General features: G+C 40.9%; 3 protein-coding genes and 1 long non-coding RNA gene across 8 annotated transcripts; 1 reads left to right on the top strand and 3 right to left on the bottom strand.

Annotated features, from left to right (window-relative positions):
* Positions 1-7,771: 7,771 nt before the first annotated feature.
* On the bottom strand, positions 7,772-93,281 carry sufu (suppressor of fused homolog (Drosophila)). 2 transcript variants are annotated; one of them, XM_010865999.5, is made up of 12 exons: positions 92,891-93,281; positions 71,903-72,037; positions 71,308-71,444; positions 67,252-67,394; positions 67,034-67,119; positions 66,836-66,908; positions 66,358-66,511; positions 37,586-37,688; positions 36,361-36,495; positions 11,568-11,706; positions 10,921-10,989; positions 7,772-9,682 (listed from the first exon to the last, which is right to left on the bottom strand). In XM_010865999.5, the coding sequence occupies exons 1-12, from the start codon at positions 93,037-93,039 to the stop codon at positions 9,593-9,595; spliced, it is 1,413 nt and encodes a 470-aa protein (XP_010864301.1). In that variant the 5' UTR covers positions 93,040-93,281; the 3' UTR covers positions 7,772-9,592. The 2 variants fall into 2 exon arrangements, with proteins under 2 accessions (XP_010864301.1, XP_010864300.1); XM_010865998.4 differs by having other exon boundaries at positions 66,358-66,514.
* Positions 93,282-119,082: 25,801 nt separating this feature from the next.
* mettl18 (methyltransferase like 18) lies at positions 119,083-131,262 on the bottom strand. Its single transcript, XM_010868832.4, has 2 exons — positions 131,061-131,262; positions 119,083-121,320 (listed from the first exon to the last, which is right to left on the bottom strand). Exons 1-2 carry the CDS (start codon positions 131,160-131,162, stop codon positions 120,286-120,288), a joined length of 1,137 nt encoding a protein of 378 aa, XP_010867134.2. The 5' UTR covers positions 131,163-131,262; the 3' UTR covers positions 119,083-120,285.
* On the bottom strand, positions 127,058-130,708 carry LOC109615874. Its single transcript, XR_002196879.3, has 3 exons — positions 130,205-130,708; positions 128,244-128,388; positions 127,058-127,851 (listed from the first exon to the last, which is right to left on the bottom strand). It is a non-coding gene; the product is annotated as an uncharacterized LOC109615874 (long non-coding RNA).
* Positions 131,263-131,315: 53 nt separating the features above from the next.
* zdhhc16a (zinc finger DHHC-type palmitoyltransferase 16a) lies at positions 131,316-139,076 on the top strand. 4 transcript variants are annotated; one of them, XR_002196877.2, is made up of 12 exons: positions 131,317-131,451; positions 133,716-133,974; positions 135,246-135,440; positions 135,522-135,610; positions 135,820-135,848; positions 136,028-136,161; positions 136,382-136,465; positions 136,578-136,663; positions 137,014-137,137; positions 137,214-137,284; positions 137,438-138,083; positions 138,246-139,076. XR_002196877.2 is itself a non-coding variant. In XM_010868834.4 (11 exons), the coding sequence occupies exons 2-11, from the start codon at positions 133,723-133,725 to the stop codon at positions 137,538-137,540; spliced, it is 1,167 nt and encodes a 388-aa protein (XP_010867136.1). In that variant the 5' UTR covers positions 131,316-131,470; positions 133,716-133,722; the 3' UTR covers positions 137,541-139,076. The 4 variants fall into 4 exon arrangements, 2 of the variants coding, with proteins under 2 accessions (XP_010867136.1, XP_010867135.1); XR_002196878.2 differs by having other exon boundaries at positions 137,438-137,854; positions 138,002-139,076; XM_010868834.4 differs by having other exon boundaries at positions 131,316-131,470; positions 137,438-139,076.
* The last annotated feature ends 5,103 nt before the right edge of the window (positions 139,077-144,179 follow it).

Consider the following 144,179-nt stretch of genomic DNA (forward strand, 5'->3'; position numbering starts at 1 on the left):
TGTGGTACTTGCTTATTATATTTGATTTACCCATGCATTGATTACCTTATATTGATACATTAATGAATCATAATCCGGCGATGATTATAATGATACATATACATTCATAAAGTGTGAGTTCAGAGTTCAGAAACATCCTATGACAAACCTCATGTTTTATATTCTATATAACAATTTTGTGTTAAAGATCACATGTTGCTTCATTTTTTTATTATTGGTGTGAAATAACACAAAACACTACTTTGTTTCTGTTCTGCCATTAACGCACTGGTAAACTCGTCAACTCCTAGTTCTTTAACTGTGACTAAGTATGTTTTAAAGCGTGCCTGAAGGAGACATCAGAAGTTGTTCCTAAAAACATTTTCAGGCTTCTGAAACACATTGTGTTGATAAGAATAATAATAACTGATTAAAGAAAACATTTGGTATCGATATTTTTATGTGATTCGGAAATATTGATATATTTTGGTATCAATCCACCCATCCCTTAGCAGAACTAGGAAATCAGTATATGGTGTTACAAAATTGATACTGCCCATAAAGCAATGACCTCAATATGGTCCAAAAGCATAATAAATTCAGAATTGTTACTTCTGCCAAGCCACAAATCTGGGTCCTACCATAATATAAATGAATTGCTCGGATGGGTCTCTTCATGGTGACCAAAAGATACCTAAGTGAAAGGCACACCTCCACTAAACCGTTCCCCCAATCAATTTTACCAGTGTGCTTTGCCTTATCCATCCAATAGAGACCTTCAATACTAACACATTTCTTGTGCCAAGAAAACATCCCCCACACCATTACACCACCACCACCAGCCTGCACAGTGGTAACAAGGCATGATGGATCCATGTTCTCATTCTGTTTATGCCAAATTCTGACTCTACCATCTGAATGTCTCAACAGAAATCGAGACTCATCAGACCAGGCAACATTCTTCCATTCTTCAACTGTCCAATTTTGGTGAGCTCGTGCAAATTGTAGCCTCTTTTTCCTATTTGTAGTGGAGATGAGTGGTACCCAGTGGGTCTTCTGCTGTTGTAGCCCATCCGCCTCAAGGTTGCGCGTGTTGAGGCTTCACAAATGCTTTGCTGCATACCTCGGTTGTAACGAGTGGTTATTTCAGTCAAAGTTGCTCTTCTATCAGCTTGAATCAGTCGGCCCATTCTCCTCTGACCTCTAGCATCAACAAGGCATTTTTGCCCACTGGATGTTTTTCCCCTTTCACACCATTCTTTGTAAACCCTAGAAATGGTTGTGTGTGAAAATCCCAGTAACTGAGCAGATTGTGAAATACTCAGACCGGCCCGCCTGGCACCAACAACCATGCCACGCTCAAAATTGCTTAAATCACCTTTCTTTCCCATTCTGACATTCAGTTCGGAGTTCAGGAAATTGTCTTGACCAGGACCACACCCCTAAATGCATTGAAGCAACTGCCATGTGAAATTGTGAAATTGAACAGGTGTTCCTAATAATCCTCTAGGTGAGTGTATATTACCCATTCTCCAAGGGTATGCAAACTTTTGAGCACAACTGTATAATACAATACTGTTTGTTAAAGTTTGAAGAGATTGTCTTGACCAGGACCACACCCCTAAATGCATTGAAGCAACTGCCATGTGATTGGTTGATTAACAATGTTAACAGTTCTTTCTGATAAAAGGGTTGCTTTTAATTGTCTAGCTTGCATGATCCTTGAGATAACACCCATGTGTCATAGGAAGAGCCCCAGGGATTGACAAGGGGTCTATTCTACAGGACTGGTTTTATTTTCCTTAGGTCAGTTAACCATCCCCCACTACTTGAGTTTTAGGATATAACCAGAGCGAGGGTTTGAGAAAGCTCTTTTGCATTTACCTTTCCTGCTGCCTGCATCTTTGCTCTTGCAAACATCTTCAATCTCCAGAGAAATGTTATCATGGATACCTGTAATGTAGTTGTAATACTCTTTATATATTAAATTCATTTGTTACATTTATTCATTGACTAATTGGAATTAATCCAAAATGGGTCAAAATCCAGTTCCACCACTGCAAACTGGCAGAGGGCAAAAGCGACTGTCCACTGACCGAGTTGACCATTAACTCATTCGAATGTCACTCAACAACCATAGACGACATCAAGTGACCTATAAAAAGAATGGAAAACAGAAGCTGAGATAAAGAGCACGGTGAAGATGGTTCGAAACAGGCTCCTAGGAGCAGGGCTGAAGTCGTGCAAATAAAAAAAAAAGCCCTTCATCAATGAGAAGCAAAGAGCCAGTCTGAAGTTTGCAAAAGACCATAAGGATTGGACCGTAGAGGAATGGAGTAAGGTCGTAATCTCTGACGAGTCAAATTTTCAGCTTTACCCCACACCTGGTCGTGTAATGGAGACCTGGAGAGGCCTACAAGCCATAGTGTCTTGCACCCAATGTGAAATATGGTAGAGGATTGGTGATGATCTGGGGATGCTATAGCAAGGCTGTAATCGAGCAGATTTGTCTTTGTGAAGGACACATAAATCAAGTACAAGGATATTCTGCTTCCTTCTGCTCTGACAATGTTCCCCAACTCTGAGAATAGTTTTTTTGTGCCAGGAGTGGCATTAAGTTACCCAACAGCAAGGCGAGAGACCGGTGGAGAGCATGCCAAGACGCATGAAAGCTGTGATAAAAGAAATCATGGTTATACCATCAAATATTGATTTCTGAACTCTTCCTTAGTTAAAACATTAGTACAAACCCGATTCCAAAAAAGTTGGGACACTGTACAAATTGTGAGTAAAAAAGGAATGGAATAATTTACAAATCTCAAACTTATATTTAATTCACAATAGAATATAGATAACATATCGAATGTTGAAAGTGAGACATTTTGTAATGTCATGCCAAATATTGGCTCATTTTGGATGTCATGAGAGCTACACATTCCAAAAAAGTTGGGACAGGTAGCAATAAGAGGCTGGAAAAGTTAAATGTACAGATAAAGAACAGCTAGAGAACAAATGTGCAACTTATTATGTCAATCGGCAACATGATTGGGTATAAAAAGAGCCTCTCAGAGTGGCAGTGTCTCTCAAAAGTCAAGATGGGTAGAGGATCACCAATTCCCCCAATGCTGCGGCGAAAAATAGTGGAGCAATATCAGAAAGGAGTTTCTCAGAGAAAAATTGCAAAGAGTTTGAAGTTATCATCATCTACAGTGCATAATATCATCCAATGATTCAGAGAATCTGGAACAATCTCTGTGCGTAAGGATCAAGGCCGGAAAACCATACTGGATGCCTGTGATCTTCGGGCCCTCAGATGGCACTGCATCACATACAGGAATGATACTGTAATGGAAATCACAACATGGGCTCAGGAATACTTCCAGAAAACATTGTCGGTGAACACAATCCATCGTGCCATTCGCTGTTGCCGGCTAAAACTCTATAGGTCAAAAAATAAGTTGTATCTAAACAGGATCCAGAAGCGCAGGCATTTTCTCTGGGCCAAGGATCATTTAAAATGGACTGTAGCAAAGTGGAAAAGTGTTCTGTAGTCAGACAAATCAAAATTTGAAGTTCATTTTGGAAAACTGGGACGCCATGTCATCCAGACTAAAGAGGACAAGGACAACCCAAGCTGTTATCAGCGCTCAGTTCAGAAGCCTGCATCTCTGATGGTAGGGGGTTGCATGTGTGCGTGTGGCATGGGCAGCTTACACATCTGGAAAGGCACCATCAATCCTGACAGTTATATCCAAGTTCTAGAACAACATATGCTCCCATCCAGACGTCATCCCTTTCAGGGAAGACCTTGCATTTTCCAACATGACAATGCCAGACCACATACTGCATCAATTACAATGTCATGGCTGCATAGAAGAAGGATCCGGGTACTGAAATGGCCAGCCTGCAGTCCAGATCTTTCACCCATAGAAAACATTTGGCGCATCATAAAGAGGAAGGTGCGACAAAGAAGACCTAAGACAGTTGAGCAACTAGAAGCTTGTATTAGACAAGAATGGGACAACATTCCTATTCATAAACTTGAACAACTTGTCTCCTCAGACCCCAGACGTTTGCAGTCTGTTATAAAAAGAAGAGGGGATGCCACACAGTGGTAAACATGGCGTTGTCCCAACTTTTTTGAGATGTGTTGATGCCATGAAATTTAAAATCAACTTATTTTTCCCTTAAAGTGATACATTTTCTCAGTTTAAACATTTGATATGTCATCTATGTTGCATTCTGAATAAAATATTGAAATTCGTAATTTCCACATCATTGCATTCTGTTTTTATTCACAAATGTACAGGGTCCCAACTTTTTTGGAATCAGGTTTGTATTTTGTTGCTGAAAAAAAGACTATGAATTTGTTTTCTTTGCATTATTTGAGGTCTGTATACTTAATTTGGAGAGTCAATGAATAAATTGTGCTTATGGATCTCTCAGCTAAAAAGTAGTGCAATACAGCCAATAGTGCCAATGCTCAATGCTGCTTGCAGCTTTAATTATTATTAGTGTTTCAGCAGTTCATTGGTGAAACCCTATTGTTTTTGTTACCTTTGCTGATTGTTAGTATTATTATTATTCCTGTGTTTTTCTGTCCTTTTTGCAAATTCCTGAGAGATGACCCTAAATGGGGTAAAACCAGAGAAACTGATAATTCTGCAATGGTCACAATTTTTTCCAGAGCTTTATTTAGTCATTGATGATTTCTTAAAAACAGTGTAAAAATATTATCTTGTTTTTGTGAACCCAATATTGTGTATCATCTTACCTCTAGGTAAGTGTACCATCACACCACTAATGAATATGTCCATGGTTAGAAGATAAAGTAAAAAAAACAGACTGTTTTCTTAAACAGCATACCTGCCTCCAACACCACAGATCCAGGATTCAGTTATACCCTTAATTGTTAGTGTGTTATGGAAATTCTTGAACTAATATACATTTGAGAAATGTCTGCTTTTCTATTACCTGGGGGGACAGGTGGGGGGGACAGGTAGGGACGGGGACGGGACAGCCCGCCCTTTGGGGTAAAACCTATGTGACATAATACAGCTGGGAAGTATCTTACCACCACCCCTTTTAACTGTAATAAATACTGACTGTTCATGTATTTTCCTCAGAAATTCCTCAGAGGTTTACTCTGTAAGCTTTTGATGCGTCTCTATTAGCAAATAAACTGCTGATTATGCCAAGAAAACTGTCTCTGTTCTTATTCCTTTAAGTGTTCCTATCAATGTAATTACCATCACACGTGAAGATGTGCTGAGTCTGGAATGACCAGTGGTTAGGTTAACTTCTACAGGCCTACTCCCGCTTCTTTGTGGATTACCACAACCTTGCCGGAGGTCGTTGCGTTTGACTTCCACATCACAGACAGCATGTCCATGGGTGGAGACGCAGTGGGAGAAGCAAAAGTACTGACAGACAGTCACCTGCTCCCCCTCGCAGTGATAGAGCCGGTACCTATTGTGCTGCGGGCAGATCCAGGCCTGCACCTCCTGGATGTCCACCATCAACGAGTTGAACTTCTCCACAATTTTGGTGAGCTTGAAGTTTTTCTCCAGGGCGGATTTCTGGATGTAGTTGTTGTTGCACTTCTAAACAATTCTCCCAGCTCTCAGCTGCCATGGAGACACTTGAAATCCTCCAAAATTAACTGACTGATACAGAAATGTATTCAGGAAAGATTTGTTTTTGGGTCCGAAGTGTATCCTAACTCATTAAGGCCTCATGAAGTATCGTTGGTCTTGAAGTCTTTGGATCTGAATACAAGATTACTCATCACACAAGCATGCTTCATCAAACTAGTAAAAAGGAGCATGAGAAAAACAGTTGTTAAACTTCCATAGACAAACTGATTAATCTCCTCAAAGTTACTTGGACCATCATGAGAGCATCATACCTTTCAGTTGGCCAACATATATAAAAATATTTTTTTTGTATTGTTCTTAAGTAATATTCTAATTTTCAGAGATACTGAATTAGGGATTTTCATTAGTTGTCAGTTATAATCATCACAATTAAATGAAATAAACATTTGAAATATATCAGTCTGTGTGTAATGAATGAACATAATATAAAAGTTTCACTTTTTGAATGGAATTACTGAAATTAATCAACTTTTTGATGATATTCTAATTGTATGACCAGCACCTGTAATCCACAGCAGAAAGCAAAATCATATTTTGGGAGCTGTCATCCATCCAATGTCAAAAAATTATCCTAAGCAGTTTCCTGAGAACTACTTGTTTTGCTCTATTTACCTTGACAAAGCACTGCTGAATAAACTACAGTAAATAATTAAATCTACAGTAGACCAAAAAAATACAAATATTTTAACAAATCAGTAAGTGGCCATCATTCTCATTTTGGCATATAATTAATGATTCAAATTAAAAGCGTCTTCAGAAGGAATCAAAATGGAATAGGACTCCAGATGCTTCCAGAATAAATTATGTCAATTTGCTATCATCTCGATACAATTGGCAATGGCACTGAAGGACATAAACCTATACTTGACACGGCATGGGAATGAAAGTGCTGCAAGTAAATTTTTCATGCCAGATACACAGAATTTAAATTGTTGTTTACATCTGTAGCCTAAAAAAGAGGCGACAAGTTGCAGATGTCGACAAAGTGTCCTCAAAACAACATGTCTCTACATATAGAAAAGGCGAAAGGTTCTCTCTCTATCACTTTTCCGGGCTATGGAAAGGTTTCAGGTTTTATTCTTGCAGTAAACGCTTTTTTAAACTTAAAATACAAAAACCAATGTGGTAGCCTACTTTCATACACAACTGACATTTAACAAGTATAGGGTACAATTACAAAATCTTTTTTTAGGCAAAGAGGGAAAAGTGAAGAAACAAATCGCAAATATATTCATGAATTCCCTGGCAAGAAAATAAAATCAAGTCAGTGAAGCAAACGAACAACAAACCGTCAATGAGAAAGTGAGTTGCAATAAGTACATACACTGCGTTGCTTTGCTTAATGCCGCTTAAAAAATGTCAAGGATTGTATTTGTTTTTACCTAATTCAATTAGGTCTTAAAGGCAACTCCAGTTTGTCCTTGTTATCGATTTCTTTTATCGGCCACATTGCTTGCGTCCTTAAATGAAAACAAAACAACGGTACTATTTGCCATGTATGTTTTCATGCATTCAAAGCATAGTCCAGGAAGCAACGGGGGAAAAAACTTCAAATGATTTACCGCAGAGAAAACATGACAGTTCATGTCCTTTCACTATTCGATTGCTCTGCGCTTCATTAGTCCCTATCACTGCTATTATGTGTTTTTCTTTCTATCGATCTATCCTGATGAGACAGGACATACCCAGGATGCAAATCAAGCATCCCCCAGTCCGATCACCACGTGACCTGTTACTGAGTTGACACACAAACGGGGAGGAGTCGAAAGAGAAAGGGCAATGACAAGATCTCCATTCTCCACGTTTTTGCACGTGCCACGTGCGTGTGGAGTTTTAAATATTGGAATGGTGTAAATATAATGCACAAACTCCGCCCAGCAGGAGAACTGAGCCATGCAAAACAACCTAGCTTAATACGTGATTTCTACCTTCAGGGAATTGTAAGTCATCTTTCAATTCCTCTTTGTTCCTAGGTACAACGCCACTGTTGAGATACTGACACTACAGGGCTATGCAATACCAACACACTATGTAATACTCCCAATCAATATACCTAAATGCATTCAATACATGTAAACACTGATTGTACTTACTCTTGAGAATAGTAATAGATCATGAGGCCAAAAAACACTGACTGAATGTAGAGATTCCTGTTTAATGCACTTCTGATTACATAGTTTAGTGATTCATTTGTCTTCATCAAATAAAAAGAAACAGTATTAGAAAAAAAAAAAAACACCTTTCAAAATGTCATGATAAAGACTATTTCTGCATGAAAGACAGATTGTGAACAGAAAGAGGCGATTAAAGAAAGATTCGCTTAACTCCTGTTTATGACTAATTCCCAATGGAATGCAGTCATGGCATTAAGAGATATCTGGGAGGCTATATGTGACAAGAGACAGACTGAAACTGATGTACATCAGGAGTGGTAGGCAGTGGATAACATCAATACAAGACAGAGCCCAATACACTTCATGGCTTTGATAGACTAGTGTTTCCTATGGGACTCATGATCTACAAGAAACATGAATACATTGTACAAGAAACACACTGTGACAGTAACAAATAACAAGTAGGCTTTGGTATCAAAACTAAAGATATAGGTTTCTGTGAAAAAAGTAGTGTTCAGTAATATGGAGTAGACTCAGGCTTTGAAAAGTTCTATGAGCCTCCTCTAGCTAGAAGCAGCACTGGCATGAGGGAGGTATATCATCAACAAATCATAGTAAGGATGACAAAAGCAATACAGTAGCTAACTGTTTATCAGCTAAAATCTTTAAGCAACTGCATTTGTGGACACATGGAAAGGACCTTGAAATGCTGTTCCACTTTTCACAATTGTCCCCAGCGCTTGTAAACCTATACAAACACAATCTTTCCTCAGATAATATTTAACGGGCACTGTGTATAGCTTTAGACATTGATTTCATGATTACGTTTGAAAGTAAGGTTAACATGATCCAAAAGTAACAGGTAAAACAATACAAATGTACAAAAATATTACTCTTTAAAATTTCAAGAATTGGGCTGCCTTGGCACAGAGGAATCAAATAATTGACGTCAAAGATTCAATGGCGCATCCAAAAGACTTAGAGGATCATGTGGTTTGATTGATTTTCACAGAGGCTGTCTCCTATACCCATATATTCCTCTCATACAGCACTTTATAGCATTGTGGAGGCCATTTTAGATTTTAGCAAAGAGAAGCTGGCACTGAATAATGTTTCAGTTAGAAAAAATTATATTTCAGTCAGTGGTCGGATACAAATGGCATTGGGCATACACTTAAATGTTAACAAAGAAAATGTCCAGCACTTAAAAAACAAAGAAAACACTGTAAATGGGTCTACTTTTAAGAAAACACTTCAAATAGAATGTGACCCTAGAAAGCCAAATAAGACCCTTGAACTACTGACCCTGTATATTTGCCGGTACTACCAACTTGTTGAATCTTGAGACGTCTCACCCAAACCAGACGTTGAAACCCTTTTCAAAGCATAGCAACCATGTCTCATCTAGCAAGGCAGCTACCTGGAGGAACAGGTTTCTGGGAACATTTAGACACATTTCAGGAGGTTTGTAAAACAAATCCAGTAGAAAGCCAGGTAGGTAGGCAGTCAGTCTACACTCAAAGGCAGACGATAGACAGATCCTGCAGGTAAGGTTGTCTCTCCCTCGGGATAAAAGGCAGGCTATAGCTCATGGGAAAAAGCTGAGTTGTGTTCAGTAGGCACAAAATGGAAAGAAACTTCACAAAATGTGTAGGTGTAACAGAAGGTACTCTCTGAACGTGTCCAATACAAAAAACATGATTTTGTATTGCAAAATGCTTTGCTAGGAAGTGGCCTACTGAACATGACCCAATTAAAAGGCTTAGTGAACTGGTCCATCCACGGAAACTGACTGGATAGAGGAGGTGTAGAGTATTCTGAAGACAGTAGTAGATCCCATTTTCATTGCAGTGGGCTGTCAAACACAGAGTCAGGCAGGACCGATATCTTCAGTTTTTTCTCCGGCCAGCTGTACTCCTTTGGTAACTTTGTCTGGAAGACAGTGTAAAACAGAAAAACATTTAATAAGGAAAGGATTTTAAAATTCCAAAAGTCTTGCAGAAGTTTTCCTGTCCTGCTGCTTATGGGAATCATCTCAATAACATAGGGACTTTTAGGGAATATTGCAACCTTAATAGCAATTGCAATTATTGTCATTCTTCTTCTACAGCTCTATAGTCTAAATGTTTGAAGTTGACATCAAGCAATTAGTATGACATTCAAGTACATGTTTAAGTGTATTTGTGTACATATTGGTAAGAAAGTATCAGTTGACATCAGGGCTGTACTGCAGCGATCTTCAATTGTTTGTTTTAAAATACTTTGCTTTACTCCACAATTTCAGCAAATTAAAGGTATTTTCAATTGGATTTAAATCTGGAGATTGACAAAGCTTGTTAAAAACCTTCCACTGTTTGGCCCTGAAAAACTTACTGGCTGTAGCAGAATGTATGTGGTCAATGTGTGGCTTACTGATGATGTGCTGTCTAATGATTTTGTAGGGATTTGCATGTACTTCAAGATGTTTCAAGACAAGATGTTTCTGTACACTTCAGAATTCATCCTGCAGCCATCACCATTATTTTAGACAAGTGAAATAGTTCCAATAGCCGCCATACATACCAAACCATAACACCGCCTTCACTATATTCCTGTGGATATTGGGCAGTTCCTTTTTTCTCTATGCTTTTCTCTTGCCATCAATCATAATCCTGATCACCATGATGTACATTTTAACAACTATAACCTGGCAATCTAGTTTTTGACGCTAACTAGAAAGTTTGCACCTTGCAGTATAGCCTGCAGAGTAAGTCTGCAGGAAGGTTCTCTTTGCTATTTGATTGTTTTCCTTTATGTTCCAAACTGTTATGTGTAAGGTTTTAGATTTTGTTTCTGATTTGTTCATGACTCCTCAGCCTCATAACTGGCTTAATTTGCCTCCTTTCACATGTATTTGATGCTCATATTGACAGACACCAAGAGCAGACTTCAAAGGCAAACACAGCCTTGAATCAAGGATTGACATTGACACTGCTCTTATGCTTGCACAAATTAAGATAGAACATGCCTGACCAACCAAAATAACAACTGTCAAGCCGACAGACCCAAAAATGTGGCGCCCTGAAATAGACTAAACATATTTTGCCATTTTAAATGTTGAAACCTATTACCTAAAAATGTTTATGGTAGATAGAATGGTATGGTAGAATGGTAAACAGTTTTCCCCTCACCTCTTCTCGGGTATTGAGCTCTGACAGATCTTCAAGCATCTGTTCAACAAACTCCCCAGTCAGCAATATCTGGGGAGGTAACATAAGTTGTAGTAAGTATTCATTGATTGCACCTCCTACTCTCGGTCACATTGTTGCCATGACCACTAACATTCTATAGACCCACAGCCATATTAATGACCAGATGAACTTGGGCAAGTGACTTGGGGGCTAATTACAGTTACCCTATAGGGGTTTGGAAATACAACATTGCTAAAGTAGGCTATGAAAATAACATTGCCAAATCATGACATTATGAAATATACTTTGGCAGGTGGCAATTTTGTCATTAGCTAGCAAATTCCGTCAAGAATAGATAACAATGCTAATGTTAGCTAGCTACAATTTGGTGGACTCCTCAATATTAACAAGCTGGTTAATACTAAATTGCATCTAAAATATTTTTTATTCTTTAGAGACTGTATTGTGTTTTCAAGCCTTAGCAATGCACTTTAGACCAAATCCTCTTCAACTCCCATTGAAAAGGCATTGGGTACAATTCTCAGTTGGTTCATAAGCCCCAAAATGAACAGTCAAAACGGTTTTGAGTGGTCACTTGCAATCTATGAATACAGTAAAAACGCTTAATGTGTGCACCATGAGCATACCTGTAGCCAGGGTCCATGTGCAGCGTATGGGTGTTCCTCAGTTGCAAAGGCCCCTTCTACTCCGGTGGATACAAAGGTGATAGCGGTGTCACCATTTATACTCTTATAAGTGAAGTGTCGGCCATGAAGCAAACGACCCCTGAAAACAGAAGATGACCAGCACAAAAAACATTAAATATCCCTGAATATCCGGAGTGTAAATGATACACTCCTTTCTATGTTTCTCTCTCAGGGCGGAAGATGAAATCAATCAATCGTATGTTATAAAGCCCTTTTTAGATTAACAGATGTCACAAAGTGCTTTTCCAAACACCCAGCCTAGAGGTTAAAGCATCTGACATTGCACTATGTCCTGTCCAGAGGCATGACACTGCCCTCATGCCCTGACACAGAGTGCACCAGGATGTGTTCATCAGTCAATACATAGAAAAGTTTCCTTTACCAGGTATGGAATGTAAAGGCAAGACGGAGACTATCAGACTAGGATCACTTATATAGATTTCTATTCACATACATCTGATTTGAACTCTAAATTAAATGTTAAGGCATTACTTAATTCAGAGGAATTAAGAGATGTAGTCTGATTTTATCGACCAATCAAAGTAATAGTTAGTCATTACAGGTAAAAAAAAAACGCAAATAAAATGTATATTTTTCCACATTGTAGATCACAATCCTATAATTACTTATCAATTGAAGGAATAAAGTAATTGCCCGTCTGCAATCCCAGAGCGAGGAACACATTTGTAGACTATTCAAATAGTCTGGTAAATAAGGGCAAGTGAAATACATGTACATTCTTCCTCCGTCCAAGATCACAATCATGTTAATGAAATTATTTTTTCCAAAAACATTACAAAGAGGAAGATTCAAAAAGTAATTGTATATATCATTCCATGCAACACAAAGCAAAAGAAGGACATATTGGTATTAATTAAACAATATTTATTAAACAAGAACTAAATATGTACTTATAAATGTATTACATCTGTGTCTGTGTCTCTCTCGCTCTCTCTCTGTGTGTGTGTGTGTCTCGCTCTCTCTCTCTCTGTGTGTGTGTGTGTATCTCGCTCTCTCTCTCTCTGTGTGTGTGTGATTCTTGCTCTGTCTGTGTGTGTGTGTGTGTGTGTGAGTCTCGCTCTGTGTGTGTGTGTGAGTCTCGCTCTGTCTGTGTGTGTGTGTGTGTGTGTGAGAGAGTCTCACTCTCTGTGTGTTTGTGTGTCTCGCTCTCTCCGTTTGAGTGTTTGTGTGTCTCGCTCTCTGTGTGTGTGTGTGTCTCGCTCTCTCTTTGTGTGTGGGTGTGTGTGTTTGTCTCGCTCTCTGTGTGTGGGTGTGTGTCTCGCTCTCTGTGTGTGTGTGTGTGTGTGTGTCTCGCTCTGTGTGTGTGTGTGTGTGTCTCGCTCTCTCTGTGTGTGTGTGTGTCTCGCTCTCTCTCTCTCTCTTTGTGTGTGTCTCGCTCTCTCTCTGTGTGTGTCTCGCTCTCTCTCTGTGTGTGTCTCGCTCTCTCTCTGTGTGTGTCTCGCTCTCTCTCTGTGTGTGTCTCGCTCTCTCTCTGTGTGCGTGTGTGTCTCGCTGTCTCTGTGTGTGTCTCGTTCTCTCTCTGTGTGTCTTGATGTGTGTGTGTCTTGCTCTCTCTGTGTGTCTTGATGTGTGTGTGTCTCGCTCTCTGTCTGTGTGTGTGTGTGTCTCGCTCTCTGTCTGTGTGTGTGTGTCTCGCTCTCTGTCTGTGTGTGTGTGTCTCGCTCTCTGTCTGTGTGTGTGTGTGTATGTCTCGCTCTGTGTGTGTAGGGGTTGGCCTCCGACAGGGCAGGCTATTGTCATTCGACGTAACCATCCCATATTCACAGTGACAGTGGAATAAAGCAATTTAACAAGTGGCTTACAACACTAGTAATTACAGAAACATGAATCCATGGCACCAATCCTGTTTGTAACTTTTATGGACAGGATATCGAGGCGTAGTCGGGGTGGGGAGGGGTTGCAGTTCGGTGGGCTGGGGATCTCATCGCTGCTTTTTGCGGATGATGTGGTCCTGATGGCATCATCGGTCTGTGACCTTCAGCACTCACTTGGTTCGCAGCAGAGTGCGAAGCGGTTGGGATGAGGATTAGCACCTCTAAATCTAAGGCCATGGTTTTCAGCAAGAAACCGATGGAGTGCCTCCTCCGGGTAGGGAATGAGGCGTTACCCCAAGTAAAGGAGTTCAAGCATCTCGGGGTCTTGTTCGCGAGTGAGGGGACAATGGAGCGGGAGATTGGCCGGAGAATCGGAGCATGGTCATGACCGAAAGAACAAGATCGCGAGTACAAGCGGCTGAAATGGGTTCTCTCAGAAGGGTGGCTGGCTTCTCCCTTAGGGATAGGGTGAAAAGCTCAGCCATCCGTGAGGAACTCGGAGTAGAGCCGCTGCACCTTTGCATTGAAAGGAGCCAGTTGAGGTGGTTCGGGCATCCGTTACGGATGCCCCCAGGACATCTCCCTAGGGAGGTGTTCCAGGCACGTCCAGCTGGGAGGAGACCTCGGGGTAGGCCCAGGACTAGGTGGAGTGATTATATTTCGACACTGGCCTGGGAACGCCTTGGGATCCCCCAGTCAGAGCTGGCAAATGTGGCTTGGGAAAGGGAAGTTTGGGGTCCCCTGCTGGAGCTGCTGCCCCCGCGACCCGATACTGCATTAGCAGATGAAGATTAGATGAACAAATAACAATAAAAAAACATTTACATTATGGGTGCTATTGTTTCTCTTTTGTAATAACAGGCCAGGATATATTCAGCTGCCAGGTCTATTGTTTCTATATTTTCACCCAATAGAATGCACATTTTCTCCTCAGCAGATTGTTCCATAAAACTAGCAATAAAACTACTTTACATTTCAAGAAATACATATATTTAACTGCCTTAGAGCGGTGGAGTAGGACATGTTGTTCATTTTCAACTTCTCTTGAATCACAGCGTTTACAAAATGTCTCTTCTGAGTTTTTTTTACGCCATCCTGTCTCTATAGCCAGGCTATGGTCACTGAATCTGCAGTGTTATTGGCTTTCTTTTTATATTCTTTGGTGTATACAAGGAGCTGTGCTAACTTGATATCTCTATTTAGAACACTGAAGTTTGATTTCATTTGGCGTAAGCATTAGTTGGTGTAAGCATTTTGATAGATATTTTAATTTGTTTGAGTTTTTTTTTACTGAAGGCTTAATGCTTGGATTTAGCTGATGCTTCTAGGACAACTGGTTTTAAAGGGTCACTCTCAGGGTTGTGTTTTTACATAAATGCCTTTTGATGATGAGTCCAAAATGTTGTGGCTCTTACAAAATTCCAGGCGTAAAATGTCAGTCAGGGTTTTCTCCCAAGATGGACCATTGAAATTGTTAAGGGGCCCCTGATTTCCCTGCCATACAAAAGGATTGGAGATATAACAGTCAAATAATTTAAAACAAATTCTTATTTGGGGGTTAAGTCTATGCATTGTCTTTCTAATTGCAAAATATCCTCAGAGTGCTCTCTCTTTTAGAGAATTTATGGCCATGTCAAAATGCCCAGATGAACTTATAGGCAGACCTAGGTAAGTATAACTGATGGAGTTTTTCAGGGTCGTTTCTCCCAGGGTGAAATGGTATCTACTCTCCTGAGACCTGGACTTTTCATGAAAGATCATTACTTAGTTTTTTTTTGCAATCTTTACAGTACTGTTCTAGTAAGGACAGACTCTTGTTGTAGACCCTGTTCTGTCAGTGACAATGTAATTAAGTCATCAGCATATAAAATAAGCTTTATTTCATTGTCTTCAAGTGAGTGTCCCAGAGGTGAAGATTGTACAGCAGCCCTTAGTATAGGGCTGTGTAGCACCTAATAAACAAATGAGTGTTCTTAGAAATAATCGTTCTTTGTATTATTTTCTTAATTTTTTTCATACAAGACCTTCAATACAAACACATTGTTGTATTCTTCAAATTCATTAACCATTTTAAAAGTTCTGTAATTCATTATGTTTTAGACTATTCTAAATAGTTTGCTAACGACCTAGTAGATGAACTGATGCTCTGGCTGGATGATGATGCTGTGGAGGAGAATGTGAATGTGCTAACAGGGGCGATTCGTATCCTATAGACAACAAATGGCGTTCGGCTCTGGCAGAAACTGGGGGTCTGAAAGACCTGGCAGTTGTAGTGTTTCCAAGTGTTACCATTGTTTAGGCCTTGTGTATTTCCACAATTATTTTGATTGATTGACTCCTATTTTGTTAAGCTGATTTGTCATGTAAAGTGATTTTTATCCTTCATGATTTTCCTGGTTTACAGGATCTCTGTGTTTTTGTTTTGATAAAAGTCTTAACCGTTTTATAGCATTTCAACTTTCAAATATCAAAGCCTGTTTGTGACAGAATTTGTGAATGGGGGCGTATGTCACATGTACTTTTTTTTCACACTACTTTTCAGGGGAGCCATTTTTATTTTTTGCAGAAATGCCTTCATGTGACTTAAACTAGTATGCGAAGTGTAAATACGAATACCATTTCAAATGCAAAAAACGTGTTTAACCAGTGGAAAATACAGGGCTTTTCTTGCTAGACATAATTGGCTGAGATAATGAAGGGGTTGGACATGCTGACATAATGAGTTCTGATTGGTCTGCCAAATCCCCAGCTTTTGTCATAATACAATTACTTCAGGATTTTCAAACACGGATGACTGCAAACACATTGCTAGAGCTGTCAATCACATTACTGGCCTGGATTTAGCTGGTCATGGCATGTCTGAGTGGGATCAAGTTGTTAGAGAATACCTTCTGGAGGGCAATGATGCAATGGCAATCTCTGACTAGGAAGATAAATCAGACAATGATGAGGATGGTTTGATATAGTATGTGTTTATTAGAGACCAACCAGACCAGTTTAGAGTGTCCCCATTTTAATTCTTAAATAGCAGGTTGGGGTTAAGGCCGAAGTGGGTGTGAACAATGCTGAATGGGCGTAAACAAAGACCAACTCTCTGGCAAGTGTGAAAATATTTCAAAGCCTTTTTCTCAGAACTAGATCAACTTTTAAGGCAGCATATCTTTCAAACTTTAACAAACAGTATTGTATTATACAGTTGTGCTCAAAAGTTTGCATACCCTTGGAGAATGGGTAATATACACTCACCTAAAGGATTATTAGGAACACCTGTTCAATTTCTCATTAATGCAATTATCTAATCAACCAATCACATGGCAGTTGCTTCAATGCATTTAGGGGTGTGGTCCTGGTCAAGACAATTTCCTGAACTCCGAACTGAATGTCAGAATGGGAAAGAAAGGTGATTTAAGCAATTTTGAGCGTGGCACGGTTGTTGGTGCCAGACGGGCCGGTCTGAGTATTTCACAATCTGCTCAGTTACTGGGATTTTCACGCACAACCATATCTAGAGTTTACAAAGAATGGTGTGAAAAGGGAAAAACATCCAGTATGCGGCAGTCCTGTGGGTGAAAATGCCTTGTTGATGCTAGAGGTCAGAGGAGAATGGGCCGACTGATTCAAACTGATAGAAGAGCAACTTTGATTGAAATAACCACTCGTTCCAACCGAGATATGCAGCAAAGAATTTGTGAAGCCACAACACGCACAACCTTGAGGCAGATGGGTTACAACAGCAGAAGACCCCACCGTGTACCACTCATCTTCACTACAAATAGGAAAAAGAGGCTATAATTTGCACGAGCTCACCAAAATTGGACAGTTGAAGACTGGAAGAATGTTGCCTGGTCTGATGAGTCTCGATTTCTGTTGAGACATTCAGATGGTAGAGTCAGAATTTGGCGTAAACAGAATGAGAACATGGATCCATCATGCCTTGTTACCACTGTGCAGGCTGGTGGTGGTGGTGTAATGGTGTTGGGAATGTTTTCTTGGCACACTTCAGGCCCCTTAGTGCCAATTGGGCATCGTTTAAATGCCACAGCCTACCTGAGCATTGTTTCTGACCATGTCCATCCCTTTATGACCACCATGTACCCATCCTCTGATGGCTACTTCCAGCAGGATAATGTCACAAAGCTCGAATCATTTCAAATTGGTTTCTTAAACATGACAATGAGTTCACTGTACTGAAATGGCCCCCACAGTCACCAGATCTCAACCCAATAGAGCATCTTTGGGATGTGGTGGAACGGGAGCTTCGTGCCCTGAATGTGCATCCCACAAGTCTCCATCAACTGCAAGATGCTATCCTATCAATATGGGCCAATATTTCTAAAGAATGCTTTCAGCACCTTGTTGAATCAATGCCACGTAGAATTAAGGCAGTTCTGAAGGCGAAAGTGGGTCAAACACAGTATTAGTATGGTGTTCCTAATAATCCTTTAGGTGACAATGGTATAGATACGGGTTCGTGTTAGCAAAATGCCTCCAGGTCATGCAAAGTCTTTGGTCGTCTTGCATGAACCGCACGTTTGAGATCTCCCCAGAGTGGCTCGATGATATTAATGTCAGGAGACTGTAATGGCCACTCCAGAACCTTCACCTTTTTCTGCTGTAACCACTGGAGGATCAACTTGGCCTTGTGCTTAGGGTCATTGTCATGCTGGAAAGTCCAAGATTGTCCCATGCACATCTTTTGTGCAGAAGAATGCAAATTGTCTGCCAGTATTTTCTGATAATATGCTGCATTCAGCTTGTCATCAACTTTCACAAGATTAACTATACCTTTGAAGCTCAAACCCCCCAAAACATCAGTGAGCCACCACCATGGTTCACAGTGGGAATGGTATTCTGTTCACTATAGGCCTTGTTGACCCCTCTACAAACATAGCGATTATGGTTGTTACCATAAAGCTCTATTTTGGTCTATTCATTCCAAATTAGTGTGCCAGAAGCTGTGAGGCGTGTCAAGGGCATATTGTAACTGGGCTTTTTTCTGGCATTGGCATAGTAAAGGCTTCTTTCTGGCAACTCGGTCATGCAGCTCATTAATTTCAAGAATTGTTGTATTGTGTTCCATGAAACAACCATACTGTCTTTTTCCAGAGCAGCCTGTGTTTCTTCTGAGGTTACCAGTGGGTTTTTCTTTGTATCCTTTGTAATAAGTGATTGAACAGTACTAACTGGCATTTGCAAATCTTTGGATGTATTTTTATATCCTTTTCCATCTTTATAAAGTTCCATTATAATGTTAATCAGGTCTTTTGACCGTTCTTTTCTGCGCCCCATGGCTCAGTATCTAGCCTGATCAGTGCATACACGCGAGAGCTAAAAAACTCATTGACTATTTATACACAGACACTAATTGCAATTTAAAAAGCTACTGGTGTGGGTAATTAACCTTTAATTGCCATTTTCACCTGTGTGTGTCACCTTAAAATGTAAATATAAAAAGCCAAACTCAAATTTGCAATAGGACACCGCTCTTGAATTCTTTCACATTTCTCCTTTAGTTATTCTTTCACATTTCTCCTTTTCATAATTTTTAGATTGGATTTTCTAGCCAGTTAAATTAATGTCACTCACTGCATTAATGGCTAGATTAACACCATCGCTATCTTCTTTAAATTTAGTAAAAAGTAAACTGTAAAGCATGTTTTCAATATCAATGCTATCTAATGCTGTTAGATAATCTACAAGGCTTGTTCTTGTCCACTTGTAGGAGGGTGGTAGGGGGTAGAGTTTAGGCTCTAGTTTTACATACAGTCTTGGGTTATCAGAATTTTTTTGAAACATTTTAATTTAATACTTCAAGGTGGCGCCGCAGTTGTCCGCCTCAGTTAGCTGGTGTGCAATTTATGTTCTTATTTTGTGTGTTAAATCTGTGTTCTGCAACATTTCTCAGATTGCTTTCTCAGGAACATCAGGAAAACAACTCCAGTGGATTTATTCAGATATTTTCTCACAACATCTGTTCAATTACAGGACATTCTGGTCACAGATACATCTACAATGAGAGACTGACGGCGAGGTAAACAGGCTGGGGAATTTATTCACTCTAGGTGCCGGGGGCTACGGACTCTGCTACCAGGAATATTCCTCGCCAATGTGCGATTACGTGCAATAAACTTGACAAACTTCACTTGCTGTTGGGGAAAAACAGATCTCTCCTTAACTTCCACCTTATGTTTCACAGATCGTCGCTGTGTGGATATATACCGGACTCAGTGCTGCAATTGTCTGGTTTCTAAAACATGGGCGGATCATGACACAGAATGCTCAGGCAAGACGAAGGGAGGAGGAATTTGTATCTACATTAAAAACAGCTGTGGCAATGATATGACAGTCATACTACAATACTGTGCTTTGTCAATGGCAAACCTTTCTAAAGCCCAAGGGAAATCTGAATTTATCCTGGTCGGTGTTGACATTCCACTGTCAGCCAACGTGCACAACACACAACAGCAGAAGGCCAAACAAACTCTTCAGGTAGAGCAGTCATACCCAGACTCCTTAGTAACTGTTCTTGGCGACTTCAACAAAGGTAACCTAAGCCATGAACTCCTGAAATATAAACAGTTTATTTTAATCCCGACCAGAGAGGCAAACACTTTGGATCACCGCTACACTACAATCAACAATGCCGATCATGCTGTGCCCTGTGCTGATCAAGGCTGCGTACCAACACAGAAAATGGCGAGTTACAACAATGACAAACCCTGGTTCAGAGCCAAACCCAGATGACTGCATTTGGAAAAGGAGGTGTTCAGGACCGGTGACCGATTCAGAATTACCCGTCCCAATAATCCCAACCTCTGCCACTACAATGGAACTTTCAATCCTGGAGGGGGCAGTTGACAGACTAATCCACCCTAAGGCACAGTGCAGATCAGCTTTCTGCTGTGTTTACTGACATCTTCAGCACCTCACTGGAGACACGCTGCATCCCGGCTTGTTTCAAGTCCTCCATCATCATCCCAGTCCCCAAGAAGTCAAGGATCACAGGACTTAACGACTACAGAACCTTTGCACTGACCTCTGTGGTTAGGAAGACATTTGAGTGCCTTTTGCTGTCCCACCTCAAGACCATCACTGACCCTCTGCTAGACACACTGCAGTTTGCCTACAGAGCCAACAGGACTACGGACGACACTGTCAACATGGCTCTTCACTTCATCCTCCAGCATCTGGACTCCTCTGGAACCTACACCAGAATCCTGTTTGTGGACTTCAGTTACGCATTCAACACCATAATTCCTGCTTTGCTCCAAGGCAAGCTATCCCAACTAGGAGTGCCCGAGTCCACATGCATGTGGATCACAGCCTTCCAGTCCAAAAGGAGGCAGGATGCGAGGCTGGGGAAGCAACTGACTGACATCCTGACCATCAGCATTTACTCTTCTCAACGACTCCCCCGACCCCCCTACTCTTCTCCCTGTACACAAACAGCTGCACCTCCGGTCACCACTCTGTCAAGCTCCTGAATTTTGCAGATGAAACCACCATTATCTGACTTATTTCTGATGGAGACGAGTCCGCCAACAGGTGGGAGACTGACCATCTGTTGTCCTGGTGCAGTCAGAACAATTTGGAGCTCAACGCCCTAAATACAGTGGAGATGACAGTGGACTTTAGGAGCAGCTACTCTTCCCATTGCCCTGGGTGGCTCCCCAGTCAAATCTGTGGAGTCCTTTCACTTTCTGGGAACCACCATCGCCCAGGACCTCAAGTGGGAGCAGAACATCATCTTTCTTACAAAGAAAGCACAGCAAAAAATGTACTTCTTGTGGCAGCTGATTTAAAAAAAATCTGCCAACAACTATGATTGTGCATTTCTACACTGCCATCAGAGTCCATCCTGCCCTCCTCCACCACCGCTTGGTACACTGCAGCCACTGCCAAAGAGAAGGGCAGGCTGCAGTGCATTTTCCACTCTGTAGAAAGGGTGATTGGCTGCATCTCTACACAACTTACACACCTCCAGGACGTGGATGTGAGCGGTAATGATTAGGGCTGATCCCTTTCACCCTGGAAATGGACAATTCAGTGTTCTCCCCTCTGGCAGAAGGCTGAGGTCTAATAGGACCAAAAACCTCTTGCCACAAGAAGATTCTACCCTACAGCAGTAGGCCTCATGAACATTCCCCTGGTACCAAATTGACTATTGCCTGCTCCCCACATACACACACAACCCTCAACTGGACAAATCTATAACCCTTTCCCACATACAGACAACCCTCAACTTGGCAAATCTATTACCCCTCCCCACATACATACTACATCCTAGTGCAGAGCAGTAAATAAACCTACCCAGAGAGTCACCCTTCGTCATACCGTTAACAATATACAGACCCAGGCTTTTACAGTGCTGTAGTACTTTGTTCCCCATTTTTGTTAATACTGCTGTCATAGTGCTGTCTACTCAGCTGGGATTGATACATAGATGTACTATTATATAAATGGGTGTTTTCCCATTTATATACTTTACCAATTCTAGCATTAACAAAACTGTGCCTACTGACACAGAAGAGAATTCTATCAGAATACAGAATTTTTAAATAATCAAAAATACACACCTGCGCGCGCACACGCACTATTTATGTAAACCCCTGCCTCCGTCATTCCAACCAATCATCATTTGTGCGGCTCTGTGGTTGACATTCGTGTAGTTACGCTCTATTCGTTTTTTGAGCTGGTCCACATAATTAATGTGTCCGGGGACCCTACGCAGAAGCGTTTGACATTGAAATATAAATCAAGCTTCAGCAGGACAGGAACCATGAAGTGTCAATGGTGTGTATTGTAGGCCTATTACTACTGGTGTAAGCAGGTTTGCAGATAGGGTGGCTAGGGTTGGGTTCAAGAGAGACATCTTTATGGGACTTTGCAAATGTTCTTACAGCATTACTGTTCAGGTGTTGTCCATCATACAGCTCCCATGCACCAATTGTGGTGTGATGTACAACGTGGACATGATTCTGGTGACTTGGATCTCCCTGCTGGCCATCTCAGCTACTTTAGATAATTCCACAGCAGTGCTGTGGCCTAGAGAGTGAAAATTGTTGGTACAAGTGTGTACCACAAGGCACTGTGGGCTTCCCAGTGATTCCTGCCTCAGTAGCTTTAGAGCATGGCCAATGTTTTGGCACCGTTTGACTTCCACTTGAAGGCAAGGAAACAGACATCTGGTGTCCAACTACCTACCATTCAAGTCAACAAGAAGGACAGCCTGAGTACCTGGTCTGGCTGAACTGGTGGATGTGTGCTGGTTTTTAGGAGGGTCTTGCAAGCTGGGTGGTGGGTTGGGTTCAATCAATCAATAAAATGTATTTTTAACGCCCTTTTTACATCAGCAGTTGTCACAACGTGCTTTTACAAAACACCTGGCCTTAAACCCCAATGAGCAAACAACAGTAGTGTGGAATTTCAGTGGCTGGGAAAAACTCCCAAAGAAGTCTGAAATTTAGGAATAAACCTAGAGAGGACCCAGGCTCAGAGGGGTGACCAGTCCTCTTCTGGCTGTGCCGGGGTATCATATTAAGAGTACAAATTGTAATAATTAATGCATGTGAGTCCAGAGTCTTTTTAAACTTAGTCCAGGTCGGAAGCATGACCAGATGGACATGGAAAGGGACAACACGGGGGACGGAGAGGTGTCAGCACAGTGGCAGCTGAAATATCGTCTTGATCTGCAACACAACCAGAAGGACTTTGGACAGGGACAGCAACGGGTCTTTCAAGCCAGGTACTCCTCAGGTGTGGGCCAGAACCTCATGTCCTCCTAGGTTTAAAACGGCAGGAGACAGGGAAAATATTGAAAATGCCTTTTTTAGATCTACAAGGATTTATAGTGGAGAAAGAGAACTGACCCTACTCCCTCAGCACAATAATATAGCAGCTTAAGACCTTGGGGCTGAGTCAGGGTTGTGGGCTGTTTTATGGAACAGGTCTCCTGACTTTAGGTCACATGGCGTGGGTGTTGTAAGCTTGCAAAGTTGGCCACTTTGGAGGCTTATTAAAGCGCCACCATGAGTCCGAATTGCATACCATTGCATCAGAAGTTGTGTCCCTTGGGTCCGAATTAGCATGCAAAGATGGGCCATTTAGGGCCATTTTATCTCAGGAATTTGCAAAAAGGACCAAAAAATGCAGGAATAATAATAACAATAACCAATGAACTGCTGTAACAGAGCAGCATTGAGTGTGTTTCAGCATTGAGACACTATTGGCCTTATTGCACTACTTTTGAGCTGTGTGATCCATAAGTACCATTTATTCATCAACTCTCCAAATGAAGTGTTTTCAGACCACAAATAATGCAAAGAAAAATTCATAGTCATTTTTCTACAACAAAATAATGTTTTAACTTAGGAAGAGTTCAGAAATCAGTATTTGGTGGAATAACCCTGATTTTTAATCACAGCTTTCGGGCGTCTTGGCATGCTCTCCACCAGTCTGTCACATTGCTGTTGGGTGACTTTATGCCACTCAAGGCCCAAAAATTCAAGCAGCCCGGCTTTGTTTGATGACTTGTGACCATCCATCTTCCTCTTGATCAAATTCCAAAGGTTTTCAATGGAGTTCAGGTCTGGAGATTGGGCTGGCCATGACAGGGTCTTGATCTGGTGGTCCTCCATTCACACCTTGATTTACCTGGTTGTGTGGCACGGAGCAATTCTCAGAGTTGGGGAACATTGTCAGAGCAGAAGGAAGCAGGTGTTTTTCCAGGATAACCTTGTACTTGGCTTGATTCATGAGTCCTTCACAAAGACAGGTCTGCCTGATTCCAGCCTTGCTGTAGCATCCCCAGATCATCACCGATCCTCCACCAAATGTCACAGTGGGTCCGAGACACTGTGGCTTGTAGGCCTCTCCAGGTCTTCGTCTATCCATTAGACGACCAGGTGTTGGGCAAAGCTGAAAATTTTCCTCGTCAGAGAAGATGACCTTACTCCATTCCTCTATGTTCCAATGCTTATGGTCTTTTGCAAACTTCAGCCTGTCTCTTCTTTGCTTCTCATTGATGAAGGGCTTTTTTTCTAGCTTTGCACCACTTCAGCCCTTCTAACTTTTCTTGCCGTGCATGTCACCCCAGTGGCTGTTTGCTATTTTTTTTTATAGGTCACTTGATGTCATCCTACGGATGTTGAGTGACATTCGAATGAGTCGACGGTCATCTCATTCTTTTCAACTCTTTTCTCATGCTGAATAGTTAATTTATTATAAAAATATTAGGTGTGCCCGTGTTGGAATTTAATAGACACTGGAATGGAATGGCTGCCATACATGTAGAGATGCTGATTTAAGAAAAATTAGAAGTGGTCTCTTAATTTTTTCCAGAGCTGTATATATAAAACCACACATGCTTGAAGATTGATTGGCCAATGGGGTATGCATTGGTAAATAACCATGGTCAATAGAAAACAGTCTTGTCATGTAAAGATCTGACATTTGGTGCTATAGGAGTAGCTTTTGATGCGTTTTTCACATTTATAATAGCCGAAAAACCATCAAGGCAGAGATGATTGGTCCCAATGGCAAATATGTGCCTTGTGAGGAAACAAAAAATGTCAAATGGAGTGAGTGCCGTGTGCTTGAAAAGTTGTTTTGTGCAACATTGGTCAATTGGAAAATGCTTGCAAAAGGTATGTCCTTTCAAGGTTCTGAATATGTGTACTTCGATTATAATACGATCTTCTGGTAATATGCTTCAATGAACATACAGTCTCGGCTTATACACCCTTTACAGACCTTGGTCTATAGAAGCCAAATATCAATGGATATGAAGATTGGACATTTGTTGTCATAGAAATATCCTTGGGACTGTATTAGCATGCAAAGATGGGCCTATTTGGCCCATTTTAACCCACATTTGGGAATATGATGGCACTGGAGGATAATGAGTTCCTGGTAGCTTCACGTTAAATTCCGCTCAAGTCTTTTTCAGTTCATTTGCATATTTTCTTCTCCATGCTCTTTTTTGCAACCTAGTAGACTACACGCAACAAAACCTTTGATTGTCCGGTGGTCACGCCTCAATAGGTCAGCTATTTTAAGAGTGGTGCATTTAAAAAAAAAAGGAAGACTTTTCAGTGTCAGTTAAATCTCTTTTTTGGCCCATGTTACCTGAGGTAATGGAAAATGTGCATAGAAATAATGATATGATCAGAATACTCACTTGCCTAATAATTGTGCATGCAGTGTATTAGTTAGTTAAATGCCGAGCACTTAATATATGAAAGCAACCTATTTGCAATGTAGCGCACTGAAATAATATATTTATTTTGGGCAGCACGATGATAACGCTTTTTTTGTTTCACTTAATTCCAAGTTCATTTACTATTTTATTTTATACATGCTATAGGCAAAATGTTCCCTAAATATCCTGAGCACTTAATATCCTTGTAATTAGATGAGCGACATCTGTAGACACTAGTAGGCCTATTACTGGATAAAAAAAGCAATTCAGTTCATAGATGCCATTTGTGGTGGAAGTAAACTTAATCGTCAATTTAATACAATGACTAATTGTGTCTAGCAAAATATTCAATCTTAGCGTGATGTTAATACATGACAAAATGCAGGAACATCCCTGACCTTCAAAGTTTCGACGCCGGTTTGATTTGCCTCTCAGATGTTCCAATTTTTGTCTCAGAAAAATTTATCCACTTTTCAGCTCTCTCACAACAATATATATCCACTCGGTAATACCGTGAATCACATATTTAAAATAATTGTACTACAAGACCCTTTTTAAAATTGTTTTCTAAAGAAACAAACAAGCCATGGAGTGATTAGGCATTTTTTGCTGGATCGCGTAAGCGTAGCCAGCCAAGAAGAGCGAATGTCGTTTGCTCGCTCATTGGCTGGCTGGCTGACCCTTGTTAAATAGCGTAGTGGTTAGAGAAGCGGACTTGCGAACTATAGGTCCTGAGTTTATATCTCCTCGCAGGCAAAGCCAAATGCGCATTATTAATTGTTCCGTGTAGGTTATATTACGACTGTTTCTGGCGGATTTTCGAAGTACGCATCTGTGCATGCGTTTTGGGGCAGGATAGACAAACATATTTGCTGCCTACAGTAGTTACGTTAGCCTTAACTGAAGCTGTATACGGTTATATTGCAACTGTTTCTGGCATGGAAACCGTTGCAATATAGCATCGCTATCAATTGCTCAATTCTTATGATCATTCCTAGGAAGTTAGCAGATACTACACTGAAAAAAGTCTAACATTGCTGTTGTTCATTTAATGTGTATTTTCTCATTGAAATAGCTTAAAATTATTGGTTTTTTAATTTAAAGTAAACGTTCTAGTTTATGTTTATGGTTGAATATTTTTTTTATATGGATACAATATAAATTGGCAGCGGGACAGAGCATCTTTATTAGATTAAGCATGATTTGCACAGTTTGCTTAATCTAATAAACCTGCCCTCTGGTTGTGGGTCAGTAATGCTATTACAATTCGCTAGCTAACTAGCTAATAAATGCAAACTATCATTTCTAAATGCATTTTGTGGGGGCAATGACGTTAGCTAAAGTTACCACGTGTAAGTTAGTTAATGTTACAGCTAATGTTATGTTCGTGAATTCAAATGCATTTGCCCTGCTGAGTGTTTTTAATAGTGGCGCGAAGAGCCTAGAAAATGTTTGCCGACCTTACTGTTTTTAAGAGCTCTGCAGGCTCTGTTTTAAAGCTAGTGATATGATACTGATATGAAGATATCAGTATCATATGAAACTAAATGACATTAGGCATCAACAAGCACCAACCATGACATGCTAGCTTGTCAGGTAGGGGGGTAAATAACGCTCCAAAGTTAGGCTTTCTTTGTTTGTTGCATTTTTGACACTTGACATGTGGTAGTTATTCCCCAGGTTCAAGCGGCAAACTTGACTGATGGTTACTTCTGCTGTCAATAGCATAAGGGCATATGTGATATTTTATTCACACTCCTAATTACCTTGTGTTCAGTATATCAGCCATAATATTACAAGGCCCGGCTAATTCTAGCTGGTAATGTTAGTTTGCTACACTGTTAACAGCATTTACATGTGGTAGAAATGTACGAAAATGTTAGCCAGCTTTTGTAAAATCATTAAATAAAGTATATATCTATTCATGTTAAATGTTGGGTATTCTTAATTTCTGCATGATGTTAGTAGCTAACACACTTTGATGGCTAACAGCTAAAACGAAATCATGTTTTCCCTTACAACTTCAGAAAAGCAGCCACCAATCCGTTGTGTTCTTGGCACAGTTGGACAAGCACTCCACCAAACTGCTGGAGGTCATCAGGAGCAAGGGTGGAGTAGTGAAAGAGAAGACCACCAGGACCTTGCAGGTTTTAGATGAGGTATCTATGAATAAGTTGGGTATCAGTGGGATCCATGGCTGAATATTTTTGTTTAATATTAATGTTTAATTTTAATTAATAGTAACTGTTCTTACTCAGACTGTGGACATCACCACAAGAGAATGCATCCTCACATTTCTGATGATCTACCTGGGCGAACCTGTTAAGCACCTTATGAAAGATTATCAGGTAAGGGCATCTCTCTCACTTGCCCACACAGTTAACACCTACATAGTAACATGGTCATAGTATAAAGTTTAGAGTGTATAAGAGCTAACATTATGATCTTACATGAAATCTGGAGATTTCTGAAAATATTACTTTTCTTTTTCTTTTATATGCAAGAAAATGAGGTTCAAGAAATGGAGCAGACAACCGCAGCGATCTTTATCACTGGGAAAGAGGATCCTCTCCATCCACCCAAAGACATTAAAATTGTCATAGAAGGAACAGAGGTCCTGAACGAGTTGCCCTCGGTTGCAACAGCTTTTGCCATGGTCTTTGGGCTCATACACACACTCAACCTAAAATATCCGAAAAGGCTGCAGTTCACCTTTGAATTTGTGCAAAAGGTCCTGATGGAGCTTGATGGAAAAAAGATTACCCCCAAAGTCAATAGACTGAGCACCCAGCTGTACAGCACAGCACAGAGTAGGCAGAGCTGATTTTCACACTTGCTTGATTTTATTTTCCATTTGTGGTTACATTTTAGTGCTTCTACAGCCAATACTTTGGATCCTTTTGTAAGAGGTTGCACTTACATGGCTGCATTTTCACTGCAGCATTCACAAATGTGGTTGACCATGTTTGGAGACTACCAGCCTCAAAGGCCGAAGTAGGCAGAGCGTTCTGGACAACTGGAGACTGATTGCAGCGTATGCACAGATTTGTACGTAAGAGTTTAGATTTTCAGACCAATGGAGAGGGTCAGGAGCTTTCTACCTTGAGAACTATAGAGATTAATTGAAGAAAATCATTTGGATGTTTCCTGTCACAAAAATGTTCCTTTTTCAATGTTTCCAACTGGTGATTCCATCAAGTGACAGATACTTAAAGCCACCAACTTTGTGGGCTTAACGTTTTGTTTGAGCTATTACATATACATTAGTTGTATTTAAATGTAGAGCTTACAGCTCTGAATCAAACTCTGTCAGTGTCAGGAGTTCCACTGTTCACTGTCTGAGGAGCAGTTCCGGGATTTGTCTCAGCTGAAAGAGACTGTTCATCATCATACATTTGAAACAGGTGTACAATACAGTCATAATAACATTTATTTGTATTTAGGATGTTTTATGGTCAAATGTGTTCTGTCAGGAAAAACCTTCCTAATTCAATATTACTACTGATGTGATGTCATCAATTGATGATTTTAATTATGTAAGAAATTTGTGGGCTTAAAGTATTTTTGTGTAAGCCATTACATCAAATAATAAAGATCAACTAAACACATGGTCCAAATGCAACTCGAGTCGTTTATATTTTCACCCTGTAGCACATACTGCCCCACCACAATCTTTGATGTCAGAGTACCTTTTTTGCCATGGACAGATGTTGTTAGTACCTCCAAAGACCTCACAGATTAGGTTGGGGCAGTGTCAGCAGGAGGGTGAAAATATCAACTACTAGGGCAGCAAATTGACCATGTGTTTAGCTGATAGTAAGGCTCACACCTGAATTATAAAATGTATGTCTCGGTAAATTCACCATGGGTACTGCATGATATCTTAGGAGTTACTAGAGTGCTACTATTCATAGTTCCATGATTTGTCTTCTGATGACATCAATAGTCTCGTTTCTGGTGTTCAGCTGAAGCAGACGGTTTATCTTCATACATTTGAAACAGATGTTCAATGTTGTCAGTTTACTGAACAATAAATATGTGTTCTAAAGGAAAGTGTTCTGAGTAGTCATTGATCAAAATGTACTGAAAGCATTTTTTTTTTTATTTGATTTACCATACATTTCAAATAATTTTTGATTTGAGACAACCTAAAATAATGAATTTACTCAGACCTTTAAATACTTTGTTCTAACTTAAAATAATTAGTTTGTTCCAACCTTAAAATAATTAGTTTGATCCAACCTATAAAAAGTGGTTGCATGGAGTTAAACTTCTCAAGTTAAACTAAACTAAATTATTTACTTTGAGTCAATGTCAAATATTTCGTGATTACCTTTTTTTTTTTTAAGTTGATCCAAGTTTTTTTTCAGTGTAGTAAGCATATTACTGGCTAAAAAGCTGTTAAAACGACCAGTGGCAAAAGCAATACAGTCCATAGATGCTATGGTGGATGTAAACGTAATAAGAAACGTTAGTCAGTTTAACACAATCCTCAGTCTAGTGACCGCTGAAATGTGTAATAACGCGGTGCAGTGGTTAAAGACAGTGCCTCATGTGGAAGACCTAAGTTCTAATCTATTGAGGACAACGTCATCCTGGTAGATTTGACAATTCTCACGTCTTTTTACATGATGAAAAAGTTTGTTATCGTCAACTTTATTGATGGTTATTGTATTGATGTCATACATTCTACAGTCATGAAATGAAATAGCTTTGGCAGACTCGCTAGCAACTGTGCAATTCTTATGACTATTCCAATAAGTTGGTAGATACCGGTAAATAATAATAATAACATACTTATATAGTGCCTTTTATAATACCCAAGGTCACTTAACAAATGAGGGGGGAGGGGGGACTTGGGGGTTAGGGATCAAAAGACTTATTAAAAAGAAAGGTTTTAAGGTGCTTTTTGAATATGGGCAAGGATGGGGCAGAGCGGATGTGGAGTGGTAGACTGTTCCACAGTTTTGAAGCATTGGCAGAGAAAGCCCTGTCTCCAAAAGTTCGCAACCTGGTACGGGGGGTGTCCAGTAGGTCTTTGTCAGAGGACCGCAAGGAGCGTGACTGTGTGTAGGGGTGGAGTAGTTCTGTAAGGTATTTTGGTGAGAGTCCATGGAGAGATTTGTAGGTGAACAGGAGGATCTTATAGGTGATGAGAGACTTGACTGGCAGCCAGTGGAGCTGTTTGAAAATGGGAGTAATATGCTGCCATGGCTTTGTTTGGGTTAACCCTGGCAGCAGAGTTCTGGACATACTGGAGTCTGCTAAGGGTCTTGTTGGGCAGTCCGGACAGGACACCATTGCAGTAATCCAGACGGGAGGTGACAAATGCATGGATGAGTGTCTCGGTTACTGAATGTGTGAGTGAAGGCCGGAGTCGTGAAATATTTCTGAGTTGGTAGAAGGCAGACTTGGTGATTTTATTGATGTGGGACCGGAAGTAGTCCAGGATGAAATGGAGCAACCATCCACAACCAGGGCCAGGTCTCCAACTTTCCTGAGCAGCGGTGCAGGAGCCACCACCATGAGTTCTGTCTTGTTACTGTTGAGTTTGAGTAGGTTTGTAGTCATCCATGATTTAAGTTCCTGCAGGCAGTTGACAAGTTGTATGGGTGGAAGCTGGGAGGAGGGGTTTGTGCTGATATAGAACTGGTTGTCATCAGCGTTGCAGTCGAAATTAAGTCCATGTTTACAGATAATATGACCAAGGGGCAACATGTAAATGGTGAAGAGCAGAGGACCAGGATGGAGAAGGATGGTATGGGAAACTGTATCAAAAGCTGCAGATAGGTCAAGGAGGATGAGGATGGTGATGAGGCCATTGTCAGCAGCAAGCAGGAGGTCATTAGTCAGTTTGATAAGGGCGGTTTCAGTGCTATGGTGGGTTCTGAAACCGGATTGGAAGGGTTCAAAAAGCTCATGGTGGGACATATGATGGTGAAGCTGGGCAGCCACTGCTCTTTCCAGGATTTTACTGAGGAATGGGAGTTTGGAGATTAGACAATAGTTGTTAGGGTCGTCTGTGTCTGAGCCTGGCTTTTTTATTAGGTAAAGCCTAATACTGACTAATAAGCTGTTAAAACGGCTAGTAGCAAAAGAGAGGGTAACACTTTATTGCGGGCCGGCTGAACTAGGCTTGCCTGGTTTCTTGTTTAATGATTGGTACTATATAGCTATTTGCTAGCCATCTACAGAAATCTTTGTACAAGAGTACACTTTAGTTCCGTTAACAAACATTCTGTTGTCCACGTTATTTTGGCAAAAATGTAATGGCTGGGGTACAAGTTACATTCCCGCTGTTTAATTAGTGTAATGGTTAAAGAAACAGCCTGCCACATAGAAAACCACGGATCGAAAACAGCCAGGGACAAAAATATTAATCTCTTCTAATCGCGGCTGAACTAGGCCTGCCTCGTTCCTTTTCTGGTTTAATGTTCTGTTTGAATTTTGAATAAATCCACGTTGTTGCTTTTTGAGCTGTTGATTTCTTTTCTGTTAAAAAACATTGTTTGCACTCAGTAAAACTAGATGTATTTATATATACTGCATTGAAGGACGTTAAAGAAATCAGGTTGCAGTTGATGTAATTTGGTCAAATGCACATATACGCAGATGTTTTTGGACATGTACCATGAAAATCTTATGTCACAAACCCACACAACGAGGACAATGTAATAGATATTGAGGCATATGAAAATATTGAGTAAACATTTAGTGAAAGTATAAAAGAAAAAAACTAAAAGGACATTACCCAATAACCAGGCTTCGCAGTGCCCGATAACCAGGCTTCGCAGTGCCCGATAACCAGGCTTCGCAGTGCCCGATAACCAGGCTTCGCAGTGCCCGATAACCAGGCTTCGCAGTGCCCGATAACCAGGCTTCGCAGTGCCCGATAACCAGGCTTCGCAGTGCCCGATAACCAGGCTTCGCAGTGCCCGATAACCAGGCTTCGCAGTGCCCAACCAGGCTTCGCAGTGCCCGATAACCAGGCTTCGCAGTGCCCGATAACCAGGCTTCGCAGTGCCCGATAACCAGGCTTCGCAGTGCCCGATAACCAGGCTTCGCAGTGCCCAACCAGGCTTCGCAGTGCCCAACCAGGCTTCGCAGTGCCCAACCAGGCTTCGCAGTGCCCAACCAGGCTTCGCAGTGCCCAACCAGGCCTCACAGTTTGACCTCACATTATCAATTTCGCCACTGCAGACTGGCAGAGGACAAAAACGACTGTCCACTGACCGTCAACTCATTCGAATGTCACTCAACAACCGTAGGATGACAAGTGACCTACAAAATGGCAAACAGAAGCTGGCACGGTGAGGACGGTTCGAAACAGGCTCCTTGGGGCTGGGCTGAAGTTGTGCAAAGCTAGAAAAAAGCCTTTCATCAATGAGAAGCAAAGAAGTGCCAGGCTGAAGTTTGCAAAAGACAATAAGGATTGGACCATGGAGGAATGGAAGTCAAATTTCCAGCTTTGCCCAACACCTGGTCGTCTAATGGTTAGATGGAGACCTGGAGAGGCCTACAAGCCACAGTGTCTCGCACCCACTGTGAAATTTGGTGGAGGATCAGTGATGATCTGGGGATGCTTCAGCATGGCTGGAATCAGGCAGATTTCTCTTTGTGAATGACGCATGAATCAAGCCAAGTACAAGGTTATCCTAGAAGAACAACTGCTTCCATCTGCTCTGACAATGTTCCCCAAATCTGAGAATTGGTTTTTCCAGCAGGACAATGCTCCAAGCCACACAGACAGGTCAATCAAGGTGTGGATGGAGAACCACCAGATCAAGACCCTGTCATAGCCAGCCCAATCTCCAGACCTGAACCCCATTGAAAACCTCTGGATTTTGATCAAGTGGAAGATGGATGGTCACAGACCATCAAACAAAGCCGAGCTACCTGAATTTTTGTGCCAAGAGTGGTCATCCAACAATAATGTGACAGACTGGTGGAGAGCATGCCAAGATGCACGAAAGCTGCGATAAAAAATCTGGGTAATTCCACCAAATATTGATTTCTGAACTCTTCCTAAGTTAAAACATTAGTATTTTGTTGTTGAGATACGAATATAAATGCATTTTCTTTGCATTATTTGAGGTATGAAAACCAAATGACATTTTATTTTATTGGGAATTTGGGAGTAATGTTGCCTTTAGTTAATAGACTAAAACTGTTCATTTTACTCAAACACATAGCTATGAATAGTGAAACCAGAGAGACTGATAATTTTGCAATGGTCTCTTAATTCTTTCCAGAGCTGTATATTGTTTTATATATTATATATAATTTTGGCTATTTGTAAAACTAATATCTTGAAAACAGTGAGTTAATTAAATCAGTAGCAAACAACGTAATTCAACCACAGTTTATGTCCCATTCAAAAGCTCCACTAGGGCTGTCACAATTATGACATTTTAGTTGAAGATTAACGGTCACCCAAATAATTATGACTTTCTTTGTCTATACTGATAATTATATGCCTCTATTATGGCGTAAAGCTAATAATATTGTAATAATACACCTGGTAATCCGGAGACGGTTCTTATATGCCTCCACCTCCAAACACGGTGAGTTGAGTTGATGCCAAAGAGCTTGGCCTTCACCCAGTTCTCCTCTGAATCATTCAGATGTTCATTGGCAAACTTCAGACGGGCCTGTACATGTGCTTTCATGAGCAGGGGGGACCTTGCGGGCGCTGCAGGATTTCTGTCCTTCACGGTGTAGTGTGGTACCAATTGTTTTCTTGGTGACCATGGTCCCAGCTGCCTTGAGATCATTGACAGGATCCTCCTGTGTTGTTCTGGGCTGATTCCTCACCGTTCTCATGATCATTGCAACTCCACGAGGTGAGATCCTGCATGGAGCTTGACAGTTCTTGTGTTTCTTCTGTTGTCACCTTCTCACCTAGCTGCTTGGCGATGGCCTGGTAGGCCATTCCAGTCTTGTGTAGGTCTACAATCTTGTCCCTGACATCCTTGGACAGCTCTTTGGTCTTGGCGATGGTGGAGAGTTTAGAATCGGATTGATTGATTGTTTCTGTGAACAGGTGTCTTTTAAACAGGTAACAAGCTGAGATTAGGAGCACTAAATTTAAGAGTGTGCTCCTAATCTCAGCTCGTTTCCTCTATAAAAGACACCTGGGAGCCAGAAATCTTTCTGATTGAGAGGGGATCAAATACTTATTTCACTCATTAAAATGCAAATCAATTTATAACATTTTTGACGTGTTTTTCTGTTTTTATTGTTGTTATTCTGTCTCTCACTGTTCCAATCAACCTACCATTAAAAATAGACAGATCATTACTTTGTCAGTGGGCAAATGTACAAAATCAGCTGGGGATCAGATGTTTGGAAGACAAGAAAAAATTATATTTGAGGAAAGGGATCTGGGGGCGTGGTGGGTAGGTTTGAGGGGATGCTGGCATCGAGACTGAGGGTTGAGTTTGGCTACTATTCAGGGTTAGTTGTACTCTTACTGTGGAGGATGAATTGGTGGTGAATTAAAGTCTTTTTTATTTATTTTTTTACTCAAACTGTGTGTGTGTGTTGCTGTCTGTGTGGTTGTGTGCTCGCTCTCAGTCTTAGCGACATGCATCTGTGCATATGTTCCATTCGTAATTGCATTTGCCTACAAAGCTTCTTTATATTCAGTGAGAAAAAGCCTAACGTTTTGGGCCTAGCTAGCTCTGTAGCTAGTTAGTTACAGTAGCTAATAACTAGCTAACACATATAACCATAAACACAAAGAGCTGTTAGCTCATGGCTAACCTATGTAAAATTGTCAGACAATTTGGCTTATGGCAGATAGACTAGTAGAATAGGCTGGCCCCAGCCTCAAAACGATCATACTTCAATTAAACATAAAATACATGTTTGCTATAATAAATTAAATGTTGCAATTCAATATTATTGTACTACATTATAAACCGCTGATTTAAAATAGCCCATAAAATAATAGTCGACCCCAAAAAGTGCACCTTGCATGCAGTGACTTGAGACTTGACTTAGACTTGTCTGAAGTAACTTAAAGACATGTCTGCTCTCACTCTCTCCCTGTGTGTCTGCTCTCACTCTCTCTGGGTGTCTCTCTCTTGGGCAGTTCATTAGTATATAGGGCGTTCTCTGTGGCGCTGTCTCTCTCTCTCTCTCTGGCGCTGTCTCTCAATTTCAAATAGTTTTAGTGGCAGGAAAAACATTGCAGAAATATTACCAAAGCATCAATGTATACAATATATATTGTTGTAAAATAAAGCAATGCATTAGTGAGATAAAAAATGCTGATAGCAGTGAATACCAACAAAAATAAATAGATTTGATTGAATCATTAGGAACAAAAAGAATAATGTATAATTGTTATTACCATTTCAGCAATCTACCATAATACAATACAACTATCACTTGTACTTCCATTATTATCCCCGTCATCTATTCAATCAATATGTTCACCAACTAAAACATCATTATCTTATTCCTTATGGATACAGGTGTAGTCAGTGTCCCCCCAGGGTATGGCAGGAAAATACAAATGTGTCTGGAAGGAGTCTGCTGTTTTTCAGCATCTCATTTTTGATTTCTCTTTTGCTCTCTCTCTTTGTCTCTCTATATAAACTCTCATCCCACAAAAACAAAAAGGGCTCTTTGTCAGATGGTGTGGGAAGACCCAGGCTCATCCCCAATAACAGAGTATATTAATTTTGGGTACCTGAGACAGAGGGGAAGCAGTGTTCCGGACTCCTGGTTAAATTTCAGATGAACACTCTCCAGTTGTCTAGTACGAACCAGCTCGTGAGGGACTATGGCTGCAGAACTGTCACTCTCCAGGCTATCTTTACGACTCCTGGAAAACAAGTGAAGAAACATGGCGTGTGTCAGTGAAATAAAGATTCAAATTACCACTTAAATACAGAGGAGCGACTTCAATCCAGTTGGCAAAACCTCCATATGACGCGAACGAGTTTGCTATGGAACTGGAAACATGTAATCAGTTTCTCCTTCATAGCTCAAGCTTCTCTAACCTGTAAACCTGCCTCTGGTCCACTGCATCTCTACAGAAAAAACAGGGAAGAAGGGTACCACATACAAAACCATACATATCCTGTTGAAAGTATTGCGAGGTACACCAATCATTTATAATCATTTTCTTCATCAATTTTGCCATAAGACAGAACAGTATTCATCTGTGATTAGTGCACCCTACAATTTCAGTGTGCATTGTCCCTTTTCTGTGTTGCAAACATTGACACATTAGGAGTATGCACGCATTTTGGTGGCAATGTGACTCAAATATTAAGAAAATAAATATAGGTCATGTTCAATGGGCAAAGATGCTGATTACTTTCATCAGCATCAAAGAGTTGTGCTCATCCATGTTGTGAACAAAAAAATGGGCCAACAAAGTCAACCACTTTGTGTAGCCATTAGCACTACTAATGATAACCGTCCTCTGGTTGATGGAAAAGCTTTCACAAAAACCCTCACAGGTAAACCTTAACTTGTTTTGCAATTTCAATCACATATCCGCACAAGAAATAATCATCAAAAGGTGTTAAGTGCACGTACAACTGAACTAAAGCCGGGGTTTCAGACTAATCTTCCCCGCTGGAGCCACATTTGGTCTTCATTGAGGACAACAGGGCTGCACAAAATAAGCATAAAACATCCTTTATCCATACTCTGTAATTCTCTACTGGACATTAACTTTAGTTACTTATTTAGTTAGCAACTAAGTTACATTAACTTCAGTTACTTAGTTGCTTTTACAAAGTCTTTAATAACAGCATCATGGTGAGACAGGTGAAGAAGAGACATTGTGGTGAAGGATAGAGACTGGTACAGAATATCAAGTCCATTATCATGTCAAGACAGTTTCAATTTGGTGTTGGTCATTTTAAAGGATATTGAGTTTGTGTGTTTTTATTTAGACTCACTGAGGTCTGTCATGTCCTTGTCTTTGTGAGTTGATCGGGGGTAAAGCTGCTTTCGTGTTGAACTCCAATCCTTTCCTTAGAGCTTCTCGAATCTGCTCTGTATCTGCAGATGACAAACCACTGTTTACATTTTGAGATACACAGCACACACAAGAGAAACAGGACAACACTAAATCACTCAGTAAGACCATTTACCATACTAAACAAAAACATAAATCCTTTTTTGGGATAGAAAAAAATTCAAATTATTGGACAGTGAAGTTGGTCCACTTTTCGATACGTTTTCAGACATCTGATGCCAACTGAATAAAGGCTCTAACGCAGTGTTTCCTCAGGAAAATGTTCTTGCTGTGGGGGAATGTTGTTCCGGGGGGGGGCACTATATTTCCTATAGTTCAGGTCATTGATGGGGAGGCCGTTGAGGGAGTGGCACAAGCAGGTAGCTAGATGCCCTAATCCTTTCGCTCCATCTCTTCGTTCCTTTCTTCCTCTCACCTTTCTTCCTATTCTTGGCTCTCCATCTAATTCTGTACATTCTTCTTTGCCTTGCCTGACATCTTTGTTTCTCAATATAACTGGGGGAACAATTTTGGCAACAATATTGATCGCTACATCTAAATGAGGTGAGAATAATTTGTGTTTTAACTGAAAAGTTAGCTAATTAAGGTAATCAAGCAAACAAACTACTGGTACCTTCACCGTGTGTTCCCCTGGTGATCCCTCTATTTCCTTCCTGTTTTAAAGGCACACAATCTGAAAAATGTGTTCAATCTAATTGTGTTTCCAACGCTCACCGGGACAACCATTTTGAACGTAGTGATGACCTCTGTGCTTCTCTTACAGCGTGTCTGTGTGGAGCATATGGTGGCTCCGATTACTATGACAGTGTGATCTGTTTCTCAAATCACATGCAGAAAATAGCCCAACAAGCTAAATACCCTTAAGAAAGACATGGTATCCTGACAAATTATTACTCATTTGTTGAACAAAACATTTTGATGTGGCGGGAAAGAGTTTGCCATGGCGTTTTACACAAAAATAAACTGAATGCATCGGAATCACTGCTGTAACGATTACTTGTCAACTGATTCGGCTAGTAAAATCTGTCTAGCTCAGTTTCGGCAGTCAATTAACCAAGGAGGCAGCAGCAAGCTGACACACCCAATACACAGGCAAAATAAATCAAAAATGCCAAATGTTTAAAATAATATTTTGCAGGACCACGTAAGGGGAGCCAGCGAAGAAGAGCGAATGTATCTTACTGAATGAGTGAGTGAGTGGAGTGAGTGAATGACTACCCCTTGTTAAATAGCGTAGTGGTTAGACGCAGACTGCCATGCAGGGGACTGGTGTTGGAGCCTTGCCGTGGTGAAAACAAATGATGCATTAGGATTTCTTCAGGAAACTTTGCTGGCTATAATAGTAGCCACGTTATAGCAAGCGTAAAACAAAACAGTTTTCGGTTATATTGCGACAATGTCTGGTGGATTTTTGAAGTACACATCTGTGCATGATTTTGGGGGGACATAGATTACAACCCCTTGCACAGTAAAAGAGGAGAAAAAGTAAAAAGAAAAACAAACATTGTTGGCCCATGAAATGAAATAGCTTTGGCAGTGTGAAGTTCATCTTCAGTCTCGCTAACAATTGCTCAATTCTTATGACTATTCCAAGTAAAAAGTTATATAGTAGATACTACCAAGCCTATTAGTGGCTAATAAGCTGATAAAACGACCAGTGGCAAAAGCCATACAGTTCATAGATGCTATATGTGGTGGAAGTAAACCTAATAAGAAATATCCAGACACAGAGCACACGTATAGCTTAGTGGCGTAGTGGTTAAAGACAAAGCCTATCACATAGGAGACCTGGGTTTTGTTGTGGAAATTCTTGAACTGATGTATACTTGGTCCTATACAGGTATGAATGAGTTACTGAGTACCCATATTTGGATAAGAAAAGAAATGTAGGAGAAGGGGATCTGGTGTTTAGGGTGATTATTGACTGGTATCAGCAGATTATAGGGTTACTCGTAAATCGGTAAATCTGTATAACCAATCAGTGTCTATTTTTTGTTTGTCCAGATGCTGTGAGTCTTCTCCTAGAGTGGAAGAGTTTACCCATGTGGGGAAAGATAGCTTGTCCCTTGTGTGAAGCCTAGGTAGTAATAGAACAAAGGGAATGTGTTCTGTTGAGTTAGGACAGCAACTTACCACACCCCTTTCTCTACCTATATATACGAACTGTTCATGTATTAAGTTAGAGACTCCTCAGACGATTATGTTTGTAGGCGTTTGACGCGTCTCTCTTATTTGCAAATAATAATGAATGGTTAAATTGTGCCAAGATAATTTTGGCTCTGTTCTTACTCCTTTGAGAGTGTCGATCGATGGAATTGCCATCACATTTTGGGAGCTCGTCCTTGGTAACTTAACCTAAACTAGGTCTCTGGAGCCTTAAATCCTCCTCTTCTCGTGGACTGGCTGCGAAAGGGGCGAGAGCGAGGGCGCCCGGCCTTTTGGGATTCATTAGTACAGGTACCCGGGCTTAAATTTATTACTAAGGAGGCTAGAGCGCAATACAGTTGCGGTTGGACCGCAAGGGTTAAAATCTGCAGTTAAGGTAGGACCTTATCGATAAAATCTGCAGCAAAGATGGGCCTTTTGAGAGGTTGGACCTCTTTAGATTTGCAGTAAAGGTTGGACCTTTGAAACTAGTTTACTGGGTAATTCGTGGATATGGGTAAGTGCGGCAGTAAGCCATTGATCGTCCCTCGTAAATACGTGGGCCGAAACAAAACAAACTAAAACTATATTTTTTGTTATAAATGCCTGCAGTTTATGGTGCACATTTTGTACATATAAGCATATTACGGCAGATACGCCAGACCCATTGTTGGGTCTGGCGTATCGCATCTTCCTCTTCACAATACCCCATAGATTTTCTATAGGGTTAAGGTCAGGCGAGTTTGCTGGCCAATTAAGAACAGGGATACCATGGTCCTTAAACCAGGTACTGGTAGCATTGGCACTGTGTGCAGGTGCCAAGTCCTGTTGGAAAATGAAATCTGCATCTCCATAAAGTTGGTCAGCAGCAGGAAGCATCAAGTGCTCTAAAACTTCCTGGTAGACAGCAGCGTTGACCTTGGACCTCATAAAACACAGTGGACCAACACCAGCAGATGACATGGCACCCCAAACAATCACTGACTGTGGAAACTTTACACTGGACTTCAAGCAACGTGGATTCTGTGCCTCTCCTCTCTTCCTCCAGACGCTAGGACCTTGATTTCCAAAGGAAATGCTAAATTTACTTTCATCAGAGAACACAACTCAGCAACAGTCCAGTCCTTTTAGTCTTGAGCCCAGGTGAGACGCTTCTGACGCTGTTTCTTGTTCAGGAGTGGCTTGACACAATAAATGCAACAGCTGAAACCCATGTCTTGCATACATCTCTGCATGGTGGCTCTTGAAGCACTGACTCCAGCTGCAGTCCACTCTTTGTGAATCTCCCCCACATTTTTGAATGGGTTTTGTTTCACAATCCTCTCCAGGGTGCGGTTATCCCTATTGCTTGTACACTTTTTCTACCACATCTTTTCCTTCCCTTCGCCTCTCTATTAATGTGCTTGGACACAGAACTCTGTGAACAGCCAGCCTCTTTAGCAATGACCTTTTGTGTCTTGCCCTTCTTGTGCAAGGTGTCAGTGGTCCTCTTTTGGACAGCTGTCAACTCAGCAGTCTTCCCAATGATTGTGTTGCATACAGAACTAGACTGAGAGACCATTTAAAGGCCTTTGCAGGTGTTTTGAGTTAATTAGAGTGTGGCACCAGGTGTCTTCAATATTGAACCTTTTCACAATATTCAAATTTTCTGAGATACTGAATTTGGGGATTTCATTAGTTGTTGTCAGTTATAATCATCAAAATTAAAACAAATAAACACTTGAAATATATCATTCTATGTGGAATGAATGTATACATTATACAAGTTTCACTTTTTGAATGGAATTACTGAAATAATTCAGCTTTTTGATGATATTCTAAGTTTATGACCAGCAACTGTATGTGAAAAAAAAAGCTACTCCTATAGCACCAAATGTCCAATATTTGGCACCTAAAGACCAAGGTCTGTAAAAGATGCATGAGCCAAACCAGTGTGTTAAAAAAATAAGGCCACTATTAACCAATAAACCTTCAAACCTACAACTTTGCAATCTCATGCCACTCACTCCATATGACAGAGAATGAAAAAATGCAAACAGGGAACTTATTTGCTATTGGGACTCATTTGCTTCGCCTTGATGAATGGATGCAATGCTAGCAAACTTTTTCCTAATGATGACCTAGCTGGTTATCAAGTATGATAGAAACATTTATAATAGAAAATATATTAAACTATGGTAGGGCTCTAGTTAGGTAGGGGTTGTTAAACTAACAAGCTATTTATCCCATTAACAATTTGCAAGTCAATTCATAGGGAACCTATCTTTACCACAATCTGACATTACAGCACATCTCGTGAATTGACAGCAAATTTACCAGAACGTGTTATTTTCCACTGACTGCATGAGCTGAGGCAGAAGATGCCGCATAACAATAGTCTTGGTCGTGCCCTTGGCTGATGGACCTGGAAGTGATGACGGAGAAATTGCAGAGTGAGCGGCTCAGTATTATGCAAGTTAGGAATTTTTGATGATTGCATGATAAGTCAATAGTCGATATGTTTAGCTGATGCTCCCACTTCCTTTGTGCAGCAGTGTTTCCACATTCACTGAAAGCAATGGTTTAGTGTCCACAGTTACTCATTCAAGTGTATTTCTTTATTTTTCACAATTCCCATATTGTAGGATAATAGTGAAGACATCGAAACTATTGAAATAACACATGGAATCACGTAGTAACCAAAACCAAAAACATTTGTTTAACATAGCCACACTTTGCCTTGATGACAGCATTGCAAACTTTCCGCATTCACAACAAGCTTCATAAGAGAGGTCACCCAGAATGCATTTTAATTAAAAGGTGTGAAGGTTGGGAGTTAATTTGTGAAAAACTCAGTTGTTTTGTGTCAAGATAGGTTTGATATAAATTTGGTAATCTATATTATGGCAATAACAGCTGAAAATGCAAAGAGAAACTACAGTAAATCAACCCTTTTAGACATTAAGGTCAGTCAATCTGGAAGATTTCCAGAACTTTCTTTCATTGCAGTATCAAGTGCTAGGATTAAACTGTCTCTCATGAGGACCACCACAGGGAAGGTAGACCCAGAGTTACCTCTGCTGCAGAGGATAAGTTCCGTAGAGTTAGCTGACTCAGAATTTGGCAATTAACTGCACCCTGATTGCAGCCCAATTAAAAGCTTTACAACAGTCAAGTAAAAGACATCAACATTAACTGTTCAGTGACTGTGTGAATCAAGCTATTTGAACAAGACCGGGAGTGGTGGAGCAGCATAACATATCCCGGGCACCACAATCACAAGACCTCAATCTAAATGAGATGTTTTGGGATGAGTTGGACCGCAGAGTGTAGGAAATGCAGTCTACAAATACTTAGCGTATGTGGGAAAATGATTCCAGATGCCTACCCTATAAAGCCGGCAGAAAGAATGCCTAGTGTGTGCAAAGCTGTCATCAAGGCAAAGGGTGGCTACTTTGAAGAATCTAAAATATAAATGCATTTTAATTTGTTTAACACTACTGGTTACTAAATTATTCCATGCATTATATTTGTTTTGATGTCTTAGCTATTAATATAGAATGCAAAATAATAAAAATAAAGAAATGCCCTTGAATTACTAGGTGTACAAATGTTTCAATAGTACTGTACAATTTGTTGTCCCACTGCCTTCTTGACAGACTACGGTCTTTGTTTCAGTATTTTTACAGGTTGGGGGGACAAAGCAATTGAGCTTAGCCTATAGTGAACTTCACCTTTAATTGCACATCAGTGACGTATCTTGTCATATGATGCACAGAGTTAAATTCAGAAGTTTACATACACCGTAGCCAAATACATTTCATTCACAATTGCTGACATTTAAATCAGCAATTTAATCCTAATAAAAATCCCCTGTGTTTGGTCAGTTAGATCATTTTATTTTTAGAATGTGAAATTTCCAAATTATAATAGAGAGAATTATTTATTTCCGATTTTATTTCTTTCATCACATTCCCAAAGAGTCTGAAGCTCAATTAGTATTTGGTAGCGTTGCCTGTAAATTGTTTGACTTAGGTCAAATATTTCAGGTAGCCTTCCACAAGTTTCCCACAATAACTTGGGTGAATCTAGGACACGCCCACGCCATGTGTCCTAGATTCCTGAAACTTGTTTCCTAAGTCCAACTCTTCACAAAATTTTTTTTTGCTGTTTTGACTAAAAGTCTGCCATATTAGATTTTCTGCCAATTTGCATATGTGAAAATAGCTTAAAAAAAAACCTCCTATAGCACTAAATGTCTGATCTTCACATCCGTTGATATTTGGTATCTATTGACCATGGTCTGTAAAAGACATAAGCCAAACCAGTATGTCAAAAGATCTGCCCGCTATTGACCAATAAACCTTCCAGTGGGCGTGGTTTGGCACTTATGAGCACATTAATGAAACACTGTTGATCGTATTATAATAACACTTACTACCCAGGTTCAGAATCTAATTTATTTATAAAGCCCTTTTTACAACAGCAGTGGTCACAATTCCTTTTACAGAAACACCTGGCCTTAAACCCCAAGGAGCAAACAACAGTAGTGTTGAATTTCAGTGGCTAGGAAAAACTCCATAAGGCGGCTGAAATTTAGGAAGAAACCTAGAGAGGACACAGGCTCAGAGGGGTGACCAGTCCTCTTCTGGCTGTGCCGGGTGAAATATTAAGAGTCCAATTGGAATAATTAATAAATGCATGTGGGCTAAATCCAGAGTCTATTTAAATTTAGACCAGATAAACAAGGACAGGGACAGCAACAGGGCCCCCCAAACCAGGTACTCCGCAGGTGTGGACCAGGACCTCATGTCCTCCTAAAGTTTAAAACGGGAGGAGACTGGGAAAATTCAGAAAATGCATTTCTCATATCAACAACGATTTATAGTGGAGAAGGAGAACTTAGTGGGGAAGGAGAACTGACCCCATCCCCCAGCACAATTGTGCAGCATCACAAGACTTTGGGACTGAGACGGGGGGGTCCGGCGACACTGTGGCCCTACCCGGGCTGAAGTCACAGAGGTGGTCAAGAAACTCCTCGGTGGCAAGGCAGCGGGGGTGGATGAGATCCGCCCTGAGTACCTCAAGTCTCTGGATGTTGTGGGGCTGTCTTGGTTGACACGCCTGTGCAACATCGCATGGCGGTCGGGGACAGTGCCTCTGGGATGGCAGACCAGGGTGGTGGTCCCTCTTTTTAAGAAGGGGGACCAGAGGGTGTGTTCCAACTATAGGGGGAAATCACACTTCTCAGCCTCCCCGGGAAAGTCTATGCCAGGGTTCTGGAGAGGAAAATACGGCCGATAGTACAACCTCGGATTCAGGAGGAACAGTGTGGTTTTTGTCCGGGCCATGGAACACTGGACCAGCTCTATACCCTCTACGGGGTGTTGGAGGGTTCATGGGAGTTTGCCCAACCAATCCACATGTGTTTTGTGGATTTGGAGAAGGCATTCGACTGTGTCCCTCGCGGCATCCTGTGGCGAGTGCTTCGGGAATATGGGGTCCTGGGTTCTTTGCTAAGGGCTGTCAGGTCCCTGTACGACCGAAGCAGGAGCTTGGTCCGCATTGCCGGCAGTAAGTCAGACTTGTTCCCAGTGCATGTTGGACTCCGGCAGGGCTGCCCTTTGTCGCCGGTTCTGTTCGTAATTTTTATGGACAGAATTTCTAGGCGCAGCCAGTGGCCGGAGGGTGTCAGGTTTGGGGACCACACAATTTCGTCTCTGCCCTTTGCGGATGATGTTGTCGTGTTGGCCCCTTCTAACCAGGACCTTCAGCATGCACTGGGACGGTTTGCAGCCGAGTGTGAAGCGGTGGGGATGAGAATCAGTACTTCCAAATCCGAGGCCATGGTCCTCAGTGGGAAAAGGTTGGCTTGCCCACTTCAGGTTGGTGGAGAGTCCCTGCCTCAAGTGGAGGAGTTTAAGTATCTAGGGGTCTTGTTCACGAGTGAGGGAAGGATGGAACGGGAGATTGACAGACGGATCGGTGCAGCTTCTGCAGTAATGCGGTCGATGTATCAGTCTGTCGTGGTGAAGAAAGAGCATAGCCGCAAGGCGAAGCTCTCGATTTACCGGTCAATCTACGTAACCTACTCTCACCTATGGTCATGAGCTTTGGGTCATGACCGAAAGGACAAGATCCCGGATACAGGCGGCCGAAATGAGCTTTCTCCGCAGGGTGGCTGGGCGATCCCTAAGAGATAGGGTGAGAAGCTCTGTCACCCGGGAGGAGCTCAGAGTAAAGCCGCTGCACCTCCACATCGAGAGGGGTCAGCTGAGGTGGCTTGGGCATCTTTTTCGGATGCCTCCGGAACGCCTTCCTGGGAAGGTGTTTTCCGGTCCCGTCCCACCGGGAGGAGACCCCGGGGAAGACCTAGGACACGCTGGAGGGACTATGTCTCCCGGCTGGCCTGGGAACGCCTCGGTGTCCCCCCGGAAGAGCTAGAGGAAGTATCTGGGGAGAGGGAAGTCTGGGCATCACTGCTTAGACTGCTGCCCCCGCGACCCGGCCCCGGATAAGCGGAAGATGGATGGATGGGTTTTAGCAAATTCCCGTGAGATAAAATGGCTTAAAGGTGCCCAAAGTTTTATAGTACTAAAGGGCCAAGGGCCGCAACTTCTGGTGCAGTGGCATGCATGTCGGCCTCATGGTGGCGCTGTCACAAGCCTCCAAATTTGCACTTGTTGCAAGGTCACCACACCCACCCCTTGTGACCTAGAGTCTTGAAAGTTGGTACATAGGTTTAGCTACTCAGGATGAAAATGTTTGTCATTGGGACCCATAAAGTCCGCCATAATGGATTTTCCGCCATTTTGGATTCTTTGATATTTGGCATCTAGGGAACATGGTCTTCAAAAGTTATATCAACCAGACCCTTATGTCAAAAACATGGATGCTACTGACCTATGAACATGTGAGGGGGCGTGGATTTGCACATATATAAACATCTCCTACAAGTATAATGGTATAATAATTCTACTTGGTATGTATGTTGACAAGGACCATACGGAAAAAATAACCGCAAATATTTTGTATCAACCACACGGTGGCGCTATTGGGGTTCCCCACATTTGCAAGCTCACCACGCTCACCATTTTAAAAATTAAATCTTGAAAAGAGGTATATAAATCCATCTCCTCCCAAGGAACATATTGGCACCAATTAAGTCGGGCGCAATGGTTTTTCAGCAATTCTGAATTTGCGTGGTTTCTTAATGCATATTATTTCAATATGCACTGAAAATTCCAACATTTTATATTATGACAACAAAAATTGCCACTACAACAGCCCATAAACACCATGTTGCTTATTAGATATAGAGCAGTATTCTGATTTCAACAGGTTAAAATTATATTTTAAAACTATTTATGGCAGTAGTACTGTATATTTATTGTATACTGAATATTTATTGAGCAACCTTCAAAGATGTGTTATTGTCCTGAAGATCACTCACATGTCTTTTCAATAAAACATATGCTAACCAGCAGACAATTGTTTGTGTTAATAAAGCCTTTATTTAGGTGATTATTCACTATTTCACTAAAGATGTTGAAAAATAATGAATTCTGATTGTTACATATTTAATAATTGACAAATACGATCAGTAAAAAACACCTTTATGAAGGTTATGTTGAGTTTGTTTGGCTTCTTACTGTTTACGTGCACAGCGATTTTTGTTTTCTTTCCACTGAAATCTGCGATCAAAGATGGTCGAAAAAGAAGATTCACCAATCTGACCGGAAATTCAAATCTTGATTACCTTCCTGTCTGTGAGAAACTCATCTTGCCACCTGTATCTGACTTTGTCTGATAAATAATCTTTAGCAGACAAGTTGCAAATCGTAAAATACCACGGCAGACCAGACATGTAATGCAATTGATCAAAATAGTAAGGTAGGCGATAACTGGGAATGGCTTTGTAAATTTTAACTATGTCGGAAAATAAAGACACGCTAATAATTACAAAACACTGACGACTTGATAAAGTTATTATTTGGTAGACAATAAGATATTTTTTGAAGCTGCTGCTGACCAGAGGCCTTTTTTGGCCTAGTGATATTATACAGTGGGGCAAAAAAGTATTTGGTCACCCACCAATTGTGCAAGTTCTCCCACTTAAAAAGATGAGAGGTCTGTAATTCATCATAGGTACACATCAACTATGAGAGACAAAAATTAGATTTTTTTTTTTCTCCAAAAAATCACCTGGTAGGATTTTTAATTAATTTATTGGTAAATTCCTCTGTAAAATATTTGGTCACCTACAAACAAGCAAGATGGCTCTCACAGACCAGTAACAACTTATTTAAGAGGCTCCTCTGTCCTCCACTCGTTACCTGTATTAATGGCACCTGTTTGAACTTATCAGTATAAAAGACACCTGTCCACAACCTCAAACAGTCACACTCCAAACTCCACTATGGCCAAGACCAAAGAGCTGTCAAAGGACACCAGTAATACAGAATTGTAGACCTGCACCAGGCTGGGAAGACTGAATCTGCAATAGGTGAGCAGCTTGGTGTGAAGAAACCAACTGTGGAAGCAATGATAAGAAAACGGAAGATCGACAAGATCACGGATAATCTCCCTCGATCCGGGGCTCCACGCAAGATCTCACCCCGTGGGGTCAAAATGATCACAAGAACGGTGAGCAAAAATCCCAGAACCACACGGGGGGACCTAGTGAATGACCTGCAGAGAGCTGGCACCAAAGTAACAAAGGCTACCATCAGTAACACACTACGACGCCAGGGACTCAAATCCTGCAGTGCCAGAAGTGTCCCCCTGCTTAAGCCAGGCCCGTCTGAGGTTTGCTAGAGAGCATTTGGATGGTCCAGAAGAGGATTGGGAGAATGTCATATGGTCAGATGAAACCAAAATAGAACTTTTTGGTAAAAACTCAACACGTGTTTGGAGGAGAAAGAATGCTGAGTTGCATCCAAAGAACACCATACCTACTGTGAAGCATGGGGGTGGAAACATCATGCTTTGGGGCTGTTTTTCTGCAAAGGGACCAGGATGACTGATCCGTGTAAAGGAAAGAATTAATGGGGCCATGTATCGTGAGATTTTGAGTGAAAACCTCCTTTAGCAAGGGCATTGAAGTTGAAACGTGGCTGGGTCTTTCAGCATGAGAATGATCCCAAACACACCGCCAGGGCAACGAAGTGGCGACTTCGTAAGAAGCATTTCAAGGTCCTCGAGTGGCCTAGCCAGTCACCAGATCTCAATCCCATAGAAAATCTTTGGAGGGAGTTGAAAGTCCATGTTGCCCAGCGACAGCCCCAAAACATCACTGCTCTAGGGGAGATCTGCATGGAGGAATGGGCCAAAATACCAGCAACAGTGTGTGAAAACCTTACAGGACTTACAGAAAACGTTTGACCTCTGTCATTGCCAACAAAGGGTATATAACAAAGTATTGAGATTAACTTTTGTTATTGAGCAAATACTTCTTTCCCACCATAATTTACCAATAAATTCATTACAAATCCTACAATGTGATTTTCTTTTCTCATTTTGTCTCTCATAGTTGAAGTGTACCTATGATGAAAATTACAAGCCTCTCATATCTTTTTGAGTGGGAGAACTTGCACAATTGGTGGCTGACTAAATACTTCTGGCGTTAATGAAAATATATATTAAATTATAAAAATACAGTGGGGCAAAAAAGTATTTTACAAAGCTCATTCCCATCAGTCTACTGACATAGTTATCATTGCTTCTCTCTCCCTCGGTTGCGCTGTTACCAGTGCAGCTCAGATTAATCAGAGCTTTTATCCAATCAGATTTTCCACATGTGCTGACTCTGGGTGAAAATCTATCCTAAGACCTATATAATTTCAAGTTAATCCCATCTTCTGTTGAAGCAAATAGGGAGGTTATTGATTGTCATATTCATCAACCAATCAGATTACAACTTCGCCATAAGGAGCCTGGCTTTTCGCACGTAGCAGTCTTGTAGCTTGGCTGCGTGCTAATTTTTCAAGTGGTGTGATCGGAGAGCCAGCTACCTAACGGAGATAAAACTAGTTAGGATGTAATGTAGGAACATCTAAGATTTCTTTAATGAAGTTTATATTGTTAGATGTAGTGCTTTGAGTTAGATTTTTTGTTCAGATTTGTACTGAGCCCGGTTGTCTTTTTAACGCACAATGAAGAAATGGTTTCGTGGCAGATTTACAGGCAAAGCCCTTTTCGGGAAAACATGGAAATTGTGAGGAAGGGTCGACCAAACCCCCAACTAGCACTGTTCAGGGTAAGGATGTAGTAGATGCAGTGCTTTCTGTTAGATTTTTTGTTTAGATTTGTATTGCACCAAGTTGTTTCTTAACGTACAATGGAAGAGAATAAATTGATTTGTTGGCAGATTTACTGGCAAACGTTTATTCGAGAAAACATGGAAATTGCAAGGAACCAACTGTATCAGTCAGGGGAAAGATTTGTGCGGCACTTTCAAATCGATCAACTACGAAGAGTACACCTGGCTTACAGCGTCGGAGGAACATTGTTATTGTGAGTACATTCTTGTTTCTTTGGTACCTGTAATGTCATTGATTTGGGCTTTGCGATGTATATTTGTGTTGCTGCGTCCTATCATGCATAATGGTACTGGACATCCTTGATGGTTTCATTCGCCATGGATTAATCTCATCTTCATCCGCTTATCCGGTATCAGGTCGCAGGGGTAGCAGCTCCAGCAGGGGACCCCAAACTTCCCTTTCCCGAGCCACATTTGCCAGCTCTGACTGGGGGATCCCGAGGAGTTTCCAGGCCAGAGTCGAAATATAATCTCTCCACCTAGTCCTGGGCTTACCCCGAGGTCTCCTCCCAGCTGGACGCGCCTGGAACACCTCCCTAGGGAGACGTCCTGGGGGCATCCTTACCAGATGCCCGAACCACCTCAACTGGCTCCTTTCGATGCAAAGGAGCAGCGGCTCTGCTCCCAGTTCCTCATGGATGGCTGAGCTTCTCACCCTATCCCTAAGGGAGAAGCCAGCCACCCTTCTGAGAAAACCCATTTCAGCCACTTGTACTCGCAATCTTGTCCTTTCTGTCATGACCCAGCCTTCATGACCATAGGTAAGGGTAGGAATGAAAATTGACCGGTATATCGAGAGCTCTCTTTTCGTCACAACAGTGCGGTAAAGCGAATGCAACTGCTGCTCTGATTCTCCGGCCAATCTCCCGCTCCATTGTCCCCTCATTTGCGAACAAGACCCAGAGATACTTGAACTCCTTTACTTGGGGTAACGCTTTATTTCCTACCTGGAGGAGGCACTCCATCGGTTTCCTGCTGAGAACCATGGCCTCAGATATAGAGGTACTAATCCTCATCCCAAATGCTTCGCACTCTGCTTTGCACTTCACACTCGGCTGCGTACCGGTCCAGTGAGTGCTGAAGGTCACAGACCGATGATGCTATCAGGACCACATCATCCGCAAAAAGCAGCGATGAGATCCCCAGCTCAAGGAACTGCAACCCCTCCCCACCCTGACTACGCCATGGTGCTGAAGTTACTAATCGCTGGTAAGTAGGATGAAGTGCTACACTTTGGATATGAAATGCCTGTCCAACACGTTTGTTTTGGTTACTGACCTGTATTTACTTGACAGGTAAGCAAGCTAATAGTTCATTTTAACCAGCAAGGTAGTAGATAAATGTAGTTGCCATGTACAAAAGTAGTCCAGGGGCTAATGACTTTTAAGAGGGGAGGATTTATGTTATTTAAAATACGCTATATGGGCTTAGAAAAGACACTGACATGCGGCTATAGGGGTATACCGATTTGGATTTGTAGTTCGAAAATGTTTAGGTTCGATTACGAACTGCGAAATTGAAGAGGAGTTTGCGATTCTGTGATTAAGTGAACCCGTCATCGATTGTGGCCAGCTGTTACCACCTCCATGATATCCATGCAACTGATCCTGTACGGTTCATGTAAAGGAGTTGGGATTAAACAAGCTGCACTCACAAAACCATTAAAAACAACTATATCGCTCTATACTTGCAGACCTATTATTTATTTAACTTCGGTAGCAACAGTAACACTCAGAGATTAATCAGCAACAGTAACACTTCTGAATTTCATATGTTGCCATCAAAATAAAGGTCTTTGGGGTGTCTATAATTTGTGTTGTCTAGGCAACCATTTCAATGGAAAAACTATGTAGGGAAATGATAAATGAAACAATATTACAATTTCAATAATACTTTATATAGGTTAAAGAATATAATAAGATGGAGCAGACAGAAATATTCAGTGTAGAGAACATGAACTAATATAAAAAAAGAACAATAATATAAAAATAGGATTTTTTTTATTTGCTTGTGCTCATTTGCTTTGAAGATTATGTAATACATCCAACCACACTAGATGTGTTTACACTGCACCTTAGTCTAGGGCTAAAAGCATCCTAAGCCTTGGTCTTAGGGCCTCCTAAGCCTTGGTCTAAGGGCCTCCTAAGCCCAGGGCTAAGCAAGTGTACACACTTGCATATTTTGAAGTGGAAAAGCACCACCCTTAGCCTAGGGATAGCTGGCCATACTCGGGAGCAGGGTTAGCACCGACTTTTCAGGGCTAGCCCCAGAAAAATTACAAAATAACCAGTGTGTGTCAAGAACAAAACCATATAATCTTTATTGTCCTATCACAAAACCTGGCCTTTCACTTAATATACATACGTTTGTGACATGCACCGTTACAAACAGCTCCGTCTGTTTTGGTCCTTTCATTATGCCTGCTAAATCTTAGCAACGTAGTTATTGCAGCTTGCTTTGGATGTAAATTCAGCAAATATATCGAAAGAATGAAGGCTGACTAGCGTTTTTCTCTTTATTTGTGTAGTTTTAACTAAGTTGTTCAAGAAAATACCAAAAGGGTGGGCATCTTGATTAGTCCATTCATGAAGTTGTTAATTGAATCGTGGTAGCGTAACATTGATCATGTGTCAGTGATGTAGGCTACTGTAACATTATTCACATGCCAGAGAACAAAAAATTGGCAGATTATCATAGAATGTAAAATGGTATTATGTCATATTTGTCTGTTAGCCATGGGCATAGGAACAGAAGTGAAGCCTAGGTTTAAGCCTTCGCCCAGGGTTAAACTTGTGTGAACGCAGGCTAAGCTAACCTGGGGCAAGTCCTAGCCTGGGACAATGCAGTGTGCATTTTCCAACCCCCGGCTATAATGTACAAGGGATATTTTTTGCGGAAAAACTCTTCAGGACTGCAGTAAAATTACAAATATAATGTGAAATCATGGGGCACTCTGCTACATCCAGCAAAGCTATATATTGTTGTCCCCGTATGCATCAGACTATACAGTACATGGAATTCATATTGCCTCATTAGTTAGCAGCTAGTGGCTTTTATTAGAGGAGTCTGGCTAGTTACTGCATCTAAAGTTATTCTGTTGAAATGAACATTATAACAGACATTTAAAGGTATTATTAATTTGCCTTTTAGGTATGGTGTTATGAATTCCAGCCTCATTATCTAATGTAGCCACTGTTTTCATTTGAACAATGACTTGCTACGATAGGCAAATATTTAGTGGAATGCAATGTTGCCATGATTATTTCATTAAAGAAAATACCTACCAGAGTAAAAAAGTCTGAAGTTAGCGATAAATGCTATCGATGTTAGCTATCTAGTAACGTTATTTGAACTAAAGATAGTTTAGATAGCTAGTAACATTAGCTAATTGAAATATATTTAACTAACCTCAGGTTAATATACAAACCCGATTCCAAAAAAGTGTACAATTGTGAATAAAAACAGAATGCAATGATGTGGAAGTTTCAAATGACATATCAAATGTTTAAACTGAGAAAATGTATCACTTTAAGGGAAATATAAGTTGATTTTAAATTTCATGGCATCAACATCTCAAAAAAGCATCCCTTCTTTTTATAACAGACTGCAAATGTCTGGGGACTGAGGAGACAAGTTGCTCAAGTTTATGAATAGGAATGTTGTCCCATTCTTGTCCAATACAGGCTTCTAATTGCTCAACTGTCTTAGGTCTTCTTTGTCGCACCTTCCTCTTTATGATGCGTCCCAGTTTTCCAAAACGAACTTAATTTTGATTTGTCTAACCAAAGAACACTTCCACTTTGCCACAGTCCATTTTAAATTATCCTTGCCCCAGAGAAAACGCCTGCACTTCTGGATCCTGTTTAGATACGGCTTCTTTTTTGACCTCTAGAGTTTTAGCCGGCAACCGCGAATGGCACAGTGGATTGTGTTCACCGACAATGTTTTCTGGAAGTATTCCTGAGCCCATGTTGTGATTTCCATTACAGTATCATTCCTTTATGTGATGCAGTGCCGTCTGAGGGCCCGAACATCACGGGCATCCAGTATGGTTTTGAGAGAATGTTCCAGATTCTCTGAATCTTTGGATGATATTATGCACTGTAGATGATGATAACTTCAAACTCTTTGCAATTTTTCTCTGAGAAACTCCTTTCTGATATTGCTCCACTATTTTTCACCGCAGCATTGGAGGAATTGGTGATCCTCTGCCCATCTTGACTTCTGAGAGACACTGCCACTCTGAGAGGCTCTTTTTATACCCAATCATGTTGCCAATAAACATAATAAGTTGCAAATTGGTCCTCCAGCTGTTCCTTATCTGTACATTTAACTTTTCTGGCTTAGTAGCTAATCTATGCTCATGTAGCTAAGCTAATTCTGTTTTCATTTGTACAATGACTTGCTAACATAAGCAAATGTTTAGTGGAATGCAACGTTGCCATGATTATTTCATAAAGAAAAAATGAAGTCTCAACTAGCATTAGTTCACCTTAAATCATTCTGGTGACATGAACAATATAACCAATGATTCAGCTATTAAAAATGTGCCTTTGTTAGAGATTGTGTTGTGTTTAAGCCTCAGTAGATAATCCATTCTCAGTAGTTGAGTAATTTCTCTGTTATCATTGGTTTCTACAGCTTTCTAAAGGGCTAAAAACGTATCAATTGTACAGTTACATTGTAGACAATTAATATGAAATCTGAGATGTAATTCAACAATAACACATGTGTACGTAGGGCTATATGCCCATGCCCCTACAAAGGCAACACATTTTATTGTTGCCACCAGTAATAGTCTTTTGATCATCAAAATTAAACAATTCTAAAAGAAATCATTGATGTTAATATACATACGTAAGTAAACATTCCTTTGGAAATTATAATAATTCTCTTCTGACCCCATCAAACATACAACAAGCAAAAGGTGAATTCATTAATATGCTCTGCACTGGGAAAGACTGATAAAGATCCATAGTTATATTTAGCATACTTTAGCAATATTTCAAGCAACTACCTATTTACATAGTGTTGTGCAAAATGTGTTTTACTGATAGTCTAAGACATTTGAAGTATCCATATCTAACTGTTGCAGAATATTGTATTATAATACCATATATGAGGTAAATGTCCTGAAAACTATTGCAATGTAACATGCAAGTAAATTCAGTTTGGCCAAACATTGGCAGCATAATAGCCATAACACTATCTGTTGTTCGTTGGTACTCAGTGACATTACTTTTGGTGCACATGATCAGGGTTGTGTCTTTACTTTGTGTGTTATGTTTCAAGTTGGGCACATGGGGGCACTATAAGAAAGGAAAAACAGATGTCTTATTGCTTGCAACTATGGATATAAGTTGAAAACAATGTGCAATCTGGCTAGTAGTAGTATTATTATTATTATAATTATTATTATTAGGGTTTCAGCAGTTAACTGGTGAAACCCTTTTGAGTTTGTTTTCCGGTTCATTAGGGTTTCAGCAGTTCACCGTCATAACGGATTTTCTAACCATTTTGGATTTTTTGAAAATCCTCTGGCACCAAATGTCCGATCTTCATGTACTTTGATATTTGGCATCTAGGGACCATTTGGTCAAAAAACATGAACAATGAACCATTGAGGGGTCGTGGTTTTGCACATATATATCTCCTACAGGGATAACGGTATAATATTGGTATGTACAGTGGGGAGGTTTTCCTACTGTACAAACGCATGTAGAGGTCTGTAATTTTTATCAAAGGTACACTTCAACTGTGAGAGACGGAAAAAATCCAGAAAATCACATTGTATGATTTTTTTATAATTAATTTACATTTTATTGCATGAAATAAGTATTTGATCACCTACCAACCAGTAAGAATTCCGGCTCTCACAGACCTGTTTTTCTTTAAGAAGCCCTCCTTTTCTCCACTCATTACCTGAATTAACTGCACCTGTTTTAACTTGTTACCTGTATAAAAGACACCTGTCCACACACTCAATGAAACAGACTCCAACCTCTCCACAATGGCCAAGACCAGAGAGCTGTGGGAGGACATCAGGGATAAAATTGTAGACCAGCACAGGGCTGGGATGGGCTACAAGACAATAGGCAAGCAGCTTGGTGAGGGTCTGTATGGAGGAGTGGGCCAAAATCCCTGCTGGAGTGTGTTTGCAATTACAGAGATCATACGTTTCCTGTAGTTCTTGGCTGGGTTTGCACAAAGGTTTCTGTACCAAATATTAAGTTCTGCTTTCCTGATGTATCAAATACTTATGTCATGCAATAAAATGTAAATTAATTACTTATAAATTACAAACCTCTACATGCTTTGTAAGTGGGAAAACCTGCAAAATCGGCAAAAAGGACCATACGGAAAAAATAACTGCAAGGATTTTTTGATCAACAACACTGTGGCTCTTCCATATATAATATGTTTTTTCCATATTAGCAAGGTCACCATGCTCACCCCGTTTGAGATACAGCCATGAAAGGAGGTAGAGAAGTCCATCTCCTCACAAAGAACATATTTGCCATTGGGACTCATTAACGTTGCTTTAATGGTTTGACGACCATTTTTAATTTGTGGAAACCACCAAGAAATTAACTCCTCTGGCACCAAATGTCCAATCTTCACACAGTTTGATATTTGGCATCAATGGACGATAGACGTCAAAAGTTATATCAATCAGGCCATTATGTTGAAAAACATGGCCGCGATTGACAGATGAATATGTGCAGGGGCGTGGTTTTGCACATATCTAGACACATAGCCTATGAAGATAATGATATAATAATTATACTTGGTACGTGTGTTGTCAAGGACCATATAGAAAAAATTACTTCAGGGATTTTTTTCAGCCACACAGTGGTGCTATTGAGGTTCTTTGCATTAGCAAGGTCACCATGCTCACCCCATTTGAGATAAATCCTTGAAAAGAGGTAGATAAGTCCATATCCTCATAAGAAACATATTTGCAATTGGGACCCATTAAGTCTGGCGTAATATTTTCTTTGGGAATTTGGAATTTGTGAAAAATGCTTCAAACGCTACATCTATTGCATCAAATGACCAATGTTAAGTGTGATTACATTTGGTACACATGATCAGGGTTGTGAGTTTAGTTTATATGAAAGATGTTTCCCTTTGTCCACATGGGGATACTAGTGAAAAGTAAAAACCATTCATGTAATATTGTTTATAGCTATGGATACGAGTACAATTTTCGTCCTACTGGAAAAACTGCAATCTGGCTACTAATAGCTTAATGCTGCTTGCAGCTTTAATTATTATGATTCTTCTTCCGACAAAAAAGGGTGTTTTTAGCAAATTCCTGTGAGATAAAATGGTTTAAAAGATGCCCAAATTGTTATGATAGTAAAGGGCCAAGGGCTGCAACTTCTGGTGCAGTGGCATGCATGTCAGGCTCATAATTCTACTTGGTACATATGTTGACAAGGACCATACAGAAAATATTTTTTTATCAACCACACGGTGGCGCTATTGGGGTTCCCCACATTTGTAAGCTCACCACACTCACCATGTTTAAAATAAAATCTTGAAAAGAGGTGCATCTAAGTCCATCTCCTCCCAAGGAACATATTTGCAATTGGGAGCCATTAAGTCGGGCAAAATGGTTTTACAGCAATTCTGAATTTGCGAAAAATGCTTCAAACGCAAACGACAGATTTAAACCATTTCACAAGTACATTTTAAAATATAATTGAAGGCCACTCAGCATGATTTCTTAATGCATATTGTTTCAGTATGCACTGACAATTCCAGAATTGTATGACAACAAAAATTACCATCACAGCAGCCCACAAACGCCATGTTGCTTATTAGATATGGCGCAGTATTCTGATTTCAAGAGGTAAAAATTATATTTTGAAACTATGTAGTACTGTTAAAGAGTATACTGAATATTTATTGATCAACCTTCTTAGGTGTGTAACTGTCCTCAGGATCACTCCACTTGTCAACAATGGTGTGTGTGTGTTAACATTGCCTTTATTTACATGATTATTCACTATTTCAATAAAGATGTTGAAAAATAATGAATTCTGATTCTTGCATAATTAGTAATGGATAAACACAATCAGTGAAAAACACCTTTATGAAGGTTATGTTGAGCTTGTTTGGCTAATTACTGTTCATGTGCGCAGCCAATTTTGTCTTAATTTCACTGAATTGTGGGACCAAATTGGGCCCAATTAGCCATTTTCCCACCCCGGTGTCATGTGACTTGTTAGTGTTACAAGGTCTCAGGTGTGAATGGGGAGCAGGTGTGTTAAATTTGCTGTTATCGCTCTCACACTCCCTCATACTGGTCACTCGAAGGACAACATGGCACCTCATGGCAAAGAATTCTCTGAATTGTTGCTCTACATAAAGATTGCCTAGTCTAAAAGAAGATTGCCAAGACCCTGAAACTTAGCTGCAGCACGGTGGCCAAGACCATACAGCGGTTTAACAGGACAGGATCCACTCAGTACAGGCCTCATCCATGGTTAACCAAAGAAGTTGAGTGCACATGCTCAGCGTCATATCCAGAGGTTGTCTTTGGGAAATAATCGTATTAATGCTGCCAGCATTGCTGCAGAGATTGAGGGGGTCAGCCTGTCAGCCTGTCGTCCCAGAAGGAACTCTTTTAGATGATGCACAAGAAAGCCCGCAAACAGTTTGCTGAAGACAAGCAGACTAAGGACATGGATTACTGGAACCATGTCCTGTGGTCTGATGAGACCAAGATAAACGTATTTGGTTCAGATGGTGTCAAGCGTGTGTAGCGGCAACCAAGTGTGTCTGCCTACAGTCAAGCATGGTGGTGGGAGTGTCATGGTCTGGGGCTGGATGAGTGGTGCCAGCACTGGGGAGCTACAGTTCATTGAGGGAACCATGAATGCCAACATGTATCGTGACATACTGAAGCAGAGCATGATCCCCTCCCTTCGGAGACTGGGCCACAGGGCAGTATTCCAACATGATAACGACCCCAAACACACCTCCAAGACGACCACTGCCTTGCTTAAGAAGCTAAGGGTAAAGATGATAGACTAGCCAAGCATGTCTCCAGACCTAAACCCTATTGAACATCTGTGTGGCATCCTCAAAAGGAAGGTGGAGGAGCGCAAGGTCTCTAACATCCACCAGCTCCGTGATGTCGTCATGGAGGAGTGGAAGAGGACTCCAGGGGCAACCTGTGAAGCTCTGGTGAACTCCATGACAAAAAGGGTTAAGGCAGTGCTGGAAAATAATAGCGGCAACACAAAACAGACCATTTGGGCCCAATTGGGACATTTTCATTTAGGGGTGTACTCACTTTTGTTGCCAGCGGTTTAGACATTAATGGCTGTGTGTTGTGTTATTTTGAGGGGACAGCAAATTTACACTGTTATACAAGCTGTACAATCACTACTTTTACATTGCAGCAAAGTGTCATTTCTTCAGTGTTGTCACATGAAAAGAAATAATCAAATATTTACTAAAATGTGAGGGGTGTACTCACTTTTGTGAGATACTGTATGCTAAATAGCCTACCAGCAATATGCTGCAGCACTTATGACCATAGGAGGAAACTTATATGTCATATTGGCAGTGTTGCCAGATGGGCAGGTTTTTCCTGAGAATTGGCTATTTTTAAATGGGCATGGGCGGGTCGATTTACAGATATGGTTGTATAGAAGATAGCATTTGTGCAGATTTCCCAGTTCACTGTCAATTATCTGGCAACCTTGCATAGAGGACCTTGATCAGTCCTGACATCCCAGAGATCAGTAACATCGGAAAAACAAGTGGTTTTCTTTTACACCGAAGCAGGTCAAAATATTTATATAATAGAACTTAAAGTCTAAATGACTTCCAATCCGTATAACATTTGTTAATGTTTCAGATGACATCTAGTAGAATCAGTTTTTTTTCAATAGAGTTTGTGAGACAGATGAAGATGACTCGTGAAAAGACTACTAGATTAGGGTATGCAGGCTACTGTCCCCAACAACATTTTATATGCAAAATACAGAGTGGAAATAAACAATTAACATATTAAAGTCACTAACAATACAACTATATGAACATGAAGATGAGCTGGATGAGCATAAGCAGCATAGCCAAGAAGCCTACAGCTGAAGGAAGTCGAGAGAGGGGGATAAATTATGTGGCGTCGAGGCAAGGATGGAGGAATAAAAAATAAAAGTAATTAATTTGCATTTGTTGTATTTGACACAACAGAAAAGCAGAACTGAATATTTGGTACAGAAACCTTTGTTTGCAATTAGAGATCATACATTTCCTGTAGTTCTTGACCAGGTTTGCACACTCCATACAGACCTTCTCCAGATCCTTCAGGTTTCAGGGCTGTCGCGGGGCAATACGGACTTTCAGCTCCCTCCAAAGCTTATCTATTGGGTTCAGGTCTGGAGACTGGCTAGGCCACTCCAGGACCTTGAGACACTTCTTACGGAGCCACTTACGGAGATCTTGCATGGAGCCCCAGACTGAGGGAGATTGACCGTCATCTTGAACTTCTTCCATTTTCTAATAATTGCACCAACAGTTGTTGCCTTCTCACCAAGCTGGTTGCCTATTGTCCTGTGGCCCATCCCAGCCTTGTGCAGGTCTACAATTTTATCCCTGATGTCCTCCCACAGCTCTCTGGTCTTAGACATTGTGGAGAGGTTGGAGTCTGTTTGATTGAGTGTGTGGACAGGTGTCTTTTATACAGGTAACAAGTTCAAACAGGGGCAGTTAATACAGGTAATGAGTGGAGAAAAGGAGGGCTTCTTAAAGAAAAACTAACAGGTCTGTGAGAGCCAGAATTCTTACCGGTTGGTAGGTGATCAAATACTTATGTCTTGCAATAAAATGCTAATTAATTACTTAAAAATCATAAAATGTGATTTTCTGGATTTTTGTTTTAGATTCCTTCACTCACAGCTGAAGAGCACCTATGATAAAAAAAATGACAGACCTCTACATGCTTTGTAAGTGGGAAAACCTGCAAAATCGTCAATGTATAAAATATTTGTTCTCCCCACTTTAGGCCTACAGCTCTAATGTTTTTAATACAAGTCAAATTAACAAGAACATAATATAACAAAAAAAATGATAAATTAAAGCTTGATGAGTGACTTCATATTTTTGTGATTTCTAGATCTTCTAATAAACAGTTTTGATGCTCAATGGCAAAATAAATTGGGTGGCTCAGACATAATGAAGAGGGAATTATATGCTCTGTATAGCCAAGCAAAAACTATAGGCTGGATGCACATAAATCCAATAAAATATCTACTAGTCCTGGACAAGCAGAGGAGAACAAAAAAAAGACATGAGGGTAATATCCTATATATGTAAACATTTAAATAAATTAAAAGAATAGATCAAATATGTACGGAAAATATTTATTGCTTGTTTTTTGTTTGCCATTATATTAGGGAGGACATTGTAGTTTGTATTAGCTGCTCAAGTGGAAATGGACAACAGGGCAGATTTAACACTATAACACTTTTTCAAGTGACCAGATTATATAAAGTATATCACAGAGGGGCGTCCAGTAGAGCGCGGGGTAGCGGGGGTTGCAGTACCACCTTTGACTAATTTTCAGCCAGGAAAAACCCTGATTTCTCATCATTGTTGTACCATACAGGTTCTTGAGAACTAGTCTAACATTTTCTTCACCAACATCAACAGGCTTCATCTTAATAGACCTATGGTAGCTATGATTGTAACCCTGAACTCCACGTACGCACTTTTCAAACCCTCTCTACCCACGCAAATACCAGGGTTTGACCTGTTCAAACATAGCACAGCATTGGGTCAATAATGAGAAGTAATACACGTTTAACAATGTGTAACTCCACAAACTTTAATAAAACCATGTCCAAGAATTTCAGAAGAGACAAACTCAGATTTCTGTTGAAACAGTCTTTGTTTTCGTTGCACTAAGACTTTACTGTGTTGCATACAGCTTACACATTACTTTGATCCAGGTATTCATCCCTATTCTCACACAGTCTCTGTGTAATATACGATTCCAACTTGAGTTTGTGCAGAAAGTTCTTAGCTGCCGTGTTAATTTCGTTCAGCAGTGATTGAAAACCACATGCATTCAAAGCCTTGACCAGTACATGTTTCAGTTGCGGTGTTAAAACTGTCCCAATGTCATCATAATGGGACTCAAAAAAATCAGGCGGGTCAAGACAAGAATGTCTTCTCTGGCTCGGGTGGTCTACTTCATATCCGATGCATGCTTTGTGGAGAAATAGACACAACAAAGATCATAGCCCATGTTGCTTTGATGATCTTAAAAACCTTTGGTAAAAGGCATTTGTCCATATTGTGATAACTTTTGTAAACATTTGAGAGGTTTGATAGATGATGAGGTCATAGCTGAGTGCCAGGTCAAGCCAATGGACGTTTCTTGGTGGGTAAGACGGTTGAGTCGAAGGGTCAGGGTCCGGGACAGCATGGCCGGATATAGCGTTGTCATCCAAGGTGTCAAGCAACCAGTCCTTCAATCTCCGGTTGGTTGTATTCTTGAGAGATTTTATGTAAAGTCTACCAGCTACGTGATAGTCACAGGCGGACTGTCTATTTTTATGCTGTGTTGAGGATTGTGTTAGCTTAAGGCAGGGCTTCTGGGTTGTACATCAGTTGAACAGTGCACAGTCGCAGTCACACTCTAACATACCAACGTTGTCCAGAAATAGCTCCAATCTAACAGAGTCACACTGATTAATTGCTGTAGAATCCACCATGTTTTGTAATGTACCTGTAGGTTTACCCAGGCTAGTCTATATTACCAAAATCTGGGGTCTGTGTGGTTTAAATACACAGACCACGCCAGCCCCCTATGGTGTTGTAAAACATGAAAGGTACCACTCACTGGTTATAGACCATCTATTGTACACACTTAGAACTTATCGTAACATCGATTGCCTGTGGGATTACACATTCCCAGCCCCTGGCGCCCTATTGTTAAACAGCACAGCCCCCATAAATTACAAACCACACACTCCCCCATACCATATTTCATCCCCCAGACATAAATTCATCATACCAGAGGTTACAACCCCTAACATACGTCACACAGGAAGCACCACCCCTGCATGTCACACCGGAAGTCACACCTACCAAACTAGAAGTCCTGCCCCCAAAAACATAAGTTCCGCCCACCTGTCCATCAATCATCCAAAGTGACAGAATAAAATCTATATTAAATACTCATATATACTGACTTACTACTCAGAATAGTCATAAGAATTGAGCAATTGCTAGCAAGACTAAAGATGAACTTTTCACTATTTCATTTCATGGCATAATGATGCTTGTTTTTCTTTCAGTTGTGAATGACATTGATACAATAACTCATTATAGGTGAGGAAAACACACTTTAACGTCAAGTGAAAAGACGAGAAAATCGTGGAAACTCGTCCTCTTTTACTGCCCAAGAGGTGATCTAGCCAGTATTACCCCAAAAACGGATGCGTACTTTGAAAATCACCCAGAAATAGACACAATATAACCGTAAATAGTTTCAGTATTTTAGGCTATGACATAACTACTAAAGGTTGTGTCCAGCGATGATGATGTCTATCCCGAACAAATCCAAATGCATTTGTGTTTCTTTCATTCGTGAATGACATTGATACAAACCCTATCAATATAGGTGACGATAACTGACACTTTTGTCAAGGGGTTCACCACTGTGAAAGACTGCACAGGCATATAATTTAAGAAAAACCAAAATAAAACTACCAAGAGTTTGGGGATCTTATGATCTATGGTACAGGGTATCATTAAACAATTCAAAGAATCCGGAGAAATCTCTGTACGCAAGGGACAAGGCCGAAAACCAATATTGGATGGCCATGATCTTTGGGCCCTCAGGCAGCACTGCATTAAAAACAGACACGATTCTGTAGTGGAAATCACTGCATGGCCTCAGGAACATTTCCGAAAACCACTGTCTGTGAACACAGCATGATGCTGCACACAAATTCAAGTTAAAACTCTACCATGCAAAGAAAACCAGATTGAGAAACGCTACCATGTTCTCTGAGCCCAAGCTCATTTAAGATGGACTGAAGCAAAGTGGAAAACTGTCCTGTGGTCTGACCAATCAAAATTTGAAATAATTTTTGGGAGTAATGAATGTCACATCCTCCGGACAAAAAAGGAAAGGGACCATCAGGCTTCTAATCAGCACAGAGTTCAAAAGCCAACATCCATGAAAGTAAGGGGGCGCATTAGTGGACATGGCGCAGGTGACTTGCACATCTGTGAAGGCACCATAAATGCTAAACAATATACACAGGTTTTGGAGCAACATAGGCTGCCATCCAGACAACGTCTTTTTCAGGAAAGGCCTTGTGTATTTCAGCAAGACAAAGCCAAGCCAAATTCTGCACGTATTACAACAGCACGGCTCCGTAATAAGAGTCCGGGTGCTATACTGGCCTGCAGTCCAGACCTGTCGCCCATTGAAAACATTTTGCACATTATGAAACAAAATATGACAAAGGAGACCCCAACCTTTCGAGCAGCTGAAATCCAATATCAAGCAAGAATAGGAAAACATTTCACTAAAACCAGACCGTTGCATTTTTATGACAAGGTAGTATGTCCCAATTGGTCCAAATACTGGCATAATAGCTTACAATATACTAAAAAGTATTAACTTCACCATCACCCGTGAAGTACAGGTGCTGGTCATATAATTTGAATAGCATCAAAATGTTGATTCATTTCAATAATTCCATTCAAAAAGCAAAACTTGCATAATGTATACATTCATTCCACACAGACTGATATATTTCAAGTGTTTATTTCTTTTAATTTCGATTATAACTGACAACAACTAATGAAAACCCCAAATTCAGTATCTCAGAAAATTTGAATAATGTGAAAAGGTTCATTATTGAAGACACCTGGTGCCACACTCTAATCAGCTAATTAACCCAAAACACCTGCAAAGGCCTTTAAATGGTCTCTCAGTCTAGTTCTGTAGGCTACACAATCATGGGGAAGACTGCTGACTTGACAGCTGTCCAAAAGAGGACCATTGACATCTTGCACAAGGAGGGCAAGACACAAAAGGTCATTGCTAAAGAGGCTGGCTGTTCACAGAGCTCTGTGTCCAAGCACATTAATAGAGAGACGAAGGGAAGGAAAAGATGAGGTAGAAAAGTGTACAAGCAATAGGGATAACCGCACCCTGGAGAGGATTGTGAAACAAAACCCATTCAAAAATGTGGGGGAGATTCACAAAGAGTGAGTCAGTGCTTCAAGAACCACCACGCACAGATGTATGCAAGAAATGGTTTTCAGCTGTCACATTCATTGTGTCAAGCCACTCCTGAACAAGACACAGCGTCAGAAGCGTCTTGCCTGGGCTAAAGACAAAAAGGACTGGACTGCTGCTGAGTGGCCCAAAGTTATGTTCTCTGATTAAAGTACATTTTGCATTTCCTTTTGAAATCAAGGTCCCAGCGTCTGGAGGAAGAGAGGAGAAGCATAGAATCCACATCCAGTGTAAAGTTTCCATAGTCAGTGATGGTTTGGGGTGCTATGTCATCTGCTGATGTTGGTCCACTGTGTTTCCTGCTGCTGACCAACTTTATGGAGATGCAGATTTCATTTTCCAACTGGACTTGGCACCTGCACACAGTGCCAAAGCTATCAGTATCTGGTTTAAGGACCATGGTATCCCTGTTCTTAATTGGCCAGCAAACTCACCTGACCTTAACCCTACAGAAAATCTATGGGGTATTGTGAAGAGGAAGATGCGATATGCCAGACCCAACAATGCAGAAGACCTCAAGGCCACTATCAGAGCAACCTGGGCTCTCATAACACCTGAGCAGTGCCACAGACTGATCGACTCCATACAGGCAAAAGGAGCCCCAACTAAGTATTGAGTGCTTTACATGCTCATACTTTTCATGTTCATACTTGGCCAACATTTCTAAAAATATTTTTTTTGTATTGGTCTTAAGTAATATTAAAATTTTCGGAGATCCGGAAATTGGGATTTTCATTAGTTGTCAGTTATAATCATCCCAATTAAAATAAATAAACATTTGAAATATATCAGTTTGTGTGTAATGAATGAATATAATATACAAGTTTCACTTTTTGAATGGAATTACTGACATAAATCAACTTTTTGATGATATTCTAATTATATGACCAGCACCTGTATGTACTTGCAATATGTAGTACGTGATTTGAGATTAAGCCTAGGTAAGTTGTTTGTTTGTTACCTTTTTCTGACAGTCTTCGGGGTTGAGATCCTATACAGATAGAACGGCTGTCCTCTTCATCCTCAGGCGGTCGGCTAAGGTCGTCCCACACACATTTGGCACTCACACCACTAAGGTTTGAGCCCTCTGTCTCTATACCCTGATCCACACGCTCCTGCTTAGGATGAGCAGACACACACACACACACACGCAAACATGAACACTAGCCCAAATGCAAACAATCATTAATACTATCCAACACAGAATTATTAACACCTCCCTAAACACAGAGATACACACACAAACAACTATTAACCACAAAAGAAACAAGAAAAAAGGCAAATACAAACATTAGACACACCATGTGGGGACTGAACCAGCAGGTGTAGCCAAGCTTGGCATTTCTCTACAACTATTACATATTGGTTGCAAACTGTCTGTGTGACCGATAGCATGAGATTTCAACAACCATACATAGTTTAACAAATAAAAGCCTTACTTGTAAATGAGGATCGATGTCGAAGATGGTCTCTCCTCTCCTCATATCAGTAATCAACCAGGACCCTCCGGCACTGAAAATACAGTATACAGGGGGAGAACAATCGTTAACATGGGGTTAACCTGTACTTGCTGGTTACATGTTAATGTGAAATAACACTGGCAGTCTGGCAAGAGGAGTCTCATATTTTAAACTCACACGTGGACCCCTCGAAGCAGCTCCAGTATTCCCTGACCATTCCACTGCTGGGCTGCCTGCAGCTCTTCCGTACACACACCCACAATCTAAAGAGCAAAAATTGAGTTAACACACAAAGTGAAAGAAAAACAAGATAAAGAGAGTGAAAAAAACAGATGTGAGAGAGATGGGACAGGTGGAATATAATTAGATTCAAAATTGCGGCTCGATTAGATCACCTGCAGGAAGTTGACTAGGCCAAAGGGCGTGTGGACCGGAGTCATCTGGGGGTCCTCTGTGAGCAGCATATGTTGGATACGAGACTCGCTGTTGTCCAGTGGACTGTGCCACGATATGTGGTCGCCACTGCAGAATGTGTTTTCTGTCATGATTAAGAGGGAACAACGAGGTGAGAGGCTAAGCTTTTATTTCGCTGGGAAATGCATTATAGGTTACTCAGCCAATGATACAACCCACAGACTGAAAGGGAGAAATGAGAAACAAAAGGCAACGAGAAGGTGGAAAGTGAATAATAGGACCACCAGGGGAGGGTAACACACCCCCAGCCAGTTTGCACTGGACAAGAGGGAGGCTTTAAAACAACCCCTTCACACTAGGGATAAAACTGTTACCGGTTTCAATCAGTGCTGGTCATTTGATTTGTTTATATATTTTGTGTTATTTAAAAACACCTGCACATTGGACTTGTTTACAAATGGTCTTATTGTTCTTACATGCGCACTGCTATACTTGCGTTGCTTTTATATGCACAGTTAATTTGAGTACTCAAGGTTGTGTTAATTTAATCCTGCACTAGGGAAACTGATCTCTCGTGGCCACATGGTGCCATATTTAATGTGAATTAGGGGTCCTGGCCCCAAAGGGGCTCATACCACCCACCCAGAAAGCTGCCACATCTTGGCCCCTCCACTCACATAATGGGAGTCTATAGGAAACACACAGAAGTCAATGGGGAATGAATGGGAGTGAATGGTGATTCATCGGGAATGGGGTTCTATGGGAAATTAATATAAGTCAATGGGGAATTAATTGGGTTCGAAGGAGAATGAATTGGGTTCTAAGGGGAATGAATGGAAAGTCAATAGGGAAATAATGGGGAGTCTATAATGAATGAATGGGAGTCTGTAGGGAAAAATGGGAGTTAATGGGGAATTAATGGGAGTCAATGGTTATTCAATGGGAGTCAATAAGGAATCAAGAGAAGTTAATGGGGAATGAATGACAGAATAAAACAATTAAGGAGAATCAAGAATAAATAGGTGCCATGGTTGTCGTGGAAGGAAAAGAACCTGCAATTTCCGCTGGCTGATATATTTATTATTATTATTATTCCTTTTTGGGCCTCATATTCCCATGAGATGGTATGCACTACAGACATGAAACTAGGCAGATAGGTGTATATTGTCTGCCAAATTCATCTATTAGAATATGAGTCCAATAAGCAATCTAATCTGCTCCAAAAGCCCCACTGTCAATTCTGCCCAGTATAACCTAGAAGTCTGATATTAAGTCCACAGGTCTTTCTTCACCTATGGAAGAAATTTGCCTGAAGAACCCATAGTACACCATCTTGGATTTCCCCCCATTTTTTATTTAGTCTAAAACACTAAAAAGTTATCTTCAACTAGAGCACAGTACCGGTCTTCACGCCGGTCATCAGAATCAATGGCATACAGTTTTTTTTACAGTCGCTAGGACACATTTCCTAATACTTAGGTCACTTTTTCAAAACTCTTCACACAGTTCTCCAAAACAACTTTCAGCTCGGCACAGCAGTTCATTTCACTTTCAAAATGCACTAAAACTACCAAATCACTTCATACATGTCTCAAATCAACTCATTCTTCCAGAACACTAGCAAAGGTTGACAGACAACAAACATACTGTGTCACCCACAAAACAATGACCTAAAAAACCCTAACAACAGGTAGCATTTTACAATGTTTTCTTGTGTAAAAGAAGGACACATCTCTGTTTATAATTCACTGCAATATATGTTACTGGAATTAATCAGACATGATGCAGAATGCTTCCATATATTTTATGTCTTTTATTAATTTGTATTTTTTTGCACTGAGTAATTCGAAAATACAAGAATTTGTATACACACCATCCACTGACACAGATACAATAGTAATGCTAATCTACTCGGTCTTCTCCATTTGGCCACAGGTTCTCATCCACATCAAATCTTGTCATCTAGGTCAATACACCTAGGAAAGAATCTTCTGGCATGCCTGATCCATCCCTGGCAATATGTCCAGGCATCCAGCATTCATTGCGTCCAGGAGGGATATTTGATCATGTGGATGGTGGTCATAAACCTTCCACCTCTAATGAGAGTAAGGTGGGAGGAAAAGTGACAAAAAAAAACTCGGTGACTGCACGGGAGTGGTGAAATGCCACATTGTCCCATACAATTATAAATGTTGGCTGATTTCTTCTCTCTCCATCCCTTTCCTCACCTAGCACAACCCTTCCATAGAGATCATGCAGGAACGCAAGGAGACGTTCAGTGTCATATGGCCCAATTAGTGGTTTGTGTAACAGCAGTCCATCAGTGGATATTGCTGCGCACATTGTGATGTTGGCAACCCTCTGGCCCGGGACATCCACTGTGGCTCTCTTCCCAATCACATTCCTTCCTCGTCGCTGTGTTTTGGCCAAGTTGAAACCCGCCTCATCCACAAAAATGAAAATGTGGGTTGTTTGCCTGCCTTCAATCTCCATGACTCTCTAAAATAAATCCACAAGGCAACATAAGCTGTTAAAGTAGTAAACATTACCTAAAAAGTTGTCTTTGTGTGTGTTTGGTTTTGTTAAAAACAGTTCTGTATTTTATTGTGATCTTACCTGAACATATTGGTTCCTGAGTTGCTTGACATGTTCAGAGTTCCTCTCAAAAGGCACAGTGTACAATTGTTTCATCCGTACCTGATGTTTTTTCAGGACTCTAGAAATAGTTACGCTTACACTGTGAATATTTGCAAAAGTTACGTTGTCTGCCAAGACACTGTCTCTAGTCTCAGTGAGTTTTAATTAATCAAACACACTATTTAGATGTTTTACCTGCTGTGCCATTGTGCGTGACAATTTTCCCATCAGCCGTAAATGCACTGCAAATGTAGTACCTAGAGCTTATTTACAGTAAATTTAAGAAAATCGATGATCTTAAATTCCCTGATTTTTTAAGACCTTTTATGACTTTAAGGAGCTGCGGGAACCCCGTACATACCCAAATCTAATAATCTTTTCACTAGTTATTTTTGTCAATCTCACAAACTCCCTTTAAAAACAAATCTGTAATTCTACTATTAGTCATCTGAGACATAAATTTTTTTGTGTGTGTATTGGATGTAGGCCTAGTTTAAACGTTACGTAGTTTAACTGAAATATGTTGGGTGTAAAAGATAGGCAGAATCAACTTGTTTTTCCAGCGTTACTCATCCCTGCAATGTCAGGACCGGTTTGGTCCTGTATGCAAAGTTGCCCGATTTTGCGGATTCCACAAAAAAATTAAATAATCAAACACGATGTTGAATACAACTCTGTAAATCACCCGTCCAAGCCCAGTTGTGAAGGAAACCTACCCATCTGGCAGCAATGCCAATATGAAAAATGAGCTGTCAGAACTCTGCATCCAATGGTGAATATCAATCAAATTTATTTCAATCAATCAAATTTATTTATAAAGCCCTTTTAACAACAGCAGTTGTCACAAAGTGCTTTACAGAGACACCTGGCCTTAAACCCCAAGGAGCAAACAACAGTAGTGTTGAATTTCAGTGGCTAGGAAAAACTCCCTAAGAAGGTCGAATTTTAGGAAGAAACCTAGAGAGGACCCAGGCTCAGAGGGGTGACCAGTCCTCTTCTGGCTGTGCCGGGTGAGATATTAAGAGTCCAATTGGAATAATAAATACATTTCTCCAGGCTAAATCCAGAGTTTATTTGATTTTAGACTAGGTCAGAAGTATGACCAGGTGGACAAGGACAGGGACAGCAACGGGCCCCCCAAACCAGGTAATCCGCAGGTGTGGACCAGGACCTCATCTCCTCCTAAAATTTAAAACTGGAGGAGACTGAGAAAGGTTAGTAGTACATCCCTCATATCCCCCAGCACAACAATATGCTGATTCAGTGCTAGCTTGAGTGTGCTTATTATTGAGTGTGCTTATTAGAGTGTGTACTGCCTGTTTTCTGATAACAGGATGAGTAGGACGTTTGCAAAGTAACTCAAGAACTTGCGCGAAATCCACGTCTACAAACGTTCTTACCTGACTGGAAGACGTAGCGGGCCAGGCCCTGCATGAGTTCAGCTGGCCAGGTAGGGGGTGCTGTCTCTCCCACTTCTCTCTTCAGTCTGAACGTCAGCTCAAAGCCAAAGCCACTGGGGCCTTCCTGACCTGTAAACCTGATGATACACATTCAGAATAGAGGCATTATTCAAGCTATATACGCCACCTACATCTTTAGGGATATGTTTAGCATAAAAGGCCAAATACCTTGTTCTCCCTATATGATTCAACATTATCCACCCAAAACAACACCTTCCTGTTTAGCTACATTTAAAAACTCCCTCCATCCACTCAGTACCAATCAAAAATGAATGCAAACGTGCATTGAAAATGGGCATTGTGAAAAGAGTAGCAGACCTAAGAGGTGGGGAGAATGCTGGGAATTATGTGGGAATAACTCAAGAACACTACATGAGGGAAGAATGTTGTCATAATTACAAAAAAATAAAAAATTACTACTTCAGAGGATCATGAAAAAAACACCAGTGAGGAGAGAGCTGAATGCTGTGCATGTGTAACCTGGAAAGCTTGGTCGATCAAAAGTATGATTCTAAGCTTAAATTTCAGTACTTACTCATGAACTCTGTTGTCTCCATACAAGTCGCTGAGTCCAAAGCTGACGTAGTGCCAGTGTTCTTGTACGTTCTGTGCGTCGCACCCCACATTGCGGTACATGCTGATGTAGTCCAGAGGATCTGGACCTCCTAACCTGTAGAGACATGGCATTGTTAAAGGTAAGGTTCACTATTTTTGAACTTGGGGCCTTTTTTCAGATTATCAAGCATAATCCAGGAATGTAGAGACCTTGTTTTGGAATGATTACAGTTTCCTGTTTGAAAAAAAACAAATGTAAAGGAAGCCTCCGGGCTACAATGGAATTGAACAGGGCAACCAATAGAGCGTTAAAAAATGACATATTTGGTTTACCAAAATGGGAAGGCTAGGGTATATTGTGATAGGTCTCCATGCGTTCTCCGAAAACAATTAGTGCCAAAACTAGCTTTGTACCAATGGACATCACTGTTTACACTTTCTAGAAAATATAAATGGAAACTGTTCTTTCCACAAAGACAAAAATGATTGTTTTATCTCATACGATGCAATGTTTGGGTCCCGCTCTAGAATGCATTATGAACTACGATTGGCTAAAACAGACAAGCGATCAAGTATTATTGGTCAAAAAGACGACAATGATACTGTACCACACAGTAGGGGGAGAATGAGCGATACACATTTTAATGGAGGAATGAGAGAAGTTTGAAGAGTGACGAAACTATAATTTTATATGGGGAAATAAAGCACTGGCCGTTAAAATCTGCATAACCATAGTTCTTAATACTGTGTATTGCCCCCTTTAGCATCAATGACAGTGTGTAGTCTTTTGTGATGGTCGGCTATGAGGCCCCGAACTCGTGCAGGTGGTATAGCTGCCCATTCATCTTGGCAAAATGCCTCCAGGTCATGCAAAGTCTTTGGATCGTCTTGCATGAACCGCATGTTTGAGAACTTCCCAGAGTGGCTTGTTGATATTAGATCAGGAGACTGATGGCCACTCCAGAACCTTCCCCTTTTTCTGCTGTAACCACTGAAGGGTCAACTTGACCTTGTGCTTAGAGTCATTGTCATGCTAGAAAGTCCAAAAACGTCCAATGCGCAGCTTTCGTGTAGAATGCAAATTGTCTGCCAGAATTTTCTGATAACATGCTGCATTCATCTTGCCATACATTTTCACAAGACTCCCCGAGCCTATAAAGCTCACACCCCAACCCAAAACCTCAGTGAGCCACCACCATGCTTCACAGTGGGGATGGTAATCTGTTCACTATAAGCCTTGTTGACCCCTGTCTTGTGCCAGAGTAGCTGGTATTTCTCCTGAGGTTACCTGTGGATTTCTCTTTGTATCCCGAACAATTCTTCAGACAGTTTTGCCTGAAATATTTCTTGGTCTACCAGACCTTGGCATCAAGACATCCCTGAATTTTCCACTTCTTAAAAAATTGTTGAACAGTACTGACTGGGATTTGCAAGGCTGTGAAGATGTTTTATATCCTTTTCCATCTTTCTAAAGTTCCATTATCTTGTTACGCAGGTCTTTTGACAATTCATTTCTGCTCCCCATGTTCCAGTGCCTAGCCAGCTCAGTGCATCAACATGAGAGCTAATAAACTCATTGACTATTTATAGACACTAATTGCAATTTAAAAAGCCACAGGTGTGGGAAATTCACCTTTTATTGCCATTTTGTGTCACCTTTGGGTTATTTCAGAAAACAGGTATTATTGTGAAAACGTAGAGTACGTTGACTCAGAGTTGATGGAAACTCTGGGTTTATGGTTTCAAAGAGCCAGTTCAGCATTTCTGTGAGTCAGTTATTATGGCAACATACTCCGAGAAGCTAACCTAACGAACCCTGAGTTTGTCTTGCTCTTTCACTGAAACCTGTCATCTGAATGTGTCAGACAGGGTGTGTCTTTTTCTTGAAGAGCCAGTAGAAGCACAAATACTCTGCTGAAATCTCTGTCGGAAGAGAGTGATCAGACCCTTGGATATTTTATCATTCCCTATAATGTTTATCTGTTTGAGAATTACAGATTTTCTGCACAATCGATCATTTATCTGAAAAATATTCTCGGCCTCTATAACGTTCCAATGATACATGGTCTCAGTTCGTAACAAATTGTGTGTTGCAGTTTCCTGCATAACTTCGGGGAGTCTCCTGTCAGAGAGATCTTTAACTCCCACCTCCGGCAGAGCTTTCGTCTGGATCCCGAGGGAGACTGGAGATATTGAGTCCGATTGGACCATGTTCTCCACCTCCATTGTCGAAGCGGCTGCTCAGAGCTGCGGCCGTAAGATCTCCGGTGCCTGTCGAGGCGGCAATCCCCGAACTCGGTGAAGAACACTGGAAGTAAGGGATGCCGTCAAGCTGAAGAAGGAGTCCTATCAGGCCTGGTTGGCTTGTGGGATTCCTGAGGCAGCTGACGGGTACCGACAGGCCAAGCGGACTGCAGCCCGGGTGGTTGTGGAGCCAAAAACTCGGGCCTGGGAGGAGTTCGGTGAGGCCATGGAGAAGGACTATTGTCTGGCCTCGAAGAGACTCTGGCAAACCATCCGGCACCTCAGGAGAGGGAAACAGTGCCCTACCAACGCAGTTTACAGTAGAGGTGGGCAGCTGTTGACCTCAACAGGGGATGTCGTCGGGCGGTGGAAGGAGTACTTCGAGGATGTCCTCAATCCTGCCGTCACGTCTTCCATTGAGGAAGCAGAGGATGAGGGCTCAGAGGTGGACTCGTCTATCACCCGGGCTGAAGTCACAGAGGTGGTCAAGAAACTCCTCAGTGGCAAGGCACCGGGGGTGGATGAGATCCGCCCTGAGTACCTCAAGTCTCTGGACGTTGTGGGGCTGTCTAGCCTGACACGCCTGTGCAACATCGCGTGGCAGTCGGGGACAGTGCCTCTGAGATGGCAGACCGGGGTGCTGGTCCCTCTTTTTAAGAAGGGGGACCGGAGGGTGTGTTCCAACTATAGGGGGATCACACTTCTCAGCCTCCCCGGGAAAGTCTATGCCAGGGTTCTGGAGAGGAGAATACGGCCGATAGTAGAACCTCGGATTCAGAAGGAACAGTGTGGTTTTCGTCCAGGCCGTGGAACACTGTACCAGCTCTATACCCTCTACAGGGTGATGGAGGGTTCATGGGAGTTTGCCCAACCAATCCACATGTGTTTTGTGGATTTGGAGAAGGCACTCGACTGTGTCCCTCGCGGCATCCTGTGGAGGGGGCTTCGGGAATATGGGGTCCTGGGTCCTTTGCTAAGGGCTGTCAGGTCCCTGTATGACCGAAGCAGGAGCTTGGTCCGCATTGCCGGCAGTAAGTCAGACTTGTTCCCTGTGCATGTTGGACTCCGGCAGGGCTGCCCTTTGTCGCCGGTTCTGTTCGTAATTTTTATGGACAGAATTTCTAGGCGCAGCCAGGGGCCTGATGGTGTCAGGTTTGGGGACCACACGATTTCGTCTCTGCTCTTTGCGGATGATGTTGTCGTGATGGCCCCTTCAAGCCCGGACCTTCAGCATGCACTGGGACGGTTTGCAGCCGAGTGTGAAGTGGTGGGGATGAAAATCAGTACCTCCAAATCCGAGGCCATGGTCCTCAGTCGGAAAAGGGTGGCTTGCCCACTTCAGTTTGGTGGAGAGTTTAATTATCTAGGGTTCTTATTCACGAGTGAGGGAAGGATGGAACGGGAGATTGACAGACGGATCGGTGCAGCTTCTGCAGTAATGTGGTCGATGTATCGGTCTGTCGTGGTGAAGAAAGAGCTGAGCCGCAAGGCGAAGCTCTCGATTTACCGGTCAATCTACGTTCCTACTCTCACCTATGGTCATGAGCTTTGGGTCATGACCGAAAGGACAAGGTCCCGGATTCAGGAGGCCGAAATGAGCTTTCTCCACAGGGTGGCTGGGCAATCCCTTAGAGATAGGGTGAGAAGCTCGGTCCCGGATAAGCGGAAGATGTTGGATGGACTTAGTTTATCTGTACCACAAATATGTATTACTGCGTATTAGCCAGTAATAAGCTTTAGCGGCATCTACTAATTTACTGGAATAGTCATAACAATTCAGCAATTGCTAGAGAGTCTGCCAAAGCCATTTCATTTCATGGCAAAGGAACGTATTTTTGTCTTTCATGGCAAAACAATATTCACCAGAAAATCCACCATTAACAGCAGCAATATAACCATAAACTGTCTTATTTCAGGCTTACCATAATGTAGATACTAATGGTATTAGCCAACAAAGTTTTCGTCGATACAGAAAAAATTCATAATGCATACTGTGCATCACCTGCAAGGAGATACAAACTCGGGACCTATAGTTTGCTTCTCTAACCACTAGGCTATTTAACAAGGGGTAGTCAGTCACTCAGAAGTCAATCACTCACTCACTCAGAAACATTCACTCTTCTTAGCCGGCTCCGCTTACACGGTCCACAGAATTGCAGGTATCAGTCGAAGCAGTAATCAGTTTATTTAGTATGCTTTAGACTTGAAGGACAAATTGGTTAATATTTTAGGGTTTCCAGGGGTGATTGGCTGCATAAATGGCTCATACTATCACAGCTCCTTCAGTAAATGGAGATAATGTGAATAAGGAAGTCTTTCCACAGCATTAATGTGCAGATAGGCCAAAAAAGGATTGTACTTTTGAGAATAGTACTTATTTGTGGCTTAGAAAATGTCACCTACTACTGAAAGGTGTTTAATTAGGTAGGGGAGGCTAAAGCGCATCACAATTGCTTGTACTGATATTATACTTTGCCTGTTTATAGTATATATTTTTTTTCATCTTCAGATGCTGCCTAGTACGTTATGTGCCTGCTGGGTTGCACCTTCCAACAACAGATGACCTCACTCTGTCCAGGCAAGCGAACCCAGCTGTAAAAACTACTATAATTCCTGAGGAGATTCAAGAACTTTGGCATGTCTGTAAAAACTCTCACCAACTTTTAAAGGTGCACTATGCCTGTGTTGATTAGAGTGCATGCAACTTATAAAGTAAACGAGTGTAATCTGTTAACTGTAAAACATCAACCTACTAGTCGAGGAACCCCATTACATCTACTAAGCTGGCTTTACTTAATATCAGATGTCGCCAACAAAACATTCTTGGTAAATGACATTATAATACCCTACAACCTAGATTTTAGGTTTCTCACTGAAACGTGGCTAACAGAAGATTGTAGTGCTACTGTTCTTAACGAGACAGCACCTGAAAAATGTGGTTATATGATTAAGTGTCGAAATGGTAGGAAAGGAGGAGGAGTGGCTGCCCTATTCAAAGATACATTCCAGGGCCAAGAAAATACACTTGTTAATTTTATTTATTTTGAATACCTCTGTTTTACATTTCAGGGTGCCCCCAAAATTCTGTTTTTAACCATTTACAGACCTCCACAAGATACAGCAAATGTTTATGATTTTGCTGAACTACTCTGTTATATCAGTTAATTATAACTTGTTATTATTACAGGGGATTTTGACATCCACATAGATAATAATATGGAAAATAATGCCAAATAACTTTTTGCACTACTTGACACTTTTGATCTCACTCAAAATGTGAGTGTCCACACACGCGAGGCCACATTCTAGAACTGGTTCTCTCTAAAGGACTCGATATTTCCTTGGCCGTGTCTGATCATTTCTGTATCTTTTTTGAATCACTGACCACCCAGGATGTTCCAGTAAACTATGTTTCTGTTAAGAAAAGGTACATTCATGAGAGTACCAATGTCCAGTTTATATAAGCCATAGCTATCTCTCCAACAATAAGTGCTGAGTCAGTTGATGTACTCCAAGATCATTTGAATGCCAAAATATAGAATGACAGGGATGTTGTTGCACCGGTTAAGGTAAAGAAAATTATGAGCAAACAGAAAACACCATGGAGAACCACCATGATGGTAAGCACCCTGAAAAGAGAATGCAGGAAAGCGGAACGTAAGTGGAAGAAAACTAACCTTCAAATCCACTATGACATCTATAAACAAAGTTTTTGCAGCTTCAACTATGAGTTATGTAGGGCAAGACAGCAAAATGTATTGTAAATGTTTAACAAGAATATCAACAATACCTGCACTCTATTTGCCATGGTCGACAAGCTTGCAAAACCCCTAAAGCAGATAGCATCAGAACCCATGTCCACTATGAAATGTAATTAATTTGCATGTTTCTTTGGTATTAGATGGACCATCACAACTACACAGTCTAACAATGACATGGGACTGTACCTACGACCACTCTAAAAACAGCTGCTCTCTAAAAACAGCTACCATTAAGCACCTATTAAAAAAAGAGAACACTGGATGGATCTATACTGTAACAAATCTCCCTTTTAGGGACAAGATCATTAAGATGGTTGTCTTCAGTCAACTCATCAATTTGTCTCTTAGACAAATGTCAGTCAGGTTTCCGACCTCACCAAAGTACTGAAACGGCCCGGATAAATTTTAAATGATATATGGCTGAATACTGATTGCGATAAAATAACAGTTCTGGTTCTATTAGATATCAGTGCAGCATTTGAATCTGTAGATCATAGAACACTTCTTGATAGACTGGAAAAGTGGGTAGGACTCTCCAGGACAGTCCTTGTTAGGGAAAGGGCAAAAAAACTCAATTTCCGGCTAAAATGATGTACCCAAATCTAAATGCTTGTAGCTCATGACCTAAATATAGTAGACATATTTGTTTGGTTCCATTTGAAAGGAGACACTGTAGTTTCCAGGAATTATAAATGAATGCAGGATAGTATAACACAATAGACTTGGCAGAAGATAAAACAAACCAAAACCATGCGTTTCTTGTAATGTTTGAATTGCAGTGGGGAAGGCCATACATGGATTATGAATCTGGAGGAATTTTCCACTTGATCCACTAGCTGTAGGCAGGATCTGGGTTTTTCAGGCCATTTTATATAAAATTCAGTGATCTACTTACTCATTTGTAAAGCAAGGCCAAAGTGTCCTTTACAGAATGGCCACTTTGCGCCAAATTGGACACATTATGAATTTTCTAATTCATACCTACACAGAACAGTGCAAAGGTGACAAAAAAATAAGGGTTACACACTCCCAGGAATGTTATACATGATGGAAAATTAGGGTACAAGGAGGCAGATCCAATGATCTAACATCATATGTGGTGATCTAACATCATAAGTTAGGCTATGTTAGGCTTACATAGCCTAATATGCTAACACTAATATACTGTATGTCTTGGGTAATCTATTTTATTGTACTCACCAAGTTGCTTGACTCAGTCCATGATTTCTTCCAAAAATCTAGTCCAAATTGGTCTCCTATGTTGCTTTTCCACTTAGGAGTAGCCATTTAAACTTTAAACAGTGACAGTTATGAGTCTTGCGCAATAGTCAAGTTTGGTTGAAGATTTGTTGGGGTGGTGCGCACTGTTGGTGTGGCCTGTGTGCGCGCGTCTGACGTACAACAATTGCCGTAAAGTGTGGCTCGTGTCCTCTCAACCTAGCTTGTTTCAAATCCATTGGTCGTCATTTGAGGAAGATACATGCTACCAAAGACATGAGCTTGTGCGCAATTGGTGCTAGACTGCATGTCTTTGCGGACGTGGTGTGAAGCACATGGGCAAAGTAGAAGGATAAACTATGTCTGGTTAAATGATAGAGATTCTCTTCTTTTCAGAAATACCAATTATTTCGGTGTTAAAACCTAGTAAGGATTTTGAATATCATGAATAGTTTTGCTCCAAGTTGGATTTCGTTCAACAACGCTGTGAAGAACATGAATCGTTTTCGATTATAAAAACTGATTTTATCAAACAAAATTATGCTTTGCTAAATCTCTGGGACAATCAAGAAAAGAAATCAGAAGACAACGGTAAGTACAAAATTTACTATCAGACCCCAAACTAGCAACACTGGTGCCTTAGAAAGTGTTGTGTGGATGTTGACTATACTTAAACACTTGCACAGGAGTTGGTCACCGTAATAGATAAGTTAAATACTGCAGTCAGATTAACGAGATTCTAAGCTTTCTGCACAACACTTTGCACACTTTTACTCGCATAAATGTTTAGGCGTCCCTGCGGCGGCACATGTTAAACAAGGTTAATTGCTTCAGATCTTATCTAGATGGCCTTATTTAAATGAGTTACTTTGTCACCATTGGTAATCATGAATCTGATAGAGTGGCTATGACATGCAGAGTTCCCCAGGGATCAGTTCTCGGGGCCGCTTCTGTTCAATCTCTATATGCTACCTCTGGGCCAAATTCTACAGAACAACAACAGTAACTACCATAGTTATGCCGATGATACTCAAATATAAATGGCTCTCAAACCATATGACAACAGCTCAATAGAATCATTGTGTCGAGCACATAAATACCCAGATAAACCAAAATTGTCTACAATTAAACCAAGATAAAACAGAGATTGTGTTTGGCAACAAAAATAAAATAACTAGTATTAGTGGAGAGCTGGATTCGCCCTAAAAACCAGGGTTCTGATAGACCTCACATTTAACAGTAACCAAAACAGCAGTATGTACGGATGGTGGGTTGTCCACGATGAGGAATGCCGCAGTATGCCTCATAGTTGCAGTGCCGTGCGGCGTGGACAAAAACATAAAATAAAAAATAACCCACCTGAAGCTGCTGTTATTCAAGCCTGCGTCTGTACTTACATGGCCAGAATAAAACATTCAAATCAGAGGAATATTGTCTACTATAATCCCATTCATTGCTATATTGCTGTGTTTCATGTTATAGGTCTACACTCTTCCTTTTCATTAATTGTAATTATTTAAACAGAAATACAAAATATTTGACTGGAAATATAGTTGTTGATTACAATGATTAAGTTAACATTTATTACATTACGTATAGCGTCATTGATGCCACTTTTCTGCACGAAAATTTCCTGAAGACTGTATGTGTTTTTATCAATGAAAACATTAAAATAACAAGAAACCAGGCAAGCCTAGTACAGCCGGACCACAATAGAAAGTATTGCTTTCTTGAGATTTGAATCCGGGTCTCCCACGTGAAATCCTTGTTTGCCACAGGCCGTTTTAACAGCTTATTAGCCAGTAATAGGCTTTACCAGTATCTACTAACTTCTTAGGAATAATCATAATAATTGAACAATTGCTAGCGAGACCAAAGATTAACTTTTCTATGCCAGAAACAGTCGCAATATAACTGCATAAAATTTCAGGTTTCGGTTTTAGCCAGCAAAGTTTTCATCAATACGGACTAACTCACAATTAGGGCTGGGCGGTATATCGATATACAAAATATATCGATATATTTTTAAATGTTATATGAAATTAGACCATATCGCATATATCGATATAGTTCAAATTTGCAGACCCGGAGCTCTCTGCACAGCTCCCCGCGCCCCGCCCCTCCTCTTTCATGCACAGAGGGGGGAGGGGCAGGAGCAGACTCTCTTCAACAAACATGGAGGAAGCAACAACGTCTGCGGAGCGTGCGGAGCGTGCGGAGCGTGCGGAGCGTGCGGAGCGTGCGGAGCGTGCGGAGCGTGCGGAGCGTGCGGAGCGTGCGGAGCGTGCGGAGCGTGCGGAGCGTGCGGAGCGTGCGGAGCGTGCGGAGCGTGCGGAGCGTGCGGAGCGTGCGGAGCGTGCGGAGCGTGCGGAGCGTGCGGAGCGTGCGGAGCGTGCGGAGCGTGCGGAGCGTGCGGAGCGTGCGGAGCGTGCGGAGCGTGCGGAGCGTGCGGAGCGTGCGGAGCGTGCGGAGCGTGCGGAGCGTGCGGAGCGTGCGGAGCGTGCGGAGCGTGCGGAGCGTGCGGAGCGTGCGGAGCGTGCGGAGCGTGCGGAGCGTGCGGAGCGTGCGGAGCGTGCGGAGCGTGCGGAGCGTGCGGAGCGTGCGGAGCGTGCGGAGCGTGCGGAGGAGGAATTGGTTAGTAAAAGAAAAAGCATTGGCTCAGTAATTTGGAGATGGTTCGGATTCAAAGTATCAGATGAGCAACAAAATCACGTTATATGTAGGCAGTGCCATAAACAAGTTACATAAACAAGTTAAAGCCAGGGGTAGGAACCACTACAAATCTTTTTCACCACCTAAAACAGTGGCACAAACTGCAATACGAAGAGTGTGTGAAACTGCGCGCTGCAGAAGCCCCAGCCGCAAGCCATCGACAACCCGAAAAAGCTCCAACCCCCCAAACAAAACTCACTGCATTTTCCTGCAGTGTGCCTTATGAAAAGATAAGTGACAAGTGGTGTACTATAACTAAAGCGGTGTCCTATCACAATGCTAAAGATATGGTCCCTGTTGCATCTGTGGAACAAGTCGGATTCAAAAAGCTACTGAAAACTATGGACCCGAGATATGAGCTTCCTAGTCGCAACTATTTTGCACGAGAAGCACTGCCACAAATGTACACTGAAGTCGAGCAGGACATGTGAGCCTTACATGAGCGTGACAGTTCACTTAATTTAACCTTTTCACGCGTGAGTTTCAAATATTCCTTACCGACCCCCCAGCGTGAGTTTTTTTGCACGTGACTTCGGTACTCTGCAGCATTTGAACTCACGCCAGCCTTTGAACAGTCACCTTGCTAGGTAAGGAACACTACATGCATTGCATTGCAAGCTTCTCTCGTTGACTCGAATTCTAAGAGCTACAAAAGTTGGTTGATTTATTACTGTAGCTAGCTAGAAAACGTCAGCTAACCGCTAGCAAACGTCAGCTGCCCGCTAGCTAACAAATCGTGACCAGTTATTCAATGCAGTGAAAATGAATAAACTATATAAAATGCATACAACGGGGAACGTAACTTCTAGAAAGTTTTTGCAATGGTTTTGATCGGTAGTAGTCGCTAATATAATTCGTTTTTGTGCATTAGTGTTGGCTGTCTGTTGGTACGTAACTAACACTTCTTGTCCCGATTTGAATGCTTTCTACCTGGTTAATATCATAGTATGGTCTTGAAACAATTACAATCAGGAAATAAAGTTATAAACACTGTTTGAGCTAAATGTGAGTAAATAATAGTGCGGTTTTACCAGCCATTGTTACGTTACTTGTAGCTAGGTATGCTAATGGTGCGTTCTAAACATGACGTTCTAATCACACCGGTGTGATCGTACGCTCCAGGGACCACTCTAGATTGATCACACTGGTGTGATCGTACGCGCCAAAGGGTTAAGACTGGGAGATGAAAACAGCGTGTCTCCAAACAAGTTATTTCCCCCAGGATCACACCGGTGAGAATATAGCCGAGGCCCTGCAGGATGCAATTGCAAGCTGGAAACATCAAGAAAAGCATCTGGTTGCTATAACAACCGACAACGGGAGCTACATCGCCAAAGCGGTTGAGCTGAACGAGTGGCTGAGGATGCAGGGCTTCGGTCACAGACTACACTTGGCTATTGGTAAGTGCAGTGTTTTAAGGAGTATTCAGATATTTTACTTTAAACAAAAACATTAAAATGTTAGTTTTTCCTTATTTTCCTTCGTGTGTCTGTCTGCAACTGTGTTTTATGCTGCTGTCTTGGCCAAAAAAGTATTGTTAAACAGATTAATAAAACACAAAACTTAGTGCTACAAGTAAAATCACAATACAGAATGGTAGATTTCAGAACGATATTTATTAGGTTATTGGATAAGAATTAGTGATGCATTGATGTGTTTACCACTTTAATGTTACAGCTGGTAAAGGTGAGGTAATTATGACTTTAAAATGCTGGTTAGCCGGTTGATCTCATCAAGGTAACATATATTTAGCTATTAAGATAGACTATAGTTTTTTCTCTGGATTGAAAGAGCCAACTGCAAAGTAACTAGAAACTAATGTTGACACATAGGTAGGCCTAAACATTGTGGAGTTTTTAGTGGAGTAGAAATATGAAGTAGCATTAAATACTAAGAACAACAACAAGAATGAAATATGAGTAAATGTACATACAGTATAGTCATAATTTATAAATTATACAAAAATAATAATATATAAAAATCACTTACAGGATTCAAATTCAGAAAATAAATTAATATAATATTTGATATTTATGATCAGGACTGGCGTTGATAAAAAAAAATTAACTATGAAACAAGAAAGTATTCATCTATAATATTTCTAAAGCTTGATTTTGGAAAGCACTTAGTTGTATGAGTGTATTAAAGTGAAAACAGAGTCAAATTTCTCACATAAGCACATTTGTTTAATAGTTTTATATGATTCTGACAGGACATGGCATGAATGACAAGCGCGTCACCCGGGCCATTTCTCTGTGCAAGAGAATTGTAAGCGTTTTTTCGTACAGCTGGAAGAAAAGGAGACATCTTGCTGAAGTCCAGATTCAGCTGGGTCTGCCAAGTCACCAACTCATAACAGAGTCTGCCACACACTGGGGATCAAGGCAGCAGATGATAGAGAGAGTCCTGGAGCAGGAAGGAGCACTGGCCAAAGCCCTGTCTAATGACAAAAAGACCAGGCACCTTGTCCCTACCTGGCAGGGCTTAGAGGTCCTAGAAGCAGTCCAAAAGGTCCTGAAACCTCTCCAGGACTTTACTGATGCTTTGTCAGATGAGGAGTAAGTCACTCTATCATGTGAAACCTGTGCTGCACCTTTTTAATGACAGTCTCCTGGCATGTGAAGAGTGTGATAGCGAGCTTTGCAAATCGATCAAGACCAGCATTGTTGAGTACCTCAACCGCAAGTATTCTGACCCAGCCACTACTGACCTATTGGAGATGGCTTCATTTGTGGATCCACGGTTCAGGGCCACCTATATCCCAAGTGAAAAAGTTGATGCATTGAAGCACAGAGCTGTCTTGGAGGTGGAGACGCTACTGGCTGATCAGAGCAGCTGTCAACCGCCTTACCTATGTGTGCCAACTGTGCCTGAGCCTGCAGATGAAGAAGCAGCAGTGGCACCAAAAGCTAAGACACTGGCAAGCTTATTCAAGCAGCGCACAGCCACCACCACTGCACCTCCAACCAAGAGGGGGGCTATTGAAAATGAACTGTCAAGTTACTTGCAGTCAGCAAGTGTGGAGAGTGACACTGATCCCCTCAAGTGATGGAAGGATCATGAAGTTGTCTTTCCATCTCGGAGCCACCTGGCAAAAAAAAGGATCTCTTGGTACCAGCTACCAGTTCACCCTCCGAAAGGGTTTTCAGCTGCAGTGGCAATATGGTGACCTGCCACAGAGCATCTCTGAAGCCAGATGCCGTTGACAGGCTGGTGTTTCTCGCACAAAATCTTTAAACGAAGGAAGACACGCTTGTTTAATGTCTACCTCAAGACAGCATTACTGTTTATCAAAGTAAAAAAAGAGGGGGAAAATGTTTATTGAGTTGATAGTCTCTTGTGCAACTGGTTGAGGCTGTTCAGATAAGAAAGAGATAACAAAAAGCAAAATGTAATCTCAGGCTGATGTTTAAAAAACATTTTCTCAAACTGAGCACTTTATTTTGTTCTTTGTTTATATAGAATTGCTGCCCTTAGGGTTTGCCATATTTTATTATTGTTAGAAAGGAGAAGAAATCTGTAATTTGATTTTAATAAGCCATTTAATGTTGTCAAACTAAAAAGTTGACTTCTCATATGAATATATTTCTTTCAGAAAAAGATAAGCTATTTTAATTTAAGATTTTTTTTAATTTAAATGTAGACCTTATGGAGCTTTGATTTAAAAAAAGGTACTCCTGTTGTTATACAGTGTTTGTTTACATGTTATTGTTATCTGAACAGCTGAGCATTTAATCATGAACCAGGTGAAGAGCCCTGTTTATTATTCATTCATTAGATTTTCAACTGTTCACTGAAATAGTCGGTTTCAATAAAACTACAAGTGACATTTGACTCAACATTTGCTCTCACTTTGCGGAAAAAATATTGGGATATATAACTTATATCGATATTCAGCCTAAATATATCGGGATATGACTTTTGGTCCATATTGCCCAGCCCTACTCACAATGCGTACTTCGCTTCACCTGCAAGGAGATACGTACTCTGGACCTATATAGTCTCTAACCACAACACTATTTAACAAGGGGTAGTCAGTCAGTCAGTGACATTCGCTCCACTAACACGGTCCAGCAAAAAAATAAGAAATTACTTTGCCCACCAGATTTCTCGATAAAGCTTGAGCAGTCCCAAAAAATATATAATTCAAGCGTTTAACATTGCGTGTTTACAGGAAGGACGTTTAGTTTGTTAAAAAGGCAATAGGCTACACGTTAAATCCATCAATGTTTCATTAATATGGTAAAGATATTTTTTTAAGTTTAAACAGAACGCGTAATTTGTTTATTTACTGTACAAAGGCCAAAGTCGAGAAATTACTCCACATTAACCCAAGAGAGACGGGTGAGACAAAGTGTCTGTTATAAAACATGAACTCTCAGTTAGTTAATCAGTTATTAATTAGGAATACAATGTTAAACAAACAGCAATTAGTCTCTAAAAAGTTTTCATTTGGGAGTATAGAATTCTGACAACAGAACAATGTAATATATGCTACACCTATTTAGGAAAAGTCATCGAAGGAGGGTGTTCAAAATGGTATGTTTCAAATCAATTGAACTGACAAATAAATAAAAGTTGCATCTAAATTTCAGTATGTTTAAATCAAGTTTAGAATAGTTTTGCACTGCTGCAATGTAGCCAGCATTCGCATAATTATTATTTAATAGACAAGGGCAGCAGTCTCTTATTTGTCTTATCAAATCAGCAAATATGGCAATAAAATTCCAGAATTCCGGACACACAGATGAGCTATCGGACATATGTTTTAAATAGCCGTACTGTATAATAGCCTACACTTAAACAGCAATAAAACAAACTCTGTGATCCAACAAATGTTTTTTACTTAAATTAGTTGGCAGAATGAGCTCTTCACAATCTTTGCGAGCTGAGCATATACTCAGTTTAAATACTGTATACCAACTGCAGGACAGTCGCAATTATTAGCTACATAATAGCCATATCTAAATAATTTGATCCAGATGGCAATTATGTTTATAGACCACAATCTTTTTGCACAATATTTTGATTCCAAAGTCATGTTTACAATCTGAATAAGGGATTTTGAGGTCAATGTTTGAAAAATCAAGAAAAAAGGCTACCAAGCGAAAGATGTCGGTCTCCATAAGATGTCTAGCCCACGTGTGCAAAACAATACCTTGACAGGCTCTGTGGAAAGTTACACTATTGGCTCAGATAATTTACATAACCTTGTTTGCTGGCAAATTGCACCACTAGATAAAAAAAAAAAACAGGCCGGGTTATGTCAGCTTCGCCTTCGACATTTCGGAGTCTAATGCTTGAGCTGGTGCCAGAATGTGCAGCTTTTGATTCTCGCGCCAAGATTACTGAGTCATATGACAAATGTCTTATTGTGAGTGAGCAGAGGCTCACTGTTTTCTTGGCAACAGATCATACAGGTCACACAATATTAGGCCATTTAATATGTTATTAATCTATTTTCTTATTCATTTGGCATTTTCCCCACTAGACATTTTGGCGGTTGATATTTTCATCTGGCAGAATACACCTGATACCTGCGAAAAGCCTTTGCCGGCTAACGTAAACCCTGGTGCACAGTTTTCCTTAGCTGTAGGCCTAGTAATGAGGATTTGGTGTGCATAATGATGGGAAATCCTGGGTGATGTGATCAGGTACAGGTGTGCTTAATAGTGGAGAACATGAATGTAGCACCGTAAAAGCGGTGCCAGCAACCGGAGGCTGGCTTGATCATGGGTGGCACCGTGACAGTGTAGGCTAATTGTAAATCATCCTTTCCTTAACAAGAAACCATTCTTTAGGACTTTGTAAGGCTATTCATGCCGATATCCTTTGATCATAGCAAACTGGTCGACACTGTCTCTTATTTTACCTGGTACATCATCAAAATGAGATGGAAATGAGAACTAAATTCTAATGGCATTATTTTGAATAATTTAAGTGTTGTGTAATTTACATTTAGTACATTTGTAGGGCCTAATAAATGAATGAAAATATTATTGCTTGTGTTCTTGTGTTGTTATTGCTTCCTTCTATGTAGGCTATTCTTTTGTTGAGTGGGACATTTTGTTAGGTTAAGTGGGACACTTATGATTAAAATTAACTATTAGACAAATGAGAATTTTTTTTTACCACATGTATTAATGAATTCAGGTGTACAAGTAAATATTAAATCTGTTAGTCAGATTGTAATCATGATTTTGAAATGAAAACATTGTGCAAAAAGATCCTTGTCTAAAAATAATTGCGATGTGGCTCAACTCATGTAATAATTTTTTTAGGACATAAAAACCCCTAGGAGAGACTTCTTTGCCACATTGTTCATGGATTTGTTGTGATGCCATGTGTTGTTCTAACCACAGACTTACCAGTTTTTAATATATTAGGCCTACATTAGTTTGTGACTTCTCTCTGGAACCTGAAATCTTCCCAAAACAACAAAAGACCAAATCATCCCTAGTCTCTCTCACATCGTCCTCTGGGTTCATTTTCTTAATCGATCCTCTTCATCTCCTTAACAGCAAGCCCTAATCCGCACTATTCTTTTGCAGTGGGCTCTACGCCGCATCTAAGCCACATCTTCGTGTTCCTGACCGGTTAATATTCTGTTCAGACTGCCAGCACAGCTAGTATCGTTTCCCCGACCCGCGCATGTTGTTACTGTGATAGAAGTTTGAAATTGAGAAGCAATATGATGTTTTGATGTTATCATTTTATATTACATTGGAAGTTATGAGTTTTTATTCATATCTATGGTGGATTCATTTAGTAAGCTGTGACATAGGTAAATGAGTAATTAACAGACCATAGGGTCCTCTGTTTATCTGTTGATGAGATCTTAGCTTGCCCAGAGAATGGCCTGGCATCTGTTCTTTGTTCAATGTGTGAGTAATTTGAGTAGGGAGCATGGCCAGTGAAGAAGCTACAAAGACACCCGTCGTAACTACATTCTTTGATTACTCGGAGTGCGGTCATGCTTGGTGGCCGTATATCGATTATCCAATGCACAAGTAAAAATAATAATAATAATAATAATAAAGAAGGCAACAAAATCATGGGGAACACTGCTGACTTGACAGCTGTCCAGAAAACGACCATTGACACCTTGCACAAGGAGGGCAAGACACAAAAGGTCATTGCTAAAGAGGCTGGCTGTTCACAGAGCTCTGTGTCCAAGCACATTAATAGAGAGGCGAAGGGAAGGAAAAGATGTGGTAGAAAAAAAGTGTACAAGCAATAGGGATAACCGCACCCTGGAGAGGATTGTGAAACAAAACCCATTCAAAAATGTGGGGGAGATTCACAAAGAGTGGACTGCAGCTGGAATCAGTGCTTCAAGAACCACCACGCACAGACGTATGCAAGACATGGGTTTCAGCTGGACTGGACTGCTGAGTTATGTTCTCTGATGAAAGTACATTTTGCATTTCCTTTGGAAATCAAGGTCCCAGAGTCTGGAGGAAGAGAGGAGAGGCACAGAATCCACGTTGCTTGAAGTCCAGTGTAAAGTTTCCACAGTCAGTGATGGTTTGGGGTGCCATGTCATCTGCTGGTGTTGGTCCACTGTGTTTTCTGAGGTCCAAGGTCAACGCAGTCGTCTACCAGGAAGTTTTAGAGCACTTGATGCTTCCTGCTGCTGACCAACTTTATGGAGATGCAGATTTCATTTTCCAACAGGACTTGGCACCTGCACACAGTGCCAAAGCTACCAGTACCTGGTTTAAGGACCATGGCATCCCTGTTCTTAACTGGCCAGCAAACTCGCCTGACCTTAATCCTATAGAAAATCTATGGGGTATTGTGAATAGGAAGATGTGATATGCCAGACACAACAATGCAGAAGAGCTGAAGGCTCTCATAACACCTGAGCAGTGCCACAGGTGTTTTGTATTGGCCTTAAGTAAAATTCATATTTTCGGAGATTCTGAAATTGGGTTTTTTATTAGTTATCAGTTATAATCATCACAATTAAAAGAAATAAACATTTGAAATATATCAGTCTGTGTGTAATGAATGAGAAGTTTCACTTTTTGAATGGAATTACTGAAATAAATCAAATTCAAATTTCATGACCAGCACCTGTATTACTTTCGTTAGAAATCACGGAATTGGAATGTTTTAAGAATACTCACTTTTAATAAATTGTGACGAGTGAGAGGCATGAACAGAACAATGTGTTGTAAAGTTTGATTGACCGATTTGAGACATACAGCTGGACATTTGAATTGAAAACCTTTATTGTCTTAAAATAGCAAAAGGTAAGGGAAGATGTGTTGTAAGAGTGCTTGAAGATGTGGCTGTGTGTAGACTGACATGATCGTGCCGTTCGCACGCTTGTTTTTCAAACATTTCGCTGGCTACACGATTCTCTCGTCTTTTCACTTGACGTAAAAGTCAGTTATTGTCACCTATATTGATACAGTTGTTATTGTATCAACGTCATTCACGAATGGCTGATAAGAAATTGGCATAAAATGGCCAGTGGCGAAAGCCATACAGTTAATAGATGCTATTTGTGGTGATGGTAAAATTAATAAGAAACGTTACTCAGTTTAACACTAACAAAATATTCAAACTTGACGTGATGTTAATGCATGACAATATTATCAAATGTCAATATGCTATACTGACACCTGGCAAATGGTCAGCTCTATGGACAGCCTTTCATGTGGGCGACCTGGGTTTGAATCTCAAGAGGGCAGCCACGATCAACACTTTCTATTGCGGGCCGGCTGAACTAGGCCTGGTTTCTTGTTTTCTCAGAATGTATAAAACTGTTGATTTGGCAGCTCCTAATATTCCTGCTATCTCGCTTATTATTTTATTACCTGTTTTAGGGTGGCCTGTTTCACATGCATTTAGAGCTCCTTTGGCCATGTGTTGTGGGTTCACAGCACCAGCTTCCAAATGCGAATGGCACCCCTTGAATCAACTCCAGACCTTTGATAAATCCTAAGACATAATTCAAAATCCCACCAGAAATAGTTGCAATATAACAGTAAACTAGTGATGGCCAATCATCGAGCAGTAGGATATTATGCTAGCAGCACTAACTCAGATTTTCTTTTCCAAAATAAAAGCCATCATTTAACTATATAAGGCAATAGTTAACAATCTAGTCTGTCATTTTATGTTTAATGTCCGTTCCAATGTTGTTCTTGTCTGTTGTTTTTTTACATACTAGATTGTTAACTATATGGCCTTATACATTTCAATTATGGCTTTTATTGCGATAATGAAAATTGTTGCCAGCATTATATCCTGCTGCTAAAATAGCGCTAATGAAGCCACGTTTGGACATCACTAGAGTAAACAGTTTCATTTTAGGCTTCCCGTAGCTACAGAAGGTTGCAGCCAGCAAAGTTTTTGTCTATTCTGAACAAATCCTCTTTCCCCACTGGCCGTTTTAACAGCTAATTAGCCATTCCTGAATGACATTGAGTATATATCAATATACAGGGATCAGCCCAGAACTACACGGCAGGACCTGGTCAATGATCTGAAGAGAGCTGGGACCACAGTCTCAAAGAAAACCATTAGTAACACTTGGAATAACGTCATAAGTGTTTAAAATCCTGCAGCGCACTCAAGCCAGCGCATGTCCAGGCCCGTCTGAAGTTTGCTAATGAGCTTCTGGATGATCCAGAGGAGGAATGGGAGAAGGTCATGTGGCCTGATGAGACAAAAATAGAGCTTTTTGGTCTAAACTCCACTCGCCGTGTTTGGAGGAAAAAGAAGGATGAGTACAACCCCAAGAACACTATCCCAACCGTGAAGCATGGAGGTGTAAACATCATTCTTTGGGGATGCTTTTCTGCAAAGGGGACAAGACAACTGCACCATATTGAGGGGAGGATAGATGGGGCCATGTATCGCGAGATCTTGGCCAACAACCTCCTTCCCTCAATAAGAGCATTGAAGATGGGTCGTGGCTGGGTCTTCCAGCATGACAACCACCCGAAACACACAGCCAGGGCAACTAAGGAGTGGCTCCGTAAGAAGCATCTCAAGGTCCTGGAGTGGCCTAGCCAGTCTCCAGACCTGAACACAATAGAAAATCTTTGGAGGGAGCTGAAAGTCCGTATTGCCCAGCGACAGCCCCAAAACCTGAAGGATCTGAAGAAGGTCTGTATGGAGGAGTGGGCCAAAATCCCTGCTGCAGTGTGTGCAAACCTGGTCAGGAACTACAGGAAAGGTATGTTCTCTGTAATTGCAAAAAAATATTTCTCTACCAAATATTAAGTTCTGCTTTTCTGATGTATCAAATACTTATGTCATGCAATAAAATGCAAAATAATTACCAAAAAAATCATACAATGTGATTTTCTGGACTTCATTTTAGATTCCGTCACTCACAGTTGAAGAGTACCTATGATATAAATTAGACTTTTACATGCTTTGTAAGTGGGAAAACCTGCAAAATCGTATCAAATCGAAATCGTGTATCAAATACTTGTTCTCCCCACTGTATATACTGCTCTGAAGCGTATTTCATGCAAGACAAATGAACAAGAAATGTTTTTTTGATTTTGTGTTTCCTAGATCTTCAAATAAACATAGTTTCGATACTCAATGGCAAAATGTTTTCGGGTGGCCCAGACACAGAGGGAATGATTTGCTCTGTATATCATTCCCTCAGCTGTGTTGTGTCCCCTCTGTAATAGACATCTGTTCCATATAGATGATTCTTATGACAATTCATCCACATCACACATGTATAAAACGATATGCGAACTTTGCGACACCAGGCAGTACCAGCGTTTTATTTTGACATAATGGACTGGCAGTCAATCAACAATTAAAAACAGTCCAAAAGAATCCTCACGTCATATCACGGGTAAATCGGTCTAGTTAGTAGCAACATTTCACTATACTCTCCTTCCATTACCTACAATCATGCATGCCAAGTTAGCCCAACTAACTAACGTTTCGTTGAATCTCAAGCTAGTACAGTAAGCATCTCAACTCGTTGCATAAAGTCACATTGTCGATACAAAAACATTTCTCCAGAAAATACGTTGTTATCCACTTACCAGTATTTGACAATAGCTGTAACTTGCAAGGGGTTGGCCTGGTCGGGGTACAGCCGCCTACATTCCCCGTAAATTGCCTGCAGACCAGGGGGGAAGAGTGACGCCAGCCCGGGGGCTGCTGGTCCGCTGATAGGCCTCACCTCGTCCATTCCCCGCTGCACTTCAGAAAGATGGGCGACGAAAAATACTTTCTTCGCGAATATAAGGGATAATCCCTCTTCTTACGGTATGTTGACTGAATAACCGGCACTGTATTTTCAGTTATGTTAGTGAATGTTGTTTGCATTAAAAAAGAGCACCGTTCGCTATCCATTCAACTGTCTGTTGCTTGCTTGTGTCCCTTCATGAAAACTTTTCTTCATTGGCTGGGGCAGTGGAAAGGAAGAACGTACTGAAGTGACGTTTGCTCAGTCCAATTAAAATTATATTTTTGGGTGCGCGGTTCCACAAACTGATGTATGGTTGGCTGATAAATTGTCAATCATTACTTAATAACTTTGGCAAACAATTATTTATTTTCCAAGTTTTCGATCGTTGGTATATTGTGTTTATGTAAAATGTTCTCATTGTAATTAAAAGTTACTTTGCCACATATAACGATACCTGTTTAATACCAGAAATATTACATTCCCAATGTAATGTCCCTTAACTGAGAAATTTCCTTGTTTTCCATGGAAACATGCATGAAATTAGTTTTAATAAGAAACTCAATAGACTCTGTCCAACAGCATAGTGAGGAACTTCCGCTTTTGTCTATTTATTTATTTATATATTTTTTTTTTTATTCAGAACAACATACATATACAGAGGAACACAATGTATTATTACACTAGAAACAGCATCAAAGAAAAATAAATAAAATAAAATTACTCAGGGGAAAAAATTATAAAAATGTACACAGAAAAGGATTCAAAAATTCTATACATCCGTTTTGCTTTTTTATTTCTTGCTTCTTTTAGGGCTTCAATATAATATTTAAGTTCAATTTTAATATTTTAATATGATGTTAGGTTTATTATTTGTCCATTTCTGCTTGTGTATATGGTATTTTCCATACAAAATAATCAAGTTAACAACAAAATTTTGCTCCACATTCTCATTTTTGTATAACAAAAACATATCTTTACCAGATAGTTGAATCTTTAATTTTGTAAATTTAAATATAAGATATTCAACCTCAATCCAAAACAATTGGGTAAATACACATTCAAAGAATAAATGTTTTATTGATTCTTCTTCTGTATTACAAAAGCTGCATGTAATTTCCATGTCTCTAAAAAATCTTGAGACTACTTGTCTCACTGGATAAATCAAGTGAATAATCTTATATGTAATTTCTTTAACTTTATTGGTCAGACAGTATTTATTGGGTATGTTCCAGACCTCCTTCCATTCAATCTGACTATACATTGAGTTCCAAAAAGGTTTATTAATATATATGGGGATAGCTTCAGAAGATACATTGCCTGATAAAAGTTGAATGAGGCCACTAGGAACAGCATCAAATACTACTGCAAATTCCTTAGCCGTTACAGGGATCTTATAATAGTTAAGGAATTCGCAATAATTAAAAAGATATCGATTATTCTTAAATAACTGTCTGACCAAAATTATACCATTATTGTACCAGTTTTTGTAAAATAAAGATTTATTTTTAAATGTAATATATTTGTTGATCCAAATGACAGATTTGTGTGGAGAAAAATTATGCTTATAAATGAGCATCCATAATAGAAAAACCTGTTTATGAAAAGAAGAAAGCTTTATCGGAATCTTATTTACATCAAAATTACACCTCAAAAAAAATTCTAAGCCCCCCAGTTTATCAAAAATGAACTCAGGGATAATATTCCAAATTTTGCCTTTAGAGTTCAAGTAGTTCTTTATCCACTTGTTCTTAAATACACAATTAGCAGTATTAAAGTCAAGTACATTAAGACCACCATCCTCAATTGGATTGCATAAAATAGTTTTTTTTAAATAATGTGGTCTGTTCTTCCAAATGAAATTGAACAAAACAGTATCCACCTCTTTTATAACTGATTGTGGAACATCTAATGCAAGAGCTGTATACACCAAGCGTGACAATTCTTCAGTTTTGGATAATAATATTCTTCCTTTTAATGAAAGATCTCTCATTAACCATGAATTAAATTTTTGTTTAATTTTCCTAATAATTGGTGTAAAATGTAAAAGATTTCTCTCTTTTTGGTCTTTACAGATCTTAATACCTAAATACTCTACTACCTCCTTTACTGGAATACCAAGAATGTTGTTATGATTACATGTTTTCAAGGGGAATAACACACATTTTTTTATGTTTAAACATAAACCAGATACAGAAGAGAAAATATTAAGGCACTCAATAGCTTTTTTAACTTCAGTTTCACTTTTTAAAAAAATAGCAGTGTCGTCCGCTAATTGAGAACATTTTAACTCTTTCTCCAAAAGTCTAATACCACAAAATGCATCTCTTTTAATGTGTATGGCCATGGTTTGTGTTACAAGTAAGAAAAGAAATGGCGAAATGGGACAGCCTTGTTGTATACCTCTATTGATTTTAAATCTGGATGACGTTCCATATGATAACTTAACTGAGCTGTTACAGTCATTGTACAGTGTTTTAATAGCTTTTTTAAAGTATACTCCAAATCCAAAATAATTTAAGGTCTCCAACATAAAATTATGATCGATAGTATCAAATGCTTTAAAGAAATCCACATATAAAACAATACTATTATCTGTAATAAATTCATTGTAGTCAATTAAATCCAAAATGAGCCTAATATTATTACAGATGTGACGACCTTTCATAAATCCTGATTGACATTCATCAATTATGGGATCAAGACAGTTCTTCAATCTTTCTGCAAATATTCGTGCAAAATTTTTTGCATCGTTATTGATTAGGGTAATTGGACGCCAATTCTCTAAAAATAATATATCCTTATTGGGCTTTGGTAATAAAGTTATCAAACCTTGTCTTAGTGAATTGGGTAAATAACCTTGTTGTATAGCTTCCCTAAATACAGCTAACAAAAAAGGTGATAATTCATTTTGAAAATATTTATAAAATTCACTAATTAAACCATCATTCCCATGTGACTTATTGTCTTTGAGTTTGTTAATACAATGAGATATTTCCTTTAAAGAAATCTCCTGGTCGCATATTTCAATAGAAGACTCACTTATCTTTGTAATATCATCTTTAATAGAATCTAAGAATGACTGTGCATTACTCAATTTGTTATCATAAGAATACAATTTCTCATAGAATTCAGCCACATATCTTGATATTTCTTTTGAATTTTCTGTTAACTGTCCATCAATATTCAATTTGACCATAGATGCAAGATCTACATTCCTTTTTTCCATATTAAAAAAGTATTTTGTATTTCTTTCTTGATCTTATGAAGGCACCCTTTGCTTTATATTCATATATTTTATCTAAGTCTAATTGTAGTTGTAGTAATTTATTTTTATTTTCTTGATCTATATTACAATTTCCAGAAAGACTTATAATTTCCCGTATAATTTTTCCTTCATTTTCTCTTTTATATTTGGCTATTTCCTTTCCTCTCCTTATGGCTAAAGTCCTAATCTTATACTTCATTAATTCCCAATTTACCCCAAATAAATTTGTTATATTTGCCTTCTTCCAAAAATCTATTATAACCTCTTTTGCTTTATCTCTAAACTGCACATCTGTCAATATATTCTGGTTCATTTTCCAGTATGTAAAAGTTTTTACACCTTTGGATTTAGTTATATTTAATGAGAGAAAAATAGCTTTGTGATCTGTAAGAACAGAAGGCTCTATAGAGACTTCATTAACACAATTCAATAAATTCCTTGAAATTAACCAATAGTCTATGCGTGACTGTTGAGAAAGGTTTCCTTTACACCATGTAAATTGAAGTTTGTCTGGATACTTATGTCTCCATATATCAATCAAATCCAAAGTAGAACATATATTATTCAATTCTGGAAGAACAGACCTGTTACCTAGCCGAGGTGGAAAACAATCCTTTTCAGAATCCCATATAGTATTGAAATCCCCTCCGAGTACTAATTTTGCATTGTTATATTGTTCCACTATTTTTTCAATCTGGTCTTCAAAATTCAAAAATAAAGTTTTGTTTTGAGTGGTAAAATTTCTTGCATAAATATTCCCCAAAATAAAAATTTCAGCATTCTTTTCTATAACCAGTATCACCCATCGACCTGAATCATGCATTTTGGTTTTAATTATTTTCCCCTTAAATGTACCTTTTAATACTGCAACACCAGCTGATCGATTACTCCCATATGACATCCATAAATCATCTCCCCATTGGCTCTTCCAAAAATTATGATCTGACAAAGATGCGTGTGTTTCTTGAATAAAATAAAAATCACATTTAAATTTCCTGCAAAACAAAAAAACTGCTTTCCTTTTCAACAAATCTCAAATTCCCCTGACATTTAAAGATAAAAATGACAAAGATACCAGTATGTTATATTAGCAATTTAAGATTTAACAAATATGAAACAAAACATGTTCCTACACCTCAAAAGTAGAACTTACAACCCAAATTGACCTTAATATTACTTGAACTAAATCAAACCTTTCGAAAACTATGCAGCACAACTTGCAAGTGCAATATATCGTAGTATTTCAGTTAACATGGATCCATTCTGGCCGTAAACTGACAGAAATATTCCGTCGTAAATGTCACAAAATTCCATCCAGATTATAACTGCACTTGTAACCATATACTAACACGTGCAGAATTGTGTCCATGTGCAGTTCTTTATCAAGAATTATGCGCGTAATCATATACAAAACCTTAGGGAGGTATTTCCTTTCCATCAACGAAGGCTTGTACGCCGACGAAGTAAGCCTTCTTTCCTACCTGCCGAGCAGCCTCCACTTTTGGCCACAGTTGTCTGCGTATGGCTTTGTCCATAGTAGTCAAATCTTCTCCAAACCGTAACTCCTTGGACCTCAGGTAGGTACTGGTTTTCGCCGCTTTCCAAAGCATATCACGTATGGATCTGGACACAAATTGGATGATGACGGTTCTCCCTCTCGTGACGTTTCTATCAAGTTTTCTTCCGAGTCGGTGTACTGTGTCTACATCTTGTTGTATTTTGGTGGTTAGCTCTGGAAGAATTGCACAACAGATATCCACCACTTGCGCCTTTACATCCTCACCGGTCTGCTCAGTCAGACCGTACAATCTCAAATTCCATCTTCTTTTGTACCTTTCTACCTCGTTAAGTCTGGAATCGAATTCCGACATTTTCTTGCTATGCGCATCACTGACCTCATGCACCGCCTTCGTGTCCTTTTTCTAAATTTTCACCTCATCTTTGACATCCTTTACTTCATTGAAGAGGAATTCCGTAGTTTTCTTCAAAGCTTCAATGCTCACCGTATTTGCTCTTAAGAGCTCCTCTAATCCGTTGACCCTTTCATTAATGCAACGCATGATGTTTTCTTGAATTTCAGACAGAGACGGTTCATTTTTACTTTTCTTCGGATCAGGAGTGCTGGGCGTTGAATCCGGTAAAGAAACTGTGATGCCTTGCACTACATACGAGTGCTGTTTGAATGTCAGTGCTGCAAACTTGCATTTCATCATCTTTATCCTTCATCTTTGTCAGCGACTTTGTTAGGCTTTTCTTTTTTACTTTAAGGTTACTCTCCCTCTCTCGTTTTTCCGCCATTCAGTGCAGTCTCTCCGGGTTAATTATAAAGTTCTTACATTACATTCAGATGTCGGATTAGTCAATTTATAAAACAAAAAGAACGATATGAGGTGAAGGAACAAATTTTTATCCTCAGCATCTCAAAACTACCTCCTCACCGGTCGCCATCTTGCGCGCCCTCTCTAGAAGTCTACATTGAAGTTTCTGGTTTAATTACAAATACTCATCCGCATTAGTAAACACCTAAACTCACAACAAGCTGACTGATGCTGTTGTACGGGGAAAAAAAGAAATATAATGTACGTGACTCATTTAAGTTTCATGGTAAAGTGGGGCATCATTTTAATCAGGAGAATGTCCTCTTTTAAAAATTTTTTTTATATACTTCCACATAATGCAGGTTTAAGCGCAATTAATACCATATGTTTACTTCCTATGCCAGTTGTTATTTTTCAGTTTCGTTGTGAAATGAGGTTACAGTAGTAAAATAAAAGAGACCTGTTTTGGTTATGAAATTTTAAGCTTCATTCAGGTTGAAGAGGCTGAACGAAGGTTCGGTTCAATTCACTTCCAGCTCAGCCAGCGTTCTTTTGCCGTTTAGATGTCAATTACGAGGGTAAGTAGTTTACTGTGGTGTAAGCTAGTTAGCGATGGGTTCTTTTAAGTGTAGTATTAGGCAGGACAATAGAACGCATAAAAATTCACCCTAGCCTCAAAAACGACAAAACAACGCTGGCTGAGCTGGAACGCTAGCGTGTCCCCATAGTAAGTGAATTGAAACGAACCTTCGTTCAGCCTCTTCAACTTGAATGAAGCTTAAAATTCCATAGCCTCAAAAAAGCACCAAAACAGGTCTCCTCTTTTAATTTACTACTGTAACCTCATTCCACAACGAAAGTGAAAAATAACAACTGGTATAGGAAGTAAACATCTGGTCCTATATGGTATTAATTGCGCTTAAACCTGCATTACGTGGAAGTATATAAAAAAGAAAATTAAAAAGAGGACATTCTCTATTAAAAAGAAAATCGCCTTTTCTAGTCTAGCGTTTGAAGTCATTGAATGGCGCAAGCCATATTTTATTAAAAAGAGGACATTCTCCTGATTAAAACGATGCCCCACTTGTACCTTGAAACTTAAATGAGTCATGTACATTATATTACTTTTTTTTCATACAGCATCATTCATCTTGTGAGTTTAGGTGTTTACTAATGCGGATGAGTATTAGTAAGTTAAACGGAAACTGCAACGCAGACCTCTGGACAAAAGCGGAAGTTCCTCAATATGCTGGTGCACAGAGTCTATAGGGTTGAGAGCAAGCGTGCCGCACAAGCCCTGAAAAGTGAAGCCAAAACGTCTCGATCGCCCCCTGGTGAGTGGTCCCAGTATAGGTCATAAACCCCGCCCTCCCCATGTTATTCAATGGGACGCGAGACCAACTAAACAATTAAATTACCCTTCAAATATATTTTTTCCGAAGCTGGTTTCTGTCATTTACTGTAGTTTGTATCACGCTAATGTAAATTCAAGAGTTTGTTTTTAAAATAAGTTTGTTTTTAGTTAGTTATTTAATGCTCTAAAAACGGTGGTGTGACGTCGTGATTCACAGCTGTGATTGACAGCTATCTGAGCCGAGGAGCCACTGAATCTTCGGAGGACTGAGGAGATTGGAACTTTACATTTAATCTCTAAATTTCTATAATTGATATAATCTCACACGGACATAATGGGTTGTTCTGCAGTACATTGTGCTAACGAATCTGGCATTTCCAATCGATCTTTGAATTTTTTTCGGTAAGTTAAATTTATAAGCTATTTAATTAGTAAATAAATGTAATGGGCTAGCTAACGTTAGCTAAAAGACAACAAGCCTCGTTAATAGCCATGTTAATAGCTAGCAGGTGATCGTTAGCTAGAAGTTACCAATTATTTTTGTATTAGGCCTATTCTAAATTAAGGTTAAACATGATGTAAGTTAGGCTATAACATATCGTCTAGGTTTAACAAGCAAAGGTTGTACTGTACTTGGACTTGCGATTGATTATGGTATGCGCATTCTGCGAGGGAGAGTGAGGGCGGGGCACAGGTGTGGGGCCGTTGATTTCGCGGCTTTACGGCTTTACTTCCTTCTCGCTACTGCGCATAACTACTGCGCAGAACTGGTCCCAAGATCGCTATCTGCGCAGACGCAAGTCCAAGATGTCAGCGCCGTATCAGGACACTGGTGGCTTCATTTTTCACCAATGGAAAAGAGCGAAAGGGCGTCGTCCATTATTTATACAGTCTATGGTTGAGAGCCTTTGACTGTGCTGGCCACTCGATTATAGACAGAATACCTGCTGACTGCTTCCTCCCTAAAAAGTTCTTGCATAGTTTGGAGCTGTGCTTTGGGTCAATTATCGTGTTGTAGGAGGAATCAAGCTCCGTCCACAGGATATGGCATGGCGTTGCAAAATGGAATGATAGTATTCCTTCAAGATCCCTTTAACCCTGCACAAATCTCCCACTGTACCACCACCAAATCACCCCAGACCATCACATTGCCTCCACCATGCTTGACAGATGGTGTCAAGCAATCTTCCAACATCTTTTCATTTGGTCTGTCTCACAAATGTTTTTCTTTGTGATCTGAACTCTCAAACTTAGATTTGTCTGTCCATAACACTTTATTCCAATCTTCCTCTGTCCTGTGTCTAAGTTAATTTGCCCATCTTAATCTTCTCTTTTTATTGGCCAGTCTGAGATATGTCTTTTACTTTGCAACACTGCCTAAAAGGCCAGCATCCCGGTGTTGCCTCTTCACTGTTGAAGTTGAGACTGGTGTTTTGCAGGTACTATTTAATGAAGCTGCCAGTTGAGGACCTGTGACTGTTTCTCAAACTAGACACTGTATTTGTCCTCTTTCTCAGTTGCGCACCAGGGCCTCCCACTCCTATTTGTATTCTGGTTAGAGCCAGTTTGTGCTGTTCTGTGAAAGGAGTAGTACACAGCGTTGTATGAGATTATCAGTTTATTGGCAATTTTTCACATTTAGAATAGCCTTCATTTCTCAGAGCAAGAATAGACTGATGACATTCAGAAGAAAGTTCTTTGTTTCTGGCTATTTTGAGCCTGTAATCAAACCCACAATTGCTGATGCTCCAGATACTCAGCTTGTCTAAAGAAGGCCAGTATTATCTTCCTTAATCAGTACAACAGTTATTAGCTGTGCCAGCATAATTGCAAAATTAGTTTTCTAATAATCATCATCATCATCATCATCATCTTCTTCCGCTTCATCCGGGGCCGGGTCGCGGGGGCAGCAGTCTAAGCAGGGATGCCCAGACTTCCCTCTCCCCAGACACTTCCTCCAGCTCTTCCGGGGGGACACCGAGGCGTTCCCAGGCCAGCCGGGAGACATAGTCCCTCCAGCGTGTCCTAGGTCTTCCCCGGGGTCTCCTCCCGGTGGGACGGGACCGGAACACCTTCCCTGGAAGGCGTTCCGGAGGCATCCGAAACAGATGCCCAAGCCACCTCAGCTGACCCCTCTCGATGTGGAGGAGCAGCGGCTCTACTCCGAGCTCCTCCCGGGTGACCGAGCTTCTCACCCTATCTCTAAGGGAACGCCCAGCCACCCTGCGGAGAAAGCTCATTTCGGCCGCCTGTATCCGGGATCTTGTCCTTTCGGTCATGACCCAAAGCTCATGACCATAGGTGAGAGTAGGAACGTAGATTGACCGGTAAATCGAGAGCTTCGCCTTGCGGCTCAGCTCTTTCTTCACCACGACAGACCGATTCATCGACCGCATTACTGCAGAAGCTGCACCGATCCGTCTGTCAATCTCCCGTTCCATCCTTCCCTCACTCGTGAACAAGACCCCTAGATACTTAAACTCCTCCACTTGAGGCAGGCACTCTCCACCAACCTGAAGTGAGCAAGCCACCCTTTTCCGACTGAGGACCATGGCCTCAGATTTGGAGGTACTGATTCTCATCCCCACCGCTTCACACTCGGCTGCAAACCGTCCCAGCGCATGCTGAAGGTCCTGGTTTGAAGAGGCCAACACGACAACATCATCCGCAAAGAGCAGAGACGAAATCGTGTGGTCCCCAAACCTGACACCCTCCGGCCCCTGGCTGCGTCTAGAAATTCTGTCCATAAAAATTATGAACAGAACCGGTGACAAAGGGCAGCCCTGCCGGAGTCCAACATGCACTGGGAACAAGTCTGACTTACTGCCGGCAATGCGGACCAAGCTCCTGCTTCGGTCGTACAGGGACCTGACAGCCCTTAGCAAAGGACCCAGGACCCCATATTCCCGAAGCACTCTCCACAGGATGCCGCGAGGGACACAGTCGAATGCCTTCTCCAAATCCACAAAACACAAACTCCCATGAACCCTCCAACACCCCGTAGAGGGTATAGAGCTGGTCCAGTGTTCCACGGCCCGGACGAAAACCACACTGTTCCTCCTGAATCCGAGGTTCTACTATCGGCCGTATTCTCCTCTCCAGAACCCTGGCATAGACTTTCCCGGGGAGGCTGAGAAGTGTGATCCCCCTGTAGTTGGAACACACCCTCCGGTCCCCCTTCTTAAAAAGAGGGACCACCACCCCGGTCTGCCATCCCAAAGGCACTGTCCCCGACCGCCACGCGATGTTGCACAGGCGTGTCAACCAAGACAGCCCCACAACATCCAGAGACTTGAGGTACTCAGGGCGGATCTCATCCACCCCCGGTGCCTTGCCACCGAGGAGTTTCTTGACCACCTCAGTGACTTCAGCCCGGGTGATGGACGAGTCCACCTCTGAGCCCTCATCCTCTGCTTCCTCAATGGAAGATGTGACGGCGGGATTGAGGAGATCCTCGAAGTACTCCTTCCACCGCCCGACGACATCCCCAGTTGAGGTCAACAGCTGGCCACCTCTACTGTAAACAGCGTTGGTAGGGCACTGTTTCCCTCTCCTGAGGCGCCGGACGGTTTGCCAGAATCTCTTCGAGGCCAGCCGATAGTCCTTCTCCATGGCCTCACCGAACTCCTCCCAGGCCCGAGTTTTTGCCTCCACAACCACCCGGGCTGCAGTCCGCTTGGCCTGTCGGTACCCGTCAGCTGCCTCAGGAGTCCCACAAGCCAACCAGGCCTGATAGGACTCCTTCTTCAGCTTGACGGCATCCCTTACTTCCGGTGTCCACCACCGGGTTCGGGGATTGCCGCCTCGACAGGCACCGGAGACCTTACGTCCACAGCTCCGAACGGCCGCTTCGACAATGGCGGTGGAGAACATGGTCCACTCGGACTCAATATCTCCAGCCTCCCTCGGGATCCAGTCGAAGCTCTGTCGGAGGTGGGAGTTAAAGATCTCTCTGACAGGAGACTCGGCCAGACGTTCCCAGCAGACCCTTACAGTACGCTTGGGCCTGCCGAGTCTGTCCAGCTTCCTCCCCCGCCATCGGATCCAGCTCACCACCAGGTGGTGATCAGTTGACAGCTCCGCCCCTCTCTTCACCCGAGTGTCCAAGACATACGGCCGCAGGTCAGATGAAACGACAACAAAGTCGATCATCGACCTGCGGCCTAGGGTGTCCTGGTGCCATGTGCACTGATGGACACCCTTATGCTTGAACATGGTGTTCGTTATGGACAAACTGTGACTAGCACAGAAGTCCAATAACTGAACACCACTCGGGTTCAGATCAGGGGGGCCGTTCCTCCCAATCACACCCCTCCAGGTGTCACTGTCGTTGCCCACGTGGGCGTTGAAGTCCCCCAGTAGAACGATAGAGTCCCCAGTTGGAGCACTTTCCAGCACCCCTCCCAGAGACTCCAAGAAGGTCGGGTACTCTGCACTGCCGTTCGGCCCATAGGCACAAACAACAGTGAGAGACCTATCCCCGACCCGAAGGCGCAGGGAAACGACCCTCTCGTTCACCGGGGTAAACTCCAACACATGGCGGCAGAGCTGGGGAGCTATAAGCAAACCCACACCAGCCCGCCGCCTCTCACCATGGGCAACTCCAGAGTGGTATAGAGTCCATCCTCTCTCAAGGAGTGTGGTTCCAGAGCCCAAGCCGTGCGTAGAGGTGATCCCGACTACCTCTAGTCGGGAACCTCTCAACCTCACGCACTATCTCAGGCTCCTTCCCCGCCAGCGAGGTGACGTTCCACGTCCCTAGAGCTAGTTTCCGTGTCCAGGGATCGGGTTGCCTAGGCCCCTGCCTTCGACTGCCGCCCGATCCTCTACGCACCGACCCCTTATGGTCCCTCCTGTGGGTGGTGAGCCCACGGGAAGGCGGCCCCACGTCGCTCCTTCGGGCTATGCCCGGCCGGGCCCCATGGGGAAAGGCCCGGCCACCAGGCGCTCGCGTGCGAGCCCCAACCCCGGGCCTGGCTCCAGGGTGGGGCCCCGGCTGCGCCATACCATAAGGCTAATCAGTTAGCCTTATGGATAACAAACATAGCAAACATAACGTGGCATTGGAAAACAGGATTGATGGTTGCTGATAACACCAAGTCCATTCCATTAACATCAGGTAGTTACAGCTACAAGATTAGATTAGATTCAACATACATTATCTGAAAGTTTTTATCCAACAGAATAACTTAGTTTATAAATCAATGTATATAGATTGCCTGATAAGGTCTGATTTGATACCTGAATGTAAATTTTTCAGTATCTCTTGTTCACTAAATTCAAACACTAAATAAAATAAATGATGCATTTTCAATTTTGTTCAAATAGAGATGAAAATGAATTTGTTTGTTACAAAAATATTCAATAAATCTTACCATAAATATTCATACAGTGTCTAATTTTGTCCTGTGGTGTGACGGGATGTCCTGTGGTGTGACATTACTTCAAACACAATTAAACGACTTTTATATGTTAACTAGCTTAAATAATTATATGCATTTGAAAACATTGCAAAATATAACTATATATATATATAAAAAAACTTTTTCAAATATTTTTTTCTCATTTTACACAATATTTCAACTGGAGTGAGTGGTAAAAGATGGCACAAGCAAAGAATATAATCGAAAAACAGCTGTGAAAAAAATTTATATGCAGAATTTTAATGATCATTCTTTAAGAATACTTGTTAAACTTAAAACATACCTGATTTGTATTTGAAATTAATAATATTTCAATATTTACATTTTATAGTAATGTCATGTCACACCGCAGGAAATATTTTGCCTGGAGCTGTGAGAAAACATAATAAATAACATAATGAAAAAGAAAATCTGCTAGCCTTTAACAGTTTCAAAAACAACAGTATTTGAACTTTACAAATTCATACAATTCTCAAACAATTTAGAACTTTATTTAAAAAAAAGCTGTTTCACCCTTATTTGTCATCTGACCAAATATGTAATGACAATGACACTGTAAGGCCTAGTTTAGACACTGTGAGGCCTGGTTGTGCACTGTGAAGCCTGGTTGGTGACTATGAAGCCTGGTTGGGCACTACAAAGCCTGGTTGTGCTCTATGAAGCCTAATGGGGTACTGTGAGGCCTGAATTTAAACAATCTCAGGAGACTAAAAAAATTTGTCAGTTCCATCCCTCAAATTCACTATCTTGCCATACAGTAACATAATAACCAATTCACTCTACAGCTTGATCATCATCACATTATCGTAAACTGTCTTATGATGTAAAAATGCTCTTTAAATTCACTTACCAATTTTAATGGTAATGTAAGTAGCAATTTTATACTTTCACTCATTGTTTACTCAGTGCTGTCATATATGCCTGAATATCTTTATTACTTAATCCTCATTGAATTGATCTGTGTCAAGATTTTAAATGTCTAACAACATCTGTGTTTCTGTCAACTGAAACTTGATTTCTTTAATATCCTTCACGGCAGTATACATAAGTACATCCAGATTTAGTGAATGCAAATAGAATGATTTTTTGAACAGAAAATAAATCTACAGCTCACAATGCAACAGTGTAGATTTATTCAATATTCAAACAAAACATAAAAAAACACAAATTTTTATTTGATTTAGTCAGAGATGTTTGACTACAGTATGCAATCTCTTGGAGTAAAATAAATATAACTAAACCATTCATTATTTATACCTTATTTGGTAACACTTTATAATAAGGATACAATAACAATCATTATTAAATGCATTAATTGACATGGATTGATGACTTATTAATGCATCTATAAAGCCTTGATTATGTGCGCATGTGTTAATAAGCATATTAACTATTAGTTAACTGTTGGCACACATATCAAGAAACATTAACTAATACATTAAAACATAGTGTAAACTAGTAGTTAATTAATGTGTGTGGTTGTGTCAACAAACATGTTACCAAGTGAATAGGTAACTAATAAAGGACATGTTAAAAAAAAATCAATCAATACATTAATATAATGCAATCCAAATCTTAATTGATGCTAATTATCATTGGTGTGTGTTAATACACATTAATATGGTGTCAAGCAAGCTTCCAACATCTTTTCATTTGGTCTGTGTCTCACAAATGTTCTTCTTTGTGATCTGAACTCTCAAACTTAGATTTGTCTGTCCATAACACATTTTTCCAATCTTCCTCTGTCCTGTGTCTGAGTTCTTTTGCCCATCTTAATCTTCTCTTTTTATTGGCCATACTTTTTAAATGCACCTGACATGCTTTTTCCCTTACAAAAAATGTTCAGAACATTTTTGTATCTTGCCACAACCTCTGCAGGGCTGCCAACTGAAACAAGAGAGGGAGTTGTTAAAAAAGTTTACGTTTTAAAATGTGTATGGCTTGCATATAACTTTTTTTTAACCTTTGATATACCCCTTTGTCAGCTTGACCCAGCATCTTTTCCCTTCCTAAATTTCTTCTCTCTCTTCTTTTCTTTCCTCCCCTTCTTAGAAAACACACCTCCAAGACGACCACTGCCTTGCTAAAGAAGGTGAGGGTAAAAACATTTTTCTTTCTGTCTTCAGAGGAAGAATCAGAACCGGAGGATTCAGAGGAATCTGACAAGTCTGAGTCAGATGATGACTCTGACTCCTTGACGGTTGATTCTTTCTTTGAATCAGTCAAAGATGAACTCTCCGTGTTCTTTGCTAGAAGAGACACCAAACTCACTTACACATTTTGAACGCTACATCCAAATTTTGACAACTGGTTTCATTCATTATGAAATTTGTTATCAATTCTGTACATCATCACAAAACAATATTTAATAAATAAAAAAACTCACTGCCTGCCACCTGAGCTCTCAGAAAATCTCTCTCATTTGTAAGGTCTTGCACTTTTTCCTGCAGGTTGTGTGCCTTCAGCTTCCACAATTCCACTTCAGCTTTTGATTTAGCCAATACTGCATGGAAGGTGGGTGCTGCTGCAGCCTGTGTACCTGCATATACATTTTAAACCCTTAATGATCCACTGAGAGGGTAATCGTCATGACATTGCCACAATGCAAAGTAATAAGCTTATATACATATACAGTATCTGACAAAAGTGAGTACACCCCTCACATTTTTGCAAATATTTGATTATATCTTTTCACTAAACACTAAAGAAATGACACGTTGCTACAATGTAAAGTAGGGAGTGTACAGCTTGTATAACAGTGTAAATTTGTTGTCCCCTCTAAATAACTCAACATAAAGCCATTAATCTCTAAACCGCTGGCAACAAAAGTGAGTACACCCCTAAGTGAAAATGTCCAAATTGGGCCCAATTAGCCATTTTCCCTCCGTGGTGTCATGTGACTCGTTAGTGTTACAAGGTGATAGATATTGGGCATGAAAAGTAGCTGAATTACACAATGTATGAGAGTATTAATGATCTCTGTACGAAGGACACTAAGTAGGAAATATGATGCCCCATTTCTGATGATTTCCACACATCCTGTCCATACCTCCTGATAGGAGTTTTCCATCTGACTGTCATAGACCCTATGAATAGACCCATGGACCGTAGGTTGGCACATACCATTGTGAGGAAACCTGTCTGTACCTGATGATATGCATGTATTTTAGTTCTATTCTCTTGTTAGAGGAGTGGTTCGTTATCTTGTGCTATATGAGGTACCGTATCACAAGCAGTTGGTATCTACTACTGAGGGGCCTCACACAACCTGATAAGCTGTGGAGCCAAGAAACTTAAGAGGGGACACTATTAGGCCATGTAAGGTTAGGATATAGAATACACGTATGTGATTGGAAGACAGCCAGATATTGGTGGGGATGTGCTGGGACATAAATACTGTGTCCACTTTGTAATCATTGGAGAGAGAGAGAAATGAGAAACCGAAGGAAAACATCATAGACTCATGCTGAATAAAGATGGATCTCCCCTGACTTCTGGTTGCATTTATTTTGTTCATGGATCAAACTTGGACAGAATCTAACAAAGGTCTCAGGCATGAATGAGGAGCAGGTGTGTTAAATTTGGTGTTATCGCCCACACTCCCTCAGACTGGTCACTGGAAGTTCAACATGGCACCTCAATGCAAAGACCTCTCTGAGGATCTGAAGAAAATAATTGTTGCTCTACATAAAGATGGCCTAGGCTATAAGAAGATTGCCAAGACCCTGAAACTGAGCTGCAGCACAGTGGCCAAGACCATACAGCAGTTTAACAGGACAGGTTCCACTCAGAACAGGCCTCGCCATGGTCGACCAAAGAAGTTGAGTGCACATGCTCAGCGTCATATCCAGAAGTTGTCTTTGGGAAATAAACTTATAAGTGCTGCCAGCATTGCTGCAGAGGTTGAAGGTGTGGGGGGTCAGCCTGTCAGTGCTCAGACCATACGCCGTACACTGCATCAAATTGGTCTGCATGGCTGTCGTCCCAGAAGGAAGCCTCTTCTAAAGATGATGCACAAGAAAGCCTGCAAACGGTTTCCTGAAGACAAGCAGACTAAGGACATTTACTGGATTACTGGAACCATGTCCTGTGGTCTGATGAGATCAAGATAAACTTATTTGATTCAGATGGTGTCAAGCGTGTTTGGCAGCAACCAGGTTAGGAGTACAAAGACAAGTGTGTCTTGTCTACAGTCAAGCATGGTGGTGGGAGTGTCATGGTCTGGGGCTGCATGAGTGCTGCTGACACTGGGTAGCTACAGTTAATTGAGGTAACCATGAATGCCAACATGTACTGTCACATACTGAAGCAGAGCATGATCCCCTCCCTTCATAGACTGGGCCACAGGGCAGTATTCCAACATGATAATTACCCTAAACACACCTCCAAGACAACCACTGCCTTGCTAAAGAAGCTGAAGGTTAAGGTGATGGAGTGGCCAAGCATGTCTCCAGACTTAAACCGTAGGAAGAAGGTGGAGGAGCGCAAGGTCTCTAACATCCACCAGCTCCATGATGTCATCATGGAGGAAGGGAAGAGGACTCCAGTGGCAACCTGTGAAGCTCTGGTGAACTCCATTACACTGTTATACTGTACATTCACTACTTTACATTGTGGCAATGTGTCATTTCTTCAGTGTTGAAAAAATATAATCAAATGTTTACAAAAATGTGAGGGGTGTACACACTTTTGTGAGATACTGTATATGTATATAGCATATATATCCATGGTAGTTAATGGAACATTATCTTGAGAGAATGGGATTTCATACAATTGTAATATATATATATATATATATATATATATATATATATATACACTCACCTAAAGGATTATTAGGAACACCATACTAAAACTGTGTTTGACCCACTTTCGCCTTCAGAACTGAACTTCTACGTGCCATTATACGTGATTCAACAAGGTGCTGAAAGCATTCTTTAGAAATGTTGGCCCATATTGATAGGATAGCATCTTGCAGTTGATGGAGATTTGTGGGATGCACATTCAGGGCACGAAGCTCCCGTTCCACCACATCCCAAAGATGCTCTATTGGGTTGAGATCTGGTGAGTGTGGGGGCCATTTCAGTACAGTGAACTCATTGTCATGTTCAAGAAACCAATTTGAAATGATTCGAGCTTTGTGACATTATCCTGCTGGAAGTAGCCATCAGAGGATGGGTACATGGTGGTCATAAAGGGATGGACATGGTCAGAAACAATGTTCAGGTAGGCCGTGGCATTTAAATGATGCCCAATTGGCACTAAGGGGCCTAAAGTGTGCCAAGAAAACATTCCCAACACCATTACACCACCACCACCAGCCTGCAGAGTGGTAACAAGGCATGATGGATCCATGTTCTCATTCTGTTTACGCCAAATTCTGACTCTACCATCTGAATGTCTCAACAGAAATCGAGACCCATCAGACCAGGCAACATTCTTCCAGTCTTCAACTGTCCAATTTTGGTGAGCTCGTGCAAATTGTAGCATCTTTTTCCTATTTGAAGTGGAGATGAGTGGTACCCGGTGGGGTCTTCTGCTGTTGTAGCCCATCCGCCTCAAGGTTGTGCGTGTTGTGGCTTCACAAATGCTTTGCTGCATACCTCGGTTGTAACAAGTGGTTATTTCAGTCAAAGTTGCACTTCTACCAGCTTGAATCAGTCGGCCCATTCTCCGACCTCTAGCATCAACAAGGCATTTTCGCCCACAGGACTGCCGCATACTGGATGTTTTTCCCTTTTCACACCATTCTTTGTAAACCCTAGAAATGGTTGTGTGTGAAAATCCCAGTACCTGAGCAGATTGTGAAATACTCCGACCGGCCCGTCTGGCACTAACAACCATGCCACGCTCAAAATTGCTTAAATCAAATAAAATTTAGATAATTGCAATAATAAGAAATTGAACAGGTGTTCCTAATAATCCTTTAGGTGAGTGTACATCCGAAGTTGAGAAAATTCCCTAGACTTTAGGAGGTAAATTGAGTCGTGATGTTTGTTAAGTCTCAACTTCGCTTGGCCGTTGGCTGTGGAAATGCAAAATGTGTATATGCTAATTTGGCCTATAGGTCTTCTGGGTTCCTTCACACGAGCGAACGTGTGGCATATTTGTTTATTTTGTGATTTACTTTATGTTTCTGTAATTTTTTCATTTGTTTTTGTTAGATTTTCGATTTGCGACTTTTTACTGAATCAATGTTGCTTTCACGCTTGGAGTCATTCTCATTTGACTCTGTCGTGAAAGCAAAGGGGGGAATGTATGAAATAATTGTCTATAATGAAAAAGAGTTGAATTTAGAGTTCAAAGTGAATTAAATAGGTATTTAGAGAGTTACATGAAGAATTTTGTTTTTCTGTTTCCATAGTTATAGCAGAAAATTGGTTGCTGTAAAAATCTACATCCCTTAATGTCCGTTCACAGTTTGTCTAATTCGGTTTTCTGAAAAGTTTGTTTTATACAAAATCTAACATGGTTATGGTTGAGTGGAATACATCTTACCATTTTGAAATGGTTTTGCAAAAAATAACTAATTGGATGGGATTGTTATATTTCAGTTTGTTTGATATTTTATTAGAAGTAATCATTTTTATCTCATGCACCATGGAATAAGTGGGCAAAAAGGTGCAGGGAGTACATTTGGTTATTCGTTACATGTTTACTAAGTTTGGTTATGTTTTAATTGATACTGAGAAAGTAATTCTGCATAAAGAGAGGTACAGACCCCATGGCGTGCCCAACACACTGACACAAAAACCAGTGAAATGGGTGGGGGGCTGTTTGAACCAGAAAATCTTTGTCTCGTTTTCTGGTAGGTTAAAAAATTCAACCTCCTAGGAATCTCTTTGAAATATTTTCCCCCTTCACCAGTATAACAAAATGGAGAACAAAAGAGGGAGAGTTTTTGTTAAGATAAGCACCGTTAGCACCTTGGATGCAAAATGATGAGTCAGATAGCAAAGTCGGAGAAGAAAATGGATCTCTTGTATAAATCATGAAGTATTTTTTACAGCTGGTTTACAACAATTGATGTTTACATTCTTGTTATATTTCTGTTTATGTAATAACTCTGTTCTCAGGGACATTTATAGTTTTTTCACACCATAAATGGTATGAAACGGGGGATTGTTGAGATAAATGAAGTTTAAATAATGCTTATTTAATAACCATGTATTTTTATGTTTTATTAAATTGTATGTTGCAGCCAGGTATAACTTCCGAGGTTTAAAACTCCATCATACTGTTGAAATTCTCACACCTTATCTCTGGGAAGAATGGGTAAAGACTGTCTTTTGTCTTACAAAAAGCAAGAGAAAAAAGCTGGGTCTTTAAGTTTGATTTAAAATTGTTAGTCTGTCCCAATCTGTCCCAGTACTGGCATACTAGTTTACTATGTACAAAACAGTACGTACTTTACCATCATAGCTGTATATTGGCCATATTAAACAGCTGCGCAAGCCTTATTGATGAATTAAACCCAGTCGAAACTTCAATATCTCATCAATCTTGTCACACTTGGCTTTGTTGATGAATATAGAAATTGAATTACTGAAACAGACATTCCCATTCACGGCAGGAAGTAGGAACTCAATAAGTAGGAACTAAGTTGGGACTAGTATGACTATTTATTCAATGTCAGCCGTATCCATCAGTGTAAAAAGTACAATTTAAAAGTTCACCAGGTTTGTTAAGTTCCTTATTAAGAGATAAAGGAATTTTATAACTAACCAGTGACTATAATAATTTTCACTCTACATTTTTTATTTCATTGATCACTGTTTAGTTCAGTGATGTTTTTGAACCCTGCTTATCTCTCTGACTTAGGAATGGTGTCTGGCATTAAGTCACAGTCTCTCAGTAAAGATAAGATATAGCTGTGGCCTGGGTGTGTGGGTTGGATTTGCTGAACACTGTTGACCTAGCTGACAATGCTAAACTGTAAAATGTACTGAAAAGTTGTGCTTGAGCACATCCTGTTTCTCATTAAATGTTTCACAGAAGATTTTGTCTTTCCCAAATGTTTTGATGTAAATCATATACCAAAACTTGTGTTAAGATTGTTAAAATTAATAAATCAGACAGTGTATTTCTGGAGGACACATTTATTCATTGAAACAATAGGACATACACAATAACTCCAACCAGACCTTTGCAGTTTATTATGTCTGAATTGTAAAGTGCTGACTACATCAACAGGACAATCATTTTATTTGGAAGTTTGTCTTATGAAGACAGATAATCCTCATTTAGAAGTATTGAAGTTTATTTGTTACCAAAAGCTGATGAGCAGTGTCTTGCCAGAAGAACTAATCCCATAGACAACCATCCTTTAATCACCATCTATGGAATTCAGTTCTCAGGGCACAACACCTTTACTTCCCTGTACGCGTACTGCATCTTCCTCACCATATTTCCGGATTGAAGTTTTATCTTCTTTCTAATTATTAAAATCCATTTGTCCAATAGAACCTGTGAGATGTGTCAGGTCCTGGCTGGGATGCCGCTAGGCATCTCTATGCGCCTGGGGGCCACATTCAGGGCCTGACCGCAGAGGTGCCTCTTGGACACTCTGCGCTCCTCTTTAGAGGCAGCTGCCCGAGTTGCCTCTAATTGGGGAACCTATTTATGTTGTCCTTTTGGTCTTTTGTGTTTGTGGTTCATTGTTTGTGTTATGGGTGTCAGTTCATGGTGTGCCGGTCCTTTTGTTGGTTTTGTCGGGAACCAATGTAAAGAATGACTACCTTCTCTCGCCCTGGGCCTCGTGTCCTGCCTTCCCTTCACTGTGAAAAGATGGGGGTGAAACGTTTAATCTTTTGGGGAAATTAGGTCTTTATGCTGTTAAAAAAACGTTTTGACCAGGGTTTCTGAAAAACAGCATAGTGAATGTTTCAATAGCAGACTAATTTTCTGCTCAGTGTAGAGAGACCACTGAGCCTCTTATCCCCAGCTTTACCCTGTGGTGAGCTTCCCTGTTTTAAAAAAAAAAAAAAGAGTTGTTAAGATAGTGGTGAGATTTTGTTTGAATATACACTGCCTTTGGAGAATGAGGTTCTGGTGGGGTTTCTCAATCCTGCTCCTGGGGGCCCCCATGCCCTGCATGTTTTAGATCTCTCCCTGCTGTCACACCTGATTCTAATGATCAGCTCATTATCAAGTCCTTCATGAGCTACATCAGGTATGTTAGGGGATGGAGAGATTTAAAACATGCAGTGCAGGGGGGGGGTGGGGGGGAGTGTCCAGGAGCAGGGTTGAGAAACACTTTACAAAGGGTACCTCATTATGTTCGAGTATGTTTTTCATCAAAAACTGAACAATGAGGCTGTTAATTGAAGAGCACAAAGTTCCTTATGGTATATCCTTAAACAAAAGCTATTTAGAAACCTCTAAGGGTCTTTCAGTTTTTTCAATATCATTCTTTCAAGAACCCTTTTTACTTCCTGTTAGAACTTTTTGGGGTTCTATTTAATATAAAATTATACACAGAACCCACATAAGTTTTACTTGGTACCAGAAATATTTCTCCCCAGAATCAGAAAAGGTTAGCCTATGAGTACAGCCTTTTGGAACCCTTTTTTGTTTTAGTGTGTAGGTCAGTGCCAAAGTGATACTCGTACTCCTAACCTTGCTAAAGGATCCATTTGCAGCAGACAAGATTCCTGGAAGTGTTTCACAACTTCTGTAACGGCAGTTGGCGGGGAGGAAAGGGAGTCTTCTGTGGTGATGGCTGATGCAAGGTTTAGAACACACACACACACACACACACACACACACGATTAACCACAGTATTGGTCCTACATTAGTCATACATAGTTGAATAGAAATGTGTGTAGTATGAACAAGAGACTCATATATATATACCACATTTATATCTGAACATTCTCTAATGTAAGCCATTTTATCCACTTTCCAGTCCATACTAACAGTGGTAGTACAGTTTGAGGAAGCTTGAGTATTATCTAATGGTGGTTTATGGTGGATTCCTGAGAATATACAAGCACATATATATACATGCATATGTATATACATGCATATGTATATTCATGCGCGCGCACACACTCACACGCACGCATATATAAACAAAAGACAAAGAGAACGGGAAGAACACACCTTAGAAAAAGCTCAGGAAACTCACATTTTCCTGTCAGCCAGCTGAACTTAACAAGTGATTGATACAAACACTGTTTCTTAATTTCCTGGTACAGACGCTGTATCTTAATTGATCATGCTGTTGTTCCAAAATTATAGAATATTTTAATGTTCCTAAGGGCTTCTAAAGTCTGAAATGTACATTTTCATAGACTTTTTGACAAAAGTTTCCTTATAGAAAACGCAGAAACCCTTGTATAAATGTCAAATAATTTGCATACATTTAGGACTTATCCTGCATGTAAGGACAATTATTCAGGAATTATCCTAAAATGACTCAAATGAAGATATGACATCTGGTCTTGATTTTTTACTTCTATTGATTTTTAGTTAGGAGTGGCTAATATTAGCTGAGGTTTGTGGTATAATTTCTCATAGAACGGAACCACGGATTAGTTTCTCTTGGCACATATGGTGAGGAAAAATTCTAACGTAGATTATTATTTTTTTTACCGACATAAACCCCAGTATTCAGAGGAACTGGTCAGAGGATCTCAAGTAGTAAACTATGCTCCCATGATCAACTTTGCCTATGACATAGAGACATGTTAGTTTCTAGGGCTAATGCTTAGGCTTTACTTGAGTGGTCACTTACTAGGGAGTATATATTTTTTTCCAATATAAAGACTTCAATCACACCTGTTAGGTTAAAGCAGGGACAGGACTGGAAACAATCACATTTACCTAGCTTTTTAACAAAGATAGTCACAAATCAATAGCTTCTCAGAGATCTAAAGGAACCTGATAATCCAGGTATAACTCCACACATCATAGCAGCCTTTGGCATGCTTCCATGTTCTCTACATCCATCCCTGTTTCACAGAATATTGAGAGGTTACCAACAAGTGTCCAAGAGTTTAATACTGGGTAATGGACAACTGTGTTCAACATTTTCAACATTTTGAATAGTAACAACAAATCTCATATTCCAATACATACATGATTATACTCACACATATAAACATGTTACTTAAATACTTACATAGAAAAATTCTGGACAATGTCCCATTGCTTAGGCAGGGCCTACCTCTCCAAAATCCTGCATTATTTTCCAAAAAACAATGTGTTGGCTAATTCAAAAAACTAAATGTACCTGGTCATTAACCAAAAAATATAGCTCCCTTTTCGGCATCTGACACTGGCCATATAAAACATTGCTGAGAATGTCTGAAATAATTTTTCAGTGCTCCACCAGCCTCCACTGATATCCACCTGTATGATCCAGCCCGATCCCGTGTCTCGGTGGTCCCAGTAACTGATCATTGCTGACTTAAATACCACCCTCTCCACATTAGCCCCCACCTCTATCTCACCCCCTCCTGTTATTCTCTTGTATCTCTGTACGATAAGTCAAGCAGTCACTTCCCAGTAACAAGGAAATAGTGGGAGTTAGGCTCACGCCCACTCAGAGTGATTCAACAGAGCTGAGTCTGAACTGTCCTCCCCTCCCTCACTTCCCATAAGAAAGCCTGCAGAACATTTGGGGTGTGGCTAAATAGTCTACAGTGTTATCCTCTGCTTGTTTTCTTTCAACTTCATTTTGATATTTATTGACTGTACTTAGCTGAAAACACTTGTTCGTTGCCCTCTTGTCAAAAGGCGAGGAGGTGCTTCTGTTAAGGGTAATGATATGCATTACTGGTCTGGTGAAGGAAGCAGGAATTTCCCTTAGCCACAGAGTTGAGGGACAGGGAAACATGTCTTAGTTTGTATCGGTTTGTGTTTGAGTGACAAGTTTGTGAGAATTTAATATGTAGCTCTTTTTGTAAGTGATGCTTACACAATGACAAATGTTTCCACACAAAAACACAAAGCTAATCTTCAGTAAAGTATACCAGTATGCAATTTGCCTTTCATTGTAGTAGTATGGGTTATCTAGACAAGTCTGGAGCCAAAGCACAAACATACTCCATAGAATGGCTACTCCAGATATGTGCATGATGACACCTTAAATTTGAATAACTTCTGTCAGTTCTTTTTAACATATATTTAGACAGCAGCTTCACTGCTTAACGTGTATTTACTGATATTGAGATGCATGGACATCCCACCTAGCTATCTTAAGATCTATGCACTAATAGTAAATCACCCTGGAAAAGATATTTGCTTAATAACTAAAATGTTATGGATGAAACCGGGCACATGAGAAGTATTGTATTTTCAAGGGCCAATAAGTGAAATGAAGCAGTGGTACAGATATGACTGTGACAGTTTAAAGATGAATGTGTACACCAACTAAGAGCGAATCAAACTAGACATACAATTGAGATGAACCCGTAGATCCATTATCTGACATCACATTTTATTGCCAGCCACTCAGGTGTAACCAGCTTAGGCGGTTCTGCCCTGTGGCTTATATTTCCTAGGAAATCCCCCTCTCTCCCACTGTTTATTACTGTGTATTTCCCTTTCTTCTCTATGCCTGTTTGCCCTTCCCTGAAAAAGCTAAAAGGGGATTCCACTCAACATGACTTATTTTCCTTAGAATCTACCATGGTTGGCTCCCACTCACAGGCGTGTCATAATTATTTCAGTAAATCATATACTCCAGAAATGTCAACTGCAACACTCAACTAACCTTCATAATGCATGATATTTTGCTATATTTATTCCATTGCACAGTCAATGTGGGCACCATTCTATGAAACTGCCACATCTAAAACAGTAATTTTGATATGAACCTCAGACTCCAACAAAATGAAATTGTCATGATAATACATTACTCTGCAGGACCCAGACACTAGGAGACACAGAAAACACACAGAACACCATAGAAATAGATGGGCTACACTACAGTGACTCCAGAGTCCATTTTCAGACTGCAGGCTTGGGCAGGTGGGATAGGTTGCAACTGACATTTTGCAGAGGACTTCAGAAACAAGCCTGGCTTTCATGGTGGCTGTTCGAATACTGGGGGAATCGCCTGCAAAGGTCACTGAGCCCATTTCCTTTCCTTTCTCCCTCCCGCCTCCATTCCATCCCCCTTTAAAGAACTTAATGACTACCTTCTCTCTGCTTTACTCCTGCCCTTCAGTTACTGGCACAAGCCCTATTCTAATGGTGTCTATAGGAAGTGAGAAATTGGTGTGTGAATAAAGGGTAAAGGAGACATGAAACGGCATCCTTGTTTGGGGTTGACATAGTGCCTACTCATCATCTATGGTTCATGTGCTCCAAAATGAATAAAAACCTCTGCTTTTCTTCGGTGCATTTAAATATACACCAAAAATAACTACACAGTTGACCGAAAAAAGTTCATAATTATGTCAACACACACTCAATGTTTTTAACTTGTCCAACGTTCAAGTGTCGAAAGGTTAAATTGGAGAACAAAAGTCTTAAACACTGAACCACAATGAGGATGAGATGAGGTGTTTCAATTGGCCAACCAGCAGTCAAAACAAATATAGGTATGACTGGTACACACACACACACACACACACACACACATTATCCTGTTGACAGGGTACGCCAACACAATTTCTGCACAGAAAAGCTGATTTTAAAAACGTATTTGGAAGGAAAATCAAATTACTCATGTGTGAAGTAATTAAAGGCTTTATTCCATTGAAATTGGAAACCCTGGGCAGTTACTTCACATGGAAACAGAGTTTGACATCTTCACCTGCTCATGAAGGCCTGCACGGACCCAATTACAGTACCTTAAAACACTTTAGTAAATCAAAAGAAATCAATGAGGTGCGCTTGATAATCTATCAGACACGCATACATATATAGAAATACAATTAACAGAATTAAATCATCATTCTGTGAATTCTGAAGGAGTCTTAGACTAACAAAATGGGATTGCTAAAATAATTCAGACATGCCTGAAATGTGAATGATGACTCCTGATCTGTAAATTAATTTTCGATGATCACTCGCAATTTGATAGTTGTATAATTAATGTTTTTTTCAAAACCATGTCCCCGGGTTTTTTTTTCTTCCTTAGTACAGCTAGTGCCCTCAATCTTATAATAACTGGTGAATCTTTCAAACTCCTAAGCCTTCCTTCTTTCTAATTAAGTGGACCAAGGTAGAAACACCAGAATGTCATACCTATGAATATGCTGTAAATGTTTGTCCATTATCCTGAGTAAATGTGGGCTATTTTTAGGGATGCTAAAATCCATAGTTTTAAAAGATACATATCACCATGGATGTTTTTTATTGGACAAGAAAGGGGTGAAAGATCAAGAGTTTTACTGAAAGCACAGCAGACCAGTATCAAACCACTGTGCAAAGGATTGGTGAACAATACTTTTTGAATAGGTCAATGCATGTAAATGATATGAATGCCATTGTTTGAGGTTCTTTTTTTCCAGTGCTCGTTATGGTAACTATACTCTACTTTTTTCATTTCTCCCTCTTTCCCCCTCTTCCTCACTATCCCTCAATCTTTCTTTCTGTACTGTAGACTCTGGTTTTGGGGCTTTTTAGGCCATTCCTTTGTTCTCTGCTTACCTCTTCAATTGATGTTTGCATACCTGCTTTAGTCATTAATTATTAACTTGTAATATCACATGTTGCCTAATATAATGTTTCATTTACAATGTTAAGGAAAGCCATTTTAATTAAAAGACCATTCTCATAGTCCTTAGTTGTTCACTTGCGATATTCTTTTTCAATAGTTAGAGTTGAAAACTAGAAATAAATCGACCCTCACCACTGTGCCAATGTTTTACATACTTATATATCCATCTACACCTATACATACACAAACACACTTTAAAATGTACAAAGTCAAAACCTGTCTTTTGTTTTAAAATGCATGGCCACGACATGTCTCTGTAGTCCATGTTCCACGACCCATAGTTTCTCCATATCAAACACACCCTTTTCCTCCACAAACTGTTCAAAGAGGTGCAGCCCACCTCCCACCCCAAAGTAGTGGGTTTTTGTGGCCAGGTAGATGACTCCCCCAGGGGCCAACAGTCTATGGAGGGTGTTGTGAAGAGCAGAGTAGTATGCCTTGTTGTAGATGGTTTCAGATGTGAAGATTATGTCATATTTAAGGGATGGGTCTTCCTTGAGGATCAGCGACAGAAACGATGTCCAGTCACCTGAGAAGAAACGACAGCCTGACAACTTTGGGTGCTGGGAGGAGTCCAGTGCTTGCCTCTTGGCATGTGGTCTGCCATCCTCTACCTCTTCATTTTTCTGTTTGTTCTTCAGCTCTGACTTTGTCTTCTCTGTACTTTTCATGCTTTCCTCCTCCTCTTCTTCGATAATTACCTCATCATTATTCTGCCGCTTTCCTGGTTTCTTTCCCTTGCTCTCCTCCTCCTCCTCCTCCTCCTCCTCCTCCTCCAGACAGTTGAGCAGGGTGTTAGGCAGCGTAACGTGTTCTATGACGGTACTATTATAGTCCTGGAAATGGACCTGACTTGCTCCTCTCTTCAGTGCCAGTATGCCAAGCAGTCCGGCACCACAACCCAAATCCAAAACAATCTTCTCTGCAAATCTCTCTCCATCTCGCTCCAGCAGCTCCAGGAGGTCATAGGTACACTCCCACACCTTCAACCCCCCCTCATACACCCCGGAGATGAGATCCGAGCACTGGGCGGTGGTTTGTGACAGGATCATCTCTTCGTCATCTCGCTCATAAGCTGTCAGCTCGAACACAGACTCATTCAAGAAGTTGAGGGGTGGAAGGGTTCCTATGGTAATGGTCTCAGAGACAGCATCATTGAGGAGGGAGTGGGGTGTGGCTGGGGGAAAGTGTTCAACTGCTGCTTTGACAGTTTCGTCTTGAGTTGTGATCGTGATGCCCGGCACCTGTTGAATACATACAATTAAAAGACCACAACAACACCCCTATCAAGAGGAGGATACAGTATGGCTTTGACTCCCCCTTGTGGCTGGCTGCACCCCATCCCTTTCACACTACAATATATATAGATCCACAGTTACTTTGCATTTTATTTCATTAACAGGGTTACTTTCAGTGAGATGCTTTTGCCCACAAAGCTAGTTGCTCGTTTTAACTAGGGATGCACCGATACCAGTATTGGGCCGATACTGGGCTCATGTACTTGTACTCGTACTCATAGAAATATGCCGATACCACACACCATTACCACTTTATGGAAACATTAAGTGAAACTCGATGGTTGAGCAGGAAGACGGTGATGTCAGCAATGACACAAGTAGAGTGCTAGCGCTGCTCTGCTAAATTATCGTGGAGGAAAGGAAAAACAATAATTTAACACAAAAGCATTTGAGAAAATATGGTTAGACACAACACAGCGCAGAGTGCAAGGAGTATGTTAATGCTAGCAGTGCAGAACCACAACAGATAACTCCTACACTGGAGAAGCAACATAAAATGTCAAGAAAAGAGCAGAGGATGAAAAGATTCAATGAATAACGCACAGTTTACTATCGCATGAGCATCAGAGCAGAGCAACAATGTCCAGTCCTGCATGTTCAGAGTATCAAACTAGCTAGTTAGGTCAGAGGAAAAGTAACTGGCTGTGTCTGTGCATACACACGTTTGCGGTCAGTAGGTGGCTGTCACATTGATATAAAAAGGTAGTCATCATCTGAGCGACAACCCAAGGTAAGAAGCTAACTGTCACAACTATGGCAGGCCAAGTGAGTCACAATCATTAGCGCAGGGCGCCGCAATGAACAAGGCCACATTTTGGCAGACAACATCACGCAACATTATGGAAACATGCTTTGGCCAGAATGACACGTCAGGTAACGTTTTTGAAGCACACATTTTGGCAGACGAGATGTCTGGTGACATTATCGAAGCACACACACGTTTGAATGAGCACGCTCAAATATCTACATAAAGCTATGGAAAGATTAAGAGACCACTGCACCTTTTACTTTCCTTTCCAAAAAAGTTGAAAAGGAAGGTTTGTGTTTTGCAGTGGTCTCCTGGGTTAAAATTAAGAGACCACTGCAAATTGAACGCTTCTGTTCTTCACTCAAAACCTTCCTTTTCAACTTTTCAAGGTGCAATGGTCTCTTTATTTTTACAAATCCAGCTCCGGAAAATATTAACTCATTTCAATTAATCTTCTGAATAATTTCCCCACAAATTAACTAATCACAGACAATAGTGAATTCAATTTTGAGCTACTTATCCTACTGATCGTACTGTAAATAGTAGATTGTTATCGTATTACATTTTAAAATATATCAATGATTGTTCTACAAAAATCTAAAATAATGAAATGATCTGATTTCCCATACAAATGTATCCATAATCGTTCAGTTTTGTTGAAACGATTATACCATCTGGAAACACGATTGAATACGAGCAAGCAAATTCATTCAGACTACCAATAACAAAATTATGCTAGAAGTATGCTGCTGAAACAAGTAGCAACTGAACACAGCAGAGGGAGAGGTTCTTAACAAATAGATAATCACGTTTTGTGCTGTTAAATTACACTGATTAACAGCGATGATCTCGGTTAATGTGGCTTAAATATTTTTAAGGCATGGGCATGTATGCCTCCCACTGAAACTGCCTCACTGGTCTCAATTGGTTATGTAACTCCATCAACACTTCGTCTGCCCCAATACAAGCAGGTGTGTGCCAAACTCAAGCATGAAGGAATTTCTACTTTTGTAATCAAAGTTTTATTACTTATGTAACACAAGCACAACATTAACATGTCATCAACATTTTGCGTTCCACAATTGTATTCAGCTTTAAGAACTCAACATAATTTACAAAAATAAAAATGTACAGTTCACTGAAAAACAATGTGTGTAGTGTGACGTATTGTCCATGCCTCCATTGCCCCTGCATCAGAGCCAAAACTTTGTGGCTCTGTTGCCCCCGCAAACAAATCCTTAATTGCTGTCAGTGGCCTACCCTACAGAGTTAGGCTTCCCCGAAACAAACAGCTGTAGTGGTGAATGTCTGCCCTCAGTTCATAGACCATGATGGTTCCACCGATTGAAAAGTATTAAAGTCCCTGTTTGTTCTGGGAATGTAGACATAATGCAGAGCCCAAAGTTTCATCTCATTGTCAATGCCTATAATTTCCTCTGATTCCAAGAAGGAGAAGATATCATGGCAGACATTAGTGAGGCCATGCCAAACGTCTCCCCACAACCTATTAATCCTCTGACTGTGTACTTGTGCCTCTCTTAGAGCACTGCCCCAGCCAAATCCACAAAATACTTCCATAAAGATGCTGACATCATTGTTCATCCCACCAACGACACACCACACTCTAGAACGGACGCCAATCCTGGCAATGGCATTCAAAAAGTGCTCCAGAACAGTTTTGCTGAGGTTGTTGCGTGATGCACAAACACTAGGGGTGTAACGATTCTCCAGATTCAACTTGATTTTTTATTATTAATTATTATTATTTATGTGCTGACTACACTGCAGTTAAGACTATTGGCACATTTTGGAAACAAAAATCAATAGCTTTTTATTAGAACTTTTATTTTAATACGATGTAATAATTTAAATGTTCTATATTTTGTTAAAAATCCAACTTGAACAACGCTCAAAAATAGTGCCAACTCTGTCCAGCACTTGTTGTCTATTTTAATATAATTTACAACAAGGCATTAATTTGGCAAGGCTGCAGATCCATTGCCATAAACTTCGCTATTGAATTTATTTATTTGGCACAAGTAGAGTTTATTGGTAGTTTGGCTCTATATGTAGCTGGGATAGTAGGTTGTGTGAATGTTTTCTTTCCACTTATATCAATTTCTTTGTGACGCTCACTCTCAATTAACCATTCTCTAATTCTGTTCTCTAATACGCCTCCCAGACTCCTAATAAGAGCCACTAGCGACTAACTAATGAGTCAATATGAATTCCCTGTACAGTATAGGGTTTTGCATTGAGAGTTAAAGAGGGGTAGAAAATATAGTTCTGCTGGATGCAGCACACAGTGCCCCATGAGTTCACATTATAACTGTACTTTTACAAACTCTCCTGTATTGTACGAGTATTTCGTACAATACATTCACTGCGGCACAGAATAGTTTTTTTTCGCAACAAGTGTCCCTTGTACATTACAGTGGGGGATGGAAAATATAGCGTGGTTCTATACATTAACTCACTTAAGCTCTAACCATTTCAGTGCTCCACCTTATATTATTCTTTAACTTATGCAAAGTATTATTGAAATGGTACATTTGTTTTGTTTCCATTTTCCATCAAAGTTTTTCCTTTGAAAATGTTGCCTACAAAATACAGACTATAAACATACCGCAGATATTTTGAAGGCAAAATACAAAAATCTGAGGTTTTATTGTCGCTTCCGAATCTCTAATGCAGTCTTATTGTTGCTGCCGAAGTAAAATAAATAATAGGCCTGCACGTATAGAGTGATATAGTTGTTTTTAACAGTTTTGTGAGTGCAATTCATTTAAAGCCAACTCCTTTCCATGAACCATCCACGATCAGTTGTGTGGATATGTGGTGGTAACAGGTGGCCACATCAGAAACCACAATGGGAAACCGGATCACTTCATTCTTTTTGGGTTTCGTAGAACAATCATATTGATATATTTTACAATGTAATACAATAACAATCTGCTATATACGATCAGTAAGTAGATCAAATTTAATTTGCTATTGCCTGTGATTCAAAAGGGACAAGTTAATGTGGGAAAAATTGTGAGAAGATTGAAATTAGTATATTCAAACGTGTCCGAACGATAACGTCATTTGACGTTTCGTCTGCCAAAATGTGTGCTTCGATAACCTTACCTGACGTGTCATCTGCCAAAGCGTGTTTCCATAACGTTACGTGACTTTTCCTCTGCCAAAGCATGTTTCCGTTAAGATAACTTGATGTGTCGTTCATAACGGCGTCTTGCGCTAGGTTGTGACTCACTTGGCCTGCCATGATTTATGCTTCAATTCCAAACGCGTCCGCGTAGGCTCCGCGGACAGCGCAGAGAGACGCACAGGCGCGCAAAAGCTCAAAAATCGAAAAGCGCATAACTATGCGTACGTGAAACGCAGAGCCGCACAAACAATGAATGGTTGGAATTGCGGGTTTTACAGAGAATTCCGCCCAAATTTGACTTCCTGTATCAACAAAGACGAAACAACAATGGAATCTGGAGGCATGGCTCAAATCGAGGAACTTTTGATAGTATAGGAGAAATTCTGGGCGAAGACCCAGCAACTTGCCAGAAAAGGTGGAAGCTGAAGAGGGACAAATATGTAAGAATAAAGAAAAAAAAATCGAAGAGTAAAAGTGGAGATGTAGGAGGGGAAAAAAGCCAGTTTTATATAATGCTTTCTTGGCTGTCCGGAAACATAAAACACAGTGAAACCAACTCCAATTTTGGCAAGGACACAAGGTAAGTTCAGTTTTATTAATTGGCAAATTAATTGTTGATTACTTCTACTAAAGTTTGCTAACGGGCCAGTTAACATTAAAGATTCGTATTAGCAACACAGGAAACAAAAACGAAACTTAGTTGACGTTTTTCCTCAATACATTTGAGTTATCCCTATGGAACCCCTTATATTTAGATGTAGCTATCAATATTGCTGCCACAATTGTATCTGTAGAAACAGACGTTTTATGTCAAGCAAGTTTGGCTAGCTAACACTAATAGTACTATTTTGCCATGCTAGCTAGTTGTTCATCCAACATTAAATGCTAAGTAAATGTGTCAACGTGATTTTGCTTCAGATGAGTAAATTGTTTTAGCCAAAAGTGAAAGGGGGAGCAGGCACCTTTAAAGTTGAATGAAATTATGTATTTACTTGAACCTGAATAACCTTATTAGGAGAAAATGATTATTACCATCTCTTAAAGGTTACAATTTGTGTTTTGATAAGTTTACACATTACTTTAGTAGACAAGGAAGGGACAAGAGTATTGATAGTGATGGACTGAATGGCATAGAGCCAAAAGGGGACATGGAAGAGGGGAGAGCAGAACATAGTAGAAGAGGATAGGAGACACCAAAGAGAAGAGATGGAGATAATGATCAAAAAGATTACTTTTATACAACAACAGTGATATTGTGGCATAAGTTTAAGGGTTAACTGAAAGCAGGCAAACGCCTGTTTATTTTCAGTAGTCATGTACTGCAAGCTTATGTTATGCCCCCCTCCCCCTTCAGGTTGAGTAGCCCTGTTGAATAGTAACGTGTTGTCATTGCAGATGGAGTACACCAGCAGCTCATCAATCCTACAGTCATCTGAAACTGACCTGGACTCAAATGTAACTTCACCTGCTGCATCAGTGGAACCCAAGGCTGAGAAAAGACAACCATTAGAACCTGCCATGTCTAATTAACAAAGACCTGTCCACCAAAAACCACCTAGGAATCTCTCCAGGTACATCCTGCCTAGACTCCTCTTCATCCTCCTAGAGAGCACCAAAGAAAATCAGGAAGAACGATGACCTTACAGCTCGACTTAACCTTCTGGATCAACGCAGAAAAAGGGAAGAGAGACTTGCAATGCTCACTTCAGAGTTTGATGATATTGCAAGATTTTGTTACACCATAGGTGAACTGATCCGCAAACTGCCACAACATAAAAGGTCTATCCAAGTTCAAAATCCATCCAGCTTTTATTTGAGAAGACACTGAATACACACACCAATGTGGCTAAAGTAATCTTTTTCAAAGTGAATAAATACCTTTTGTTTGTGGTTTGAGTCAAAATAATTTGCATACTTCATGGATGTTGACCTTTTGAGTTATTTGATTCAATAGTTTAATTAGATTTTTCTTTAAATTTAAATTGCAGAGAAAGTGCATGTTTGAACAAAATACTTAAATGCACTTTCTTTGCATTTTAAATAAGTTCTATGTAGTCTGCTCTTTTCACTGTTTGTAATACTTTGTTACACTTACAATTGTACATACAAATATTTAACAAAATAAAGAGGTTCTTTAATTGTGTATGTCCATAATTCACTGAGAGTTCAGTAGGCTAGCCCTCAGCACTGTATCCTGCCATGGCACATGAAAAACCTCATTAGGTCATTGCAGACTCCAACAGCAGCCCAGAGGCTCTCCCTGCATCAGCCAAGATGCCTCCCTCTGTGATCTGTCTTCTCCACTCCCTGGCTGTGCCTCGCCATTGTTCAAAAGAGTCTTTCAAATTAGGTGGTATATACTTTGTTGCAGGTGTGTTGGCAGCATCTGTATAGGCCAGATAGTTGTGCAGTGCAGCACAGGCCTTCACAACATGTGCACATTTGTCTGGTAGGAATTCTGACGGTCTGCCTAGAATTCTCCACCATGCGACCGTCATACCAAATTAGTTCTCAATCACACGTCTGGCCCATGAATGTTGATAGTTGTAGGTCCTCTTGCTTTTGTTCAGATTGCCACCTGGTAAAGCAGAATATTTATAAAAATGTTAAATAAAAATAAACCACTGCCTAACTGCATTTTGTTGTACTGTACTTGTTCTGTTCAATGACAAAGTTGAATTAATTGTCAGTGAACAGGTACAGTACAAAGAAATGCAGTCTAATCAGAAGTGCAAATAGAGGGCAAACTATTTACAAGTATTAAGTATATGTATGTACAAATGGTATGTATAGATGTGCAATTAATGCAAATGCACTGCATATGGCAATACTAAATGTGCAATGGAAGCAAATAGAAGGCAGAACATTTATGAGTATTAAATATATAACCCCAACCCTATTATTAATCTAATATCTGCTTATGATTTAACCCTCCAAATATTTTCAGAATATCAATTAACAATTGCTTACTTTGAAAGGGCTACATCAGATTTACATGCAACGGAAAAGCAGCATCTCCAACGATGACATGGGGATGGTGACTCCTATCCCAGGAATGTTTGCAGGTGGAGCGATAGCAACGGTCCCCTGAAACAGGATTGCGTGAAGTGCGTGGCTTGATGTGTAATAAAGGGTTTCAAGCGATGCAGAAGATTGTTGAAACGATTAGCCGACATGCTAAAATATTTTAAACACACTTTTCGTCCATATTACGCATCTGCAGAACATGTACACTATTCTAGCTAGATAGCCATTATATTGTTTACCAACTATACAGATACTTCTTGCGTGAAGTTCTTGCTCTACAAGCAAACAAAGCAGGTGCCAATCATATTCTCTCTATCCTTATTCATTTAATTTTACTAGCTCGCTCACACGCGAAATTCCACAAACCGTCTTCCCCGATCTAGTTAGTTAGCTACCTATAGACTCTGTTCACCAGCATAGTGAGGAACATCTGCTTTTGTCTAGAAGTCTGCATTGCAGTTTGCGGTTTATTTACTAATACTCATCCGCATTAGTAAACACCTAAACTCACAACAAGATGAGTGATGCTGTTGTACGGAAAAAAAAAATATATAATGTACGTGACTCATTTAAGTTTCAAGGTACAAGTGCAGGTTTGCAGGTTTAAGCGCAATTAATACCATATAGGACCAGATGTTTACTTCCTATGCCAGTTGTTATTTTTCAGTTTCGTTGTGAAATGAGGTTACAGTAGTAAAATAAAAGAGGAGACCTGTTTTGGTGCTTTTTTGAGGCTATGGAATTTTTGAGGCTATGGAATTTTAAGCTTCATTCAGGTTGAAGAGGCTGAACGAAGGTTCGTTTCAATTCACTTGCTATGGGGACACGCTAGCGTTCCAGCTCAGCCAGCGTTGTTTTGCCGTTTTTGAGGCTAGGGTGAATTTTTATGCGTTCTATTGTCCTGCCTAATACTACACTAAAAAGGAACACGTCGCTAACTAGCTTAGCCCATAACCGGCCGGCACATCACAGTAAACTACTTACCCTCGTAGTTGAATCCCTTGTTCCGCTTGCTTGTTGGAGCAGGGTACCAGGCATCAACAATTCAATGGACATCACTAATGCTTATTTTAGGCAGGTCTTGGAGACATCTACTAAAAACAGAAAGTTTGGGCGTCGTGGGTGATCGCCTTAAGTAAATAGCCTCAAAAACGCTGGCTGAACTGTAGCGCTAGCGCGTCCCCATAGCAAGTGAATTGAACTGAACCTTCGTTCAGCCTCTTCAACCTGAATGAAGCTTAAAATTCCATAACCAAAACAGGTCTCCTTTTTTATGTTACTACTGTAACCTCATTTCACAACGAAACTGAAAAATAACAACTGGCATAGGAAGTAAACATCTGGTCCTATATGATATTAATTGCGCTTAAACCTGCATTACGTGGAAGTATATAAAAAAGAAAATCGTCTTTTCTGACTATTTCTAGTCTAGCGTTTGAAGTCATTGAATGGCTCAAGCCATATTTTATTAAAAAGAGGACACTCTCCTGATTAAAATGATGCCCCACTTGTACCTTGAAACTGAAATGAGTCACATACATTATATTTCTTTTTTTTCCCGTACAACAGTATCACTCATCTTGTTGTGAGTTTAGGTGTTTACTAATACGGATGAGTATTAGTAAGTAAACCGGAAACTGCAACGTAGACTTCTAGACAAAAGCAGATGTTCCTCACTACGCTGGTGCACTGAGTCTATTGCTGTTTCTCAATGTCAAGGATCCTTCTTTGGTAGGACTAGTCCTTCCAAGAAAGGATCCTTCAGAGGCTAGGCCAGGCTCCTCCTTAGCATTCGAAGAACATGTACAATGGAACAGGCTACCAAGTGCACGTCATTGCGCCATTAACGAGCTGGCAAAGCCGTGCGCATAGGATTGTGGGTAATATAGGAGCGCGAAGGATACACATATGCATCCTTTGCCGTCTATGGGAAATTCGCCGAACAAAGGACTCAGTCCTTGGTAGGAATCGGAGGATCCTCGACATTGGAATGGTCCTTCGACGGACGTCGATGACGTAGCATCCTCCAAATTCTGGCTTCGAAGGATCCTTCCTTGACATTGAGAAACAGCTTATTATATTGTTTACCAACTATACAGTTACTTCTTCTGTGAAGCTTTCCTGATTTACAAGCGAAAAAACCAACGTTTTGCGCGATATCGCCGCCTAGTGCTAAGAAGTGTAATGGCCATCTACACAACAAGGCCGCACAACTATAAATGAAAAGCACGTCTGCGTACAGACGCACATGACATTAACAATGCAAGACCCGCCGAAGCATAAATCAGGCTATACACAACTCGATAGCTACAATGGATTAGAGTCATGCAGGCAACAATAGAGATTCGGCATCAGCAATAAGACCTCCGGTTTTCGTATTTTGCCTTCAAAACAAAAGCATGCGATGGGTTGTGTATATTGTTTATATTTTCAAAGAAAAACCTATTTGGGGTAAAATATAAATTAAACAAATTACTATTTAAATAATACATCTATATAAGGTAAATAATATTATAAGGTGGAGCACATTGAGAAATGGTTAAGAGCTTAAGTAAGTTAACGTAGAGAACGACATGTTTATAGGGAACAAAACCTTTAAAAAATAAAAAATCCTACCTAGTGCAGCTTTCAGTACTTGATAACGGTAGACGATATCGGCAAGTACCCAAATACCAAACACTCGTACTTGTTATCGGTCTGAAAAAAAGTGGTATCGGTGCATCCCTTTAAGTACGAGCTAGCTAGTTTGATGTTACTCACTGGTTCGACTTCACTGTACTCGTTTCCATCTTGTGGTTGATTTTCTTCGTCTTGTTGGCACTTTGTAGTTAACTGCACATCGAAATTGAAGCTGAACGACATAGTTCTGACAAAGCAGGGTAGCTAACAAAGTCAGGAAATCAGTCCAGGAATATCCATATCCAAGAAGACACGTTTTGTACAGCACACGGTCGGGAGAATGCCTTGAATACCCAGAACACCTTGCACCAGAGTCTGCGCAGTGGAGGAGAACCGCTGTGATAGAGAAAGCTCTTGTTAGCAGGAGAGGGTAGCTCTCTCGTTCATTTCGCCTCCGGATTATTTAAATCTTTACCTCCTGTTATGGCCAGAGATTACACATTTCTCGAGGGTTGTGTGCGATCCTAAGAAAGTGAGTAAATACCTTAAATGTAAGTGTGTAATGGTAAATAGCTAGCTAGCAGCTTACATACTCAGCAATATTGCCCATGTTGGCATACCTCGCGACAGTCCTGCCAATTGACAGTGCCATACCATTAATTTAAATCGATGATCGTTGAAAGGCAGGACAGTGAGTTAGAAATAAGGATTGAGAAAGATATCAGTTTTAAAATTATATTAATCAAATTCGACGTATCATTGCAACTAATTTATTGACAACATTATGTTCGTCGTGTCATTAACATAACAGGGTATCACGAAGCAGTTAGATTTTTTCAATTACAGCGGCAGAGGGTTTGTAATGACAGGTAAAATTAGGGAGGGGTCGCGGCACTGAGTTTTGCATGTGGTAGCCAAGGCGTTCAAGAACGACTGAATGGGAGAGACAAAATTGCGGGTAGCTACAGCGAGGTCCGTAACTATTTGGACAGTGACAAAAGTTTTGTTGTTTTAGCTCTGTATTCCAACACTTTGAATTTAAAATGTTACGATGGCGATAAGGTTAAAGTGCAAGCTGTCATGTTTAATATGAGGCTATTTTCATCCAAGTAGTCCATCACTTCCAGTAACCCTAACCCTTTTAGAAATAATAGCACGTTTGTATTTTGGTAATTGCTTCCCAGGTGTATCTTATTAAAGCAGGTGTCTGTTTGCATCATAAGTTAATGCATTATAACTTTCAATGTCTAGTTTTGATTCAAGTCTTTTCATTTGCATTAAGGAGTGTCTGGTTTGTGACATGAGGTCAAAGGACATTTTAATGCAAGTAAAGCTGGCCATCATTTTATCGATGAGTCAGCTTAAATCAATTGCATATATGGCCAAAACATTAGCTGTGACAAAATCAACTGTTTAATAAGTTATAAAGTAGAAGGAATGCACTGCTCAGCAATGGCAAATGACATGCTAGACCATGTAAGATCTCTACAGTGGATAACCAAAGAATGCTCACCATAATGAAGAAAATCCCGATAAGGAACTGTTTAGTAGATCAGTAACTCTCTAGTAGGTAGACGTAGCCTTACACCAGACATCACCATAGGCTAGACTGTAAATTGCAAAACACTACTTAGCTTGAAAAATAGGATAGCCCAACAAAGGAGCCTGCAGAAGTCTAAAAATGTATTAACATTTACCAGAGTGATGGCTAGAGGAAAATGTGGAGAAAAAGGAGTGCATGTGTCGCTGCCACTGGCACACTTGTCTTCATTGATGGTGAAACTGCAGTAAAAAAACTGCAGAGTTAATCTTGGATTTTGTAAATGTTTCCCCATGACTTCAGGTCCAGTAAAATGGGTTCTATTTACAAGAACTGTTGTAAAATGACTAGATGGTATATGGTTTATGGATGTAAATACCCTCAGATTAAAAGATGTCTTAAAGCATTCACTATTGGCTGTATCATGCTTGTTCTCTGCCCTGCTCATATCCTTTGATTAGAATGCAGAAGAGCTGCCCTGATCTACACCCAATGCTCTTGGGTAGATTTGACGTTTGACAGGTTTACGCAAGTTGGTACACCTTTAAATGGACAGTTTTGATGCTGCATCCTGACAATCTGAATAGGATGTAATAGTATGAAATAACCCTGATGTCGCAATAATTGTATCATGAAAAGTCTGGCATGGTGCTTCCCACGTTCCTTGCAATGTCAAATATTAGGCTAGGTGGGATGTCATGGTAGTGGTGGTCTTTAAAACCGGGTCCTTAATTTTAAGTGAAAACGGTTGTGGGTATATAGCTATCTAAGGAAGGAAGACCATTTAATATATGAACATTTTTCTTTCAACCATTTTGAGGCTGTAACGTGGTCGTTTGCATTGTTTTTTAACACCGGAGTAAAACAAATTTGTATTTTATGTTAAGGGGTACAGAAGTTAAACTAAGCTCATGTAGAATTCTATTATTCTAAAAATGTTTATGGAGAAATTAAGCATTATTTTGGTTGCTGAGTGGGTGGTTATTTTAACCTAATCCTAAACTGGAATATGGGTAGGATGAAGGGCTGGCTGGCTGACCACAACCCCCTCTGTCGCAAATCCACCATATCCCGTTAATCCCATGGAGGAAATTGAGATCCCTTTTCCAGAATTAGATTTTTAGTTGGAGCCCAGAAAAGGAGTACCCTTGGCCTTAACTTGGAACTGTTAGCATTGCTTTGACCAATGTGATCTTTGGAGATCTGTGTAGTACATTTTATAATTGTTTGTGTGAATGTTTATCTGTGTGTTTCAGAAGCACAATGCATCTGTGCCCCACCTTTCTTCTGTTGCTGCTGCGCTGGGTGCGTTTGCACCTGTGGGTCAGAAGATGGCGCTGCAGCAATGGCAACAACAGCAGACTACCTACGTGTGCACAGCGTAGATGGGCCTACCTCAGAGTGATGGTCCGCTCCCTCTATTACAACTCCCTTACCAGCTCTGACGTCATCATGGACTCACTAATGGAGCCCATCTTCTGGGTGGTGGACGTACTGACCCGCTGGTTCGGGCCTGTAAGTGTATGTGTGCGGGTACTCAATGAATGAAATATATTAAATATTCAAATCTTTACTGTGCATTGTGTAATTTGTTGAGAACAAAATGATGTAACAACAGTCAATTGAAACCAAAATCACCAACCGATTGAGTGCTGGATTCAAACTCACCGAAAATCTAAGTAACCAATTGAAATCACTGTCTGTTCCAACGGTGTGAATTTCATCACCGCAACTCAATGTGACTCAGTAGTGTGTATGGCCCCACTTGCCTGTATGCACTTTCAACAATGTCTGGGCATGCTCCTGATTAGACAGCAGATGGTGTCCTGGAGGATCTCCTCCAAGACCTGGATCAGGGCATCAGTGAGCTCCTGGACAGTCTGTGGCGCTACTTAGCGGTGTCAAATGCACCAATAGATAACGTCCCAGAGGTACTCAATTGGATTCAGGTCTGGGGAATGTGAGGGCCAGTCAGTGGCATCAATGTCTTTGTCACACAGGAACTGCCTACACACTCTGGCCACATGAGGTCAGGCATTGTCCTGCAGCAGGAGAAACCTGGGGCCCACTGCACCAGCATATGGTCTGACGATTGGTCTGAGGATTTCATCCAGGTACCTAACAGCAGTCAGAGTACTGTTGGCTAGCACGTGGAGGTTTGTGCGTCCCTCACATTCCCCTGGTGCTGGGTCTATGGACCTGTCCAGCTCTTCTTGTGTAATGGCCCGTCTCCTGGTATCTCCTCCATTCTCTTGTGACTGTACTGGGGGACAAAGCAAAATCTTAGAACGGCATGTATGGATGTGCCATCCTGGAGGTTTTGGACTACATGTACAACCTGAATTGACAGCAGGAACTGCTTCATTCTACCAGTAGTGGCAAAGACACTAGCAAAATGCAAAACTTGAGAATCAATCAGTAAGGATAAGAGAGCAATTGTCTGTGGCCACCACCTGCAAAACCATTTTCTTTCTTTTCTTTCATTTGTACCAAAACAGGTGAGACTGACACAGTTGACAAATTGCTTTTGCTTCCTACCTGCACAGATTGATATCCCTAAAGTTTAATTGACTTGGTGATTGATTATATTATATTGATAATGATTACGTGTTCCCTTACTTTTTTTGAGCAGTGTAAAAGTTTTTGTTTCCTATAATTTGTCGTTTATTTTAAGGTGAAAATGTGTCTGGTAAAAATGTTGTGTTGCTGGTAAAATTAGGGCATCTAAGAAGTATTCTTCCTAGTCCTTCTCTTCTGTCTATATCTCTCTGCTCTATGGGTCCAAGGTGTTTGTGTGTCTGGTAGTGGTCCTGACCAGTTCTATCCTGCTGATAGCCTACGTGGGTCTGCTGCCTATGGTTCTCAGCACATACTCTCCCCCCTGGATAGCCTGGCACATTGGTTACGGACACTGGAACCTTGTCATGATCATCTTCCACTATTATAAGGCCATCAGGACCGCCCCGGGATACCCCCCTAAGGTACGGACCGGTTGACAGACACGTGTTCCGACAGAGGCAGACCGGGTTGTGATAGAGACCTTGGTGTGGGTTTTTCCCCAGGTGAAGAATGAAGTTCCGTTTGTGTCAGTGTGTAAGAAGTGTATCATCCCCAAACCTGCCAGGACACACCACTGTGGCATCTGCAATGCGTAAGTCAACACAGTCGTCTCCAACAGTGGCATCTAGCATCAGGTGACCCTGTCTCCTATCCTACTCATAACCATAAGGAGAAGTGTCAGCAGCTTTTACTTTATAAATGTGCCTTTTTAATGCTTTATTATCGTTTATGAATTTGACGGTTGGAACGGTATGGTGGCATGTTACAGGACCAACTAACATGACGTCTTCTGCTTCACAGGTGCGTTCTTAAAATGGACCATCATTGTCGTATCCTTTGAGTGGAGTTGGACTTTTACATTAGACTTTACCCATTAGACTTTTACAAGTCTAATGGGTACAAGGATGAAGACAAAATCACCCCAAAAATATAACCCACATCATCATAAATGATTTTGAGGATGGTGGTTAGTGTGTATTGTTTTCCACCTAAACTCCTGTTCCCCCAGCGTGGCTCAATAACTGTGTCGGCCATTTTAATCACCGCTACTTCTTCTGCTTCTGCCTGTTCTTGACCCTTGGTTGTGCCTACTGCAGCATCAGTGGCCGGAACCTCTTCCTAGATGCTTATAGTGCTATAGAGGTACACACTCCCACACACACACCCTCTCTCTTTCTCTTTTAAGAAAAACCTGGGTTTGTTGTTCTCCTTTCACCTCAGTTACAGGGCTTCTCTAGCTGAAGGTCCACTTTAACAGTGTTTGGCTTCAACTCTTGACGTGTTATCTGTTTCTCAATTACTGGTGTTTGTAAATTTAATTATTGGTGCTCCAGTTTATTGTCTTTTTGCATTGTCCCCATAGCGCTTCAAACATACAGACTTGGAAAAATCGGGCATTCCAGTGACGGGGATGGGGCTCCTCATAGGCATCTTAACTCCAGGGCAGGTAGTGCGCAGGCACCCTCACACTGGTTCTGTTTAGTTTTTGCGTCTTATTTACTGGTGAAATGTTTGGTATGACCTCCGTTTGACCTGTTTGTGACCTATGTCTCTGTCAGAGCACCTACCAGACCCCTCCTCCCACCTACACATTCAGAGACAAAATGTTCCACAAGAGTATCATCTACATGTGGGTGTTGACCAGGTGAGGTTTACTTCACAACATGATGCTTATTAGGGTTGCTGTATTTAAATGAGCAAAGCCATCTTAGAGGTTACATGTTGAATGGTTTTTTTTCACCAATGACGAAAGAACCTCAGTCTAGATCAGTGTTTATCAACCCTGCTCCTGGGTACCCTGCCCTGCATGTTTTTGATCTCTCCTTGCTCTGTCACACCGGATTCAAATGATCAGCTCATTATCAAGTCCTTCATGAGCTACATCAAGTATGTTAGGGCAGGGTGAGATCTAAAACATGTAGGGGTTGAGAAGCACTGGTCTAGATACTGTGTGCGTTGTCATGTAGTAACTAAACCTCTGATCGGCCATTTTAGTACAGTGGCCGTAGCGCTGGGGGGACTGACTATCTGGCACGCAGTGTTGATATCCCGAGGAGAAACTAGCATAGAGAGACACATCAACAACAAGGAGACTGAACGGAATGCCACGCGTGGCAAGGTGAGGATGCATGCACTCCCTCACAAACACACTGTTGGCTGCAAAATGCCTTCCAAACCAAACTCTTCTCTTCCAGGTGTACAAAAACCCATTTAACTATGGCAGACTAAATAACTGGAAAGTCTTCCTGGGTGTGGAGAAGAGAAGGTTAGTAAAAAAATTTTATTCTCCAGGCTATGTGATGATCTGTTGATCTTTATAGATATTGAACACACTGACTTTTATGGGCAAAATTGAAAGACTGAATTAGTGTTCTATTATGTATCGTTTTGGTAACCTCTGCCTCTGTCCTCTCCACAGTCATTGGTTGACACGAGTCCTCCTGCCCTCTGGACATGCCCCCTATGGGAACGGCCTGACCTGGGACATCTATCCAATCAGAAAAGACATGATGCCTGTCTGAGCCAGTCAGAACAGAATAGACTTGAAACATCTATTGAATAAGGAAACACTTAATGACTGTCTGACCCTTGATTGCACACATTTTGTCCACAGAGAAAACTACATCTCTACAGCATTACCTGCTCCCTACCAGTGCTAAATTCTCCTCACCAGGGTTCACTCATGAGCAGTGGAAGTCTGAGTTGGAGGGGAAATGCATTTAGGGCTACAGGGGATGGCCAACAGGCAGGAGATTGGGAATGATTACTTCTTCCAGGGGAAAGAAATCTACGCACCATTTTACCTCTGAGCCTAGTACAGCTGTTCTTAGCTTAGGTAATAAAGGTGTACATGTAATCAGGGGTTAGATTGGGATTTGGGAAGTGGGCGGGTCCTACTTTCCAGTTCTAAAATGTTAAACTGCTGGCCAGTGGAAGTACGGGAGCTTCGCTTGCCCAGGTCTCATTTCTGCCATATGTTTAGCAGCACAGCTCCTGCTGGCTCCTGTCCAGTTTAACCCCTGCTTAAAATGGATTCAGACCAGACTACAGATAATAGTGTAAAGGTATGGTTAATTGTTCAATTAGGACAAAAGCAACTTACACAGACAGGCATCCCAGTTTGCACTCCTTTTCATGGATTTACCAATGGTAGAAAATCACTCCATCCTCTGCATTTGTTTTTAGGACTGCATACTTCTGTATTTTATATATATTTTTTATTACAGAGCCAGTTTGAAAAGAATGGGAAAATGTGATACGGGGTGCAAAGAGTACACTAGGTGCTTGGATCCTTGACCAATGGCAACACAGATGGGAAAAGCATGAATGTGCTAACGGCAATTGCCTTAACTGCAAGAACACCTGAAGTAACCACTCATTCCATAAATCCGTTCCACAAAGAGATTGCCTTAGTTTTTGTCATAATTACTTTTAACTTGGTGTTTAAATAGTTTTCGTTAGAAACACATGTTCAACTTCATTACAAACACCAAAAGAGGTTGAATTGAAAAATCTGATTTTTGATAGTCATAGAGTTGATCATGTCTGTTGTCACAGTGGGATAAAAAAGGGTTTGGTGATTGATAAATTTCAAATAATCAAAAAATATAATTTACACAAGTAAATTAAAGATTGTATTGGGCATTTTATTTCATTGATGAAAATATAAAGTGGGAAGTACTTAATGTGTTCCAAAATTGCAATGGGCTGGAAACTACGCTGCAGTGGAATATGTGTATTGGAGGCAGCAGGGCCAGACATTCTTGGACACAACACATGCTTTACTTTTAATTGTGTATCAATGGGAAAATACAAATGAATCAGTTAATTTACTGGAGGGCCAATGTGTGAAACATATGGGTCTCTTTCTGTGGAAATACACAAGTACACTTCAGGGGAATTGGACCTCAAACCTATTACAGTTTATCCAGAAATATTTGGACACGGACACAATGTTTATAATTTTGGCTCTATGCCACCACAATTGATTTGAAATTAAACAACCAAGATGCAATTGAAGTGCAGACTTTCAGCTTTAATGCAAGGAGTTGAACAAAAACATTGTATAAAACGTTTAGGAATTGAAACCATTTTCATACAGATGTAATTGGACAAATTAACACAATCATAAATAAAATGTAAATGTTTTATACTTTGTCAAGTATCCTTTGCAGGCAATGATTGCTTGAAGTCTGGAATGCATGGATATCACTAAACACTGGGTCTCCTATGTGATGCTTTTGCCAGGCCTTTTTTGCAGCTGTCTTCAGTTGTTTACCCTAACCTTATACACTTCAGAATTCATCCGGCTGCTTCTGTCTTCTGTCACATCATCTGTAAACACTCGTGAACCAGTGCCATTGGAAGCCATACTCCTTTCAGGAGTCGGGGTCTGAGGCTGAGGGGACTGGCCCGGTTTTGGCTCTGCCTGCCTCGAGAACTGTTCTCCCCCGCTCGGCTGAGCGGGTGCGGAGTTGTTCCAGCTCTTCCTCTTCGGAGGAGGAGGTCGCTCCCCCCAAGGACAGGAGTGTCGACCCCCCACCGCAGTGAAGGAGGACTTCTTTGCTGCCATCTCCGCTGCTGCCCGGCGCCAGCGCATTCCTATGCAGGTGCCCGCGCCAGAGGAGGGGGAAGACCTCATCGAGGCCGCCCGCTGGAAGCGGGCCCACCGCCCAACGCCAACGGCGGTGCCGGAGGTCCACTCCCTGCGGAAGTATGCGGAGGAGGCGCTGGGGGCCCCTTTCATGACACCTCCCCTTCACCACGGTGGGGGGCCGGTTGGAGACACTGGGCAGGGGCATCCCGCTCCTGGAAACTACTCTGGCGTCTTTCCTGGTTCCGGGCCTGAGCACTTGGACCGACAAGCGCCCAGCCCTGCCGTCTGTGAGGGACCGTGTCTCCGCCAGCCTGGCTATCGCGGCCTGCAACAATGCAGAGGCCCAGATGGTGGTGGGGACACCGTGGCCGATCCCTTACCGCCACGGGGCGTTGTCACAGGCGAATGGCTCAATCGGGGTATTCCCTGTGCTGGGTCAGCCGCTGCGGGCCTGGCTCCTGAGAGGGCCAGGCTGCTGCGCCGGGGACTGACTGAGGAAGTGGTTGCGACCATTCAGAGGGTGGCCTCCACATTCTGGCCATGTCCCGCCGTCTCCGGCTGGTGGCCCAGTGGACGTTGCCACAATGGGATTTGGCTTTGGTTCTGGAGGTGCCATTCGAACCGATTGATCAGATACTGTTGAAGATGCTGTCCCTTAAAACTGTGCTTTTGTTGGCTCTGACCTCTGCTAAGAGGCCCTGGCTGTCTCGTTATCAACGGCGATGGTAGCAGGGCTGTGTTGCTCCCTAACCCGGCCTTTCTGCCCAAGGTGATCAAGGCGTTGTTTCGTTACATGAAGATGGTGTTGTGGGCGTTTTCTTCTCCCAATGCGGGTGTGAGGGAGGAGAGGTTGCATTGTTTGTGTCCGGTGCACTTTGGCACAGTATGTGCAGTGCACGGCCACGGCACAGGCGGGCCAGCCATTGTCGAAACAGCGTCTGTCTCACTGGTTGTGTGAGGTGATTGATCTGGCCTACAAGTCACATGGCACTCCTATGCCTAGGGGGTTTGGGGCCCACTCCACATGTGGGTTGGCATCCTTGGCTATGATTTTACCTATGAAATAAATAATTTGAGTAAGCAGCTTGTAGACATTCAACATTTTAATATAACACACAGAAGTGCACAAAGCATTCCTCTCTATAAAAACTTGTAAAAGCCATGGCCCAGATAACATCTGTGGGCGCACACTCAAAACTTGTGCAAAGCAATTGAGTGTCCCCTTTCATTATATTTTGAATAAATCTTTAGAGGCACAATTAGTACCAGAAGTCTGGAAAGATGCTGTAGTTATCCCTGTTCCCAAATCTAATAACACCAAAACTCTTAATGACTTCAGACCAGTGGCACTCACATCAATAGTAATGAAAGTTTTTGAAAAATTAGTGAGGTCTGAAATATTGAGAAAAACGGAGCATTCACTCGACCCTCTGCAATTTGCTTATAGACCCCGTAGGGGGGTAGAAGACGCCACAGTCACTTTACTTAATTTACTTTTTAAGCATTTAGATAACAATGGCTCTTACGCCAGACTTTTATTTATTGATTTCTCCTCGGCTTTTAACACAATTCAACCTCATATCTTAACCACAAGGCTGCTGGAACAGTTTGATTTAAGTAAAAACCTGGTTGGCTGGATCCTTAACTTTTTAACGGACAGGACACAAAGAGTGAGAGTGAATGGCAGTCTCTCGGAAAAAGTCTGTTCATCAACAGGCTCCCCACAAGGATGCGTACTCTCACCTCTTCTTTTTATCCTGTACACAAATATGTGCCAGAGCAGGTGGGGAAACAGGACTATAATTAAATATGCAGATGACTCAGTAATTGTTAGCCTGCTCCAATGCAGTGAAACAGGTCACGGCCCAGTCATTAATGACTTTGTTGAATGGTGTGAGGCGTCCCACCTTCAACTAAATGTAGTTAAAACAAAGGACATGTTTATCGATTTTAGGAGAAAAACAACTCAAACACAAGAAATTACATCGATCAAGGGTCAACATGTTGAGTGTGTTGAATCGTATAAATACCTGGGGATGGTTATAGACTCCAAACTTACATTTGGTACCAACTGTGAACAAATCTGTAAAAAGGGGCATCAACGTTTGTTCTGTTTGAGGAAACTGAATCAATTTCACATTGATAAGTCCATCATGACCCTTTTTTATCATGCCTTCATCGAGTCAATTTTATCTTTTGCGCTAGCAGCCTGGTTTGGGAATCTCACCTTGAAAAATAAAAATTTGCTCAATAAATTAGTAAAGTGGTCCAGCCGGCTGATAGGTGATCCCCAGCTTAATGTGGAGACCTTGTACATAAAACAGCTACACCGAATAACTAGCTCGATTTTAAATGATAATTCTCATCCATTGCACACAGAGTTCCAGCTTCTACCCTCTGGGCGTAGGTTCATAGTCCCCAGGTGTAGAACAAAAAGACACAAAAACAGTTTTGTCCCTGCAGCCATTAGTTTTAGAAATAAACTCTAGTTTCATTGTGGTCTTAGTTTTTATGCATTTTACTTCATACTTGAGTATGTGGACTCTACTGTCACTAACTTTATTCTATGTAGCCTATGTATTTATTTTATTCTGGACCAGTAAGAACTTTTTCTCTTTTCTCTTTTTTCTTTTTTGTATTCTTGTTGATGATTTATATGATGTGTGATATGTGTGAGGACTCTACTGCAAACAAAATCTACCTTCGGGTATAAATAAAGTAACTTGAACTTGAACTTGGCCACTTTGTTCAGGGGAGTGGGGGTGGAGAACATTTGTGCTGCCACGTCTTGGGGGACGCCGTCGCCTTTTGTCCGGTTTTACTTGCCTGACATGGCTGCAGGCACGTTGACTCACTCTGTGCTCAGTGTGGCTGAGTCTGGGGTGTGAGTTGGGTCCGTTGAGCCACTGGGATGGTGCATTAGACATGGTGTCTAATGCACCGGTGCTCCGGTGTGCCTGTGCGATTTTGTGTGTGATGCTCGCATTGTATGTGCTTGAGCGCCTACTTGTGTGCAGAGTCCGGGTCTCGGCGTGTTCTCTGGGCTGGCTTTGGACACTCCGATTCAGTCAAGGTTGATTGAGGAGGGACTGTTGTCAGTGCGCAAATGTACACTCACCTAAAGGATTATTAGGAACACCATACTAATACTGTGTTTGACCCCCTTTCGCCTTCAGAACTGCCTTAATTCTACGTGGCATTGATTCAACAAGGTGCTGAAAGCATTCTTTAGAAATGTTGGCCCATATTGATAGGATAGCATCTTGCAGTTGATGGAGATTTGTGGGATGCACATACAGGGCACGAAGCTCCCGTTCCACCACATCCCAAAGATGCTCTATTGGTTTGAGATCTGGTGACTGGCGGCCATTCCAGTACAGTGAACTCATTGTCATGTTCAAGAAACCAATTTGAAATGATTCAAGCTTTGTGACATGGTGCATTATCCTGCTGGAAGTAGCCAGCAGAGGATGGGTACATTGTGGTCATAAAGGGATGGACATGGTCAGAAACAATGCTCAAGTAGGCCGTGGCAATTTAAACGATGCCCAATTGGCACTAAGGGGCCTAAAGTGTGCCAAGAAAACATCCCCCACACCATTACACCACCACCACCAGCCTGCACAGTGGTAACAAGACATGATGGATCCATGTTCTCATTCTGTTTACGCCAAATTCTGACTCTACCATCTGAATGTCTCAACAGAAATCGAGACTCATCAGACCAGGCAACATTCTTCCAGTCTTCAACTGTCCAATTTTGGTGAGCTCGTGCAAATTGTAGCCTCTTTTTCCTGTTTGTAGTGGAGATGAGTGGTACTCGGTGGGGTCTACTGCTGTTGTAGCCCATCCGCCTCAAGGTTGTGCGTGTTGTGGCTTCACAAATGCTTTGCTGCATACCTCTGTTGTAACGAGTGGTTATTTCAGTCAAAGTTGCTCTTCTATCAGCTTGAAACAGTCGGCCCATTCTCCTCTGACCTCTAGCATCAACAAGGTATTTTCGCCCACAGAACTGCCGCATACTGGATGTTTTTCCCTTTTCACACCATTCTTTGTAAACCCTAGAAATGGTTGTGCGTGAAAATCCCAGTAACTGAGCAGATTGTGAAATACTCAGACCGGCCCGTCTGGCACCAACAACCATGCCACGCTCAAAATTGCTTAAATCACCTTTCTTCAGTTTGGAGTTCAGGAGATTGTCTTGACCAGGACCACACCGCTAAATGCATTGAAGCAACTGCCATGTGATTGGTTGATTAGATAATTGCATTAGTGAGAAATTGAACAGGTGTTCCTAATAATCCTTTAGGTGAGTGTACCTTTCATATTTTAAAAATGAGTTGATGAATCCTTGATGTAATTCTTGTTAATTTGCTGGTGTTCATTAGTAATATATGGGCTGTTTGCACTAAGTCCACCAACACTATACTTTTCACCTCCTCCCTCATTGCAACACATTATAATATACTGTACAGGGGATATATATTGCCTCATACAGAAAAAACTATTCTATACGCAACAGTGAATGCATTGTAGGAATTGTTCAGGAGAGTCTGTACATTCA

This window comes from Esox lucius, chromosome 6 (assembly GCF_011004845.1).
Source record: "Esox lucius isolate fEsoLuc1 chromosome 6, fEsoLuc1.pri, whole genome shotgun sequence".
Classification (NCBI taxonomy): Eukaryota; Metazoa; Chordata; class Actinopteri; order Esociformes; family Esocidae; genus Esox; species Esox lucius.

Coding starts and splice junctions, on each gene's coding strand:
- sufu (XM_010865998.4), bottom strand. CDS start 93,039: ATGGACGAGGTGAGGCCTATCAGCGGACCAGCAGCCCCCGGGCTGGCG. Junction 67,395..71,307: donor CCGCTACGTCTTCCAGTCAG/GTAAGAACGTTT, acceptor TAATCATGACAG/AAAACACATTCTGCAGTGGC. Junction 36,496..37,585: donor CAAGGACATGACAGACCTCA/GTGAGTCTAAAT, acceptor CTTGTTTTCCAG/GAGTCGTAAAGATAGCCTGG.
- mettl18 (XM_010868832.4), bottom strand. CDS start 131,162: ATGTCGTTCAGCTTCAATTTCGATGTGCAGTTAACTACAAAGTGCCAA. Junction 121,321..131,060: donor AGTACAGTGAAGTCGAACCA/GTGAGTAACATC, acceptor TGTATTCAACAG/GTGCCGGGCATCACGATCAC.
- zdhhc16a (XM_010868834.4), top strand. CDS start 133,723: ATGCATCTGTGCCCCACCTTTCTTCTGTTGCTGCTGCGCTGGGTGCGT. Junction 133,975..135,245: donor TGACCCGCTGGTTCGGGCCT/GTAAGTGTATGT, acceptor TATGGGTCCAAG/GTGTTTGTGTGTCTGGTAGT. Junction 136,664..137,013: donor TACATGTGGGTGTTGACCAG/GTGAGGTTTACT, acceptor CGGCCATTTTAG/TACAGTGGCCGTAGCGCTGG.